Source organism: Oncorhynchus kisutch, linkage group LG7, assembly GCF_002021735.2.
Source record: "Oncorhynchus kisutch isolate 150728-3 linkage group LG7, Okis_V2, whole genome shotgun sequence".
In the NCBI taxonomy this organism is placed as follows: Eukaryota; Metazoa; Chordata; class Actinopteri; order Salmoniformes; family Salmonidae; genus Oncorhynchus; species Oncorhynchus kisutch.
In genome coordinates, this window is record NC_034180.2 from 25,288,860 (window position 1) to 25,433,038 (window position 144,179).

Below are 144,179 nucleotides of genomic sequence, written 5' to 3' on the forward strand. Positions count from 1 at the left end.
ACTCCCACTTTAAGCCGTGGACTGTCCAGATAGGGTGACAATGACAATGGACTGCCATCGCCATAGATTTGATAACTGTGATAGTGTAGTTAAGCGTGAAACAGCCTCAGCAGGTGACTTTAATAGGCTTGTTCTGTGACAAAAGTCTGAGGTTTATTGGATGACTATTTGCCTAGTTTCTCTGGCTAGTCACTGTCCGAGCCAGTGGCCTAATTCAACCAGTAAAAGTGATGGGGTTGCCTGGCAGCCTAGGTAGAGCACTACTGGTTCAATATATCATAGCTAGGATAGACTTCTTGGCCCGTGGTATGGCTGCCAGAAACTGCAATCTATCAGGATGGGTGACAAATAACTGATCAGGAGACAGGAAGGAGGAAGGGAAGTATTTGGAGAGTATTTGTTTTCCCTAATCAGTGGGATTGATGTCACCAATGTCTTTTGATATGTGATTTGGGGCTCATGCTATTCAGTATCACAAAAGAGGAGCAACATTAGTTCCCTCTTTGTGACTCATTTCAGGAAACTAGGCAGAAGTTGCACATCACTACTTCACAGGAGAGGCATTTGAAACTTATTTGGGGGGTGGGGCAGAAATGCCTTCTGGAACATGTGCATTTTCATTTTCCTTAATAACAAACTTGTATGCCATCTGTAAATATGAACAATTGTGATAAATTAGGAGCCTAGTTTGTTTAGCCATGGAGTAAGTTGGGAACCATCCCCCTAGCCATAATAGGCTGAGATAATGGATGGGCCGGACGTGCCAAGAGATGAGTTCAGATTGTTCTGCCATGTAGCATGCTTCTGTCTATAACATGAGCTATTCAGTATGTGTAAGTGATCCTTTCTAATGCTGCTTTTTTGAAAGAAATCACGAAGAACTGCGAAAGTGTTGCTAATGCTCTCCACTTTCTGGAGGATGATTGTGCCATGCTGAAAAAATCAGACGATGAGGAATTACCTGATTTAGGTAAAAACATTTTCATTGAATCAGACATTGTAGGCTCTTCGGAAACGGCGATCACTAGTGTTGTTGTCACAGAAAATGTTGAACAAGTAATGAAATCCGTGAAATGCCTGGTGGAAGTCTGATAGCTAAGCAGATGGAGAAAAATTCTGCCGTTTGATTGCCAATATGTGTACGGAGTCAAAAAAAGAACACACAGAAGGCTGTCGCATAAAACACGTCTCTGTATTCCATCTTCAAACTAAGGGCAACCGTGGCATCTGTGACAGAGGGAGGCGTTCATCCATGTATACTGGTAAGAGAGTCTAGCTAGCTACATTTTCAGATATTAAACATTTCTAATTTTGTCAAAGTCATTTTCATTGCAAGATAAACTGTACTATTAGCTAGCTAGCTAACATTACCTGGCTGGCTTGCTAGCTAACCTTACATGTATAATCTATATGTTAATATTATTATTTATCTCAGAAATCCATTTGCATTGTTAGTTATAGCCTAATGTTAGCTATCTAACATTGAACCTTGAACCTATTTGGTTAGCTTTAGCTACCTGCAGATTCATGGATGTCAGTAACATTATGAGTTGGGATTATGGTTCATCATTTAGCTAGCTAGCTACGCAAGCAATCATTTCACTATATCATTTACACCTTCTGTATCTGGTGCATGTGACAAAAAAACTTCAAATTTATTTGATATAGTGTGTGTTTACCAGAGACGGTAGTGTGAAGAACAACATGACCTGCACCAAAGTCATATTAGGATATAGAGTAACGTTAGGCCAACGAGACAGTGTCCAAGTTCTAAAATTCTCCAGTAGAATGCCCTGCTTTCATTTCTTCACAATAACAACAATAACCTCTTTTCTATAATTAGCTCGCCATTAACTTAACATGTAAGTTATTTTCCTGTAATAATGAATAATGAAGGTTAAGACGTTGTCGTCTTTGAAATTAACCCAAATATTGTTTAGAAAGTTTTTAGTTGCCTAGTTTCTAGATTGACATATACTAAATTCATTTTAGATGAGTTTGTTGGTGTGAAATACACCAGTTATTTGATTTTGGACCACCAGGCTGCTGATGTCAGATAGAATGTTCATAATGTAACTGCGACAACTGTAAACATACTTATTATGAACCAGCCTTTCGTCTTTAAATCTTTGATTGTTTAGTATACTACCGTACTCACTCTGTTCAACGCATGGCCTCATATGTAAATCCTTAAAGAGCTGGGTGGGGCTAAGGCTTAAAGGCTGTGAACGATGCTGAATGGGTGTAGACAAAGAAGAGCTCTCCAGTAGGTGTACCAAAACATTCAAGGGTTTCTCAAAACTCTGTAGTGTATGATATACCATTTTCTAGCTCCGAGTGTCTACTTTTATCTAATGTTGCTACATATACTAAACAAAAATATAAAACACAACATGTAAACTGTTGGTTCCATGTTTTATGAGCTGAAATAAAAGATCCCAGAAATGTTCCATATGTACAAAAAGTTTATTTCGCTCAAATTTTGTGCCCAAATTGGTTCCCTCTTAGTGAGCATTTTATCCTTTGTCAAGATAATTATTCTACCGGACAGGTGTGGCATATCAAGAAGCTGATTAAACAGCATAATCATTGCACAGGTGCACCATGTGCTGGGGACAATAAAAGGCCACTCTAAAATGTGCAGTTTTGTCACACAATACAATGCCACAGATGTCTCAAGTTGAGGGAGCGTGCAATTGGCATGCAGACTGCAGGAATGTCTACTGGAGCTGTTGCCAGGTAATTTAATGTTAATTTCTCTACCATAATCAGCTTCCAACATAATTTGAAAGAATTTGGCACTACATCCAACCAGCCTCACAACCGCAGACCACGTTTAACCACGCCAGCCCAGGACCTCCACATCCAGCTTCTTCACCTGCGGGATTGTCAGAGGGGGAGGGTAGGGGGTGCTGAGGGGCATTTCTATCTGTAATAAAGCCCTTTTTAGGGTAAAAACTAATTCTGATTGCCTGGGCCTGGCTCTGTAGTGGGTTGGCCTGGCTCCCAAGTGGGTGGGCATATGCCCGCCCAGTCATGTGAAATCCATGGATTAGGGTCTAATTTATTTACATTGAATGATTTCCTTATATGAACTGTGATCAGCAATCTCTTTGAAATTGTTGCATGTTGCGTTGATATTTTTAGTCAGCATATGACCGAATCGAGCAAGTCGGTCACATTTAATGAATCAGGAGCTGTATTTTTAAACTCCTATTGAAACTGAATTCTTATTAGAAATGCAAGGTTGTTAGAACAGGACCTTGTGGATTATGTTCAGCATTCTATTTGATTGCAGAATCAAACACGTGCAGCTAGCTGTGAGAATGTCAAAGTGATCTAATGGTTAAAGAATCATTAACGCTTGTTCACACTGTAGGCCTTAATGCTCAAATCAGTTTTGGAATACTGACTGCTCCAACTTCAAGTTACAAGGGTCCAATTCGGATGTGTGTGTTCAGACTAGCAATTTCAAATCATATCAAATATAATGTTATTGATCGCGTACACGGCTGTGGCGGTCATAAAATTTAGTCAGCCGGTGATTGTCGAGCAAATAACTACCGGTCTCATGGTAATTCACCATTTATTAACATAAACTAATTTAGCATCTCTGTTTAGATTTCTAATACATTCTAAGGCTGCATAAAGTGACTCTAATGATGATTTGAAAAAAGTCACATGAAAGTCATGAGCTCTGCTTAGTTTTTTTGAGCAGGGTGTACACACTTCATCAGTCTCTCATTTACAATTTGAAAGGTACTTGATAATGCCTCAAATTTCCCGGTGGTATCCCCTTTGTGTGGCTGTAATGCCTCCTTCGTTGTGCCCTGAATATAATAATTATAATTTCCTTCTCCCAGCTGCATGTATGAAGCACCTCTCACTCACATGGCTCTCCCTTTCTCACATGGTACAAGTGAAGACAGACACATCCTGGACGCAACTGTACATGTCCTTATCCTATTCCTATTCCTAAGGCCCAAATTGAAGATATTGGAAGAACTGTTCACATTTACTCTTCATCAGACAACAAGATGAGTAGGCCTAACCAATAGCAAAAGCACGAGTCCGTGTCAATCTAATATCCCCCATAGTACAAAAGTTGACCTATTCTATACTGTGCAAGAAATAACTATAAATAAACAGTCTGGGACAGTTGTTGGATGCGATAAATCCCAAATTAATAAAACCACTAGCATTAAAAAAAAAAACGTTTTAACCAATGAGGCTGACACAAAAGATTATGTTTAGCTTAAAATGTTGATAAACTCTTAGGCTATTTCTTCACATAAGTGCAGCAATGTGCACAGGGCAGTAGGATATAAGGGTAAATATTCCATTAGCTGGAAAACACCATTCTCAAAAGTGACTGCAAATGTGATGATGGATGTAATTATTTTATTACCAATGTGTATTTGTGTGGTGAAAATGATCTTCCCCAAACTTAAATCAAATCAAATGTTATTTGTCACATGTGCCAAATACAACAGTTGTAGACCTTACCATGAAATGCTTACTTACAAGTCCCTAACCAACAATGCAGTTCAAGAAAATATATGCAAAATAAACTAAAGTAATAAAAAATACAATAAAAAGTAACACAATAACGAGGCTATATACAGGGGGTACCGGTACCAAGTCAGTGTGCGGGGATACAGGTTAGTCAAGGTAACTTATACATGTAGGTAGGGGTAAAGTGACTATGCATTGTTAATAAACAGCAAGTAGCAGCAGTGTAAAAACAAACGGGGGGGGGGGGGGGTCAGTCAATGTAAATAGTCCGGGTGGCCAATTGATTAATTGTTCAGAACACTTATGGATTGGGGATAGAAGCTGTTAAAATTAAGGAGCCTTTTGGACCCAGATTTGGCGCTCTGTTACCGCTTGCCGTGCCGTAGCAGAAGGAACAGTCTATGACTTGAGTGACTGGAGTCTTTGACCATTTTTGGGCCTGAATGGCAGGGATCTTGGCCCCAGTGATGTATTGGGCAGTACGCACTACCCTCTGTAGCACCTTACCGAGCACTTGCCATACCAGATGGTGATGCAACCGTGATGCTCTCGATGGTGCAGCTGTAGAACTTTTTGAGGATCTGGGGACACATGCCAGATCTTTTCAGTCTCCTGAGGGGGAAAAGGTGTTGTCGAGCACTCTTCACAACTGTCTTGGTGTGGTTGGACTATGTTAGTTTGTTGGTGATATGGACATCAAAGAACTTGAAACTTTCTACTCGCTCCACTACATTCCCGTTGATGTTAATAGGGGCCTGTTCGGCCCGCCTTTTCCTATAGTCCACGATCAACTACTTTGTCTCGCTCACATTGAGGGAGAGGTTGTTGTCCTGGCACCACACTGCCAAGTCTCTGACCTCCTACCTATAAGCTGTGATCAGGCCTACCACTGTTGTGTTGTCAGAAAACTTAATGATGGAGTTGGAGCCGTGCTTGTCCACACAGTCGTGGGTGAACAGGGAGTACAGGAGAAGACTAAGCATGTACCCCTGAGGGGCCCTAGAGTTGAGGATCAGCGTGGCAAATGTTGTTGCCTACCCTTACCACCTGGGTGTGGCCCATCAGGAAATCCAGGATCCAGTTGCAGAGAGAGGTGTTTAGTTCCAGGGTCCTTAGCTTAGTGATGAGGTATGTGTGCACTATGGTGTTGAATGCTGAACTGTAGTTAATGAACAGAATTTTCTCATAGGTGTTCCTTTTGTACAGGTGGGAAAGGGCAGTGTGGAGTGCGATTGAGATTCTTTCATCTGTGGATCTGTTGGGGCTGTATGCGAGTTGGAGTGGGTCTAGAGTTTCCTGGATGATGGCGTTGATGTGAGCCATGACCAGCCTTTCAAAGCAATTCATGGCTATTGACGTGAGTGGTACGGGGCGGTAGTCATTTAGACAGGTTACCTTCACATTCTTGGGAACAGGGACTATGGTGGTCTGCTTGAAACATGTAGGTATTACGGACTCCTTCAGGGAGAGGAGGAAAATGTCAGTGAAGACACTTGCCAGTTGGTCCGCGAATACTCTGAGTAGCCGCACTGGTAATCCATCTGGCCCCGCAAGCCTTGTGAATGTTGACCTGTTTCAAGGTCTTGCTTACATCATCTATGGAAAGCGTGATCAAACAGTCATCCGGAACAGCTGGTGCTTCGTACGTTCCTTCAGTGTTGCTTGACTCGACGCGAGCATAAAAGTCATTTAGCTCGTCTGGTAGGCTGGCGTCATTGGATAGCTCGTGGCTGGGTTTCCCATTGTAGTCCGTAACAGTTTGCAAGCCCTGCCACATCCGACGAGCGTCAGAGCCGGTGTAGTAGGATTCAATCTCAGTCCTGTATTGACACTTGATTGTTCATCTGAGGGGATAGCAGAATTCCTATAATCGTCCGGATTAGTGTCCCGTTCCCTGAAGCAGCACCTCTAGCCTTTAGCTCTGTGTAGACGTTGCATGTAATCCATGGGTTTTAGTTGGAATATGTACGTACGGTCACTATGGGGACGACGTCGTCGATACACTTATTGATGAAGCCGGTGACTGAGGTGGTATACTCCTTAATGCCATTGGACAAATCATGGAACATATTCAAGTCTGTGCTTGCAAAACAGTCCTATAACGTAGCATCTACGTCATCTGACCACTTCCGTATTGAGCGAGTCACTGGTACTTCCTGCTTTAGTTTTTGCTTGTAATCAGGAGGAAAGACTTATCAGATCTGCCAATTGGAGGGCAAGGGAGAGCTTTGTATGCATCTCTGTGTGTGGAGTAAAGTCCTTGTGAATGAATCTCCTTAATTTTAAGAAGTTTGGTCATTTTAGTTGTGATACAAATCTTATCAAAACATATAGGCCTATGGGCTAGGCTACATCAGGTGTGCGACTATGATTAGAAAAAGTTGGAGAAAAAAAGGCATGCACTGTTTTTTGCTGTACTGCATATAAGCTGGGCATCATTCATAAATTATTATATTTCATTCACAAGTGATAGGCTAATATTATCACCTTTCAGACTATTCTTGATTTAATTTTGTCTTTACATATACTAAATAATATGCGTGAAATTCCTTTTGATTTAAAAATGGACCATTATCATGCACCTGTCTCAAAACAGGGGCAGGGGAAAAATATTCACTTAAATAGTGAATGGAGGACGCTTTTCCCGTGGTTCATTTAGATGCCAGACAGGTAGGCTATACTCCTGTTGTAAAGATAAGTAATGTGCTTAATATTAGGAAAGTTGAGAAAGAAATAAAGGCCTAGGTGATGGGATCCTCCTCTTTCTAAAAGATGCCATCCCTCTGTTTTCTCACGCAATTGCATAGCCTGTAAAAATGTTGCGCAACATGAGCTCGTGGGCTGTCACTTTCAAAGTTCTTGACATTTTCCGGATTGACTTGGCTTCATGTCTCAAAGTAATGATGGACTGTCGTTTCTCTTTACTTATTTGAGTTGTTCTTGCCATAATATGGACTAGGTATTTCACCAAATAGTACTATCTTCTGTATACCACCCCTACCTTGTCACAAATCAACTGAATGGCTCAAATGCATTAAATTCCACAAATTGACTTTTAACAAGACACGCCTGTTAATTGAAATGGATTCCAGGTGACTACCTCATTAAGCTGGTTGAGAGAATTCCAAGAGTGTGCAAAGCTGTCATCAAGGCAAAGGGTGGCTATTTTGAAGAATCTCAAATATAAAATACATTTTGATTTGTTTAACCCCTTTTCCTTTATTACATGATTCCATATGTGTTATTTCATACTTGTCTTCAATATTATTCTACAATATGGAAAATAGTAAAAATAGAGAAAAACCCTTGAATGAGTAGGTATGTTCAAACCTTTGACTGGTACTATATATGATGGTGTGTACAGACACTATTGACAGTATATGAATAGAAAAGGTGTGTACAACAGTGCTATCTAGAACCAAAAAAGTGTATTCGGCTGTCCCCATAGAGAACCCTCTGAAAAACCCATTTGGTTCCAGGTAGAACCCTTTCCACAGAGGATTCTACATGGAATCCAAAATAATTCTACCTGGATCCAAAAAGGTGTCTCGTATGGGGACAGCCATAGAACCCTTTTTATAAGAGTATAGTTATATAGGATGAGCCTTGACTAGAATACAGTATATACACACAGTGTGTACAAACATGAAGAACACCTTCCTAATATTGAGTTGCACATACCCCCCCTGCAGGTAGTTAATTAACCCTCGTTCCAATGCTTCCCACAGTTGTGTAAAGGTGGGTGGATGTCCTTTCTTGATAGGCATGGGAAATAGTTGAGTTTGAAAAACCCAGCAGTGTTGCAGTCCTTGACACAACAGCTGTGCCTGGCATCTACTGCAATACCCCATTCAAATGCACTTAAATATTTTTTCTTGCCCATTCACCCTCTCAATGGCACACAATCCATGTCTCAATTGTCTCAAGACTTAAAAATCCTTCTTTAACTCTTGGCCTACAATGTCCGCACCTCTGCGGAAATCAAATGAACATAATACAAAAATCCCCATCAACATCCGTCTGTTTAAGCTAGAGATCTTTTTTTTGTTGCACTGGCTGCGTCTCAAACTACCGCATCCGCCAAAATATCGCCCTTCCGCATCTGCAGTGAAAGGTGGTAGAGAAAGAAAGGTGGTAGTGTTTGGCAGACAATAACAAAATGAGGAATTCGGTCTTCTCACGAAAACGTCTGTAGCGGCCAAATGGTTTGGCCTACAAATGAAAAAAAAGGAATGGATGCAAATATGGAGATTATTTATCCCCTTATTTTAGGCACTAAACTCATGTAAAAAAATATTTTGGGGACCAACTGTTTTTGCATGTAATGAAGTTGTTATTCAATGCGTTTCTTTTGGCTAGTAGCAGTAATGCCAAATTCATCCAATAGTTTTTTTATATATTAAATCTAATGGATAAATAATCCTTGGTATCTTAAACTCTTAAAACTATTCCATATGTTAGTTTAGAACCCACCCCCCGGATTAGACATGTTACCTGTGGGGGAGCAGGTGAACCCAAGGGCAGATTCAGACAAGGTAACTAATGTATTTATTGAAAAGTGGGTGTACATGGGATGAAGGCCAGGGGAAGCTCGGGCGGGTAGCAGGGAGCCAGGAACTGAGGCTGGGCCAAAGGAAGTAGGGACAGGTTAAGCTAGTCCGGAGAGGAATCCAAGGAAGCCGCAGAGCGAGGTTCCAGGGCAGGAAGCAGGACTGACGAGACGAGTGACTGGAGACAGGGATCAGAGTCAGAGCGGACAGAACTGTTGCGGAGAGAAAATCAGCATCAGGGAAAAACAGGCACGACAGGATATCAAGATCTATGCAGGAACAAACGGCTTGAACCACAAACTGACTGAGCAGAGGCTACGATCTGGCGGTGTGGAAGTGGCAGGGCTGAGTATTTGTAGAGGTCTTGATTATGATACACGTTGTAGCTGGTGGGAATCTGCTCTGCCTCAAGCACACCTGTCTCCACTCACACAATCACGTATACCCACACAGAGAGAGAGAGCACTGGGGGAGTGGCGGCCGGTTAGGGAGACACAGGATGAGAAGTAGAGGGTGTGGCAGGAGCAGATGTAACAAGACAGGGCTTATACTCTAGAGCCCTCAAACTCAACTCTGGACCTCGAAGTTCCACTGCATTTTTTCATTGTTCCCCTCTAACCAGGGACTGAGTTAGATCTGGGACACCAGGTGTGTGCAATTAATTAGGTAGAACAGAAAACCAGCAGGCTCAGGACCTCGTACCATAAGAGTTGAGTACCTCCCCTTTATCTACACTGATTGAAGGGGATTTAACAAGTGACATCAATAAGGGATCATAGCTTTCACCTGGATTCACCTGGTCAGTCTATGTCAGCGTTTCCCAAACTTGGTCTTGGGTACCCCAAGAGATGCACATTTTGTTTTTGCACTAGCACTACAACTGGTTCAAATAATTAACTAAATCAAGCTATGGTTATTTGAGTCAGCTGTGTAGTGCTAGGGCAAAAACAGAAATGTGCACCCCTTTGGGACGCCATGACAAGAGTTTGGAAAATGCTGGTCTATGTCATGGAAAGTGCAGCACTCAGTATGTACAGTCATTGTACATACAAAGTGGCTAAAACAGTATGCAAACATTATTAAAGTGATCAATGACTATGTACATGCAGTGCATCCTGTAAGTATTCAGACCCCTTGACTTTTCCCACATTTTGTTACGTGGCAGCCTTATTCTAAAATTGATTGAATAGTTTTTTTCTCATCAATCTACACATAATACCCCATAATAACAAAACAAAAACAGGTTTAATTTTTTTTTTGTGACTGACCGCCTTGATTCAGTCTTGTGACTGACAGTCTCAGTTTTTTTTTTACATTAGATAAAAGCAGAGACACAGAGCTATAAATCTGTATATCATACACTGCATTTGAGGAACAATGGGAAAGTAATTCTGCTTTGAAAGTTGATAAACTTGTAACCTCACTTTTGAGAAATTGGCCTTTGAATGTTTTGGCTAGCTTGCTAGCTACTTCCAGACACAAATGAGAGAACAGCTAGCTCACTGACCATTACTCGACCTAGAAGAGCTGGTTATGCTGTTTTTATGTTCTCCAATTCACGCCTATTATGTAATGCAATGATGTTATACAATTTACGCATATTCAACAGGTGTTGAGCGTTCTTAAATTTGTCACTTATTCAGCGCTCTGGCACACTCAGAGGTATGTGCTCTGAAATCGGAGTAGATAGCCAGAGCGAATTTACCAGTAAGTCTAGTAACAGTTGTCGCAATGACATTCTATTGAAAGATGTGTTCTGAAATTCAATCTGGAGTGCCAGAGTGCGCTCTGGGTATTCATTCATTCAGATCGTTGTCAGATTGTCCGTTCGTAAACTCAGAGCGTTTCGCTCTCGGAGTGTTCAGAGCACGCACTGGACTTTCTGGCCGATGAGTAGGGTTGATCTGAGCATTCTGACCTCACAACGGCAATCAAGCACCCAAGCTAACTTGAAGCAGCTAGCAAGCTAGACATTGGCTAGCTTACTAGCTACTTCCAGACACAAATGAGAACACCACACTGACCATTTTACTCGCCCTAGCAGAGCTGGTTAGGCTGTTTTTATGTTATCCAGAATGTAATTGTAACTGTGCTGATGGCAACAATTTAATTGTGCTTTTTTGCAAACGTTTACTGACTCCGGCAATATTTAACGGGTGTTGAGAGTTTATAAATTCCAGCTATTCTGCACTCTGGCACACTCAGATGAGAGTGCTCTGAAATTGGAGTAGATGGCCTGACAATTTACGAATGCACACGTAATGGTTACTTGCATAGTGGAGTCTTCTGTTAAGACATGTAGATAGCTATAATCCCAACTCATGACATTGCTACCCTGCATGAATCTGCAGGTAGCTAACCAACCAGGTTCAATGTTAGCTAGCTAACATTAGGCAATATCTAGCAAAGAAAATGGCTCTTAGTTAGCGAGCCAGCCAGCTAATGTTAGCTAGCTAACAGTATACTAACTTAAAATGAAACCACTGTCAAAATTAGAAATGTGTAATATCTGAAAACGTAGCTAGCTAGACTATCTTCAGTACATAATGGATGGATGCGTCTGCCCATAGAAAGTGGTGAGCAACACTAAAGCAGTTTTACTACACCATGCATTTTTTAAATAAGCCACGTTAGACAGGATTACCTACACATACTTACCAGCTCAAATAGACATAAGCTTGCTTTATGTCAGACCAATCCAAACTCAACTCTCAGCATGTCCAGCCCACTCATTATCTCAGCCAATTATGGCTAGCGGGAAAGTTGCTCACTTTTTCTGTGGCTAAACCAACTAGGCTCATAATTTAACATTTTTATTTGTATTTACAGATACAAGTTTGTTATTAAGACACATGAAAGTTCACATGTTCCAGAACGCCCCAAAAAATGCATTTTGATTTAAAAAAAAGTTTGCGTTCAAACGGCTCTCCTGTGAAGTAGTGACCCATGACATACACCTAGTTTCCTGAAACAAGTCACATTAATAAAAAATAACAAAATATTTACAGTTACATTTACAGACCCTTTACTCAGATCTTTGTGGAAGCACCTTTGACAGTGATTACAGCCTTGAGTTTTCTTGGGTTTGACGCTACATGCTTGGCACACCTGTATTTGCGGAGTTTCTCCCATTGTTCTCCGTGGAGCGTCACTCCACAGCTATTTTCAGGTCTCTCCAGAGATGTTCGATCAGATTCAAGTCTGGGCTCTGGCTGGGCCACACAACGACATTTTGAGACTTGTCCTGAAGCCACTCCTGCTTTGTCTTGGCTGTGTGCTTAGGGTCGTGGTCCTGTTGGAATGTGAGTCTGAGTTCCTGAGAGCTCTGGAGCAGGTTTTCATCAAGGATCTCTCTGTACTTTGCTCTGTTCAACTTTTCCTCGATCCTGACTAGTTTCCCAATTCCTGCAACTGACATCCCCATAGCATGATGCTGCCACCTCCATGCTTCACCTTAGGGATGGTGCCAGGTTTACTCCAGAAGTGACGCTTAGCATTCAGGCCAGAGAGTTCAATATTGTTTTTATCATACCAGAGTATCTTGTTTCTCATGGTCTGAGAGTCCTTTAGGTGCCTTTTAGCAAATGCCAAGCGGGTGGTCATGTGACATTTACATGGCACTCTACCATAAAGATCTTATTGATGGAGTGCTGCAGAGATGGTTGTCCTTCTTGAAGGTTCTCCCATCTCCAAAGACGAACTCTGTCAGAGTGACCATTGGGTTCTTGGCCAAAGCCCTTCTCCCCCGATTACTCAATTTGGCTGGGCGGCCAGCTCTATAAAGATTTTGGTGGTTCCAAACTTCTTTAATTTAAGAATGTTGGAGGCCAGTATGTTCTTGGGGACCTTAAATGCTGCAGACATTTTTTTGGTACACTTTCCCAGATCTGTGCCACGACACAATCCTGTCTCGGAGCTCTCCGGACAATTCCTTCGATCTCATGGCTTGGTTTTTGACTGACCTGCACTGTCAACTGTGGGGCCATATATAGACAAGTGTGTGCCTTTCCGAATCATATCCAATCAATTGAATTTACCACAGGTGGACTCCAATCAAGTTGTATAAACATCTCAAGCATGATCAATGGAAACAGGATGCACCTAAGCTCAATTTTAAAAGGGTCAGAATACTTATGTAAATAAGGTATTTCTGTTTTCTATTTGTAATGCATATGCTAAAATGTCTTAAACTGTTTTTGCTTTGTCATTATGGGGTATTGTCTGTAGATTAATGAAGGAAAAACTTAATTTAATACATTTTAAAATTAATGCTGTAACATAACAAAATGAGGAGAAGTCAAGCGGTTTGAATACTTACCGAATGCACTGTATGTCAGAAGTCTAATGTGCGGGGTACACTCTTAAAAAAAAGGGTTCTTCAAAGGGTTCCCCTTTGGGGACCTAAAAATCCTTTTAGGTTCTAGATAGTACCATTTTTGTTTATAAGAGTGTAGCGTACTGGGTGGTATCCTGTAAGTTCAGGGCAGGGTACATGGCGGAGGCCAGCTAGTGTTGGAGATGGAAGCTGTTTTTCAGTCACTCGGTTCTAGCTTTGATGCACATGTTTTGGCTCCGCCTTTTAGATGGTAGTAATGTGAACAGGCCATGGCTCGGGTGGCTGAGGTGCTTGATGGTTTTCTTGGCCTTCCAATGCCAAATTTATTCAGTCTCCTTAGGTTGAAGAGGCGCCGTTGTGCCTTATTCACGACACTACACTGTGTGGATGGACCAGCTTTTCACTCTCTCCACCCTGGCCCCGTCAATGTGGTTTGAGGCGTGCTCTCGATGCTGTCTCCGGAACTCCACAATTAGCTCCTTCGTTTTGTTGACATTGAGGGAGAGGTTACTTCCCTGGTCCTCACTTCCTCCCTTTAGGCTGTCTCGTCGTTGTTGGTAATCAGGCCTAACACTGTTGTGTTGTCTGCAAACTTGTTTGAATTGGAGACGTGCTGGCCAGGGAGTACAGAAGGGGGCTGAGCACACACCCTTTTGGGTATCCCGTGTTGAGGATCAGCTTAGCGGGGATGTTGTTGCCTACCTTCACCACCCGGGGTCGGCTTGTCAGGAAGTCCAGGACCCAGTTGCACAGGGCAGGGTTCAGACCACAGGCCCTGAGCTTAGTGATGAGCTTGTAGGACACTCCAGTGTTTCTAGCTGAGTTGTAGTTCTTGAACAGCATTTTTAAATAGGTATTCCTCTTGTCCATGTTCCCCAGCTAGAACACTAGGTCGCTCAGAAGGGCGAACTAACAGAGTCACTGACAACAACCAACATGAAACAGGTGTGGTTTTAGGAGGGGTTCTGAAAGACAGTTATGGGGGTGTCCACTGAAGGTTGACCAGCAACAATGACTGGAACCTAAAAGACACCCACCATGAGCGCCCACTAAATTTGCCCAGGAAGAAGCCAACCTAAGAAAAACCCACACCAAACATAAAGACAGGAAGCCAAACAAAAAGACAGGACAGATGAGATAAAGCATTGTTTGTCTTAAAATCAAAATAGGGAGCGCCAACTAAAGTTGTTGACCCTCCAAATCTCTCAAGACAACTGGAGCACTGGGCCAGCCTCTCTTAAATAGCAACTGGGCAAGCACAGGTGAAACACCTTCCTACTAATGAGATGAACAAGCCAACACCGGTGTAACACATACTGACTAACAAGGTAACACCAATTGATGCACCACTACGTGCTAACGACCTATACCTGGTAAAGCCCAACCTCAAAACATAAATGGAAATTCCAAAGCCTGTAGCATCCAGATTGGATAGGGTAGTATGCAGTGTGCAGATGGCTATTGCATCGTCTGTGGATCTATTGGGGCGGTAAGCAAATTGAAGGTGTCAGGAAAGGTGATAATCCTTAACTAGCCCCTCAAAGCATTTTATGACGTCAGAAGTGAGTGCTACGGGGAATAGTCATTTAGTTCAGTTACCTTTGCTCTCTTGGGTACAGGAACAATGGTGGACATTTTGAAGCAAGTGGGGACAGCAGACTGGGATAGGGAGAGATTGAATATGTCCGTAAACACTCCAGCCAGCTGGTCTGTGCATGCTCTGAGGACGTGGCTAGGGATGCCGTCTGGGCCGGCAGCCTTGCGAGGGTTAACACGCTTAAATGTCTTACTCACGTCGGCCACGGAGAATGAGAGCCTTCAGTCCTTGGGAGCTAGCCACGTCAATGGCACTGTGTTGTCCTCAAAGCAGGCAAAGAAGGTGTTTAGCTTGTCTGGGAGCAAGACGTCGGTGTCCTCGACTTGGCTGGTTTTCCATTTGTAATCCGTGATTGTTTTGCCTGTTTGATTGCCTTATGGAGGGAATAACTACACTGTTTTTATTCAACCAAATTCCCAGGGCGAATGCTGCCATCTATCCACCGTTTCTGGTTTGGGAATATTTTAATAGTCATAGTGGGAACAACATCCCCTATACACTTCCTGATGAACTCAGTCACCGTATCCGTGTATACATCAATGTTATTATCCAAGGCTACCCAGAACATATCCATGTCTGCGTGATCAAGACAATCTTGAAGCATGGATTTTGATTGGTCAAACCAGTGTTGAATAGACTTTAGCACGGGTGCTAAGGACAGCACTGTGGGAGCAGTAGGAATAGAATAACAGTATTGAGTTAGATGTCAACTGGGCAGCATACACCACTTGTTACACCAAACAAAACATTTGAAATAGCATATTATCAAGCTATTTGATCAAGCTTATGAACAGGAGGCAAGAGGACCACATGCTGGAACCCAAGCCAGTAGCACACAGTTGCTATTCCTCACGACTTGTTAACTCCTTCTGTGTGTGTGTGTGTGTGTGTGTGTGTGTGTGTGTGTGTGTGTGTGTGTGTGTGTGTGTGTGTGTGTGTGTGTGTGTGTGTGTGTGTGTGTGTGTGTGTGTGTGTGTGTGTGTGTGTGTGTGTGTGTGTGTGTGTGTGTGTGTGTGAGTGAGATTCCAGAGAAATTACATCTTTGTCAACATTACAGAAATGTGATAATGTAGAGATAATTCTACTTTTTAATATGGAATTCCAGTTCATTAAATACCAAAGCACAAATTAGCACCTAAAAATGATGCAAAAAGTATACATAGCCTTTGTTAATCAAAAGTTAATGTGTTTAGATGGGCACCATTTAAAATTTTTATTTTTGCATCCATAGCCGACTGACCAGGCAGGCCACCTAGGACACTAATTAATTAAGCTCTGAATTCATTACTTATTCATGTATGCTATATCAGTGAATGGTAAGCAGCCCTTACCTTTGTCATCCCCGCTTAATTATTTAATACCCATTCATTTGCCTCCCCTGGTTTTTGTCTGACACATGCATATTATCTAGGGTGTGCTGACAGGTGCCATTCTCTCCCGCTGTATAGTAGAACAGACCTGCCCTAACCCAAAGTGTAAAATAAACATGCACAGATAATATCAAACAGGTAATGCAGTTATTAGTATTAATGCCAGTTCCCTATTCCCTATTTAATGCCAGTTCCCTATTCTAGAACAACAGTATAAGAAAACTGGGCTAACTGTACATGCACATATATAGAGCAACCTCAGCAAGAATACAAACGGGCCATAATAGCAGCTCGGACATTATACTATTCCCAACTGATCAACAACTGCAGAAACTTCCGGGAGCTGTTCTCAACTGTGAGCTCCTCTGACCTGTGAACAATTCTGCTACCTCAGCATCCCCAGAATGGTGCAAGCAATACCTATGCTTCTTCCAAAGCAAAATTGAAAACATCAATGACACCATCTTGTCCTCTCCAGCCCCAGTAGTTGACCTACCCACACCAGCAGCTACAATTCTCAATATTGATGGTGTCAAGGTCCTCCCCTCCAGTGAGGGATGCAATCTGGGTGTGATATTTAATAGTCAGCTCTCGTTTGAAACCCATATTAAGATTAGACCAAAGTCAAATTGTTCCATCAACGAAACATTATCAGGTTTTGACCTATGCTATCACAACCTGCAGCTGAGGCCTTTATTTAATCCCGTCTGGACTATTGTAATGGCCTGTTTGGTGGTGCATCTGCCAAGTTCTTAAACAGGTTACAACATGTCCAGAACTGTGCTGCACATGTCCTTACCCACACCTCCCTCGCAAGCATATCACTCCATTGCTTTTCAACATCCACTGGCTCCCTATATGCTCGTGCATCGACTTCAAAATCCTGGTTCACACATACCAAGCAATACTCAACTCTGGACCCAAGTACCTGTCTGACCTCATTCTACCCTCCTGCCCCACACACACCCTTCGCTCCATCTCCCTTCAGCAGCCCCGCAGCAGACTGAAAGCTATTGGTGACATGGCTTTCAGTTGCGTGGCTCTGTGGATGTGGAACACACTTCCAGACACTTTTAGGGCTGCACGGTCTCTGTCCTATAAGCCACAGCTCAAGACTGTGCTGTTCAGAAAAGCTTTCAAGGACCCTTTCTAATTCTGATCTCCGGTTCTGATTGCACCTGTAAATGGATTTGTTTATTGTCTCTGTTCTATGTTCTGTGTTTGATTGTTTTAATAATTATAATAAATAAATGTACAAAATTGAATTGCACCTTTAGTGTGAGAAAAGCTCTTTACACATTTTATTAATAATTTTTTATTAAAAACGTACACAAGACAAGGCCCCCAAAATGTACAAACAAAAAGCACACAGTTCGTCTCTCATGGCTTAGGCCTAGTCATTGCATTATGGGTCAATTTGAGGTATGGACTCGGTCGCTCGCGACTTCAATGGATACTGAACATGCAGAGGGGAGAAGCAGAGCAAGGGTAAGTAGTAGGTCATTCTCACGGAATCATTCAGTCTCACTCACAAGGTAATAATTTGTCCCTATCTGGGATGTGGCTTGAGTTGCAAAAGTCACATCTCTATGTCATAGCACATTGGTTGGTCTGGGTCCAGGCGGTAGCAGTGGAGGCGGGGGGGGGGGGGGGGGGGGGGGGGGGGGTCAGCAGCAGCTCCTTGGCAGTAGTGTTTCCCCAGTAGCAGCTCTCAGCTCCACTTTCAGCATTGGCTCATCAAGGTGATTGCGCACAGGTGCGCCAGTCCATGGGTTGGCAAGTCTCGAAGGAGACCAGACAAAAATGAGTAACTAAATACATCAATTAGTGAAACACAAAGAGAACAGCAAACTAAAAGGATCATGCGTAATACAAATTAAGCACTCATTAATTAATTAAGGTTACTGCCACTCAAACCAAGTATATTACACAAAAACGCTGATTTTTATGAAGGGCAAAAATAAACTGACTGGAACCTTCCAACATTAAAACATAGTTTAAGTTAAAAGTCATACTTGATTAACATTCAAGTAATTTACTGTAAGTGACTGGCATCTGAATGTTTGTACTTTTCTATGAAAATGGATTGAATACAGTCGGCGACAGGATACATCCTCGTGTTCCAAATGGCACCACATTTCTTATATGTGCACTACTTTTTAATAGGGATGGAGCCTCTGTAAACTGTTGTCTTTACCGGCTGCCTTACCACCTATTATCAGGTCACACTGTAAACACTAGCCTACTGTGGAAATTGAGAAAAATATTAAACACATTCCCTGCAGCGTAAAAATATAATGTAATAACGTGATAGTGTGGATGTGATTATGTTTCTATCCAGAGAGCTATCCAGCCAAGTATCTCCCCTTTGTCAGGCATGGGTGCAGCCAAACGATAACGGTCTGGAGCCTGAAGGAGGCTTTGTTTGCTTTCTCAGGCTGTTTGTTTGTTTCTGCTGCTGCTGCCTGTCTGCCCAGCGCACCAAACAGGAGATCCCTTTTTTATTTCATTTTCATCCGCATGAGTGGAAGTGCTTCGCAGCACAGACACTCCTCTTATCTTGCCGGTCTCTCAATCACAGGAGAACTGAACGCAGAACACAGAATACTGTCTGTCACTACTAGTCATCAAACCGAATTCCATATTATAACACTCAGTGATACTGTTTACATCCATCATAGAGCACCATATATTGACATTTAGAGGGAAATATTTTATTACCACCAATAAATTAACATGAACATTTAAATCTGGTCTTGGAAATACCACCATTTCAAATGTACAATGTTTTAATGCAATAATGCATACTTGCATGTAATCAGAATATCACAATAAGATACATCTAAAATGTGCATTAATAGGTTCAACATTAGAAAAAAGCAAAAGGCAAAATCATGTTTTCATTTAATTGGTTAATAAAATAAATAATTTTGTGGCTACTAATTCTTAAACATCTAAGTTGTTGGGAGCGGAGGAGGCTGGGGGTTCTAAGCTGATATGTAGAATTGTTTAAGGTCATACCATGGATCATTTAGCTATTTTAGAATTGTAGGACCCCTTTAGGTATAAAAATGAATAAATAAAAAATATAAAATATAGAATTTGGCCTTTACGACTATATCCCATAGAAACACATTGAATAACACATTCAAAAAATGTATCATAAGGAATAAGGTTTTGAAGTGTCTGTCCTACATGTTGGAGATAAAAGAAAGCTCAGGGAATCCACTATATATGCTAAAGTATGTGACACCCCTTCATTAGGCTATTTCAGCCACACTCGTTGCTGACAGGTGTATAGAATCGAGCACACAGCCATGTAATCTCCATAGACAAACATTGGCAGAAGAATGGCCTTACTGAAGAGCTCAGTGAATATCAATGTGGCAGCGTCATAAGATGCGACCATTCCAACAAGTCAGTTTGTCAAATGTCGGCCCTGCTAGAGCTGCCGAGGTCAACTGTAAGTGCTGTTAATGTGAAGTGGAAACGTCTAGGGGCAACAACGGCACAGCTGTGAAGTGGTAAGCCACACAAGCTCACAGAACGGGACCGGTGAGTGCTGAAGCACGTAGCGCGTAAAGATTGTCTCTCCCGAAACAGCCTCAGCACAAGAACTGTTCGCCTGGAGCTTCATGAAATGGGTTTCCATGGCCAAGCAGCTGCACACAAGCCTAACATCGCCATGCGCAATGCCAAGCATCAGTTGGAGTGGTGTAAAGCTCGCCACCATTAAACTCTGGAGCAGTGGAAACGGAGTGATGAATCACGCTTCACCATCTGGCAGTCTGACGGATGAATCTGGGTTCGGCGGATGCCAGAAGAACACAACCTGCCCCAATGCATAGTGCCAACTGTAAAGTTTGGTGGAGGAGGAATAATGATCTGGGGCTGTTTTTCATGGTTTGGGCTGGGGTAGAATCTCCATATTTATGCCCATGATTTTGGAATGAAACTTTCGACAAACAGGTGTCCACATGCTTTTGTTAATGTGGAGTGGAGAAGGTAAAAAGCTTCAAGTTCCTTGGTATACACATCACTGACAATCTAAAATGGTCCACCCACACAAACTGTTTGGTGAAGAAGGCTCAATAGTGCCTCTTCAACCTTAGGAGGCTAAAGAAATTTGGTAAAGACCCTCACAAACTTTTACAGGTGCACAATTGAGAGCATCTTGTCGGGCTGTATCACCAACTGGTACGGCAACTGCAGCGCCCGCAGCTGTAGGGCTCTCTAGAGTGTGGTGTGGTCTGCCCAACGCATCACCGGGGGCACACTGCCTTTCCTCCAGAACACCTACAGCACCCGCTGTCACAGGATGGCCAAAAAGATCATCAAGAACCTCAACCACCAGAGACACGGCCTTTTCACCCATATACCATCCAGAAGGCGAGGTCAGTACAGATAGATTAATACTGGGACCGAGAAACTGAAAAACAGCTTCTATCTCAAGACCACCAGACTGTTAATGAGGGATAGGCTTCCCATCAATGGGACTGTTGTAAATCATGCAGCGCCATGTGTCACGATCGCAGACTTTAGAGAAACAACAAATGTCGGTACATATAAATATCTTATATCGGCTGAAAGCTTACATTCTTGTTAATATAACTGCACTGTCCAATTTACAGTAGCTATTACTGTGAAAAAATGCAATGCTATTGTGTGAGGAGAACTCCTAACAACAAAATACTTTTTTCACTGCGATAGGTTTGATAAATTCACCTCTGAAGGTGAAATGTGTACTTACATTCTGAAATTTTGCTCTGATTTATCATCCAAAGGGTCCCAGAGAACATGAAGTGTCATTTATTTGATCAAATCATTTTTCATATCCTAAAAAGGTCCATATAGCACGATCGATTTTGTATTTCCACTCGTTCAATTTGCAAAGAAAGGAATCTGTGAAAATCGAAACCTAACCGTTGTTTCAACCAGCCATATCACGTTTGTATGTATTCCTCAGAGATCCTAAAATGTAACCAGACTTCACTATATCATTAGGGGTGTAGTATATCCTATAGGACACGAAATTTGGTCAGAGAGCGCCGCCTACATGGCACGCCGATGACGCGGGCGTCTTCACTTGAACAACTCTGTCAAATAAGCACCAATCGGGGTCAAGCCAATGAGCTGGGCTTTACAGGAGTATCCGGAAACCCTGTATCTGTTGTAAAATGTAGCTACTAACCTTGTGCGACAGCACCCCTTTCCCTTTTGAACAACAATTATTAGAATATTCAGAGTTATGAAGTTATGAAAACTGGTTGTTTTGCAAATGTTGAACTTATAATCTGGCTACTAATACTGGAAAATATAAATCCAAGTCCAAGTATACAGATTATACGATATGCCTGCAGAAAATGTTTATATGAATGCAAATGTCTCCTTCACGATTTACGGAAATGTACTTGGGTGAGTTCACACTAAATGTCATGTAGTTCGCTCATACTTCAAGTTATCCGTCTGAAATTCTGTACATACACTGCTGCCATCTTGTGGACACCATCGGAATTAACCAGAGTGATGGCTTGAACTGGGACCTTTCTCTTGTACTTCAGAGATGGTGGTAGAAAAAAAACGTTTTTTTCTTTGTATTTTCTTCTATTGTGATATATTCTCCTACAGTCAATTCACATTTCCACAAACTTCAAAGTGTTTCCTTTCAAATGGTACCAATAAAATGCATATCCTTGCTTCAGGGCCTGAGCTACAGGCAGATAGATTTGGTATGTCATTTTAGGCGAAAATGTCAATCCCTAAGAAGATTTATTTTACCCCCAGTTACTCAACCCTGCAACTTAGAGGCTGCTGCCATATATACATATTGACATGGAATCATCTCAATATGTATACACTGGTTACTTTAATAATGGAACACTTGTCACTTTAATAATGTTGACATATTGCTTTACTCATTTCATATGTATATAATGTATTTTAGTCAATACCACTCGACATTGCTCGTCCTAGTATTTATATTTTTTTGAAAACTATTCATTTACTTTTAGATTTGTGTGTATTGTTGTTAATTGTTAGATACTACTGTTGGAGCTAGGAACACAAGCATTTCGCTACACCCACAATAACATCTGCTAAATATGTGTATGTGACCAATACAATTTGATGTAGTGTATGTATATATACATATATACAGTTGAAGTCGGAAGTTTTCATACACCTAAGCCAAATACATTTAAACTCAGTTTTTCACAATTCCTGACATTTAATCAAACTTCCCTGTCTTAGGTCAGTTAGGATCACCACTTTATTTAAGAATGTGAAATGTCAGAATAATATTAGAGAGTGATTTATTTCAGCTTTTATTTCCTTCATCACATTCCCAGTGGGTCAGAAGTTTACATACACTCAATTAGTATTTGGTAGCATTGCCTTTAAATTGTTTAACTTGGGTCAAATGTTTCGGGGAGCCTTCCACAAGCTTCCATCAATAAGGTGGGTGAATTTTGGCTCATTCCTCCTGACAGAGCTTGTGTAACTGAGTCAGGTTCGCAGGCCTGCTTGCTCAGACACGCTTTTTCAGTTCTGCCCACAAATGTTCTGTAGGATTGAGGTCAGGGCGTTGTGATGGCCACTCCAATACCCTGACTTTGTTGTCCATAAGCCATTTTGCCACAACTTTGGAAGTCTGCTTGGGGTCATTGTCCATTTGGAAGACCCATTTGCGACCAAGCTTTAACTTCCTGACTGATGTCTTGAGATGCTGCTTCAATACATCCACGTAATTTTCCTTCCACATCATGCCATCTATTTTGTGAAATGCACCCCCACAACATGATGCTGCCACCCCCGTGCTTCACGGTTGGGATGGTGTTCCTTGGCTTGCAAGCATCCCCCTTTTTCCTCCAAACATAACGATGATCATTATGGTAAAACAGTTCGATTTTTGTTTGCTGAGCGGCCTTTTAGATTATGTCGATACAGGAATCATTTTACTGTGGATATAGATACTTTTGTACCTGTTTCCTCCAGCATCTTCACAAGGTCCTTTGCTGTTGTTCTGGGATTGATTTTCACTTTTCACACCAAAGTATGTTCATCTCTAGGAGACAGAACGCGTCTCCTTCCTGAGCGGTATGATGGCAGCTTGGTTCCATGGTGTTTATACTTGCATACTATTGTTTGTACTGATGAACGTGGTACCTTCAGGCATTTGGAAATTGCTCTCAAGTATAAACCAGACTTGTGGAGGTCCGCAATTTTTTTCTGGGGTCTTTTCTGGGGTCTTGATTGATTTCTTTTGATTTTCCCATGAAGTATGTATGTAAACGTCTGATACAGTGAATTATAAGTGAAATACTGTCTTGTGGGGTGGTTGAAAAAATTTGTTTTAATGACTCCAACCTAAGTTGGACCTAAGTAAACTTCTGACTTCAACTGTGTGTATATATTTATATATATATATATATATATATATATATATTATTATTATTATTATTTATTTTTATTTATTTTACGGATACTTTCAATCTTTGTATGGGTTATTGATAGAGGAATTCTAAATTCCTATGTATTTTGTAGCCAAAATCAAATTCGCACTCTCTCTATTCATTAATGAGTTGTAAATTCATTAATTATGCATGAAGTAGATCGAGACCAGTCTTAAAAGCCAGGTAAACAGCGTTTAATTCAAGAGAGTACTCCCCACATACACATATTTCTACAGGTTATAAACTGAAAATGACATCATCAGTTTCCCACCCTCTCTCCGATTCTCACGATAGCCCAGTGTTTTTAGGTCCGGAGATGTTTTCTACTCCCCTCATAAACCAGACATTCCAATCTGTCTAAAAGATATATTCTCCTCCACAAATGGTACATCAAGGACCATTCTTATCTGTCAGAAAAGATACATCATCCCTCTCCCTTAAACTTCCCGCAAGGTACAGGCAATTAATTTGTTTTACTTACATTTTCAGTAACAGCTTAACCAGGAACCCATACATTTCATACCATAACATAATTGTATTAGAATAAATGGTTCTTAGATTAATGTATACATAATTAATCATTTCAACCATAATTTCCTCTATCAGTTATCTTTAGACAAGTCCCGTGACACTTGTGGGGTTCATAGAACACCATCGTATTCGTGAGAGTTTCCCCTTTCTACAGTGGAGTCACATTAGTTTGTAGCCCAAATGGTTTGGACGCTACACACCTCCTCGTTGCTGAATTTAGACTAGGCTAGTGGGGCTTGTGGGGGTTATAGATCACGAGAACACCATTGTGTTTGTGAGTCTCCCCTTTCTGCAGAGTGCTATTACACTGAACAAAAATATAAACGCAACATTGGTCCCATGTTTTATGAGCTGAATTAAAGATCCCAGAAATGTTCCATGTGCACAAAAAGCTGATTGTTTACATCCCTGTTAGTGAGCATTTATCCTTTGCCAAGATAACCCATCCACCAGACAGACCAGCCACCTGGACAGCTGATGAAACTGTGGGTTTGCACAACCAAAGAATTTCTGTACGAACTGTCAGAAACCGTCTCAGCAAAGCTCATCTGCGTGCTTGTCGGCCTTACCAGGGTCTTGATCTGACTGCAGTTCGGTGTCATAACCGACATGAGTGTGCAAATGCTCACCTTCAATGGCCACTGGCATGCTGGAGAAGTGTGCTCTTCACAGAACCCCGGTTTCAACTGTACCAGGCAGATCGTGTTGTGTGAGCGAGTTTATTTGTCACGTGTGCTGAATACAACAGGTGTAAGACCTAATGTACGGTGAAACGATTACTTACAGGCTCTAACCAACAGTGCAATTTTTAAGTTAAAAAAAGGTATTAGGTGAACAATAGATAAGTAAAGAAATAAAAACAACAGCAAAAATGACCGTGAAAAATAACAGTAGCGAGGCTATATAAGGCACCGGTTAGTTGGGCTGATTGAGGTTTTCCACCATAATTTGCAAATAAATTCATAAAAAATCCTACAATGTGATTTTCTGGATTTTTTCCCCCTCATTTTGTCTGTCATAGTTGTAATGTACCTATGAAGAAAATGACAGGCCTCTCTCATCTTTTTAAGTGGGAGAACTTGCACAATTGGTGGCTGACTAAATACTTTTCCCCCCACTGTATATGATAAACAGAGAGTAGCAGCAGCGTAAAAGATGGGTTGGGGGAAGCACACAATGCAAATAGTCCGGCTAGCCATTTGATTACTTGTTCAGGAGTCTTATAGCTTATGGGTAAAAACTGTTGAGAAGCCTTTTGGTCTTAGACTTGGCGCTCCGGTACCGCTTGCCATGCGGTAGTAGAGAGAACAGTCTATGACTGGGGTGGGTGGGTCCTTTGACCATTTTTAGGGCCTTCCTCTGACACCGCCTGGTGTAGAGGTCCTGGATGGCAGGCAGCTTAGCCCCAGTGATGTACCGGGCCGTACGCACTACCTACCCTCTGTAGTGCCTTGCGGTCGGAGGCCGAGCAGTTGCCGTACCAGGCAGTGATGCAACCATGCTCTCGATGTTGCAGCTGTAGAACCTTTTGAGGATCTGAGGACCCATGCCAAATCATTTCAGGTTCCTGAGGGGATATAGGCTTTGTCATGTCCTCTTCACGATTATCTTGGTGTGTTTGGACCATTCTAGTTAATTCAAGGAACTTGAATCTCTCAACCTGCTCCACTACAGCACCATCAATGAGAATGGGGGCATGTTCGGTCCTCCTGTTCCTGTCGTCCACAATCATCTCCTTAGTCTTGGTTAGGTTGAGGGATAGGTTGTTATTCTGGTGCCACCCTGCCAGGTCTCTGACTTCCTCCCTATAGGCTGTCTCATCGTTGTCGGTGATCAGGCCTACCACTGTTGTGTCATCTGCAAACTGAATGATGGTGTTGGAATCATGCCTGGCCACCCAGTCGTAGGTGAACAAGGAGTACAGGAGGGGACTGAGCATGCACCCCTGAGGGGCTCCAGTGTTGAGGATCAGCGTGGCAGATGTGTTGCTACCTACCCTCACCAACTGGGGGCGGCCCAACAGGAAGTCCAGGATCCAGTTGCAGAGGGAGGTGTTTAGTCCCAGGATCCTTAGCTTAGTGAGGATATTTGAGGGTATTATGGTGTTGAATGCTGAGCTGTAGTCTCACATAGGTGTTCCTTTTGTCCAGGTGGGAAAGGGCAGTGTGGACTGCAATAGAGATTGTATCATCTGTTGATCTGTTTGTGTGGTATGCAAATTAGAGTGGGTCTAGGGTTTCTGGGATAATGGTGTTGATGTGAGTCATTACTAGCCTTTCAAAACACGTCATGGCTACGGACGTGAGTTCTACGGGTCTGTAGTCTTTTAGGCAGGTTGCCTTAGTGTTCTTGGGCACAGGGACTATGGTGGTATGCTTGAAACATGTTGGTATTACAGACTTGGTCAGGGACATGTTGAAAATGTCAGTGAAGACACCTGCCAGTTGATCAGCACATGCCCGGAGCACACGTCTTGGTAATCCGTCTGGCCCCGCAGCATTGTGAATGTTGACCTGTGGGATAGGCATCCCGCTAGCGGGACACCAGCCGACAACATCTGGTGAATTTGGAGGGCGCGCCATTCAAATTTATAATCGCAATATTAAACATTCATGAACATACAAGTATCTTAAATCATTTAAAATCTTATTCTTGTTTATCTATCTGCGTTGTCCGATTTACAATAGGCTTTACAGCGAAAGAATACCATATGATTGTCTGAGGATGGCGCCCCACATCAACATATTTTTCAACCAGCACAGGCTTCATAAAATCACAAATAGAGATTAAATAAATCACTTACTTTTGAAGATTTTCCTCTGTTTGAAATCTCAAGTATCCCAGCTACAACATGAATGGTTGTTTTGTTAGATAAAATCCTTCTTTATATACCAAAAAGTCAGTTTAGTTGGCGCCATCGATTTCAGTAATCCACTCGTTCAACATGCAGACAAAGGAGTCCAAAAAGCTACCACTAAACTTCATCCAAACAAGTCAAACGACGTTTCTATTTAATCCTTAGGTACTCCAAAACGTCAATAAACTCTAATATTTCATACGGAAAGTAGTGTGTCAGTAAGCGCACGCCCTCTCCCTCGCGCACCGAAAGCCTGATATTGTTCCGGTGCTCTTCTCAACAAAACTCAAAATTCTTGCTTGTTTTTCAAACAACAAGCCTGAAACCTTGAACGAAGACTGTTGACATCTAGTGGAAGCCATAGGAATTGCAATCTGGGAGACGGATTTACATGGGAACAATAGGTTTCCATTATAAGAGCCTGGGACCTAAAAAAAAAGATTATGGTTGGATTTTCGCAGGCCATATCAATTCTGTCATAGTCTCAGACAATATTTTAGCAGTTTTAGAAACTTGAAAGTGTTTTCTATTCAATGGTACCAATCTGCATATCCTGGTTTATGGGCCTGAGTAACAGACAGTTTACTTTGGGCACATCAGTCAGGCGGAAATTCAGGAAACTAGAAGTTTTAAAGGTCTTACTCAAGTCAGCTACGGAGAGCGTGATCACAATTAGCCAGAAAAGCTGATCTTCTCATGAATGCCTCAGTGTTGTTTGCCTCGAAGCGAGCGTAGAAGTGATTTAGCTTGTCTAGTAAGCTTGTGTCACTGGGCAGCTCGCGATTGTGCTTCCCTTTGTAGTCTGTAATTGTTTTCAAGCCCTGCCACATAAGACGAGCTTCGGAGCCGGGTGGAGTACGATTCGATCTTAGTGCTGTATTGATGCTTTGCCTGTTTGATAGTTCATCGGAGGGCATAGCAGGATTTCTTATAAGCTTTTGGGTTAGAATCCCTCACCTTGAAAGCGGCAGCTCTACCCTTTAGCTCAGTGCGAATGTTGCCTGTAATCCATGGCTTCTGGTTGGGGTATGTACGCACAGTCACTGTGGGGACGATGTCATCGATGCACTTATTGATAAAGCTAGTGACTAATGTGGTATATTCCTCAATGCCATCAAAAGAATCCCGGAACATGTTCCAGTCTGTGATAGCAAAACAGTCCTGTAGTTTAGCATCTGACCACTTTTTTATAGACCGAGTCACTGGTGCCTCCTGCTTTAATTTTTTCTTATAAGCAGGAATTAGCAGAATAGAAATGTGGTCAGATTTACCAAATGGAGGTCAAGGGAGAGCTTTGTACACATCTCTGTGTGTGGAGTACAGGTGAACTAGAATTTATTTCCCTCTGGTGGCACATTTAACATGTTGCTAGATTCAAGTTGAATCTAGCAACATGATTCAAGTTTCCCTGCATTAAAGTCTGAGCGGTTTCCTGTTTGCTTTTTTTCCTTATACAGCTGACTGAGTGTGGTCTTAGTGCCATCAACCGTCTGTGGTGGTAAATAACTTCTACGGGGTAGGGGGCGGTATTCGGAAGTTTGGATGAATGATGTTCCAAAAGTAAACTGCCTGTTACTCAGGCCCAGAAGCTAGGATATGCATATTGGTAGTATTGGATAGAAAATACTCTAAAGTTTCTAAAACTGTTTAAAATAATGTCTGTGAGTATAACAGAACTGATATGGTAGGTCGAAAACCCGAGGAGAATCCATCAGGAACATTTTCTTTTTTGAGCTCACCACTGATTGATTATAATGGCTCGCTATGGGAATATAAAAGGAATACCTCCCAGATTGCAGTTCCTAGGGCTTCCACTAGATGTCAACAGTCTTTAGAAAGATTTCAGGCTTGTTCTTTGAAAAATGAGCTAGAATTTGTAGTTTTGGCTGTAGTGTTTTCACGCTCGTGGATGAGAGCGCGCACTTCGCTATTTATCTCCGGTAATATACATACTATTCTCCGTCTTAAATTTGTTTCATTTATTTACATATTAGGGTACCTGAGGATTGATTAGAAACGTTGTTTGACTTGTTTGGACGAGGTTCATTGGTAATTTACGGGATTAATTTGTATGCATTTTGAACGAGGGCAACCGGTGGATTACTAAGTCAAGCGCGCCAACTAAACTGACTTTTTTGGGATATAAAGAAGGACTTTATGTTATGTAGCTGGGACTCTTGTGATTGCAACCAGATGAAGATCTTCAAAGGTAAATATATATATTTTTTTTTCGCTATTTCTGACTTTCGTGATGCCTCTGCTTGGTTTGAAAATGTATGTAATGCTTTTGTGTGCGGGGCGCTGTCCTCAGATAATCGCATGGTGTGCTTTCGCCGTAAAGCCTTTTTTGAAATCTGACAAAGCGGCTGAATTAACAAGTGAAACTTTTAAATGATGTATGACACTTGTATTTTCATGAATGTTTAATATTACAATTTTTGTCATTTGAATTTCGCGCTCTGCAATTTCACTGGATGTTGGCCAGTTGGGACAGTAGTGTCCCACCTACCCCAAAGAGGATAAACAGCCACGAAAGTATAGATGAAAACTCAAATAGTGTGCTCTGCAGTTTATCATAAGATGCTCTACTTCATGCGAGCAAAATATAGAGTCTTCCTGAGGGCCATTGTCATGCCATTCATCCGCTGCCATCACCTCATGTTTCAGCATGATAATGCATGTCCCCGTGTTGCATGGATCTGTACACAATTCCTGGAAGCTGAAAATGTCCCAGTTCTTCCCTGGCCTGCATACTCACCAGGCATGTCACCCATTGAGCATGTTTGGGATGCTCTGGATTGAGGTGTATGACAGCCTCTTCCAGTTCCTGCCAATATCCAGCAACTTTGCACAGCCATTGAACAGGAGTGGGGCAACATTTCACGGGCCACAATCAACAGCCTGATCAAATGGTTTGTTTTTCTGATCCACGTCCCTACCTTTTTTCTCAGGAATCTTTGACCAACAGATGCGTATCTGTATTCCCAGTCATGTGAAATTCATATATTAGGGCCTAATGAATGTATTTCAATTGACTGATTTCCTTATATGAACTGTAACTCAGTAAAATCTTTGAAATTGTTGCATGTTGTGTTGATACTTTTGTTCAATGTAGGTTGTAGGCCAAACATTTAGGATGCAACAGATGTTTTCGATTTTCGGGATGTCTCCTGGGCAGAAAACCGCAGATGCGAACAGGCGACATATGTCTCTATCTTAAACTGATGGGGATTTTTTTATTATGTTTCTTAGATTGACACACCAGTTTTTAAATTGTCTTTCAGCTAGCTTTCAGTGCATGCCTGTACTCTGAGTGGTTGAGGAGGCAGTGTATGTTTTATTCATTTGCTGTAGATCTTACCGCTGGCATAGATGGGATTATCGGAGTATGTTCATCAGTAACATGGGAAATTTCACACACAGCTCCACAGGGGTGGCTCTGCTTGTCAGGTTTGCTTGGAGGAGGTTGAGATTGTACATTCAATGACTCCTCTTGTATCTCCGCAGATTTGTTTTGTAAAGCATTTTTTATTGTGACATAAGTCTTTATTGCAAGCAGGGCTCTAAAGTGCGCAGAAATATTTTTCTCTGCGACCTGGAGTTTTATTTTGGGAGCCACAGTGCGACTAGGAGAAAAAAATCTCCCAGATAATCATTGTTGTAATGATAAGGCTTAGCTGTACTGTTGTTTCTGAGTGCCCTAAAGAAAATAGCGAGGGCAGCTTTGATAGCGTCATGGTTGCACTATTACTGCAGTGAAAACTGCTTGCTTCTCAATGGGAAAATAGTGCTTTTACACAATGTAGAAACCTAATATTCCACAAATTACTAATTTCAATGACATGTATTCATGTCAAATTTCTGCTTTTATATTAAACAAATGTCTTTGCAGTAATACATATTAGTTTATTGGGCACAACACATACTTCAAAAGTTGCTAGAGTTCATACAAGCCCAATATAGGCTATTTTTCTATCAATTAAAAAAGTTTAATTTAATTTAATTTAGAGTCCTGATTGCAAGTGTTTCTTATTTTTTCCCCTTTCTGAATGAAAAAGGCTATGGTGCTGATTTATTCTATTTCTCTTTCCCTCTTTCCTTCTCGCTCTCTCGCTCTCTCTCTATCTCTGCAGAGTGTAACTCTTGGAAAGCCCATTGCCTTATTTTCATATGGCTCAGAAAGTCAATAGTTGTGCTCGATCAACATTTCAAAAGTGAGCTGCATTTCTGAAATAATTCAGAGGACCCTGACTCATCTTAACAATTAATGGCAGAATCATACAACTCTAAGTGAAAGTGGTGGTGTTTGAGATCAACATACAGTACATGGACACATGTTATTCTGGAATAAATATTTACAATGACTATTGAGAATATACTTTGTCATGGTTGAATGTACAATGTACATTTTTTTTGTAATATATACAGCGTTGTCTATGTATAATGAATGGTGATACATTTTCCAGTATGTAAAATGTATTCAGTAGCATCCAGTGTGCTAAAACAAGCTATTTGTAAACTACGTTAATATTGTCAAATCCGTTGACTGTGTCTCTGGTCTCCAGGGTCTCTGGCCAGATGAGATCTGCCATCAAGCCAATTAAACATTACATATACTTGCTTGTAGGAGTGTTGTCCATTTTATTCAATTTCAAGTTCGAGGCTTTAGTATTTCAGTCTATCTGTGCATCTCACTACCTTTAAGCAGCTGAAGGAAGACCATCATTACGATTCTCAGCAGGGTAAATGGAGAACGATTAAAATAACTGTCATATTCTTAATTTCCCGCCTTTCAGAAAAGTGAATTGGGCTGCAGTGTTGAGTTTTGTTCAGTGATATAACAAAAATGGTCAAATATTAGCCTCCCAATGCCTGCTTTCCTACGCTTTCATTAATGAAGAGAGTGCATTTAATGAGAAAAAAATATTTGTTTCATCTCTGTGGCAGGAATGAGTGATTTAATTTTAGATACCGTACCTTTGGGACATAGTCATAATCAACACCAAACACAAAATGAGGCCGCAGAGCTGGAAACGTACTTTCCAAACAAGCTAAGGAGAGTGTGGTTGTAACATTTAGAAGTAACAGAAATGCAGAAATTGTAGAATGAAGGGAAGCAACCACAGTCCATACAACATATTCAGCACTCACAATCATCTTTCATATCACTAATATCTGACTGTGAATGCTGGAAAAGCTCAGCTACTTCAGCTTTGAACAAAAGTTGTTTCATAATTTGAGTCTCATGCAGCTCCCTATTCTGCAGAATATCTCAAAATGAATTCTCTGACAGGAAATTGACTTCCGAAGTCAGGCTTTCTGCTTTGACATTGTTTTGGGTTTCCTTTGAAAATGAGCAAGATGGCCAGAAGATCCCAGAAGATACCGGTATTTGCATAGTGCACACCTGCAGTTCTTTCTAATGGATTCCCAAAGTGCTTACTCTTGCCAAAAAATTGGGCAACTTCAATAAGCAGAAAAAGCTACTAATAATGGCCCGGTGAAGGTTCTCTACCGCCTTTATGCCATAAACTCATAAGATAATGAACAAGGTAGTCAGTTTACTTCAAGTAGCCTGAATTACATTATTTTGTTAGAGCCTCCCTTTGATCAACATCTGTGACTAAATAGGTAAGGCATTCAACGCCACCCGTCCACGTATTATCCAAACATCCACTCATTCTGCCCCACCAACATTTCCATGCTAAGATCGCCACTGAACGGGTATTTACCGGGGTTTTACATGGTTGTTGACGTCTTTTTTCCTTGTTGTTTCCTGTTACTTTCCGGTTGTTATGCTGTTATTTCAGCACTGTAAACCAAAGTGCTACCCACTTCAACAACAATGGCCAGTGGCAAACCAAAGTCCTTAGTGACATTTTCTGTAACACTGAACTACTAGAATTTGCCTTGTTTGCATCAGAGTTTTTCTTACTGTAAGTGTGGATGTTTGTATTTCAAGAAAGTGGTTTAATTACAGTTAAATCAAATAAAATGTTTGAACAATATATTAAAGTTAATTATTTATGAATTATGTTATTTGTTTTATTCCTATTGAATATACCTTGTTATAGGAGAAGAAAATATCTTTCAATAAACTTTATTTGTCTCCAGTACCCTCCATTTTGAGCTCATGGACAAAATGTAACTAGGATGGATTCCTCTGATCCTGTGGGAGAGTAGCCTGTTATCGCATAACTCTTCCTTGATAAGACTGAACTGTTGTTAAAATCAAAACAAACTAGTCAACGTACGACCACCGACAGTGTTTTGGACTAAGGTCTTGATTTGCCGATCTGAAGATATACAGTTTGAACAGTACTTTCATTAGCAAATACGACAACAGCAAATGATCAAAACAAGTTATTGTTTTTCTCATGTCGAGACATTCTGTGACTATCTGTCGCTTCAAACCACATTTTCCTTATTCATCTCTATAGTACTAAAAACCCAGAAGGGTTCTCCTTTGTAAGCTCTAAGGGGATAAAGTGTCAAACAGACAGAGCAAGGAACAAATGACTAACTGCTTAATAGGTCATGCAGCCATGTCACTTTGAAATGAACTGCAGTGTCATGTCATGCAGCTAGCTTGTCCTTTTAAACTCCTCAAGCACCTGTGCGTCAATCTAAGTAACACACAATAATAAAAAAATCCAGCTCAAAATCCAGCAGTTTTGCATGGGCTGCGTCTTAATCCAGCACATCCACCTATGTCAGCCTTCCCCATCTGCGTTGGATGGTGCCTGAGCTACAGTGGTGTTTGTCAGACCATGAGACATCCCAAAAATTGGTCTGTAGCATCCGAATGGTTTGGCCTACAATATGACCACTCTATGCAAATATGAGAATCTCACGAAAATGATGATGTTCTCCGTTTTGCTCTGACGTCATATAGCATTTTACTTTCCAGCCACTGTGTTCCAATTTAGGTGTTTATCAGTGACCAAATCTGCTATTATAAATCCATTATGGGTAAGAGGGTAAAGGGCTACGTAAAGTATTGCTGAAACTCTATGATCTGTGGAGGTTATTGACACACTTGATCCATGTGATCCTCCTTACCGTGGTTCAATATGGCTGTGTCTCCTTGATGATTTATTATTTACTCTTTATTTACTCACAGAGATTACTTTTCTGAAAGCCCTATAGTCTTCTCCAACAAGAGTGACGTATGGTGTTCACTGTCAGTATCTGACCCTTTGCTCTCTCCTGGCCATGTGACTAGGATGTGACCTTAATAATTACACTATAAACCCCACTTGTACTGAGTGATGACTGACAAGCAAGTTAGCGTAATCAAAACTGATTTAATATCTAGGCTGTTCTCAACATGAAATTAACTACAGAGGCCCTCAATGATCAACAGTTAACCGCATAGTATATCCTTACACACCTCTGTTATAGACATTCGTAAAACATTTGTATTGAATTTTAAAACATACAATCTCCCTGAAGAGAAGCCGGTCATCATCACATTACATTCAGTCATCCAGCAGACACTCCCATCCAGAGCGACCCACAGGTGCAAACAGGGTCAAGCGCCCCGCCCAAGGGCATAATGACAGATCCCCCACCCAGTTGAATCGGTGACTCGAACCCGCGACCTCTCGGCCACAAACCCAAGCTCCTAACCGCCAGGCCACCAACCATCCAAGATCCCCCCAAGGATCCCCCCGAGCTGCTCCTCAACCATCCAAGCCACCGTCCCCCTCCAACCCTACGAAAACCACCACCAACCAATGAAAATAACAAAAGACAAAAACAAAGGACATAAAGGAATTTAAAAATCTAAATAGCAAGGCCAACTGTGTGGGTTTGTGTGCATGCGTGGCACTATTTACATGTGTGTATGTGTCCATGTATATACAAGTGTGTTTTTGAATGTGAGTGTGTGTGTATGCGTGTATATGCATGTTCAAGCGCTTGCGAGGAATCAGCCTCAGACAAACAGGCATTTTCTTGCTCTCAGAGATATTGTCATCATCATCATAGTTTTGTGCTTTTAAAACAATGTAATGCAATAATCCTGTAGTGCTTTTGCAATATGATTAGCCTTAGGTTGCCGAGACTACCAAGCTAAATGATTGTATGTTATGTGTATTGTTTTAAATCATCTGATGCAATTCAGATTACAAATGGAGGAAAAAAACAAATAAATGGGGTATTCACCTCTTGGGTACTGATGTCCACATGTCCTGAATAGATCATTCCTAAGGGTTCTTCAAGATTTCTCTTATTGGGACAGCCGAAGAATCCTTTTAGGTTCTAGAAAACATGTTTTTTTCTAAGAGTGTAGTATTGTAGACTGTCTGTACAGCATTACTACCTTTTCCGTGACTACATCATTTGATAGAGGTCAGATAATTGATAATGCAATATTTAAGCAACATGTTGTATATTTACAATATTTGGCACATTAGTGGGACCTACACTCTTAGAAAAAAAGGGAACCAATAAGGGTTCTTCTATGGGGACAGCCGAAAAACCCTTTTAGGTTCTAGATAGCACCTTTTTTTCCCTACAAGTATAGCTTCTACACCATGATACATGATACCCCCTCATGGAGTGTCACTTTGTGTTCACAGTAGTCTGTGAATGTTGACATCATAATTAGCCATAGATCAGAGATCGTTATGCCCATCTTAGTTAATATCCATCACTAACATTACATGCCATGCTAGACAGAGAACTTTGTTCTGTACCTGTCCTGAGGAAAGGGTGAGGGTCAGTGGGCATGTATTACAAAAGGATGACAAGTATTGTTCCTTCCTGCTAAATTCCACCATACACCTTCTGCTCACAAGCCAAGTCCCGTATTAATTATAGCTCTACACTGCCATCCAACGCGAGCACACACACACACACACCAGCCAGTCACTGTGGCCGCTGAAGGCATTAGTATTCGACACTGTTGTAATGTTTGGGGAACAGTGTCTCCTCCTGCCATGAAACACAGAGATTTGTTGGTGATAGTGGATACATTTGATAGTGGATACAATTCGGGAAAATAAAATTTAAATAAGCAAATTACAAAATAGGAAAGTTGGGTCTGAGCTTGCAAAACGTTGGCCATCCAGTACAGCGCCATCTTCCACCTTCCCTTACTTCCAGCTACATCTTGTCTCACATAAAGGGACAGACTGACTCTGGAGACTAACTGAAGCCTGGACCTAAAGGTATGGGACGCTCAGAGGAGAGATCATACCCTCAATGTCCCCTGATGAAATGCAATGACAAATTGTATTATATTGTATGAGTGATTTAATGTATCATCCCTTACATGTCTTTCATTTTAAACCAACACTTATATTCAATCTTAAATCCATAAATGGAATGTTTGTTTATTTTTCTCTCAATGTGTCATCACTTCTAAAGCCCTGTGTCCAGTCCTCTGGGGTCTGAAGTCAAACACTGAATGCCTGGTTTGTGTCAGATGAATGAATGCTGTGGTTTATTTCAATTTGAAGCACATTGGTAATCACCTCCTCCCCCTTTATCCTCCCTCCCACTTAACCCTCCCTTCCTCTTTGGCCCCTTCTCATCCCAAGCTGACACACAGTCATTAGGAAGGCATACTGGACAACAGTGGAGGGAATAAATAATGATGATATGACTTGTTATGCTGAAAATGTTTGCAAGGCCAGGAGGTGTGGGTCTTTATATGTGCCTGTGGAGAGATAGAAAGAAAATGGAGAAGAGAGAGGGAGAGACAGAGGGAGATACAAATAGAGGGAGATAAACAGACACAGAGAGAGAGAGCGGGAGTGTGGTGCTGCATGTGTCTTTTCTCTGTTCTGTCTTACTGTGTCCGGTGGTGGAGGAGAAGAGATCCTTACAAAGCTACTTACAATTAAGTGTTTAGTACTTTAAGAATGCCAGAGCAAGGTCAGTAAAGTTGTGAAACACGGCAGTTATTGTCACCATCGGATCTGCTATATTCCTGTGAAATTTGAGGTGCGTGGTCGTGGTCGTAACTTGTCCAATGCGAGGATGCAGACTCCTGTAGACTCCTGAGCATCCCTGAACACTTGCATGATTGAATTTCTGGGAAAGTAAATTCCCAGTTATGCATTAATACGTTTCTGGAAATTTACAGACCGTGCAGTCACGTAAATTCTCAACTTTTTGATGAGAAGCCCAGTGAAAAGAAGCCAACTTCTCTCTGTGTCTTTCTTTTTCTCCTGTTTTCAGGTTTGTAACATTTATAAGCATGGTTTTCTTTTTAAAATCTAAAGTGTCATGCATATTCTGGTCATTTTGATGTATAATTTAAATGTTTAGACCGAGTGAACAATTTGTGAGATTTTTTCATTCAAATGAGTGTAGTCAAGCTAAACTAGCTAACTTTGTGTTACGGTTTTCTTCTATATCCTCCTCTGACGAAGAGGTAGAACAAGGATCGGACCAAAACGCAGCGTGTCGATTGAGATTCATGTTTAATTAAACAAAGAAACACGAACACTACACAAACACTACAAAACAAGAAATGAAACCGAAACAGCCTATCTAGTGCAACCTAACCGAAAGTACACATAGGACACTAAGGACAATCACCCACGACAAACTCAAAGAATATGGCTGCCTAAATATGGTTCCCAATCAGAGACAACGATAAACACCTGCCTCTAATTGAGAACCACTCCAGACAGCCATAGACTTTGCTAGATAACCCTACTAGCAACAATCCTAATACCACCACCAAAACCCCAAGACAAACACACCACAATTACAAAAACCCCATGCCACACCCTGGCCTGACCAAATACATAAAGATAAACACAAAATACTTTGACCAGGGCGTGACAGAACCCCCCCCCCTAAGGTGCGGACTCCCGAACGCACCTCAAAACAATAGGGAGGGTCCGGGTGGGCGTCTGTCCATGGTGGCGGCTCCGGCGCGGGACGTGGACCCCACTCCATTAATGTCTTAGTCCCCTCTCCCTTCGTCCTTGGATAGTCCACCCTCGCCGCCGACCATGGCCTAGTAGTCCTCATCCAGAACCCCACTGGACTGAGGAGCAGATCGGGACTGAAGGACAGCTCGTGACTGAGGGGAAGCTCGGGAGTGAGAGAAAGCTCAGGAGTGAGAGGAAGCTCAGGAGTGAGAGGAAGCTCAGGAGTGAGAGGAAGCTCAGGAGTGAGAGGAAGCTCAGGCAGGTAGGTAGATCTACCAGATCCTGGCTGGCTGGTGGTCTCAGCAGATCCTGGCTGACTGGCAGATCCTGGCTGACTGGCAGATCCTGGCTGACTGGCAGATCCTGGCTGACTGGCAGATCTGGATGAGTCTGGTTGACTGGCAGATCTGGAAGAGTCTGGTTGACTAGCAGATCTGGAAGAGTCTGGTTGACTAGCAGATCTGGAAGAGTCTGGTTGACTGGCAGATCTGGACAGACTGGCGGCGCTGGGCAGACTGGCGGCGCTGGGCAGACTGGCGACGCTGGGCAGACTGGCGACGCTGGGCAGACTGGCGACGCTAGGCAGACTGGCGGTGCTGGGCAGACTGGCGGTGCTGGGCAGACTGGCGGTGCTGGGCAGACTGGGGGCACTGGCGGCGCTGGGCAGACTGGCGGCACTGGCTGCTCCATATAGGCTGACAGCTCTGGCGGCTTCTTACAGACTGACAGCTCTGGCGGCTCCGTGCTGACTGGCAGCCCCTTGCAGACTGGCAGCCCCTTGCAGACTGGCAGCTCCTTGCAGACTGACAGCTCCTTGCAGACTGACAGCTCCTTGCAGACTGACAGCTCCGTGCAGACTGACAGCTCCGTGCAGACTGACAGCTCTGGCTGCTCCATGTAGACTGGCAGCTCCTTGATGACTGGCAGCTCGGGCTCCTTCATGCAGACTGACAGCTCTGGCTGCTTCATGCAGACTGACAGCTCTGGCTGCTCCATGTAGACTGGCTGCTTCATGCAGACTGGCAGCTCGGGCTCCTTCATGTAGACTGACAGCTCTGGCTGCTCCATGCAGACTGACAGCTCTGGCTGCTCCATGCAGACTGACAGCTCTGGCTGCTTCATGTAGACTGGCTGCTTCATGCAGACTGACAGCTCGGGCTGCTCCATGCAGACTGACAGCTCCTTGCAGACTGACAGCTCCGTCTGCGCTGAACAGGCGGGAGACTCCGGCAGCGCAGGAGAGGAGGAATACTCTAACTGCGCTAAACAGGCGGAAGAATCCAGCAGCGCAGGAGAGGAGAGAGACTCTGGTTGCGCTGAACAGGCGGGAGACTCCGGCAGCGCAGGAGAGGAGGAAGACTCTAACTGCGCTAAACAGGCGGGAGAATCCAGCAGCGCAGGAGAGGAGAGAGACTCTGGTTGCGCTGAACAGGCGAGGCGCACTGAAGGCCTGGTGCGTGGTGCTGGTACTGGTGTTACTGGACCGAGGACACGCACAGGAAGCCTGGTGCGGGAAGCTGCTACCGGAGGACTGGAGTGTGGAGGTGGCACAGGATGGGCTAGACCGTGAAGGCGTACTGGAGATCTTGAGAGCAGTGTTGGCACAGGATGTGCAAGGCTAGGGATGTGTACAGGAGGCCTGGTACGTGAGGCTGGTACCAACTTCACCAGCCGACTAACACGCACCTCAGGACGAGTATGGAGCGCTAACCCAGGTGCCATCAAATCCCGACACGTTCCGTCGGGCGAATTCTATGCAAAAAGCACCAACACAGCAACTCCCTCATTTCTCTCTCCTCCAATTTCCCCATTAACTCCTTCACGGTCTCTGTTTCGCTCACCTCCAACACCGGCTCTGGTTCGGGTCTCCTCCTAGGCTCCTCACGATAAACAGGGAGAGTTGGCTCAGGTCTGACTCCTGACTCTGCCACACTCTCCCTGAGCCCCCCCCCCAAGACATTTTTGGGGCTGATTCTCAGGCCTCCTTCCGAGTCGCCGTGCTGCCACCTCATTACGGCGCCTCTTCGCTCTCGCCGCCTCCAGTTCCTCTTTGGGGCGGCGATATTCTCCAGGCTGAGCCCAGGGTCCTTCTCCGTTTAGGATTTCCTCCCATGTCCAGAACTCCTTATAGCGCCTCTCCTCTTTGGGCTGCTCCTGCCTGTTGACACGCTGCTTGGTCCGTTGGTGGTGGGTGATTCTGTTACGGTTTTCTTCTATATCCTCCTCTGACGAAGAGGTAGAACAAGGATCGGACCAAAACGCAGCGTGTCGATTGAGATTCATGTTTAATTAAACAAAGAAACACGAACACTACACAAACACTACACAAACACTACACAAACACTACACAAACACTACACAAACACTACACAAACACTACACAAACACTACAAAACACTACAAAACACTACAAAACAAGAAATGAAACCGAAACAGCCTATCTAGTGCAACCTAACCGAAAGTACACATAGAACACTAAGGACAATCACCCACGACAAACTCAAAGAATATGGCTGCCTAAATATGGTTCCCAATCAGAGTCAACGATAAACACCTGCCTCTAATTGAGAACCACTCCAGACAGCCATAGACTTTGCTAGATAACCCTACTAGCAACAATCCCAATACCACCACCAAAACCCCAAGACAAACACACCACAATTACAAAAACCCCATGCCACACCCTGGCCTGACCAAATACATAAAGATAAACACAAAATACTTTGACCAGGGCGTGACACTTTGTACGTAAGTTAATGAGAACAAGATATTTTTTATTTCTGTTATAAACGTTTGTACATATGAACAACACTAATGATATGTATTTTTGTATCTAATGGTTTCATGCTAATTGCTAACCACTAACGTTATCAAGCTCAGCACAAGGCACTAGCTAGCCTACCATTTCTCCCTACAAGCTAGATACTTTTTGTTGTTGTTGGCTAGCTTTTCATGGGGTCTTGTTATTTTTAATACACAGGCCTCTTCTAACATGTGTTTGTACTGTTGTACAAACTGTTTTGGCTCATACAATGCATTGGTGTCTATTTAGTGGTTTTGCACATCAACATCTTTAGCGATAAACTAGCTAACACTAGCTATGTAACTAGCCAACTAACTATCTACTATCTAACCAGGTTCAAACCATGATGAGTCATACAAACACACTTATTTAGCAGTGTTGGGGAAAGTTACTTTTAAAAGCAACTATTTACTTTAAAGAGACTTGCAATTTTACAACGTTACTTACTATGGAAAGTAATTAGTTAGCCATTACATTACTTTTGCATTACCAAAAGCTGAAAACCCTCTTAAGATGTGTTGGTCATCTTTATGCCTAGTAGAGGGTGCACACCACCTTTGAATGGATTATAGCCTACGTTCGTATCACTCTGGGCTATACCAACTCATGTATCAATGACAGACACAATATCTCCTTAATAATACTTGAAATAAATTGTTTTGTTGAGTAATTTACACAAGTAAATACATATACAGTTGAAGTCGGAAGTTAACATACACTTAGGTTGGAGTCATTAAAACTGGTTTTTCAACTACTCCACAAATTTCTTGATAACAAACTGTAGTTTTGGGAAGTTGGTAGGGACATCTACTTTGGGCATGACACAAGTAATTTTCCAACAATTGTTAACAGACAGATTATTTCATTTATAATTCACTGTATCAGAATTCCAGTGGGTCAGAAATGTACATACACTAAGTTGACTGTGCCTTTAAAACAGCTAAGAAAATTCCAGAAAATTATGTCATGGCTTTAGAAGCTTCTGATAGGCTAATTGACAAAACATTTGTCAATTGGAGGTGTACCTGTGGATGATTGTAGACCTCCACAATTCTGGTTCATCCTTGGGAGCAATTTCCAAACGCCTGAAGGTACCATGTTCATCTGTACAAACAATAGTATGCAAGTATAGACACCATAAACACCACGCAGCCGTCATACCGCTCAGGAAGGAGACACGTTCTGTCCCCTAGAGATGAACGTACTTTTGTGCAAAAAGTGCAAATCAATCCCAGAACAACAGTAAAGGACCTTGTGAAGATGCTGGAGGAAACAGGTACAAGATAATCTATATCCACAGTAAAATGAGTCCTATATCAACATAACCTGAAAGGCAGCTCAGCAAGGAAGAAGCCACTGCTCCAAAACCGCCATAAAAAGCCAGACTACGGTTTGCAACTGCACTCTGGTCTGATTAAACAAAAATAGAACTGTTTGGCCATAATGACCATTGTTATGTTTGGAGGAAAAAGAGGGATGCTTGCAAGCCGAAGAACACCATCCCAACCATGAAGCACAGGGGTGGCAACATCATGTTGTGGGGGTACTTTGCTGCAGGAGGGACTGGTGATCTTCACAAAATGGATGGCATCATGAGGAGGGGAAATTATGTGGATATATTGAAGCAACATCTCAAGACATCAGTTAGGAAGTTAAAGCTTGTTCGCAAATGGGTCTTCCAAATGAACAATGACCCCAAGCATACTTCCAAAGTTGTGCCAAAATGGCTTAAAGGCAATGCTTCCAAATACTGATTGAGTGTATGTAAAACTTCTGATCCACTGGGAATGTGATGAAAAAAATACAAGCTGAAACAAATCATTCTCTCTACTATTATTCTGACATTTCACATTCTTAAAATAAAGTGGTGATCTAACTGACCTAATAAAGGGACTTTTTACTACGATTCAATGTCAGGAATTTTGAAAAACTAAGTTTAAATGTATTTGGCTAAGGTGTATGTACATTTCCCACTTCAACTGTATAAAACCAATTGGGCACAGTGAAAGGAGTTTTCAAATAACTTACAAGGACAACTGGCTACCAACCTGTTTTACAGATACGAACTGGGGGCAGAGAGATTCTATGTAAAACTTCACATTGTGCACTTTTGGTGCCATTTCCTTTATGTCTATGGTGAAGATAGAGTTGGAGTAATGGCCATTATTATTAACTGAGCTTAACTTGTTAGCTATTAGCAGTGGGCACTCGGGGCACTACCAGGGGCCAAACGGGGCACTCGCATGAACCCGATGAGCCATCTGAATCGTGCAAGTCGCGTCAGTCAAGATTCAAGGGCTAACCTCTGTCCTTTAAAACAAATTAAAATATGTAACCTTTATTTATCTAGGCAAGTCAGTTAAGAACAAATTCTTACTTACAATGAAGGCCTGTCCTTTTCTTAGGCCAATTCAAAATAGTTTGACTCTGCCATCCCGCTAGCTATCTAGCTACCAGCCAGCTACCCACTACAATGTTCATGCAAAAACAGGAAGAGCGCAAACTGCAGGGAACATAACCAAGGGGTGGGATGTTCAGAGATGGCGCCGGAGGAGATAGCTATCGTTTAACGGGCTCCTAACCAATTGTGCTATTGTTTGTGTTTATCTGCATTATTTGTAACTTATTTTGTACCTAATGTTTCTGCCACCGTCTCTTATGACTGAAAAGAGCTTCTGGATATCAGGACGCTGATTACTCACCTTGTACTGGACGAAGATTTTTCTTTAACGAGTAGGATGTGAAGACACCCGACAAGGCCCAAGTCCTGGTCATTCGCATAAAGAAGAGACAACGATATCGAGGACGTAGGTTGGGGTGCCTTGTAAGGATCGGACGGTGAGTGCGTAATCCGACTCTACCATCAGTCCTATTAGCCAACGTTCAATCTTCGGATTAAAAATAAATGGATGAGATCCGATCAAGACTATGTTACCAACGGAACATTAAAAACTGTAATATCTTATGTTTCACTGAGTCGTGGCTGAACGATGACATGGTTAACATACAGCTGGGTGGGTTTTCCGTGCATTGGAAAGATAGAACAGCTGCCTTCGGTAAGACAAGGGGTGGTGGTCTGTGTCTGTTTGGAAATAACAGCTGGTGCACAAAATCTAATATTAAGGAAGTCTTGAGGTTTTGCTCACCTGAGGTAGAGTATCTCATGACAAGCTGTAGACCACACTATTTACCAAGAGAGTTTTCATCTATGTTTTTCGTAGCTGTCCATTTACCACCACAACCCGATGCTGGCACTAAGACCACACTCACCGTGCTGTATATGTCACGTTCTGACCTTAATCATACTTAGGTAGCCTGGGTTTCACTGTTGGCTTGTGGGTGTTTGTTTCCGTGTGAGTGTTTGTCACCACACGGTACTGTTTCGGTTTTCGTTTTCATCACATCGTTTATTGTTTTGTATTTCAGTGTTCAGTTCGTTTTTAATAAATCGTCATGAACACTTACCATGCTGCATCTTGGTAGGATCCTTACTCCTTAACAAGAAATTGCTCATCTAGAGGCGCCCCTCCTAGTGGCCGGGGACTTTAATGCAGGTAAAGTTAAATCCGTTTTACTTCATTTCTACCAGCATGTTACATGTGTAACCAGAGGGGAAAAAACTCTAGACCACCTTTACTCCACACACAGAGATGCATACACAGCTCTCCCTCGCCCTCCATATGGCAAATCTGACCATAACTGAATCGCCTGATTCCTGCTTACAAGCTAAAACTAAAGCAGGCAGTAGCAGTGATTCTCTCAATAGGGAAATAGTCAGATGACGCAGATGCTAAGCTATAGCACAGACTGGAATATGTTCCGGGATTCTACCTATGGCATTGAGGAGTACACCACATCAGTCACTAGCTTCATCAAAAAGTGCATTGATGAGTTGTCCCCACAGTGACTGTACGTACATACCCCAACCAGAAGCCATGGATTACAGGCAACATCACACTGAGCTAAATGTTAGAGCTGCCGCTTTCAAGGAGTGGGACTCTAACCCGGACACTAGTCATAGGCTGTTCTCTCTGCTACCACACGGCAAGCACCAAGTCTAGATCCAAAAGGCTTCTTACCAGCTTCTACTCCCATGCGATAAGACTCCTGAACAGCTAATCAAATGGCTACCCAGAATGTTTTCACCCCCCCGCTGCTGCTACTTTATTATCTATGCATAGTCACTTTACCTCTACCTACTTGTACATATTACCTCGACTAACCTGTGCCCCCTCACATTGACTCTGGATCGGTACCCCCTGTATATTGCCTCGCTACTGTTATTTTATTGTTGCTTTTTAATTATTTGTTATTTTTACATTTTATTATGTTTTTACTTCAGTTTAGTAAATACCTTCTTAAAACGTATTTTTCTTAAAACTACATTGTTGGTTAAGGGCTTGTAAGTAGGCATTTCACTGTAAGGTGTACACCTGTTGTATTCGGAGGTAATTTGATTTGATTTATATTTTTTATTTGCACCAACAAAGAAAAAGCAAAATAATATTGTAAAAGTAACAACTTGCTTATTTGAAAAGTAACTAAGTAAATTATTACTTAAATTGAAAAATGAATGAAGTTACTCGTTACCACAAAAAAAGTAATCTAAGTACTCTGTTACTTTGTAACGTGTTACCCCCAACATTGCTAGTAAGATATACATTTTTGCAAAGACAATTAGCTAGTAAAGTAGATTATTCTAGAGATTGTTAAATTGAGTTGTGACATTTACACAAATGTAACACTTTTGCATTCTGACACACAGATTTAACTCCCAGCACAATGTGTCTGTTCTATGTCAAAGTGCACAAACATCACCGGATGTTAATGTTGTACTACATTTTCTCTGCTCATTCAAAAACTGAAAAAAATGATACTCTCAAAGTTATGTTAAATGCTCTTTTTTACATGCGATAGCAAGGCTCTGCACCTTCTGCCTGGCCACCAAAACAATATAAAATTAACCTTCCATTGCAGGTTCTTGTGCCACCTATTACGAGACGTGCATATCTCTTAGGTTTACCTGAGAACATAGGGGACACAATCTTGAAGAACCATGCAAAGAAGGGTCGCCAGAGGAGAAAGCCTTTTTGTAAAAGTAGTTTCTGCGTAACATTAGGTTTATTACTCCTGTTCCTTGGAATACAAAATGCATACATGGGGCGGCAGGGTAGCCTAGCCTAGTGGTTAGAGTGTTGGACTAGTAACCGGAAGGTTGGAAGTTCAAACCCCCGAGCTGACAAGGTACAAATCTGTCATTCTGCCCCTGAACAGGCAGTTAACCCACTGTTCCTAGGCCTTCAATGAAAATAAGAATTTGTTCTTAACTAACTTGCTTAGTTAAATAAAGGTAAAATAAAATACATAACCCTATTAAATGTTTCAAGTTATATACCGTGGCGTTTATTCATGGATGCTAAGGGGAGCCAGGCTTCCCCAAATATTTGACCAATAAAACATTTTAAATTATAAAATCATTTGTGTTTCATCTCTTTGTTTTCATAATTTTCAGTTAATTCGCAATTGGCTGAATCTCAACAAATAATCTGAACGAGGGAAACAGCTCCACTCTGTCTCAGTATGTGGAGCCCATGTATCTGTTGCGGTCTGGAAAAGAGTATGACATGTTGCTGCCGTAGCATTTGATTGATTGATGCCAGAACGAATTTGGCCTCCCTTAATAAAAAAGTATAAAATAATTAGCCAATCAACTGTGGGTTGCCCTGGTGGAGCAAACCTTGTTTCTAGTCTGCTTGTGTTGATGTCTTGCATTAGCTAGCTTGCTAAATCGGCCCTTTCCTAGGCCATGGATGGAGAAGAAGATTTGGACTTCATTCTCTGTACAGGCCAATGATTATGACTGCGATTCTGATCTAACCATGAATTCATATACTGTGCCACTGGTCTGAGATGACTGAAGTTCAATATGTAGCCTATATGTATCCTAGTAGACTCACATTAACTAGGCTGCTAACTTAGCTAGTTCATTGTTGCCTATGCGAGTAAGTTAAGCAAGCAAGGTGTTTAGCTGAGTAGCCTATGTCAACAAAACTAAAAGCGTACTGTATGATAGAGCCATAGACCATTTTGCCTACATGAAAGAGAGGAGCGTGGCGTTCAACTAGTCTACAAGTAAGGGGATTCAACATATTTTGTTTTACCTGCACACACATGCAGACAGACAGAAATCAGTCCCATGGACAGCCACATGATATTTAGCAACATTGTTTAAATGTTTAAGTTGAAATGGTGCTGGAACAGTGGAGGCAGTAATCTTGTTTTCTTTGTGCTGACTTGGGCAAACTCAGTGGTTCTAAATCAGTTTAGCAATCTGTTGAAAACATGAACTTACTTGACCATGCTGCAGGTCATGTAACTGTTTGTTACATGCAATATTTGCTTTGTAGACTTCACCGGACAGATGTTGCTCTCCGGGTTTGTGACGAAACAAACATATGTGTTGTTGAATTTATTCTACCACTGTGGGACTGTTGTCTTTTGTTGTCTCTGCCTTATTGTATATCACTGTGGCGTGTGAACGAATGTGTTATAGAACAAACAATGCAATTATCACAAGATACAGTGCATTCGGAAAGTACTCAGACCCCTTCTATTTTCCACATTTTGTTACGTTACAGCCTTATTATCAAATTGATTAAATAAATGTTTTCCCTAATCAATCTACACACAATTCCCCATAATGACAAAGCGAAAACGGGTTTTTAAACACTTATTTACATTACAATTCAGACCCTTTGCTATGTGACTCACAATTGAGCTCAGGTGCATCCTGTATCCATTGATCATCCTTGAGATGATTCTATAACTTAATTCGAGTCCATCTGTGGTAAATAAAATTTATTGGACATTATTTGGCAAGGCCCACACCTGTCTATACAAGGCACCACAGTTGACAGTGCACTTCAGAGCAAAAACCAAGCCATGGCGCCGAAGGAATTTAATAATTGGGGGAGAAGGGCCTTGGTCAGGGAGGTGAACAAGAACCTGATGGTCACTCTGAAAGAGCTCCAGAGTTCCTCTGTGGAGATGGGAGAACCTTCCAAAAGGCCAAACCATCTCTGCAGCACTCCACCAATCAGGCCTTTATGATAGAGTGGTCAAATGGAAACCACTCCTCAGTAAAAGGCACATGACAGGCCACTTGGAGTTTGCCAAAGGGCACCTAAAGGACTCTCAGACCATGAGAAACAAAATTCTCTGGTGTAATGAAACCAAGATTGAACTCTTTGGCAGGAATGTCAAACGTCACGTCTGGAGGAAACCTGGCACCATCCCTAAAGGGAAGCATGGTGGTAACATCATGCCGTGGGGATGTTTTTCAGCGGCAGGGACTGGGAGACTAGTCAGGATCGAGGGAAAAATGAACGGAGCAAAGTACAGCAAGATCCTTGATGAAAACCTGCTCCAGAGCACTCAGTACCTCAGACTGGGGCGAAGGTTCACCTTCCAACAGGACACCGACCCTAAGCAGACAGCCAAGACAAACCAGGAGTGGCTTCGGGAAAAGTCTCTGAATGTCCTTGACTGGCCTAGCCAGAGCCCGGACTTTAACCTGATAGAATATCTCTGGAGAGACCTGAAAATAGAGCTTGAGAGGATCTGCAGAGATGAATGGGAGAAACTCCCCAAATACAGGTGTGCCAAGCTTGAGCTTCATACCCAAGAAGACTGTAGGCTGTAATCGCTGCCAAAGGTGTTTCAACAAAGTACTTAAAGGGTCTGAATACTTTAGTAAATGTAATGTTTGTTTTTATTTGTAATTCATTTATTTTAAATTCTTACAACCTGGTTTCGCTTTGTCATTGTGGGGTATTGTGTGTAGATTGGGTGGAAAACAACTATTGAATCAATTTTAGAATAATGCTGCAATGTAACAAAATGTGGAACAAGTCAAGGGGTCTGAATACTTTCCTGATGCACTGTAAGTTGTAATATGTTTTTTTTACTGGCTTGGCTTTCCCACTGATTTCCCCCACATACTGCTACTGGTTCTGTATTGGTCTAGGAGAGTAGAATGTAAACGGACTTTGAATTCCACACCCCTGGTCTAGAGGGGCTGCTGTAGTTCCATTAATCAATCATTGCTGTACTTTGTTGGAACACTAATTGCCTATGTATCAGAACTGCATTGACTGTTTTACTCAAAATAACAGTTATCATGAATTTGCTACACATTTGGCAGAAAATTATGTTTCGTATTCTAGTCCATATGCACCACCGCTAACTAGCTAGCCATTTCACATCGGCTACATTTACATCCCTGTTAGTGAGCATTTCTCCTTTGTAAAGATAGTCTATCCACCTGACAGGTGTGGCAAATCAAGAAGCTGATTAAACAGCATAATCATTGCAGGGGTGCACCTTGTACTCAGGACAATAAAAGGCCACCCTAAAATGCTCAGTTTTATCACACAACACATTGCCACAGATGTCTCAAGTTTTGAGGGAGTGTGCAATTGGCATGCTGACTGCAGGAATGTCCACAGAGCTGTTGCCAGAGAATTACATGTTCATTTCTCTACCATAAGCCGCCTCCAACGTCATTTTAGAGATTTTGGCAGTACGTCTGAGACCAGCCACCTTGACAGCTGATGAAACTGAGGGGTATTTGTGTCTGTAATAAATCCCTTTTGTGGGGAAAAACTCATTCTGACCTGGCTCACTAGTGGGTAGGCCAAGCTAGATGACTGTTGTCAGTACTGTGCTTGATTCTTTTAACAGATTTGTTTATCTTAGAATTTTTAATAGACTCGTATATATTCGTCAATATGCACCCCCATCCCCCTTTAACACTAGAACCACTAAAGCAGTCATTTTGACTGCTTATTAATTATTTATTTATATTACTCCCCGTTCATCCTTAGCTTTTCCGAAATAAGTCTATATATCACGCTGTCGATGTTAGAATCTTAATATCACACACAGAACTAGAGAGAAAGAAATTGATAGAAAGGCCCTGATGATCTAGACCCCCTCCTCCTAGACCTAGCTAAATACATCATTGCTCCCCCTTAACATGTATTTTTAACCTCACGCTTGATGTTACATTTTTAAGGGAACCCCAAAGTTTTGGAAATCTGCTTTTGTACTGCCTCTCTTGAAAGGTTGAGATCCTTCACTACTTGACAACTATCGACCCATATCAAAATGGTCTATACTGTCTAAGGTACTGGAGTCCTTAGTTAGTAGGCAGCTGATGGCTTACCTCAAAGAACACAATATCTTAAATGGAACGCAATCAGGTTTTAGGTCTGGCCACAGCACTGTTTCAGCAACATTTAAGTTTTTAAATGACATCCACTGTGTTCTTGACAAGAAGTTACATTGCGTGTCTGTCTTAATTGATTTGTCGAAGGCATTTGACACCGTGGACCATGCTGTGTTGGTGCAATGGTTAAAATGTTGTGGAATTACTAGTCATGCTCTAGGTTGGTTTATAAATTACCTATCAAATCATACTCAATGTGTAATGGCGGATAGTTGTAAATCTTAGTCCATAGAGTTGTGCTCATGTGTTCCACAATGTTCTATTTTGGACCCACTGTTGTTCATTTTGTGTATCAACAACATTGGGGATCATATTGAAACAGCAGATGTTCATTTTTTTCAGATGATACTGTTCTTTATTCAAGTGCTTGTAGTTTATCTTTAGCTTTGAAAATGCCCAAAGATCATTTAACACCATACAACAGAATCTGTATGATTTGAAGCTGGTTCTGAATTTGTGTTAAACAAAATGAATGGTATTCTCAAATGCCAGGCATGTAACTAATCATGTCATTGCTACATTGGATGGACATAATATAGAGCAAGCCAAAGTGTACAAATATTTGGGTGGATGACAAGCTGAGCTTCACTGTTCATGTGGAGAACTTGATAAGGAAGCTCAAGCTAAAAATAGTTTTTCATTACCGGCATAAGGCTTGTTTTTCTCTGGAGGCCAGGAAGGAGCTGGTATGATGTACATTACTGGCGGCTTTAGATTTTAGTGATGTTATATATATGCAGGTCTAAACCACTACCCTGAGAGCAATTGATTCAGTATATCATGTGTCCCTCAGGTTCATTCCCAATCAAAAATGTCAAATACATCATTGCGATCTGTAAAGCGACATTGGCTGGTCAAATCAAATTTAATTGGTCACATACACGTGTTTAGCAGATGTTATTGGGGCTGTAGCAAAATGTTTGTGCTTCTAGCTTTGACAGTGAGTAATATCTAACAATTACACAACATTTACCCAATACACACAAATCTAGTAAAGGAATGGAATTAAGAATATAACAAGGTCATCACTGGTTGTCATTGACCTTGCGTCGGCTTAAACACTGGTATACACTGATTTATAAGATCATATTGGGTCAAATGCCACTTTATCTCTGTTCCTTTTCAATCAGGTCAGTGTAATGGTATCCGTTGTCTGAAGAAGAGGATTCATCGGACCAAAGAGCAGCGTGGTAAGTCTTCATGCTTGTTTTATTAAAACTGAACACTATAACGAAAATCAACAAGCGAATAACGAAACAGTCCTGTAAGGTGAAAACACTAAACAGAAATTAACTACCCACAAAAACCCTGTGGGAAAAAGCTACCTAAGTATGGTTCCCAATCAGAGACAACGATAGACAGCTGTCCCTGATTGAGAACCATACCCGGCCAAAACAAAGAAATACAAAAACATAGAAAAGGGAACATTGAATGCCCACCCAAATCACACCCTGACCAAACCAAAATAGAGACATAAAAAGCTCTAAGGTCAGGGCGTGACAGTCAGTAAATAAATATAAATTACGGTCCTATTCTCATTTGCTTTTAACAGTACCTAGAATTAGAACAGGTCATGGTAGAAATAGTTTTAGTTACTCAGCTCTGTGGTCCTGGAATTCTCTTCTGAACATTTTTAAATTCGATGATCTATTCACATTGGTGGAGTTTAAACACTTGGTTGATGTAAATATCATAGAAGAGTGTAATTGTCTTTAGGACAGCTGTTTTGTAGTTATGACATTTGTGTTTCTTTACATAATATGTCATTGTTGTACAGTATGTGTGTCTATAGTTTTGTTCAATGTTGTGTTAGTGTATGTAAGTTGTTTTGTCTGAAACTTTGTCCCCCCTGCTGTCACATCAACACTTATATTTACTATAACGCCATTATTGCTTTTGAGTTTCACTATTAATCAAGGCCACTTGGAGCTATTAATGATATTTAGGCTACTGATGTTTTCATCATTTGACCGCGCGTCTTGGTGGTTGTGGTATGTTTTATGTATTATGTCCTTATAATATTTAGCTGTTATTGTGTTCCAAGACATACTGTATGCTTTCTGTTTCACAGTTGTAAAAAGTCACTCCACAAATAAAAATGGATTGAACACTTGAAATGTTATGTTTTTAGTTTTTTATAGTTTTTACATATAGCCTGCAGTTACAAGAACTAATGGAAATGCTATGGTTTTTATTTAAAATAAAATAAAAAATAGGCCTTCATGAACACAACCAAATTATACTTTGTTCTATATCATATATGAGATGAATTAATTACACTTTTAGGGGGGTCTGTTGGGGGGTCTGTCGAGGTCCAGTGGTTCTAGTGATAATAGCTGTGATAGGAGAAAAGTGAGGACGGATCAACAACATTGTAGTTACTCCACAATACAAACCTCCTTGACAGAAGGAAAAGAAGGAAGCCTGTACATAATAAAAAAGATTCCAAAACATGCATCCTGTTTGCAACAAGGCACTAAAGTAATAATGCAAAACATGTGGCAAAGCAATTATATTTTTGTTCTGGATACAAAGTATTTTTGGGGGGCAAATCCAATACAACACATTACTGAGTACCACTCTCCATATTTTCAAGCACAGTGGTGGCTGCATCATGTTATGGGTATGCATGTAATTGTGAAGGACTGGGGAGCTACGCACAGGCGAAGTCCTAGTGGAAACCTTGTTCAGTCTGCTTTCCACCAGACACTGAGAAATAAATTCACCTTTCAGCATGACAATAGCCTAAAACACAAGGCCAAAAATACACTGGAGTTGCTTATCAAGAAGTCTATAAATGTTCCTGAGTAGCTGAGTTACAGATGTGACTTGAAAATCTATTTGAAAATGTGTATTTTGTATTTATCATGGATCCCCATTGGCTGCTGCAAAGGCAGCAGCTACTCTTCCTTGGGTCCAGCAAAATTAAGTCAGTTTATACAATTTTAAAAGATTACAATACATTCACAGATTGCACAACACACGGTGTGCCCTCAGGCCCCTACTCCACCACTGCCACAAAATATACAGTACTAAATCCATGCGTATGTGTGTGTATAGTGCGTATGTTATTGTGTGTGTGTGTATGCATGTGTCTGTGCCTATGTTTGTGTTGATTCACAGTCCCCGCTGTTCCATAATGTGTTTTTTTATCTGGTTTTTTTAAAGCTAATTTTACTGCTTGCATCAGTTACTTGATATGGAATAGAGTTCCATGTAGTCATGGCTCTATGAAGTACTGTGCGCCTCCCACAGTCTGTTCTGGACTTGGGGACCTGAAAATTGTTGTCTAGCAATGATCAACAACCAATTTGACAGAGCTTGAAGAATTTTGAAAAGAATAATGGGCAAATGTTGCACTATTCAGGTGTGGAAAGCTCTTAGAGACTTACCCAGTAAGACTCATAGGTGTAATCGCTGACAAAGGTGCTTCTACAAAGTATCGACTAAGGGGTGTGAATACGTATGTATAAATGAGATATTTCTGTATTTCATTTTCAATAAATTTGTCAAAATTTCTAAAAACATGTTTTCACTTTGTCAATATGGAATATTGTGTGTAGATCGATGTGAAAAAAACAACATTTAATTAATTTTGAATTCAGGCTGTAACATAACTAAATGTGGAACAAGTCAAGGGATATGAATACTTTCTGAAGGCACTTTATCTGTTGTTTTTCCCATATATTATCACCTCACTTCTGTGTACCTGCTGACATTTATAGGCATGGTTTGCAATTGCATTATATAGCTATAGCCCAGTAGAATTAAATATTTAAAGATTTTGCAAAAAATGTACCCAGAGTTCACTCACCTTTCAAGTCTTTGAGTCAACATACACTACTGCTTTGACGTAAGAAAGAGAAGAACAATGCAGAAAACGTAGTGAATTGATACACATGGGAGCATGTAAGAAACCTGACATTACACTCATCCCAGCAGGCAAATCTGGTTGAAATGAAATAATTAAAACAAATCGATGATTATATAGTTGTAATGACTTCATTTCATCAAGTATTCATTCAACAACACCAATAAGTATGACATAGGTAACATGCAATGTATGTATAATGTTGCGTGTGCAATGTGCTGTGCTTATTTTGTATACAACAGTACTGTGTCTAAGACAATTTCCCCTCGGGATATTAAAGTGATTTATATTCATCCTATCCTATGTCACTGAGCACATTATGAGTTCAGTAGCATTGTGCACCAGGCCCAAGCTCAGGTATCTGGGTTTCGTGTGGAATAATTTATTAACCCCTTCCTGAATTGTACTAAAACATGTAAATCCTTTTTCTACTGGTACAGTACATGGCAGACTTCATGTTACTGGCATCAGATTGATTAAAATCTCCTGCGGTGGAGTCCTTAGGTACCGTGAGTGAGAAACATCAACCTTCACGTCAGTTTCCATGCTACATGAATGTAAGCGGTATCTAATAAAATGGATTGGCTACTGAAACATTGACTTGAGTCCCCATACATCAGTAGTTATTTTCTATCAGCCTTCATAAATTCTGATACTGTAGTATCATGTTGCAATAAGTGCAATTGTCTTATCTTGGTATAGATAACTCTAGGGCTTTTAGGGCTGTGGCTAAAGACTACAGATTGAGTCTTAAAAAAATTGCTTGGTTTACCTGGTAGGTCAGAGGAACATTTTGACATGCTTTGGGAACACAAACAAGTTTGGGGTTGGTTAGGTTACATTGAACATTATTGAATTGTGTAGGTATGGTAGGGCTTATCTGAAAATATACCTGTCTGGGATGAAGAGATTAGAAATGTATTTGCCAACACAAAACCAACAAAACATACTTGTTTCATTTTTATTTTATTTTACACAACATAACAACACAGCAGATGTTGTTTCTCTGTACAGGGCTTTTTTGTGCCTTAAAACAAAGGCAATATCAATGTCACTGAAAAGAAAGCTTGAATTGTTCTTTAAAAAATATCAATTTATTAAGAGGTCCAGTAACAAGGCTTTGATAGTTGTTTTTTGTGTTGTCTCTATATGCAGGTAATTATTTCCCTGTAATAGAAAGGCTTTTTGTGAAATCTCTCATGTTCCTCTCGATCCCAAATCCCCTGTCAGGGACAACTGAAATCCTATTGGTGCTCCTTGCAAGAGGAAAACTGTAATGTAGAGGGAGGCACCAATGCTTTTCTCTTGCCACAATGACAACACTGGGTGTATGTACTGTATAACTGGGTGGGTGTGTTGGATTTATTTTTCTACATTTTTTGTATGGGTATGAAAACACTGCATGGACTGCCGAGCACTGGGCTCCGAGCTGCTGGAGATTCTCCACATCATAGGAGAACAATGATGAAATTCTGATTACTACAAGGCAAGCATCCGTTTTACTATTGGTTTTAGAAAAAGAAAAGTTAACTGAAACGCAAAAAAAATCTAAAGAATCAAAAACAGATGTCCCCACACACACATTCAATCACACACATACATACAAACAGAAAAGTCACACAGTACTTTCTAGAATCCACTCTGAACTGGAAAAGGTGGCCTTGCCACTGTCTATATTTTCCTGTTGAAGTAGCATCCCATTCATGGACTTACTCCGCTTAGACCACATATTCCCAAGTTTTGTTACCCCAATGTAGCAGTGGTGCTTGGACGAGTCCTCGTTTAGAGAGTACCTACGTTTGGCCCTCACCCCTTCAACCGGTAAGGTCAGGTACTTGGAGGATGGTCTGGGGTGTGCGCGTCTTAATATGGGCGTGTCCTTGATGCGTGAGTAGGGTAGGGGGGAGTGGAATACCGGGGCAGGGGGATGCTGCAGAGCCGTGGAGTTGTTGCGGTTGGTGTTCTGGGTCTCAGCGTTGGGGAGGGCCTCTATCTTGGGCTCAGGGGTGACAGAAGCAGTAGCGGAGGGCTTTGGCGCAGGCTTGCGCTTTGGCTTCAGAGACCCTGAGGAGCCAGGCGTGTTCCAGCTCTGGCTCACCAGAGAAGTAGCAGTGGAGCAGTCTGGGAGAGAGGTCTCAGATGAGTCCGTCAGAGTGTCTGGCACGTGCCCAGCGGCCTTTATAGACCCTCCTCCCCCTCCCTCTGACCCCGACCCTCCCATGGCCTGTTTGGACACAGAGGGATTGACGGTGCACCCTTGAGACTGCGCCCCATTGGTCTGGGAGTGGACGTTGGTGACCAATGTGCCTTTGCCCGAGTCACTGGTGTTGCAGACCTTATAGCGGATCATGAGGATGATGATGAAGACGAGGACGGAGGCCACGATGATGCCGCCGATGATGATGATCATGGTGCCTCCCAGGAACTGGGACTGCATGAAGTGACAGCGCAGGTACTCAGACTCGGTGGTGAACTGGACGCAGCCCACCACACGGGTGGCGGTGAGGGAAGTGATACCGTCGTCGTATATGGCCAGAACACACAGGTCATACGACGTTCCAGCAGCCAGGTTATTGACTAGGAAGTTTTTGCTTGTGGGGGGAATCATTCTGAGAGGAGAGAAGGACAAAGGAAAGATATCAATGTGGATTCAAATAAAAGTTGTTATAAGGACAGCTCATGTCATTCATGCATGATATTTTCTTACCAATTGTTCCAAATGTGCTTCTGCTGTTGAGAAGCATTTTCCTATATTCTTAAAACAATCCTAGTTGCTACATTTAAAAAAATATTGTTTAACATATATCATTATCCCAAAATGACAATGCTGTGTTTGATTAAATTAATCTATTTTTGGAGAGTAATAAATCCTAAAATGAACAATGTAACTTGTTATACCATGTCTGTGTGCAATATTCCTGTATAACATTAGACAGCATACATTGACTGGGTGAATGCGAATGTCATTCATACTTCTGAACATCGTTTGGCTTCTAATGTACCAACCCAATGGTACTTGCCTACAGAGCAGCAAGAGGAACTGCCCTTCCCTACCTCCAGGCTATTTTCAAACCCTACACCCCAACCTGAATACCCCGTTCTGCCACCTCTGGTTTCTTGGCCCTCCCATGCCTACGGGAGGGCAGCTCCCACTCAGCCCAGTCAAAGCTCTCTGTCATGGTCACCCCAATGGTGACCCGGATGCTGGTACAGCTGAGTCCCTGCCCATCTCCCAAAAACATCTGAAACCCTACCTCTTCAAAGAGAACACTACATGACCAAAAGTATGTGGACATCTCATTCCAAAATCATTGGCATTAATATGGAGTTGGTCCCACCTTTACTGCTATACCAGCCTCCAGTCTTCTGGGAAGGCTTTCCACTAGATATTGGAACATTGCTGCAGGGACTTGCTTCCATTCAGCCACAAGTGCATTAGGGAGGTCGGGCACTGATGTTGGGTGATTAGGCCTGGTTCGCAGTCAGCGTTCCAATTCATCCCAAAGTTGTTCGATGGAGTTGAGGTCAGGGTTCTGTGCAGGCTAGTCAAGTTCTTCCACACCGATCTCAACAAACCATTTCTATATGGACCTCGCTTTGTGCACCGGGGTGTTGTCAAACTGTTGCCACAAAGTTGGAAGCACAGAATCGTCTACAATGTCATTGTATACTGTAGTGTTAAGATTTCCCTTCACTGGAACAGAGGCCTAGCCCGAACCATGAAAAACAGCCCCAGACCATTATTCCTCCTCCACCAAACTTTAATGTTGGCACTATGCATTGGAGCAGGTAGCGTTCTCCTGGCATCCGCCAAACCCAGATTCACCCATCAGACTGCCAGATGGTGAAGCGTGATTCATCACTCCAGACAACGCATTTCCACTGCTGCTGAGTCCAATGGCAGCAAGCTTTACACCACTCCAGCCGACACTTGGCATTGCGTATGGTGATGTTAGGTTTGTGTCTGGTTGCTCGGCCACGGAAACTCATTTCATGAACTCCTGACGAACAGTTGTTGTGCTGACGTTGCTTCCAGAGGCAGTTTGGAACTCAGTAGTGAGTGCTCTAACTGATGACAGACGTTTATTTTGCGCCATGTGCTTCTGCACTCGGTGTTCCCATACTGTGAGCTTGAGTGGCCTACCACTTCGGGGCCGAGCTGTTGTTACTCCTAGATTTTTCCACTTCACAATAACAACACTTACAGTTGCCCGGGGCAGCTCTAGCAGGGCAGAAATTTAATGAACTGACTGCTTGGAAAGGTGGCATTCTATGACGGTGCCACGTTGAAAGTCACTGAGCTCTTCAGTAAGGCCATTCGATTTCCAATGTCTGTCTATGGAGATTGCATGGCTGTGTGCACTATGTTATACACCTGACAGCAACAGGTGTGGCTGAAACAGCCAAATCCACTCATTTGAAGGGGTGAATACCAGTAACTACTGTATCCTTTTTCTTTGTTGATTATGATTTTGCTACACTCAAACCCATATGGAACTGATTGCATTGCCAAAGCAATGAAATTAATTGAATCATAGACCATAGCAGACACTGATTATACAGACCATAGCAGACACTGATTATACAGAACTTTAAGAACACCTGCTCTTTCCATGACATAGACTGACCAGGTGAATCCAGGTGAAAGCTATGATCCCTTATTGATGTCACTTATTAAATCCACTTCAATCAGTGTAGATGAAGGGGAGGAGACAGGTTAAATAAGGATTTTCAAGCTTTGAGACATTTATGTTTATTACCTTTATTAGGCAAGTCAGTTTAGAACAAATTCTTATTTTCAATGACGGCCTAGGAACAGTGGGTTAACTGCCTGTTCAGGGGCAGAATGACAGATTTGTACCTTGTCAGCTCAGGGGTTTGAACTTGCAACCTTCCACTAACTAGTCCAACGCTCTAACCACTTGGCTACCCTGCCACCCCATGGACATGGATTGTGTATGTGTGCCATTCAGAGGGTGAATGGGCAAGACAAAATATTTAAGTGCCTTTGAATGGGGTATGGTAGTAGGTGCCAGGCGCACAGGTTTGTGTCAAGAACTGCAATGCTGCTGGGTTTTTTACGCTCAACAGTTTCCTGTGTGTATCAAGATTGATCCACCACCCAAAGGACATCCAGACAACTTGACAAAACTGTGGGAAGCATTGGAGTCAACTTGGGCCAACATCCCCTTTGAATGCTTTCGATACCTTGTAGAGGCCATGCCCCGACGAATTTAGTTTGTTCTGAAGGCAAAAGGGGAAGGGGGAGTATATATTAGGAATGCGTTCTTAATGTTTGGTATACTCAGTGTACATTGTCAAGAAAATGCGTTAAACTCTTAAAATGTAAAAGATAAAAACAACAGCACCCAAAAAGTAAACAACACTTCCACTGATGTATTTACCATTAACATGTACTGAGCTCAAACCAAGATAACTTCATGTAGGGTGACTTCACATGGAGGTTGACCTCCCTGACATTCACCAACAGGCAATGGTAAAGTGCCCTACTAATAGTTTTGAAAGCCATGGCACTATGGAAAATAGCACAGCACAGCACTGTCATCGAAAATCCATCCCTCCATGTCATCGAAAAACTAATGGAATATCTGTATTCTTTTAGTTTGAACCCATTTACAATCACGTGAGTGACAGACAATGTAAAATGTCAACAATATTGTTATGTTATCCAGAGTGTGTTTATTAGATATGTAATGGAAATTGGCACCATATCATTTGAATAAAGTGGTTTATTGTATGCCTTAAGCAGATCTGAGCCAGGTATTACCTGTTCCACAGGGCCTTTTGCTGGCTACAATTGCACAAGTTGGAGTGCTTTAAAAGAGGCTCATTCTCCTGATTTGTTTGCACATAAAACTTGTCACACAATTTGTTTGATGCCCAGATTTTTTTTTATCACATCCTCTTTGAGTAATGCATAATGTTGAAAGGGAAATTAATGTGTGCAGGTGAAACAACAATGGAGAACACTACAATAAAACCGAAAAGGCCTGTGCTTGTAGGATATATTGACAGGAGATATGCTATTCAAAAGGTCAAGGTACTCCAGAGACCTATGGTGATCCTCAAAATCAACACAGTGTTTAGCTTTTAAAAAACATTTTTTTATTGGACACCAGCAGCATATCCACCTGCATCCCACTGCTGGCTTACCTCTGAAGCTAAGCAGGGTTGGAACTGGTTATCTGGGAAACCAGATTCTTCTGTAAGTTGTGTTGGAGGGCCAATAGGAGGCACTTTTTCCTCTGTTCTAAAAAAATATCCCAATGCCCCAGGGCTGTGATTGGGAACATTTCTCTGTTTAGGGTGCTGTCTTTCCTGACTCTATGTGGTCACTAAAGATCCCATGCCACTTATTGTAAGAGTAGGGGTTTTAACCCCGGTGTCCTGGCTAAATTCCTCATCTGGCCCTCATACCATCATGGCCACCTAATCATTCTCAGCTTCCAATTGGCTCATTCATCCACCCTCCTCTCCAGTGAAACTATTCCCCAGGTCATTGCTGTAAATGATAGTGTTCTCAGTCAATTTACCTGTTAAAATAAGGGTAAACAATGTATTGTAATAGTGTTCAGATTAAGCAATTCACAACCTGAAGATGATGTTAGAAACTCCTTTAAAAGAGGCCTGGTGTTCACCACTCTCTACTCTCTGATGATAGATGCTGCTCAGTGACATAGGTTGATCCTTCTCTATTAGATCAACACAAAAAAGTGACAGATGTACAGTATTTGTTAATGAACCGAAGACCGTTTGCTCCTGCCCATTGGAGTTACAGCTAATTGTTTGTTATTGAGACCGAATCAATTTGTGTCCATTACAGTGCCAGTTAATTGTAGTTCAGACTGAATTAGTTTGTGTTGAACTGACTAAAATGGGCTATTTCACTGACGACCTCGTTGAAATCCAATAACCTCCTATTCACATCACAGAGAATACATGGCAGTTATGTTCATCTCTGCTGCTTCACAATGCAGAGTTCATCTCATCTTAATCAATATGAGATCATGATCCCTCTGTCACACGGACCGCCCAAGTCCATTTGGGGGTTTTGCTTTGCGGGTGTTTTACTAATACATTTTCAAGGATTACAGATTATCTAAAAAACAAACAAATGGAATACCATTGGGATTTTATATAAATTATCTTTTTGTTTTTGTAATTCCACAAATGTATTTAGTTGTTTTTGTAAAACGCTCCACAATTAAGAATCAGCTACTAGCTAAACATCTTTTAAATCTCATATCGTGGCTACTGTAATTGCTTAGCAATTTAAATTTGTTTTGGTTGTTTAGTTTATAGCCTTGCTTAGATAGGATGGTTAGGATGATTTTACAAACAAGTGGTTTAAAGCCTATAAAACATACTTTTGTGTTTGCATAGTGTGTGAACGTGATTGAGATGAATCTCCATCGAAAAAATACAAAACATCTCTGAACCTATACTATAAGTGTACTTGATGATTGAAATTAAATCCATTAGGGCCATTACGCATTTCACCACACATTTCATACACAAATCATGCACAAATAATTTGAAGGGATTGAATGGAACATACCTGTACACAAGAGAGTCATCATAACTGCCATTGTACTGAATCTGGAACATGCGGATCCCAGGTATATTCCTCTGGAAGTTGAACTTGATGAGTGCTGTGGAGGATGTGGCCTCAGCGATGACCACTCTCTTATCCGGACTAGTTTTGGTGTCTCCAGTGTGGTTGCTGCCATTTGCCCCAGCCCTGGTGGATGTGGAGATGTCTGAAGAGCCAGGGTCAGGCTCCTGGATGTTGTTGGTGCTGTTGGAGATGTGTGGGAGTTTGATAATCAGCAGCTCAACAGTCTGATGTGCCTCACCCGCCGGGTTGGACGAGATGCAGGTGAAGGATCCTGTGTCCTTCACAGTGCTGATCAAAATGTCCAGGGTTCCATTCGTGTAGACCAACGTCCGGGAGGAGTTCGACACCAGCTTCCCCTCTGGAGAGATCCAGTGTATGGCAGGCTCAGGGTCCCCCCTGGCCTTGCACCTCAGGGCCACCCTCTGGCCCTCCAGCACCCTCATCTCATGGGAGTACCGGGTGATGAGAGGAGGTTCACACAGGAACTCCTCCTCTGGGATGGACCAGAAATAGCGTCCAGAGAGGTGCTGCGGCGATGCGCATGTCTCCAGATCATCCTCTCGACTCAGGCGCCTCAACCACAGCAGCTCACAGTTGCAGTGCAGTGGGTTCCCGCCGAAGCTCAGTGCGAACGAGGAAGGGTTCATGATCCCAGACGTGGCCAAAACCTGGGCCCGCTGGAACAGAGGATCTGGAGGAAGCTTCTGTAACTTATTTGAGGTTACGTCCAAGCGGTTGAGCTTTTGCAGAAGAGAAAAGGTCTCCTCAGGAATGTAGTCGATCATGTTGTGGTCCAGGCTGAGGGTGTGGAGGCTCGTCATCCTCTGGATAGCCTCCCAGGGGATGGACTCCAAGTTGTTGTAGGACAGGTCGAGCTCCTCCAGGGCCAGCAGATCATTGAAAGCCCCCAGGTGGATCAACATCAGCTGGTTGTTGTTGAGGATCAGGTGGTGCAGCTTGGACATGCCGCTAAAGGTGTCGTTGGATATCCGGGTCAGCCGGTTGCTGTTCACGTGCAAGGCGCGGAGGTTCTCCAGGTCAGAAAACGCATGTGGCGTGATGAAGCTAATGGTATTCCTTGACAGGGTGAGGTCCTGCAACCTGGTCATGTTGGCAAAGTCTTTCCTCTTGATGCTGGTGACGAAGTTGTCTGCCAGCCGTAGCTCCACGGTGTGCCTGTCAATGTTCGGGGGGACAAAGAGGAGACCTTTTTTGGCACAGAGGGTTGCAAGATTGGGAGATAGTATTTGACAGACACAGCGCTTCGGACAGATCTGGGCCTTCACTGCCATTCCAATAACCAACAGACAGACCAGCAGTTTTTCCATTGTAAGTCAGGTTCAAACACCTGCAACATAAGACAGAGAGGAGAGAAAAATAGATAATTAATCATTTGAACTGGATCATGACATTCACCACCAGAAACTACACCAGCAGTGACACTAACATCTTGAGTAAAGACGCTCTGAGTTAAATTCCACCCCAGTCTTGAATACTTATCAGTTCCCAGTATAATGGGGCCATTTAGTAAGAAATACCCAGGGGTCAAAACTGGTTGAAATGATGTCAGTACAACTAGAAACTGGTTACAATAAAGTCAATATGACGTAATTTCACGTCCCTCTGTGTATCCTCTGTGACTTCTAGGAAGATTTTAACCCTCTTAATTCAGATATCCAAGTTTCCAAGTTTTCACCATCATTGCATAGCCCTAGTTATTTTGTTGCTATTGACAAAGTAATTTCAGAAGATTATTGTTTATTTCATGTTATTAGTAATTCATTTTAAGGAGAAAAAGAACTCTTCCTCATTTTTGAGGTCAACCCTTTTGTTCTGTGGTGGAAAACTGAGTGGGTCAAGCATAACACCCTAATACCCAAAGAAATGTTTAAACAATCTCACATTTTTTGTGAAGCTTGCATTCAATTGCCCTTGCTTGTTGTACACAACAAGCTTCCATTCCCCCTGTCACAAGGGGATTTATGGATGATTTAAGATGAGGTTGTTAATCCTACTTTATTTGGCACTTAATAGTTCACTACTAGAGACATTCTTTTATTTAACCTCTTGAAATGTGGAAAAAAAAATTGTATGACAGAATGTGTATGACAGAATGTTAAAATTAGATAAAACTTTTTTTTACCACGTTACACTACTCAAAAGGCACCTAATAGGTGGAACGGCAGAGCTTTTTACTTTTAAACACATCCCTTGCTGTTCTCCTCTCCTCCATACCCAGAATGAGTCATGCCATCCCTGTGTTGGGTCACTTACTCCGCATTACAAGTGTGTGGGAGTGCAGAACAGAGGAGCTGTTTCATAATGCTTCAGCCTGAACTGCGGACTGCAGCGGACATATCTGACACGTGGGAAGATATCACCGCTGTAATTACACTGAGGAAAGTATGTAATGAGAAGATAAGTGTCTCGCTACTCACTCAGCCTGCCTGCCTGCCTGGCTTCACAGGAAGGATGATGGGCAAATTAAATAAAATCAATGTAATGAGGTTGAAAAAACCTGACAGGGAAATTTTATTTTGTGCTGTAAAGGGAATGTGATCATGTCGACATAACGGTCTATCATCATAGCCAGCCAGAGCATACATGACACGGAAACATGTTAAAACCAAAGGCTTGCTTAACATATACACGTGCTATATGATTACCTCCGTTTGACGAAAAAGGCCTCATTTAGCCTATAGGATGATCTGGCATAACATGTAATTTCGATGAAGGAGAATAGGTACTCGTCACATGACAGGCTACTAACAACATGACAGGGGCCCTTGAAAGGTAGGTACAGAGTCAATATATGTATCCCAAATGGCACCCTATTCCATGTATATTGCACTATTTTAAACCAGGGTCCATAGGGCTCTGGACAAAAGTAGTGCACTGCATAGGGAAAATGGTGCCATTTGGGACACAATGAATCACATGACATGCAGCGCCAGAGAAAGTTTTGCATGGCATGGCAGCCTGTGTGATTTTCTAATCACGGGGGGTCGTGTCTCCAGAGCACACAGGAAGGTCATAGCACCACAGGGTAATGAAAGCAACACTGCTGCCCACTGACAAAGCAGACAGCAGGATCATGTTCATTACCACACTGTAATTTTTTAACATTGATTTCTCTTTCAGACTGTACATACTGCTGTTTGTGTTTGTGTGGGGGACCAGAAATAAAAAAGGATGGAGGGAGGAACGAGGAGGAAATAAATATGATATTGTAATGGATTTATGTGCATTGGATTACAAACAAAGAATGTCACACCCATGCAAATATGCCCATGAATGTAAATTAGTAGCTATTTTTACTGAATCTAAAATCTCAGTGCAATCTCTAATTGACAGCTACGTGTGATGGTTTATACACAAAGAGACAGAGAACCTTCAAAAAGCACTTTTTTTTGATGATTCTCCAATTCCCTATTGAGTGCATTGCTTTTGAACAGGACCCATTGATTTCCATATACACTACCATTCAATGCTTTTGGGTTACTTAGAAATGTCCTTGTTTTTGAAAGAAGAGCACATTTTTTGTCCATTAAAATAACATCAAATTGATCAGATATACAGTGTAGACATTGTTAATGTTGTAAATGACTATCGTAGCTGGAAACGGCAGATTTCTTATGAAATATCCGCATAGGCATACAGAGGTCTATTATCAGCAACCATCACTCCTGTGTTCCAATGGCACGTTGTGTTAGCCAATGCAAGTTTACCATTTTAAAAGGCTTATTGATCATTAGAAAACCCTTTTGCAATTATGTTAGCACAGCCGAAAACTGTTGTACTGATTAAAGAAGCAATGAAACGGGCCTTCTTTAGACTAGTTGAGTATCTGGAGCACCAGCATTTGTGGGTTCGATTCCAGGCTCAAAATGGACAGAAACAAAGCGCTTTCTTCTGAAACTCGTCAGTCTATTTTTGTTCTGAGAAATTAAGGCTATTCCATGAGAGAAATTGCTAAGAAACTGAACACCTTGTACAACGCTGTGTACTACTCCCTTCACAGAACAGCGCAAACTGGCTCTAACCAGAATAAAAAGAGGAGTCAGAGGCCCCTGTGCACAAATGAGCAAGAGGACAAGTACATTAGAGTGTCTAGTTTGAGAAACAGACGCCTCACAAGTCATCAACTGGCAGCTTCATTAAATAGTATCCGCAAAACCCCAGTCTCAAAATCAACAGTGGAGAGGCGTCTCCAGGATGCTGGCTTTTTAGGCAGAGTTTCTCTGTCCAGTGTCTATGTTATTTTGCCCATCCTAATCTTTTCTTTTTATTGGCCAGTCTGAGGTATGGCTTTTTCTTTGCAACTCTGCCTAGAAGGCCAGTTTTATTGCTTCTTTAATCAGTACAACAGTTTTCAGCCGTGCTACCATAATTGCAAAAGGGTTTTCTAATGATCATTTAGCCTTTTAAAATTATAAACATGGATTAGCTAACACAACGTGCCATTGGAACACAGGAGTGACGGTTGCTGATAATGGGCCTCTGTACGCCTATGTAGATATTCCATTAAAAATCAACCGTTTCCTGTCATTTACAATATTAACAATGTCTACACTGTATTCCTAATCAATTTGATGTTATTTTAATGGGGGAAAAAATGTGCTTTTCTTTAAAAAATAAGGACATTTCTAAGTGACCCCAGACTTTGAACGATAGTGTATGTAATATAGTTCCATACCTCTAGTATTACTTCCATTACTTGTTGTTTTTGACTTGACTCTATTATTCCTATTATTGACAATGATTACATTAATGTACTGCATTTGTGAGGGAGCTAGCACATAAGCATTTCGCTGCACCTTTTATATCTGCTGTCAACTGTGTATGTGACGAATAACATTTCATTCGGTTTGATTCGATTTAGTAAACATTATTTTATCAGTGCCACAAATCTCAGGAAGTGACTACTTTTCTGAAACTATTGGATTGACTGTCTTGAACTGATGGCAGGGCTGTATCTGTAACATCATGTTGAAGATAGAAATAGAATGAATAGAGCACAAACTCTCCAATACTATTCCAGTCTATCTGACAGTCACATTTGACCTACACATTCTCTTAAATATCCATTGCCCCAGGTGTACATAATCAAGTCAAACCAATTGGCCAATTATATTTTGTATACTCTAAGTATAAATAAGTTGTGACGCTCAACTACTGTATGACTCTTTCAGCATACACTGAAAAGATCAAAAACTGCAATTAATTGAATTATACCTGAAAATACTGCAGAGGGGGCATCTCAGGGTAAGCGCTCTTGTTTCAAACACACACCCTGAAGAAGGCACAGTGATAACTAAACGTTGGTGATTTACCCAATAAATTACTGGGGAGTTAATGGATAGAGTGTGCGACTCTCTTTATTTGTATATCTTATAGTTTATTCGCCATTAGTCAGCACCTACATATAATCATTTTCTCTGGGTGTCCGCCAGCTCAAGTTTTTATTCAAACAAACGCTATACCATCTTTAAAGGGATAGTTTACTCAGAATACAAACAAACATGATTTTCCACCTACCTTGGCTTTAATTGATTCAAGCAGGCATTTTTGGGATATTTAGTTTCCTTTCGACACTTAATAGCCATGATTTGTTACTCTTAGCATTCTCAGTAACACTTAACATTAAACTGCTATTATGCCTGTGTAATAAAACAGTAATTACTTTTGGAGAGACATTTTATTAGCATGTTGTTACCATAATAATTGGTAAAACACTGTACACAAGAGGAATTGTGACTGTTCCTTTTTCCACTTAATTCCATTATTATGTCGTTAAATAAAGCAATTTCCAAATCTAACAACAATGTTGCTATTGTAATAATCAAAGTTACTATACATGTATAAGAACTTGATGTCAAGTGTTATTATATTATCTTATGTCTCGTTCTTTATGAAAATATATTTGTTAGTCATTTTGAAGCTGCAAAAGTGACCTACTCTAATGTTCAGGTGATTCCATGTCCTTCATGTATTTAATTATAGGCTATAGGCTATATTAAGATTAATATCTAAGAGCACTCCAAACCTTCAAATACTTCAAGTAATTCAAAAGTAATTCAACTAAGTGCCAGTTATGCAGCCAGGAATGACTGTTAGTAAAGCAGTGAGGTAGTTGAGGTAGTTAAGCTGTTCACACTCGATGATGCCCTGAACAACGTTGAGGTGTAGAGAAGTAAGCTAAGATCATTCTTGGATGCACACAGACAGCATTTTCATGATATCTACTTCAAATTGATATTACAGTGAGAGTGAGACAGATATATAGGGAGAGAGAGAGAGCGAGAGAGAGGGAGAGAGAGAGAGAGAGAGAGAGAGAGAGAGAGAGAGAGAGAGAGAGAGAGAGAGAGAGAGAGAGAGAGAGAGAACGAGAGAACGAGAGAACGAGAGTAAAAAGTAAGACGTTGTCGGTAGGATATGTCCTTGAGGCAAGTGGAGGCATGAGGTGTATGTATGTAGATGGATGTTCCTTCAAGTACTCCAACGCAGTGCTCTGCTCATAGGATGGTTGCTGCCTGTTTACGTGTAAGCAAATTATAGGGTGCTACAGAATACAAAATGGGAAGTGCCACAGCATTGAAAACAACATTTTTGCCTTCCTTTCATGATGGAACATGATTTGTCTGTCCTGAATGTGTAATTGGCCACAAGAGTGGCAATACAACTACTGTCTTATTCCATTCAACCAAAGTTCAGGAAGTCCATGCTAATTTGTAAAGTCTGAAAGGGTCCTTTATTTACCACACGAGTTTGAGGCAGGATTGAAAGGCTTCTTTTACCAGACTTTTCTCTCTTATTAAAAAAGGAAAACATCTGAACAAAAGTAGTACTCATATTGGCCAAGTCTCACTTTATTACACAGCCAGAACAATAAACCTTCAAATCTCAGTAATATAAAAAATGTTCTTCTGTCTCACAGCATACTTGCCTTCAGCCTTCTAACTATACTACAGTGTTCATATTGAGATAATTCTACATTGCTTGAGCTCAACAACAATGTGTTATGAAATTAACTATCACAGCACAGCGCTTGGACACATGGAACAACGGTAAATTACTAATAATCCCACTCGTCAACACAGTCACACTCAATGTTTAGGACAAGGCAGAGTTGTGCAAGTGGTACTGTTCCGTTTCTGTATCCTGTTCATCAATAAAACATGGCTGAGTGACAGTGCAGTGGCATGCAAACAGGAGGAGTATTAGGGTAGCGATGTGCAGAAGACGCTCAAACCAATGAATAATGCACCCGGGCAAAACATGAACACTCCTCTATAATTAACACTGATCACATTTTACACACAATGCACATGTGAATTTTTAAATTGATGTAAAAGGAGACGTTACCATCGCACTGAAAATATTCTCTTTTTTGTTTTATATATTTATCAATACACACACACCCGGCCGGCGGGTGTACACAGAAGAGGGGGATGAGGAGACGGATGAAAGAGCCATGTGGCTTGGCAGCAGGCCCTGAGAACAGTGAGAGCGTTGACATGAACGTCAACTGGAGTTAGGCTGGAATTGTGTCACGGTGCCTAAAATACCCATAGTAGAATCACATCAACGTGAGGACGTATAAACTGTAATAACCTAGTCACATGTTGTTTTCATCACATCACCAACTTAGTATATTTCAAAGTGTTATGGATCATATTTACTTCTAACCTTAGAACCCCTTAACCCCTAAACACTACCCACTGGGTGCAGATGTCGATTCAATGTCTATTCCACATTGGATCAACGTAATTTCATTGAAATGACATGGAAACAACACTGATTCAACCAGTGTGTGCCCAGTGGGTAACCACTTAACTCTAAACATTTGCCTTATCTAGGGTAACTGCCGGGGTGGAAGGTACCCTAGTGGTTAGAGCGTTGGACTTGTAACCAGAAGGTTGCAAGATCAAATCCCTGAGCTGACAAGGTAAAAATCTGTCATTATTCTCCTGAACAAGGCACTTAACCCACTGTTACAAGGCCCTCCTTGAAAATAAGAATTTCTTCTTAACTGACTTGCCTAGTTAAATAAGGATAAAATCCTTAACTTGACACTTTTGCAGTTCTACTACGTGATATCTTTCAAAGAAATCCATGTTAGAAAGGATTACCTACAGTACATATACTGACCAGCTCATGTTATAGACAGAAGCATTACATGGCTGACCAATCTGAACTCATGTCTCGGCATGTCCAACCCTAATAACTAGTTTCAGGAAACTAAGGGTATGTCGCATGTCACTGCTTCACAGGAGAGTCATTTGAAAGTAAAACTTTTTTTCTCTCGCAGAAATGCCTTCTGGAACATGTGAACGTTCATGTACCTTAATAACAAACTTGTACGCCATTTGTAAATACAAATAATATTTTTAAATTAAGAGCCTAGTTGGTTTAGCCTGGTAAAAAGACAGGAACCTTCCAATTAGACATGATTGGTTGAGATAATGGATGGGCTGGACATGCCGAGACATGAGTTCAGATTGGTCTGCCATGTAGCATGCTTCTGTCTATAACATGAGCTGGTCAGTATACGTACTGTAGGTAATCCTTTCTAACAAGGATTACAAGGAACAAAGATATCACGTAGTAGAACTGCAAAAGTGTTGCTCTCCACTTTCTGGAGGACAGAATTTTGAAATCAGTGGAATGTCCGGTGGAATTAGACTATGATAGCTAAGGAGATGGAGAAAATTCTGGCATTTGTTTGCAAATATGCAGAGGGAGTCGAAAAGAGAACACACAGAAGGCTGTTGTATAAAACACCTGTCTCCGGATTACATCTTCAAACTAGGGGAAACCATGGCATCCTCGACAGAAAGGGAGAAGCGTCCTTTCATAAATACGAGTAAGAGAGTCTACCTAGCTACATTTTCAGATATTAGACGTTTCTAATTTTGTCAAAAGTCGTCTTAATTTCAAGATAAAGCATAGTGTTAGCTAGCTAAGTAACGTTACCTGGCTGGCTCACTAGCTAACGTTACCTGTATGATATGTGTAGTAATATTATTAGTATCTCAAAGCCATTTGTATTGCTAGTTATAGCCTAATGTTAGCTAGCTAGCCAACATTGAACCTGGTTGGTTAGCTAACTGCAGATTCATGCAGGGTATTAATGTTATGAGTTGGGATTGTGGTTAATTGTTTAGCTAGCTAGCTACATGTCTAAACAAAAGACTCCACTATGCAAGGTACCATTTCACTGTACCGTTTACACCTTCTGTATCCTGTGCAACTGGCAAATAAACATTGATTTTATTTGATACCATATGTGTTTACCAGAGACTGTAATGTAAAGACATGACCTGCACCAAAGTCAAATTGTATATACTGTAACATTATGCCAATGAGACAGTGTCCAAGATCTAAAATTCTGCGGTAGAATGGCCTTCTTTTATTTCATCACACTCACAACCACAAGCAATTTTCTGTAATTGGCTCGCCATTAACTTGTAAATAATGAACTTGTTGTGAGTTTATTTTCCTGTAAGAATGAAGACAAATGAGCTAAAGTGAAGACGTTGTCAGCTATATGATATGGTCGTTATTTGAACTGACTAGCCAGCTAACTTAACATTAGATAGCTAGCAAACAAGCTAGAAACTAACCAAAACATTGTTTAGAAATGAGCTTTTAGTTGCCTGGTTTGCTATATTGACATATACTAAATTTGTTTTTAAATAGGTGGGTTTATGGTATTAAAATACACAAGTTATACTATTTTGGACCACCTGGCTGCTGATGTCATGCAGCCTATGGTTTGTGTTTATACTTTTTCATAACGACAACGACAAGTTTGATGTAGGACGATAATAGAATGTTCATGATGTCACTGCGACAACTGTCGACAGACGTAGTATAAACCAGCCTTCAGTCTTGAAATATTTGGTTGTTTAGTAGATGTGAATCATTAAAGGAATGGGTGGAACTAAGGCTTGAGAGGGTGTGATCGATGCTGAATGGGTGTAAACAAAGGAGAGCTCTCCAATAGGTTTACCAAAAGATTTAAGGGCCGTTTTCTCAAAAGTGAGGTTACAAGTTTACCAAATATCAAAGCATAATTACTTTCCCGTTGTTCCTCAACTGTAGTGTATGATATACAATTTTCTAGCTCTGGGATCATTGTCATGCTGAAAGACCCAGCCACGTTTCATCTTCAATGCCCTTGCTGATGGTAGGCTTTGTTACTTTGGTCCCAGCTGGGGTGAGATCTTGCGTGGAGCCCCAAATCGAGAGAGATTATCAGTGGTCTTGTATGTCTTCCATTTCCTAATAATTGCTCCCACAGTTGATTTCTTCAAACCAAGCTGCTTACATATTGCAGATTCAGTCTTCCCAGCCTGGTGCAGGTCTACAATTTTGTTTCTGGTGTCCTTTGACAGCTCTTTGGTCTTGGCCATAGTGGAGTTTGGAGTGTGACTGTTCTCATTTTGTCTGTCATAGTTGAAGTGTACCTATGATGAAAATTACAGGCCTCTCCCCTCTTTTTAAGTGGGAGAACTTACACAATTGGTGGCTGACTAAATACTTATTTGCCCCACTGTATAATCCCGAGCAAAAAAATATAAAAGATTTGACAACATTGTCAATACTATATGAAATGTACTGAAATAAAGATTTGACACAATTGGAAAAAAAAGTGTGTTCCATATGTTGCTAAATATAGAACACCAGTGCAAATATAGTCACCATTCTGATTAATGTTTTTGGCAACTTTGGAGCAGCTTACATATATAGTAGAAGGGAATCATCTGGTGAAGGGGTGCTAAAGGGTTCTTATCTCAACTTGGCAGCCTTGCTGTTTAGCCTAGAGTCTCTCTCTTTCTCGCTCGCTCTCTCTCACTCACTCTCTTTCTCTCTCTCTGTGTGTGCAGTGGAGGGGAAATGGGTGGACAGTGTATGGATGCTTTCTTTATCGTAATAAGAGTGGTCAGCGTTAAAGCTGACCCCACACACACACAAACACACTCATGCAGATGCAGACACAAACACACACACACACACACACACACACACACACATTAAGATAGCAGCTAGTGGCCATGTCTTCAATAAGAATATTTATGTCAAAACCATGTCTTCTAAGTTATTTGTTTGCATGACCTGTGGTAGCATGTTTATTCACTATTCCGTTTGCTTTTGTTGTAGACAAAACAAGACATAATGAAGCTGTGGATTCATTCTTACCATGAATAAGTGACATGGTATTTCTTTCAGTTTCCTTTGGAGGAACATTTGCGATTTTCTTTTGTCTCTGCAAGGCTTTGACACCCTTTTGCATTGTAAGTTAGAATAGTTTGAGTTGCGAAAAACACATTTGACTATTCTATTCCAATCTCCCCTGAGTGAACGTAACTTCAAGCTGATTCAACAGAGCTAAGGCCTTCTAAAGACCTACAGTATGTGTATTTATCTATTTTCAAACAGCTGAAGACGTAGCTTTACAAAGGTGATGATTAACGGGATGAAAATGTCACATCTGCTCCTGCAACGCCCTTTACTGCTCCTCCTGTGTCTCCTTGACCTGCCGACACTCCCCCAGTACTCTCTCCCTCCCTCCCTCTCCTCTCTGTGTGTGTGATTGTGTGGTTGGAGTCAGAGCAGATCTCCACCAGCTGCAACCTGTTCCATAATTAAGACCTCTACAAACACTCAGCCTGCCACTTCCACGCTGCCAGATCATAATCTCTGCTCAGTCAGTCTACGTTTCTAGCCGTTTGTTACTATTCTGATGCTGTTATCCTGTTTTGCCTGTTTTCCTTGCCTGACACTGTTTTCCTCTCTGCTACAGTTCTGCCCGTCTGACTCTGGTCCCTGTCTCCAGTCCCACGTCTCGTCATCGTGCTACTCTGTCCTGGATTCCCCACTCTACTACTCCCTTGGATTCCCCTCCGGACCTGCTTACCCTGTCTCAACCCCTCTCGCACCAGCCTCTGCCTCCGCACCTGGTTTCCAGCAACCCACCCGAGCTTCCCCTGACCTGCACTCCATCTCCCCTTGTGTTTCAATAAATTCTTGGTTACTTCATCCCAGTCTTCTTGTCTGAGCCTGCTCTTGGGTTCCTCTGTTCCACTCAGCATAACATAATTCATTTTTCCTCAGCGATAAATGGTGGTGGCAGCAGTTTCTGCGTAATATTTCACATAAATCAGCAACTTAGAGGAAACATGAGATTAAATCCAGAGCTGGAGGCGACAAAAGGCTGCTCCCCCCTAAGAGAGGCAGCAGCCGCCATTGTGCTGTATAAAGCAGGAAAGGCCTCTGCCTACTCTGATCACAAGGAGACAATGGAGCATTCTGGAAGGAAGGTGCTCTGAGTCACAGACTCCCTTTTCCCTCTCCTAATTTGTCTTCCTTTACCATTCTCTCCATCTCACTCTCATGCTCTCACCATCTCGCATTCCATATTTGAAAGTCAAATATGCTACGGCTCTATTGTCAGCAATTTGTGATGCTAAGTTGGGAGGCCAAAATAAATCAAACACTTTAGTGAATGAGGGATACAAAATATATTGAAAGCATGTGCTTCCACATATGTGTGGTTCCTGAGTTAATTAAGCAATTAACATCCCATAATGCTTGGTCATGTATAAAAATGCACAGTTGCCCATTATTTTGGCTAGCAGACCTTGAAGAAAATGTTACTATGAAAAAGGCGTCTCAAAGGAGCATAGGGATGTTAAAGGGTGTGTGCGTGTGTCTCTCTCAGTCACCAGAGCGGCGCCTGAGACAGTATTTTCCACCACCATCAACAAAACAACCATTGATGGAATTTCCTGTGGAATAATGGTGTTGCATCCCTCCAATAGTTTCAGACACTTGTAGAATCTATGCCAAAGTGTAGTGGAAAAATGAAGAGAGTGAAGAAATGTGAACGATGAAGACCAGTGATAAAGATAAATCTAGCAACTTGCTGTGCTGGCGCCGGGGGCCCAGCGTGATGACACAATCACGATGTATGGCATTGGTAGAATGACAGACCATATGTGGGCTATCATAGAGGTCAAACACCTTATCTGTTTAAATTTCAATGAAGAGACATCCCACAGTAGTCCTAGGGTCACTGAAGCCAGGAGAGGTGTGAAGACTGATGAAACTTGAATGGACGAAATGAATGTTACTGTGTGAAATAAATTGTAATGTTTTGATTGTTTCAAGAGTTCATGATGATCTATCAATTTTGATATGTTTCAATGTAGTGTAAGTGGTATGGATTCAATGTTACATAGAAACTGTGTGATTCTGTTCGTCGGACTGCACGTAGTTCAAAGAGGAGCGACACAGGTGCGCCTGTATAATTTAGATAAGAGTTGCGATGATTAGATCCAAGAATCTGTGTGTTTTCATGCCTTTGGTTTAATGTTTTCGACCATGCAAAGTGATGTTAATTAGACGATAGGAGATACTGGGAGTTATCGCTCTTGGTAGAATAAAAGCTGGGTTTAAACGTTGATCATTGAGACACTGGTAAACTGATATCCTGAAATACGCTTGTATGTCATAGTGGTGAATTTTCTAATATTTTTTTATTGTGAAGATTTCTGGTACGTACCATTTGTTAATTGTATTCTTATTGTGTAACTGTAATACATCTGATTAAATTGAAATGGATACGAACCGTAGTTCTCACATTTCTGAGTAATATTCTTTGAATTATTATTTGGTGAACTGTCTAATGGTAAATGTTATTCACAATATACATAGCATATATGCTCGGTCTCTAACTGTGCATCTCTGAGCTAAGGTTAACTCAATCATTAAATGCTAGGATATTGATTGCAAGATATTAGCTTTTTGTTCCATAGCCATTTAATAATTGCGATAAACCTAGACACTTGCATCTTATAGTATTCCGAGTGGTGAAGCAAGGCTCACAAGCTTGGCTATACCCACTGGATACAATTATGGGCCTTCCAATAATAACGGAGTCAGATAATAGACTACCAATCATGTTTTAGAACACCTACTCATTCAAGGGTTTGTCTTTATTTGGACTATTTTCTATAAATCATAGTGAAGACATAAAAACTATGAAATAACACATATGGAATCACATAGTAATCAAAGAAGTGTTAAACAAATCCAAATATATGTTACATTTGAGATTCTTCAAACAGCCACCCTTTGCTTTGATGACAGCTTTGCACACTCTTGGCATTCCCCCAACCAGCTTCATGAGGTAGTCACCTGGAATGCATTTCAATTAACAGGTGTGCCTTGTTAAAAGTTCATTTGAGGAATGTATTTCCTTCTGAATGCGTTTCAGCCAATCAGTTGTGTTGTGACAGGGTAAGGGGTATACAGAAAATAGCCTTATTTGGTAAAAGACCAAGTCCATATTATGGCAAGAACAGCTCAAATAAGCAAAGATAAATGACAGACTATCATTACTTTAAGACATGAAAGTCAGTCAATAAGGAAAAATACAAGAACTTTGAAGATTTCATGAAGTGCAGTCGGAAAAACCATCAAGCGCTATGATGAAACTGGCTCTCATGAGGTCCGCCACAGGAAAGGAAGACCAAGAGTTACCTCTCCTGCAGAGGATAAGTTTATTAGAGTTACCAGCCTCAGAAATGTAGCCCAAATAAATGCTTCACAGATTTCAAGTAACAGACATCTCAACATCAACTGTTCAGCGGAGACTGTGTGAATCAGGCCTTCATGGTAGAATTGCTGCAAAGAAAACACCACCAAAGTACACCAATAATAATAAGAGAATTGCTTGGGCCAAGAAACACGAGCAATGGACATTAGGCCGGTGAAAATCTGCCCTTCGGTCTGGAGTCCAAATTTGAGATTTAAGGTTCCAACCGCCATGTCTTTGTGCAATGCTTGTGGGTGAACGGATGATCTTCGCATGTGTATTTCCCACCGTAAAGCTTGGAGGAGGAGGTGTTATGGTGTGTGGTGCTTTGCTGGTGACACTGTCTGTGATTTATTTAGAATTCAAGGCACACTTAACCAACATGGTACCACAGCATTCTGCAGCGATATGCCAACACATCTGGTTTGGGTTTAGTGGGACTATCATTTGTTTTTCAACAGGACAATGATCCAACACACCTCCAGGCTGTGTATGGGTGAATTTACCAAGAATAGTGATGGAGTGCTGCATCAGATGACCTGGCCTTCACAATTCCCTGACCTCAACCAAATTGAGATGGTTTGGGATAAGTCGAACCGCAGATTGAAGGAAAAGCAGTCAACAAGTGCTCAGCATATGTGGGAACTCCTGACTGTTGGAAAAGCATTCCAGGTGAAGCTGGTTGAGAGAAGGCCAAGAGTGTGCAAAGCTGTCATCAAAACAAAGGGTGTCTACTTTGAAGAATATCAAATATAAAATATATTTTGATTTGTTTAACACTTTTTTGGTTACTACATTATTTCATAGTTTTGCTGTCTTCACAATTATTCTACCATGTAGAAAAAAGTAAAAATTAAGAAAAATCAAATTTACAAGTGTTCTAAAACTTTTGACCGGTAGTGTAAATCATATTAGGGTCATAGACCCTCTAGACTAATTCTCTGTATTCCTCAGATACAGTGAATTTTCACTATTCTACAAAAGCACATTGAAGCTGTTCTGGCAGCTTGTTGTGTCCCAATGCCCTATTAAGACACTATGTTGGTGTTTCCTTTATTTTGGCTACCTATAGCTAGCGTTACCTATAGCTGAATGTAGACCCATATTGTATTTCATGTGCACCACTTCCCCCTGTTCTGCAGCCATACCTGGGGAAAAGCATGGTGGGAAAAGAGTAGCAGTAACAAGAGAGGAACTACACTGAGTAACACAAGACTACACCGTTTCAGTGTGTTTGTGTTTGCATATTACGTGTGTGTGCCTGTACGACTGTGTGTGTGTCTGCGTGTGAGTGTGTTCAGGAGTGCGTACGTGCATGTTTGCCTCTCCACTCAGGCCTTTTAATTGGAGAGGAACATGAATCCATCGCTGCATATAATGAGATGCATATTAATAAACTGGGTGAAGCAGCTCATGACACTATGAAATCAATGAGCTACCAATCTGATTTCCCCTGGTTCTTTAGACATGTTGTTTACTGGTCACTGAATCGCAGGTTGTCATCCAGAACAATTGAACCTGTACCCTTCCCCCTGCCTGTGTTTCACAGAGAAAAAAATGCTCCCATCTGTTGTGCACTGTGCTACTGTAGCAGCTGCTGTAGACAGGCCACTGGCTAGACAACCTGGGTTTGCTTGTTTAATGCAGCTGAACTTTAGATAATTTCCTCTAGCAGCACTATACTGTTTATGGGCTTGCTGGGAGCTGATGAAGAGTGGTGTGATGTGTGTGTCAAATTAAATCATCAAATCATATGTTATTTTATTTGCTTCCTAAAAAACAAGATTAGACTAACAGTTAATGATTGATTTGATGATTACTTACGTCCTTTTCCAACAATACAGAGTTGTGTATAAAAATATAAATGTATAAAATAGAAATAGAAATAGGAATAAATATACACATGTGTGTGTGTGTGTGTGTGTGTCTCTGTGTGTCTCTGTGTGTGCATGCCTGTATGTGTGTGTGAGTGTGCATGGCGGCAGGTAGCCTAGTGGTTAGAGCGTTGGACTAGTAACCGAAAGGTTGCAAAATCAAATCCACGAGCTGACAAGGTAAAAGTCTGTTGCTCTGCCCCTGAACAAGACAGTTAACCCACTGTTCCAAGGCCGTCACTGAAAATAGGAATTTGTTCTTAACTGACTTGCCTAGTTAAATAAAGGTAAAAAATAAAAGTGTGTGAGTGCTTGGGTATGTTTAGCTGTTTTGTGGTCCAGGGCATCCTGCAGTAGACGAGAGTCAGTGGAGGCACAAGCAACTAGTGGGCCAACATACTAAGCAGCCCGAGAGTCATGGAGAGAGCAGGGGGAGCAGGCTGCCTAGTGATCCATATATACACTGAACAAAAATATAAACACATTCAACAATTTCAAAGGTTTTGCTGGCATACAGTATTCAAAAACCTTCCCTTTTTACACATTTTGTTACGTTACAGCCTTATTCTAAAATCAATTTAAAAAAAAATCCTCATCAATCTACATGCAATAACCCATAATGACAGAGCAAAAACAGGTTTTTAGAAATGTTTGCCAATTCATTTTTAAGTATTCAGACCCTTTGCTATGAGACTTGAAATTGAGCTCAGGTGCATCCTGTTTCCATTGATCATCCACCTGTCATAAATTAAATTAATTGGACACGATTTGGAAATGCACACAGCTGTAATATTAAAAACAAAATAATCATAATTTAATTGACCTTTATTTAACCAGGCAGGCCAGTTGAGAACAAGTTTTCATTTACAACTGAGACCTGGCCAAGATAAAGCAAAGTAGTGCAACACAAACAACAACGCAGAGTTACACATGGAATAAACAAACATACGGACAATAACACAATGAAAACCTATATACAGTGTGTGCAAATGAGGTAAGATAGGCATTAAGATAGGCATTAAATAGGCCACAGTGGCAAAATAATTACAATTTAGCAATTAAACACTGGAGTGACAGATGTGCAGAAGATGAATGTGCAAGTAGAGATACTGGAGTGCAAAGGAGCAATATATTTTATATATATATATATATATATGGGGCATGAGGTAGTGGGACGGGCTATTTACAGATGTCTGAGAAGTAGTTGGTGAACAAGGCGAGGCAGTCATTTGAGAAACCAAGCCTGTTGAGTCTGCCGATAAGAATGTGGTGATTGACAGAGTCGAAAGCCTTGGCCAGGTCGATGAATAAAGATGCACAGTATTGTCTCTTATTGATGTTATGATATCTTTTAGGACCTTGAACGTGGCTGAGGTGCACCCATGACCAGCTCAGAAACCAGATTGCATAGCGTTGAAGGTACGGTGGGATTCGAAATGATCAGTGATCTGTTTGTTAACTTGGCTTTCAAATACCTTAAACAGGCAAGGTAGGATACATATACGTAGGTCTGAAACAGTTTGGGTCTAGAGTGTCTCCGCCTTTGAAGAGGGGGAGACTTTCCAATCTTTGGGGATCTCAAACGATACGAAAGAGAGGTTGAACAGGCTAGTAATAGGGGTTGCAACAATTGCGGCGGATAATTTTAGAAAGAGAGTGTCCAGATTGTCTAGCCCGGCTGATTTGTAGGGGTCCAGATTTGGCAGCTCTTTCAGAACATCGGCTATCTGGTGAAGGAGAAATGGGGGTGGCTTGTGCGAGTTGCTGTGGGGGGTGCAGGGCTGTTGACCAGGGTAGGGGTAACCTGGAAAGCATGGCCAGCCATAGAAAAATGCTTCTTGAAATTCTCAATTATCGTGGCTTTATCGGTGGTGACAGTGTTTCCTAGCCTCAGCAGCTGGGAGCTGGGAGGAGGTGCTCTTATTCTCCATGGACTTTACAGTGTCCCAGAACTGTTTGGAGTTTGTGCTACAGGATGCTAAGATCAGTTTGAAAAAGCTAGCCTTTGCTTTCCTAACTTCCTGTGTATATTGGTTCCTAACTTCCCTGAAAGGTTGCATTTTGCGGGGCTATTTGATGCTAATACAGTATGCCACAGGATTTTTTTGTGTTGGTCAAGGGCAGTCAGGTCTGAAGTGAACAAATGGCTATATCTTTTCCTGGTTCTACATTTTTGGAATGGGGCATGCTTATTTAAGATGCTGAGGAAAGCACTTTGAAAGAATAACCAGGCATCCTCTACTGACGGAATGATGTCACTATCCTTCTAGGATACCCGGGCGAGGTCGATTAGAAAGGCCTGCTCGCTGAAGTGTTTTAGGGAGCGTTTGACAGTGATGAGGGGTGGTCGTTTAACCGCAGACCCATTGCGGATGCAGGCAATGAGGCAGTGATCACCGAGATCCTGGTTGAAGACAGCAGAGGTGTATTTGGAGGGCAGGTTGGTTAGGATGATATCTATGAGCGTGCCCATGTTTACGGATTTGGGGTTGTACCTGGTAGGTTCATTGATCATTTGTGAGAGATTGAGGGCATCCAGCTTAGATTGTAGGACGGCCGGGGTGTTAAGCATGTCCCAGTTTAGGTCAACTAACAGTACGAGCTCTGACGATAGATGGGAGGGGCAATCCATTCACATATGGTGTCCAGGGCACAGTTGGGGACAGAAGGTGGTCTATAGCAAGTGGCAACGGTGAGAGTCTTGTTTCTGGAAAGGTGGATTTTTAAAAGTAGAAGCTCAAATTGTTTGGGCACAGACCTGGATAGTATGACAGAACTCTGCAGGCTATCTCTGCAGTAGATTGCAACTCCGCCTCCTTTGGCAGTTCTATCTCGTCGGAAAATGTCATAGTTAGGAATGGAAATTTCAGGGTTTTTGGTGGTCTTCCTAAGCCAGGATTCAGACATGGCTAGGACATCCGGGTTGGCAGAGTGTGCTAAAGCAGTGAATAAAACAAACTTAGGGAGGAGGCTTCTAATGTTAACATGCATGAAACCAAGGCTTTTACGGTTACAGAAGTCAACAAATGAGAGCGCCTAGGGAATGGGAGTGGAGCTAGGCACTGCAGGGCCTGGATTAACCTCTACATCACCAAAGGTACAGAGGAGAAATAGGATAAGGGTACGGCTAAAGGTTATAAGAACTGGTCGTCCAGTGCATTCAGGAACAGAGAGTAAAAGGAGAAGGTTACTGGGCAAGGAAGAATAGATTCAAGGCATAATGTACAGACAAAGGTATGGTAGGATGTGAATACAGTGGAGGTAAATCTAGGCATTGAGTGACAATGAGAGAGGTATTGTCTCTAGAGACACCATTTAAACCAGGTGAGGGCACCGCATGTGTGGGAGATGGAACAAAAGTGTTAGCTTAGGCATATTGAGCAGGGCTGGAGGCTCTACAGTGAAATAAGACAATAATCACTAACCAAAACAGCAATGGACAAGGCATATTGACATTAGTGAGAGGCTTGCGTAGCCAAGTGATCAAAGGGTCTAGTGAGTAGCTAGGCGGGCTGGAGACACAGCGATTCAGACAGCTAGCGGGCCAGGGATAGCAGGCTAGCAGAAGGGCCTTAGGGGGACGTTGGGCATTCAGGGGATGTCGCGAAGGAGAAGCCTGTTGAAAACCCCCTCGGCGGATTACGTCGGTAGACCAGTCATGAAGGATCGGCGATGCTTCGTATCAGCAGTAAAAGGGGTCAAGGTCAATTTGCAAAATAGGTATTGTAGCCCAAGGAGTGGCTGATGGACCTCTTCAGCTAGCCGGGAGATGGGCCTAGCATAGGCTAACTCCAGGCTAATTGGTGCTTGCTTTGGGACAGAAACGTTAACCAGGAGTAGCCACTTGGATAGCAGCTAGCTAGCTGCGATGATCCAGGTGAAATGGTTCAGAGCTTTCGGTAGGAATTCGGAGATGTGGGGTAAAAGAGTCCAGTACGCTCTGGGATGAATCGTGCTGTTCATACTGGCAGGAGTTGTCCGGGCTAAAGGTTAGCTGATGACCGCTAGCAGTGGCTAGCTTCTGTTGGGGGTTCCGGTTCTAAAGTAAAGAAAATAGCAGATCCATACCACATTGGGTGAGGCGGGTTGCAGGAGAGTATGTTTTAGTTGAGGTTAAAAATGATTTAAAAATATATACGAAATATATGCGAGGAAAATGCGAAGAATAAAGATATATACACGGGATACGACAACACGAAGACAAAGATCCATGACTGCCACTCAATCTTGTATTTGCAAGATGTATGTCAGAGCAAAAACCAAGCCATGAGGTTGAAGGAGGAAACCTGGTATCATCCCTATGGTGAAGCATGGGGGTTGAAGTATCATGCTGTGGGGATGTTTTTCAGTGGCAGGGACTGGGAGACTAGTCAGGATTTAGCCAAAGAAGAACGGAGCAAAGTACAGAGAGATCCTTGATCAAAACCTGCTACAGAGCACTCAGGACCTCAGACTGGGGCGAAGGTTTTACCATCCAACAGGACAACGACCTGAAGCACACAGCCAAGACAACGCAAGAGTGGCTTCGGGACAAGTCTCTGAATGTCCTTGAGTGGCCCAGCCAGAGCCCGGACTTGAACCCAATTTAAAATAGCTGTGCAGCGACACTCCCCATCCACCTTGACAGAGATTGAGAGGATCTGCTGAGAAGAATGGGAGAAACTCCCCAAATGCCAAGCTTGTAGAGTAATTCCCAAGATGAATCGAGGCTGTAATCGCTGCCAAAGGTGTTTCAACAAATTACTGAGCAAAGGGTCTGAATACTTACTATATGTATATACTATATAAGGAAATCAATTGAAATAAACAAATATGGCCCTAATCGCTAGATTTCACCTGACTGGGAATACAGATATGCATCTGTCGGTCACAGATACCTTAAAAAAAGGTAGAGGTGAGGATCAGAAAACCAGTCAGTATCTGGTGTGACCAGCATTCAGCACAACACAACTCCTTTGCATAGAGTTGATTCGGCTGTTGATTGTCAGCATGCCAATTGCACACTTCCTCAAAACTTGAGACATCTGTGGATTTGTGTTTTGTGACAAAACTTCACATTTTAGAGTGGCCTTTTATTGTCCCCAGCACAAGGTACACCTGTGTAATGAGCATGCTGTTTAATCAGCTTCTTGATATGCCACACCGCTCAGGTGGGTGGACTATCTGTGCAAAGGAAAAATGCTCACTAACAGGGATGTATATTTTTGTTCAGTATATACAGTTGAAGTGCGAAGTTTACATGCACCTTAGCCAAATACATCTAAACTCAGTTTTTCACAATTCCTGACATTTAATCATTGTAAAAATACCCTGTCTTAGGTCAGTTAGGATCACCACTTAGTTTTAAGAAGGTGAAATGTCAGAATAATAGAAGAGAGAATGATTTATTTCAGTTTTTATTTCTTTCATCACATTCCCAGTGGGTCAGAAGTTTACGTACACTCAATTATTATTTGGTAGCATTGCCTTTAAATTGTTTAACTTGGGTCAAACGTTTTGGGTAGCTTTCCACAAGCTTCCCACAATAAGTTGGGTGAATTTTGGCCCATTCCTCCTGACAGAGCTGGTGTAACGGAGTCAAGTTTGTAGACGTCCTTGCTCGCACACACTTTTTCATTTCTGCCCACAAATTTTCTATTGGATTGAGGTCAGGGCATTGTGATGGCCACTCCAAAACCTTGACTTTTTGCCACAACTTTGGTAGTATGCTTGGGGTCATTGTCCATTTAGAAGACCCATTAGCGACCAAGCTTTAACTTCCTGACTGATATCTTGAGATGTTGCTTCAATATATCATCATAATTTTCCTTCCTCATGTTGCCATCAATTTTGTGAAGTGCACCAGTCCCTACTGCAGCAAAGCACCCCCACAACATGATGCTGCCACCCCAGTGTTTCACGCTTTTTTATTGCGGTTTTGGAGCAGTGGCTTCTTCCTTGCTGAGTGGCCTTTTAGGTTATGTCAATATAAGACTCATTTTACTGTGGATATAGATACTTTTGTACCTGTTTCCTCCAGCATCCTCACAACGTCCTTTGCTGTTGTTCTGGGATTGATTTGCATTTTTCGCACCAAAGTACGTTCATCTCTAGGACAGAACGCATCTCCTTCCTGAGCGGTATGACGACTGCGTGGTCCCAGGGTGTTTATACTTGCATACTATTGCTTGTACAGATGAATGTGGCAACTTCAGGCGTTTGGAAATTGCTCCCAAGGATTAACCAGACTTCTGGAGGTCTAAAAATAGTTTTTCTGAGGTCTTGATTGATTTCTTTAGATTTTCCCATGATGTCAAGCAAAGAGGCACTCAGTTTGAAGGTAGGCCTTGAAATACATCCACAGGTACACCTCCAATTGACTCAAATGATGCCAATTAGCCTATCAGAAGCTTCTAAAGCCATGACATCATTTTCTGGAATTTTCCAAACTGTTTAAAGGCACAGTCAATTTAGTGTATCTTCTGACCCACTGGAATTATGAAAATTATGAAAATAATCTTTCTGTAAACAATTGTTGAAAAAATTACTTGTGTCATGCACAAAGTAGATGTACTAACCGACTTGCCAAAATGATAGTTTTCTGGAAAATGACATTTCTGGAGTAGTTGAAAAACGAGTTTTAATGACTCCAACATAATTGTATGTTAACTTCCGACTTCAACTGTTTACACTGAGTGTATAAATATTAGGAACTCCTTCTCTTTCCATGACATAGGCTGACTAGGTGAATCCAGGTGAAAGCTATGATCCCTTATTAATGTAAATGGTTAAATCCACTTCAATCAGTGTAGATTTTTAAGCCTTGAGAAAATGGAGAAAACGATTGAGACATGGGACCAACAGTTTACATGGTGCGTTTATATTTTTGTTCAGTGTAGCTGTCCTCCTTCAGGCTCAACGAGCGGCCAGGCCTCCCTAAGCCCATCTTTCATCTCCCCAGGAGAGCACAGCCACACTGCTGCCAACCTCAGTCTGGTGGGTCTGATCAGAACAGTCTGACACCACACTGCCAGTGTTCTGTGCCCGGGAGGAAGGAGATCTCAGTGGGTGATGAAGATGAGGTGAGGGGCTTCCAAAATCTGCTAACCCAATCACTACTAACCGCCATGACCCCGGTACATTGAACAGCGCAGTGGGGAACGGGGCTCAACAGCTGCATTGAACTGAATCGCAGGCAGAGGACAGAACACCCCAGCTGAGAGGCAGGTGGTGCAAAGATGGTTAACCGCAAGGGTGATGGGTTAAAATACCCTGCCTTCACACTCTCTCTCTCTTTTTACACTGGCCTGTAAGACACTCTCCATGAACTGCTTGTGTGAAGTTGCAATAATGGCACCAAGTTGAGCTGATCAGCCTGCAGACAACATCCATGAATTGGATGATCTGATTTGTGAATCTGGATGAGGACCCAGATGAGAGGACGAGAGGATGGAGATGGATGGCAGCCTCCAGCTACGTTGTTATCATGGCAGCCATGATGATTCCCAGGCAGGCAGACCTCTTAGATGGACCGATAATGGGCTGAGTAGCTTCCCACTGGCCACAGGCCTGCTTATCACCAATTAGACAACCCCATCCCCTGAGATAGAACAATTAAACAAGACAGCATCCATGTCAATAGCCTGGGTCTGAGCTGGGACTGACTGGCTGAAGAGGATTTGAGAACTAGCCTGCAGTACGGTAGGCCCACATTATTCTATTTTGGCAAATTCTGCTTTGGTTGCACATATTAATGCTATTCACTGTGAGATTAGGGGCTCTATTCAATCTGTATCGCTGAATAGTTACATATTGGACTCTAGAAATGTAAAGGTAATTTCCCGGTTGAGCCGACACATGCCGAGTTTACCGTGAATGCAGTCTCTGGTAATGCAGGAACATTGCCTTTACATTTAATTCATGCTGAATAGAGCCCTAGGTTTAAGGCTGTCTCTTCCCACTGACAGACACCATGAGTCTGACGGCAAAGGAATCCATTTGATTGTGTGACAGCGTTTAGCAGCTTTTTCATATATCCCTCTTTCAGAGAGCTTAAATTTCCCAGGATATGTAATGACTAGCATGGAAAACAGCTTAGCTCACCATTACCATAACAAATCCATAAGCAGTTTGTATGATGGCATTACACTTATTAAAGCAAAATGGAGACAATTACCCATTTGTAAAGTAGATATGCCTTGTTACTAAAGGGTAAATCAATAAGAAACTATCATTGTGTACATTTACATTTTGCACATCATTTTACTTTTCCCTGCTGTTATTTTCTACTCATGCAGTTAACGCGACACCGTACTTTCTAAACATCGTCCAAAGTCAACATTTGTGTTCACTATCTGTTGGTTTTCAATATCTTAAAAGAAAATCGGCATTTTGTGCTACACCAGCTTCATTTTCAATAAATGTGAAAAACATTTTCACTTTGTTATTATTGGGTATTGTGTGTAGATGGGTGAGGAAAATATCTATTTAATCCATTTTTAATTCAGGCTGAAACACATCAAAATGTTGAATATGTCAAGGGGGTATGAATACTTTCTGAAGGCACTGTATATAATATACTGTATTCTAGTCAAGGCTCATCCTATAAAACTACTGCTGTACACACCTTTTCTATTCATATACTGTCCATACTGTCTATACACACCATTATACAGTATACTTATATTCTGGACTCGGACGTTGCTTGTTCGGATGTTTCTTACATTTTTGCGGATTTGTGTGTATTGTTTTGCATTGTTTGGTATTACTGCACTGCTGGAGCTAAAAAGAGAAGCATTTCGCTGCACCTGCATGTGAGCAATACAATTTCATTTTTTAATTGGAATTTGTAACATATCATACAAATTGCAGGATGTAACATATCATATGAAATGGATGACATTGTACACAATTGTGCAACATTTTTGGGGACCTGTTTTAGCTCGAGTGCTACTTTCAAACCTACTGGCTAAAAAGTATACAAAAACTCTGTAACACATCTTTAAACATGCATCTATCGTTATAAGAAACTATGGCATTCCGATTTATATACAGTACTGTAAGGAGCTGCCTCTGTATGCAAATGACACCGTATTATGTCTAGCCCTATCAGCAGCAGCTCAGACAGAAACAACGGAGTTGACCTGAAATCATTGAGATTGATATTGAACCAAAACAATATCAGCTGGAAAGAACAGCTATAAAGACAATACAGAATGATTGTATGTGATTGCCTTGAATCGGTAGTCCCAGGAACAGCCATAGACTGATTATAGGTGTGATCGCCTTGTATTAGCAGGTCCGGGGACAACTATAGGCTAATAATAGGTGTGATGTGTGAATGCCTTACATGCCTGCTGCCGCTAGGCAACGGGCACACATATGGAGGAGAAATATTTTAAATGGTTGCCCATTAGGCCCTGCATTAATCCTTAAATGTGAAATCAATACAGGAAGTGAAATGAGAGTGGAATGAGAAATCAGGTAAAGGCCATACAGTTTGCTTGTCATTGGATCAAATAGAATGTCAAATCAATGTAAAATAGACCCGTAATCGTTGCAGCGGCACATAATTATTGTATTATAAAACATGCTTGTTGATGTTGAAAAGAAGCATTTCTGAAAGCCAAATGCATAGTTTAGTAACAACATACCCATGCATGTCTTTTGATTTAATCTCATTCCCAAAGAATGTGAAGTCAAAAAGCAGTAGTATACGTTTTGTCAGTCAATGCCATGTAATTGTTTGTAGCTGCCTGATACTGTAGATGCATTCCGCATATTAGGTATACTGTAGTGTAGATCATTCTATCATCCAAATCCATGTCACTAAGGGAAAATGTGAAAGCTGCAGTGTACCTGATATAGGCCTATTGTTGTAGGCCGATGCAAAAGTATAATCCTGGCATCCTATAGTGCAGTACAAATGATTAAACCAGGGCTGCTACCCCCCATTCGGAAAGAGCTGCCTTTGTTGCTTGCTACAGTACCAAAGAGAGATCCAACACATCTTGGAATAAGTCTTGGAAAAACAAACACACAATACATTCAATAGACATCATGGTCTACCACCTAGCTATAATAATATTCTATAATCACGCAAAAATCAGTCTGCTTTGTCTCATCTCGTAATGAGGCCACAGGAATTGGGTCATTTGTCTCTTTCTGGATCCCATACAAGTTTCACGAGAGCAGCAGAATACCAGAGCAGCAGCCACTATATATGTATGTGCTGCTGCCAGTCCAACTGTAGAAATAGCTCTGAACTCTGGACCTGTCCATCTGTTGCACGTTTTATGTTCATATCCCTGGCATCATGGCAGACACAGGCCAGGCAGGGAGGCAGCCAGTGTTTTAGAGGGAGAGCCACAAGCACTACAAACAGACAGATGGCCTCTGTAGATGGTCTGCTCCATTTGGACATTTGGGGTTAACTCCAAAGTTATCCTCCATGCACGGCATAGTGAACACACATTGTTACATAAGCAGAACGTTCTGTCTGCTGCGTCTGTTGAGGGTCGTAAGCCAGCCCACCCCATCGATAACAAAAACAAAATGATTGGACAGATTAAATTACCTCACGATCCCCAAGACCCTCCCATTAAAAAGTGCTTGTTTGTTTTTTGCATTATTCAGGTCTGTTTAATTGCACAGGCCTCCTGATCTAATATAGCTACTGTCCAGTTTATTCCACTGTTTGAATTATTCACTGGTTGCAACTGTCTGGCCTTTTTTCTCTTTGAGTTTAAACCAGGCGATACACAGAGAGAGAGGTCATACAGGTGTACTGCAGCTGTGTGTTATTTTACCTACCGTACTCTGGGGCAAATTGAAGATTTGAAGGCACAGCTCTTCACAGTTCTTCACAGTTTCACGCGCGAAGGCCTCATGTTTGAATTCACACTTCAATCGCTACACTTACAGTACACTACAGACAAAGGCAGAGACACGCACACAGAGATACTCATTATGAAGTGCCCCAAGGGGACTCCTGCCTGTCGCATGCACTAGGAAGTTTCCCCCAATGTAGCAAGATATGACAAGGAGGAAAATAATAGCCACAAACAGACGGCACTTCCGTTGTGGAGAAATGATTATTGTGCTAGCATTGGCAGGTGTTGAGATCAAGTTTATTGATCACAACAGAGAGCGCTTAATCTCAGCTGGGAATCCACACAGGGAAAATGTAACAGACCACAATGTCAGTGAACATTTACCTGGCAGGGTTTACTCATGTATCATTTATCCTCAGATGGGCTTTACTCAGTAAAAGACAGTGGCACTGGACCGGTGCAGCAGTCATTGTTGTTTCTTCAAAGTTGCTGAGGCAAGGAATTAAAGCCCTTCTTGACAAAGCTCATTTCAGGTCATAATGAAAGTGTACGTTTTTACAACATCAGGAAAAAGTCCAGCCATATCTTGAAGCTTTGGGGAGATTCCATTTCATTGTGGCACATTAGTTTGAACTGATTATTAGATCTTGAGGTAAACAAAAAGATTCAGGCAAAGTAATTGTTCTCATGCGATAACATAACCCCATACTTGTCCTGATATGTAATGTTGTTTAAGCTCAATTTAAGAGTTCAAATGTTCAAATATTATCTTGTATTTTTCTCTAGTGATTGTTTTATAATCCCGTAATTCTTTGCAAGGCTCTCGGTAGAGTTGTCTGCATGAGGTTATCAGCTCTAGTTGATGGGTGGTGTGCTGCCACCTTCTCCCCAGTCTTATAAATATCAGAGCCATTCTGCAAAGTTGAAGCGATTGATCATACAATCCTCACACTCTCACCTCTATGTCAGCTCTAAAGTGTACTTTGCTCTGCTCTCTACTGTATATATTCAACAGGCGAGTTTCCTTTACAGGGCACTAAAGATACTGTAAATTACTGTAGCATACATCAAATATTTGGTTGTTGATAATAAGGTTGTATAAAACTGCACAGAGGCTCTGTTGTGCCTTCTTCACCACACTGTATGTGTGGGTGGTCCATTTCAGTTTGTCAGTGATGTGTATGCCAAGAAACTTGAAGCTTTCTACCTTCTCCACTGCGGTCCCATCTGTATAGATAGGGGGGTGCACCCATGGATTTTGTATTGTAAATATGTGATAGGAGTAGGGCCTGAGGGAACACATTAAATGTATTGGGTAAAGTGTTATAAAATGTAATATTTTAAACAGTATATAACTGCCTAAATGTTTCTGGACCCCATGAAGAGTAGCTGCTGCCTTGGCTAATGGGGATCCTTAGTAAATACAAATACAAATAACTTTATACATGCCTCAAGCAAACAGAGCTGCTGATTCTACAGCCTGGGTCTGTGCTATCTCTAGCAACCATCTTAAAAACTCCATTCGTGAGCTGAATTCAAAGTGTCCCCCGTACAACAGCCTCTGCTACATAGACTGAGGTAGCAAGATACCATGCTCTCACAGAAAGATAAGATAGTGATAGATAACGACAGCCATGCACAGACTCTGGCACAGCTACAGTATTATATAATTAGAATCATAACGATGGAATGCTATAGTGAGGTTCTGTATCATATGTGAGAGAGATTCAAAAAGACACTCGCACATTTGAGCTATTTTGTTGCAGGTGCATGGTAACAGTGAGATAGCTTGAAAGTAAAAATAAAGTGTGCACGTTTCTTTTCTTTCAAAAAAAGATCTTATCAACCACAGAGCAAAACGCACGCAGCGAAAAACAATAGTCCTGGGGTTGATTGGATCTCTGTGTAATCCAATTCCACCATATCACCCTATTTGACTTTGTACTGCGGCTGAGGTTCATGGCCGAGCAAGGCAAGCATTGTGATCTAAGATCGAATAATAAACGCAAACTACGCAGAATTCACAACCTGTATTGCTCTCCATATAGGAGCACATTAATTCAAGCTCACAGTTAAGTTCCCACCAAATATTTGACCTTTCTGAGACATTTTTAAAAAGCCATAACATTTGATGACAGGTTACATATTCCACCGGCAGTGTGTTGTGCCTCCGCGTCGATCACTGAGAATACGATGTGCCGTTTTTTTGTAACTACGGCACATATTAAACTGTTTTGTCTGATTTGTCCACCCTGCGTGAAAATGCCGCTAGGTCTGTCCATTTATCTGTGAAAACAATATGGAAGCATATTTGTTTTTACAAAATACTATTCCCATGTTTGTGCCCTTAAGTGTGGTTCTCCTAGCACTATGGTTTGATAGTTTGCTACTGTTCATGCAATGTCTACAGGCACTACAATATTATTTTTGTTCATTCTGATGCTAAAGGCTTAGCAATGTCATGAGCTGCTGAGACATTTTTGTAATTAACTGTGTTTGGTAGAGTTTGTGACTGACTGCTCAGATCTAAGAAGTGTCATCCTTGCATTTCACACTCTTGGGCCTGAGCAGTGCTAAATGTGCTAAAAGGTTTCTCTGTCGTCCTGGTGAGTACAGGCAGTGACTACTCTCTCCCTCCGTGCCTGGCGCACAGACACAGCACACCATGCAATGCTGATGTCTCATCCCAGCATGCAATGTGTCATTAAGATTCCCCTCTCGAGTCATCACACACGCCCCAAACCAGTACCAACACACTAACCAACCAACCCAGCTCAATCATCTGCCAGTCTCACCACCCATCTCACCAAGCCTCGATCACGCTCAAAAATCATACTCCCGTCTGTACTGCAAAACTATTTCTCAGAAAAGCCCACTCTCTCTCTTAATCAATAAAACTGGTGCATGCTAATGATTTCCATCCTCTGAAGGTCAAGCAGACAACCTGCAAATGGCTGGCGACGGAAAGCAATAGAAACCAGTGAAGGAGGAGAACAGAGATGGATGCACTGTGGGCTTATCCAATACATGCAGGGCCTCATTAAAGGGTCATTATAGGCATAATCTCTCTCTCTCTATATATATATATATACAGTATATATATATATATATATGTTTGTCATTCATTGACATATTTCATCACTATCTCCCCGGGAGGTAATTAGAGAGTGGATGAATATTGTTACTGTGAGAAAACAGAGGAGGAAGGAAGGAGTGGCAGTCCGGAGCTTCTGAAACAATGCATATGATATGTGGCACTGCACTGAGCCTGTGGGATCACTCACATCAAAGCAATGTTAATTCACAATAAGTAAGAATCGGCTCAAAGCTTTCTATTTCATTCCTGTCAGCACAGTGTGTCATGCAGCCTGTCAACATTTAAACTCAGCTGCTGCAATGGGACAATGCAATGGGTTTTGCAAAAAACATTTGCCTTTTTGATATGACATAATGATCTCTAACATTAAACACAAGCTGGTTACATACATTTAAGGAAGTAGTCGTAAGTGGAGCATTCACAGTAAGCATAGTGTGCTATGTACTGAGCAGACAAATAGCATTACTGTGAATAACTACTAAAGCCATGGCAGCAGAAGCTAAAATGGAGTGGGTTTAGCATTATTAGCCCACTATGCATAGATACAATGATATAAAGGTATGGCAGCATGGCAGATTAAGCCAATCTCACATAGTTCTAGTCCAAGGACCCAGCCAGGCAATTCAGCAATGGAATAATCCAAAGAAGTGTAAAGAAGAATTATAATTGTATAATTTTCCCTCTCTCACAACGATTCTCTTCCTACCTCTCCCGCTTCCCATTGGGGCGACTTACCCAATTTAGTAGCTCCACAATACCACATTGACATTAGGTTTGATAAAAGCCCAATCTAACTTCATGTGATTGATAGAGTTTCAGTCATGCACCGCTTTTAACTTTGTTCACACTCAGACAGAGCAAATACTGTGGAGTGGAGACTGTCCTATCATCCTTTCACCTGTACTCATGGGTTTATTCAACTCAATGCCCTAACTTGCTCGGCTCCTCCAGACACTTTCCTCTAATGCAAGAAATACTTCAAATATCCCCACCACAACCACCACCACGGCATTAACATTCTCTCTCTCTCTCTCTCTCTCTCTCTCTCTCTCTCTCTCTCTCTCTCTCTCTCTCTCTCTCTCTCTCTCTCTGTCCCGAGATATTTGGCTTCCTCAATTATTCATCTCTTAATCTTCTGGCGACTTTTTTTTTGGTATGTGTTTATCTTTAAGTGCATCGGGGAGAACTAATACATTACATACAGTACTTAGTATTCAAACTGTTACTCGGGTCACAGAAAGATAATATTAACCTGTTTCCATAAGAGTGCATGCTCAAAGAACCTAAAACTAGTTGGTGTTTGATCAATCGTTTTCACATTGTTTTTTATTTTTCATTTTATTTTCTCAAAAACAACCATACATAAACAAAATACAATCAACAGAGGAACACACATTTCAACAAACATCAATGACATCATACCTGCTCATGTTCCCACAGCAACCATACACATCATGTCCCACAACCATACTCCCCCTCTTCCTTCATCCCCCGGAACATTCCATCAACCATTTTCAAATGAGAGAGATATTGCAGGGACCTACATTTGTACTCAGCACTACTGTCTGCAGGCTTATGGTACAATACATTAACAAAAATATGTGGACACCTGCTCGTCGAACATCTCATTCCAAAATCATGGGCATTAATATGTAGTTGGTTCCCACTTTGCGGCTATAACAGCCTCCAGCACTCTGCGATCCCGTTCTGTGAGCTTGTGTGGGCTTCCACATCGCGGCTGAGCCGTTGTTGCTCTTAGACGTTTCCACTTCAAAATAACAGCACTTGCAGTTGACCGGGGCATCTCTAGCATGGCAGAAGTGTAACGAACTTTCTTGTTGGAAAGGTGGCATCCTTTGGCGGTGCCATGTTAAAAGTCATTGAGCTCTTCAGTAAGGCCATTCTACTGCCAATATTTGTCTATGGAGATTGCATGGTAGTGTGTTCGATTTTATACACCTGTCAGCAACGGGTGTGGCTAAAATTGCCAAATCAACTCATTTGCACGGGTGTCCACATACTTTTGTATATATAGTGTATGATCCCCATTGAAGCAATAGACACCATTATAGTATTACACTGTGGATTCTATATTGAATACAGATGTGCACAAAGCAATTCCAATTCATTGCTGTGTGTGCAGCAATATGGGGGCTTGCTCCCAGTGAGCACTCAGATGCACCATAAAACCTAAAACCCAACCTTCGTTATCACAACGCATCAGGAATAGTTGTTATCTGATCTCATCTCTGATAAATACACTGCATGTCTGCATTGTGACAATTCCCAACAATAATCCAACAATGAGTATGGTACAGGCCTCATCGCCACAGAATGAGATAGCCATTCTGTCAATCGACAACAGGCATGAATAATAGAAGATGAGCCAACCAGGGCAGATGGCTGCCACCTCATAGGAGTTGGGGATTAGGGTTGCATGCTCCATCACACTAAACATGATATATGACAGACATACAAACTGTACACTGTACCAGGCTGGCTACCTGCTCAACGTGCATCATTAACAGTGTCCTATGTACAGTTCCAAGGAACAGCACTATTCATGCATGTATTCATTTCCACCAGGCAAACTCAATCAAGCCCAGCTGAAGTGTTTGAAATAAACTCATTTGAAGGTCCAGTACAGTGCAGGTCTGAACTGTACCTGGTTAATCACTAGCAGTGTCTTGAGTATGGTTCCAAATGATCATCACTAATCACACTGATATACACACACAGCTATATGAAGCAATATATCAGCTGTGCTAATCAAACCAAACTGTTCTGGGAACAGACACCAGGTGGTCCAACCAGCTCAAAGCACCATCAATGATCCATATGGTTTCAACCATGGATCTCTTTGTTGGTTGTTTGGAAAATGCAATACATACAGTACATTTGTGGTTTTGCTAAGTCAAAGGTTTGGACACACCTACTCATTCCAGGGTTTTTATTTATTTTGACTATTTTTTACATTGTAGAATAATCGTGAAGACATCAAAATGATGAAATAACACATTTGGAATCATGTAGTAACCTAAAAAGTATTCAACAAATTAAAATACACTTTATATTTGAGATTCTTCAAAGTAACCACCCTTTGCCTTGATGACAGCTTTGCACACTCTTGGCATTCTCTCAACCAGCTTCATGGGGTAGTCACCTGGAATGCATTTCAATTAACAGGTATGCCCTGTTAAAAGTTAACTGAGCCAATCAGTTGTGTTGTGACAAGGTAGGGGTGGTATACAGAAGATAGCCCTATTTGGTAAAAGACCAAGTCCATATTACGGCAAGAACAGATCAAGTAAGCAAAGGGAAATGACAGTCCATCATTACTTTAAGACATGAAGGTTAGTCAATATGGAAAATGTCAAGAACTTTGAAAGTTTATTCAAGCGCAGTAGCAAACATCATCAAGCGCTATGATGAGACTGGCTGTCATTAGGACCACCACAGGAAAGGAAGACCCAGAGTTAACTCTGCTGCAGAGGATAAGTTCATTAGAGTTACCAGCCTCAAAAATATAGCCCAAATAATTACTTCAGAGTTCAAGTAACAGAAACATCTCAACATCAACTGTTCAGAGGAGACTGCGTGAATCAGGCCTTCGTGGTGGAATTTCTACAAAGAAACCACTACTAAAGGACACCAATAAAAAGAAGAGACTTGCTTAGGCCAAGAAACACGAGCAATGGACATTAGGCCGGTGGAAATCTGTCCTTTGGTCTGAGGAGTCCAAATTTGAGATTTCTGGTTCCAACCGTCGTGTCTTGTGAGACGCAGAGCAGGTGAACGGATAGTCTCCTCATGTGTGGATCCCACAGTGAAGCATGGAGGAGGTGTGATGTGGGGATGCTTTGCTGGTGACACTGTCTGTGATTTATTTAGAATTCAAGGCACACTTAATCAGCATGGCTACCACAGCATTCTGCAGCGATACACCATCCCATCTGGTATGTGCTTAGTTGGACTATCATTCTTTTTTCAACAGGACAATTACCCAAAACACACCTCCAGGATGTGTAAGTAAGGGCTATTTGACCATGAAGGTGAGTGATGGAGCTGCACCAGATGACCCGATTTCAACCCACCAGGTCGCAGTTGTAAATGAGAACTTGTTCTCAACTAGCCTACCTGGTTAAAAAAAAAGTGAAATTAAAAAAAAAAAAAAAATTGAGATGGTTTGGGATGAGTTGGAATGCAGAGTGAAGGAAAAGCAACAAACAAGTCTTCAGAATATGTGGGATTTCCAAGACTTTTGGAAAAGCATTCCAGGCAAAGTTGTCATCAAGGCAAAGGGTGGCTACTTTGAAGAATCTCAAATATAAAGTATATTTTAATTTGTTGAATACTTTTTTGGTTACTACATGATTTCATATGTGTTATTTCATAGTTTTGATGTCTTCACTATTATTCTACAATGTAGAAAATAGTCAAACTAAAGAAAAACCCTGGAATGAGTAGGTATGTCCAAGCTTTTGACTAGTACTGTATAATCAGCCCTTTAGAGTAATATAGTTTAGAAGATGAGGTGGCGTCAGCTGGGAACACTGTGTGACGGTGCTGTAGTGAGCCAGAACGGCTCTGTACAGTAGTTTCATATAGCTCTGCCTCTATTACAACCAAAGCCTTGTAGCTGTACAGAACAGCTCTGCCTATTCAGTTTTTGTAGCTCTGCCTCTATCTGTCACAGCCAAAGCCTTGTAAAGGGCTTATCCCATAAGTGGTGTGTATAGTCTTCTCAAATGTGTCACGGCAGGGTCCATGTGTGTCCCTGGGCAGATTAAGGCCAGGCAGAAGAGACCATATCCCCACCTATTCACTCTAATCTCGTCATACTACAGGAAGGGCCTTACAAACTACGATTTACACAGAGACACAAGAAGCTGTTAGCTACCTACAGTACAATGAGATTATATAGATATTATTATGATATGTTTGTACTTACAAACACCAAATAGTCAGAGAATATTGTGAATATTGATATATTTTAACTAAAAGTGGCTAGACCACAAATCATGAAAGATTCTACATTACCTTGAAATATTGTAATTTTTGGTTGTTAAACCTTCCAGATCTTCTTTAGGAGTATTCACTTTTTAAAACAGGAACTAACATGTTATTGTCATTTCATTTAACACAGTGCATATCAATCTATCAATATTTTAGAAACTAGGGATCAGTGCCTCGTCAGTCAAATACGTAATAGCATTACAGACTCACTGGCCCTCACCACAGAAACTAAACTATTACCATTCCTGACTACCACTTTTCTCCTGTTTAAACCAGCGGGTTGTAGCGGGATCAAAACAATTTGCCGCTGTCCCCTTGACAGCTCATTATCACAGACAAACATCCCTCAAAGTACCTCCCACTCACAGACAGCGAGAGGAACTCATTCTAGTCACCCCATCACACTGACAAAGATCTCACCCTGCATCAACAACTTGAGGGACACCAAATGAAAGAAAATAAAGCATTGAAATACCTGGTGGTTTGAATTAGTTGTTACCAGATGAGGTTTTCTCGTGCACTAGTAAACAGTAAATCCTCATTTGATTTGGGATCCTCCACAAGCCTTAGGACTCCAAAGCTTCCTACGGTTCTATCTACAGTATGCCTGTCTGATTCGATGCTGTCTTTAAAATAAGATCAATTGGGTATCAGTGTTTTGTCTATACTATATATGCAAAAACTCTCCCAAATACTTGCTTCCATTATATATCACAAACCAATATTGAAAGGACAACACTTTTCAAATGATAATATAAATCCATGTGGTGCTTCTTATCAGTCAAATAAAGGTATTGTATCACCTTTCTAGGTGATCCTGGAACATGGGTTTAGACTAAAAGGATCAGTAGAGCAGTCTTCAGTCTTCAGTCTAGCCAGTGTGTCATGGGTTAAACAGGACCACCAGGATCTATCTACATCTCATCTGAATCATTCTCATAGAGAGATCATTATTAACTGACCTCAACATATCATCAGACCCCCAGTGTAGACCAAACTAAATAAACTAAAATAAACAAATCATCAGACCACCAATAAACTAGCCATCCTGCAGCTTCTACAGGACCTAGTAGACCTGATCCACTGATTGTTGTTTAACCTTTTTGGGATAGGGGGCAGCATTTCACATTTGGATGAATAGCGTGCCCAGAGTGAACTGCCTCCTACTCTGTCCTAGATGCTAATATATGCATATTATTATTAGTATTGGATAGAAAACACTCTGAAGTTTCTAAAACTGTCTGAATTATGTCTGTGAGTATAACAGAACTCATATGGCACGCGAAACATGAGAAAAATCCAACCAGGAAGTGGGACATCTGAGGTTTGTAGTTTTTCACAGCTTGGCCTACCGAATACACATTGAGATATGGATGAGGTTGCACTTCCTAGGGCTTCCACTAGATTTCAACCATCTTTAGAAACTGGTTTGAGGATTCTACTATAAAGGAGGCTCATGAGACCTCTTTGAGGCAGTGGTCTGGCAGAGAGCCTTGGTCTCATGACGCGCGCTCCCGACAGAATTACTTCTCGTTCCAGTGCTTTTCTGAAGACAAAGTAATTCTCCGGTTGGAACATTATTGATGTTTTATGTTAAAAACATCCTAAAGATTGATTCCATACATTGTTTGACATGTTTCTAAAGGACTGTAACGGAACTTTTTGAGTTTTTGTCTGGACGAAATGCTCGCGCCTCATGAAGATGGATTACTGGGCTGAACATGCTGACAAAAAGTGCCTATTGGGACATAAATGATGGAACCTTATGGAAAAAATCTGTCATTTATTGTCGACCTGGGATTCCTGGGAGTGCCTTCTGATGAAGATCATCAAAGGTAAGTGAATATTTACAACTTTGTTGATTCCAAAATGGCGGATATTCCTCTGGCTGTTCTGGGTTCTGAGCGCCGTTCTCAGATTATGCTTTTTCCGTAAAGTTTTTAAAAAATCTGACAAAGCGGTTGCCTTAAGGAGAAGTCTATCTTTAATTCTGTGAATAACACTTGTATCTTTTATCAATGTTTATTATGCGTATTTCTGCAAAATCACTGGATGTTTTGGAATCAAAATAATAATGGCATAATGGCGTAATGCGCCAATGTAAACTGAGATTTTTGGATATAAATATGCACATTATCGAACAAAACATACATGTATTGTGTAACATGATGTCCTATGAGTGTCATCTGATGAAGATCATCAAAGGTTAGTGATTAATTTTAGCGATATTTCAGCTTTTTGTGACTCCTATCTTTGGCTGGAAAAAGGCTGTGTGTTTTTTCGACTTGGTTCTGAACTAACATAATCATAATCATATGTTGTGCTTTAGCTGTAAAGCATTTTTGAAATCTGACACAATGGGTAGATTAACAAGATGTTTATCTTTCATTTGCTGTATTGGACTTGTTAATGTGTGAAAGTTACATATTTCAAAAAAATATATTTTTATTTTGTGCGGTGCCTTTTCAGCGGAATGTTGTCTAGCGGAAGCCCTGCGCTAGAAAGGTTAAACAATTTATAATTAAATGTACACATACAGTAATCCATCCTGGCCCAATCTCTATTAACCTAGAGGGGGGAATTCCGACCAAAGTTAAGAGTAAATGGAACGTAATTCGCTCTTTACGTTTGGGGTGGAGATCAAAGAAATTAAGGTGTAGCAGAAGTGTGTCTACAGATTATGTATTCTGACCCCAGAGTCGGGGGGGGGGGGGGGGGGGGGGGGTTAGGATGTGTGGTACGCCAGTGCTTCTGTGTGGTTGTTCCTGAGGCTTGCTAATAATAGTGAATCATAGTAGGATAACGTATTACAAGTAAATAATTTGGAAGACGTAGCCTATTTCAATCATTATGGAATGCATACCATACATAGCAGTTTTAACCTGGAGCCTGGTGCACGGTTCACGACAACTGGACTGTTGTCATCACAGTTCCATCATTAGTGAGAATTATTAGGGTAGATTTACAGGACTACTCTTCAACCCCTGTTGTACACTTTTATCACCATCCAATATTTAATTCTTTGAACAATTGAATATGGAAACTTTCAGGGTGATTCCAACAACTATATTTTTGATTCATCAATATATTTAGTGTGTAAAGGCTCTCCAAACAGTTTTTTGCATTATTATTCATAAATACTTTTCTAACCCTAAATAATATACAAGATCAGAGTATTTTTTTTATCTACCAATTGGTGCTGAAAAGGAGATGAATATGCATCTATTGACATGGCTTCTTTCATTGATCCCTAATATTCTGAACTGTTCTCCATATATTCAAGTGAGTCTGTCATGAAAATTCAAATGAGAGGTACACCAAATATAAAGGGATGGCTTTCGATAAATGTACTGAAAACCCTATTGAATGAAAACTCCCAGAGAAAATATGCCAGCAAGTGGGAGGGTTTTTAGCGGTTGAATTAAATCTGTTCAGTGTGCAAGTTAACCACTCCTGCAAAGCCTGTTACTACCTGCATAAGGTAAGTCTGAATACCAACTACTGAGATATACGTAGGAAAGGTGTTCATATGAAAGGTGTACATTTCCTAAGTCTGGATTGGGCCCCTAGTGCTTAAATTCAATGTGGCCTGGTGACTTTTGGAATTGACTCAACAATCAACTCCTTGCTGAGCAATTAACAGATCATACAAACTAAGACATCCTTAAACTCAGTAAACACAGTATGCTAACAGATAAATTATTACCAAAAAAACAATGAGAACATCACATAAAGGTCACATACATTACAAATTCACCTCTTGCTCAAGATTAGCAAAGCTGTTTTGGGAGCAGCAAAACCTTCAGTAGATTCAAGAAAACAGAGAAAATGGTTGCTGTCCATGGTGCTGATTGGATGAATGAGTTTGTAAACACTGTTGTGTGCACTCTACCATGCGGAACACAGATCAAATGTGAGGGGCTGTCCATGGTTCTGACTCCACAATAACACTTCTAGCTTCGCAAGCTTCTGACACAATCTCACTTGTAACTGTTCATGGAGCTGGACTCTTGGCCAAACTACAACAGTCACCACATTACCAGTTTCTTTGACACCATATGATGACTGCATAACACAGCGTAGAGCATATACCACATCATGGTAAAACATACTATGCTAACGCCTCTAGAAAGAATACACAGGCATATTAGGTTACATTAACTCACCATTCATGGGTCACATGATTTTTAGCTGAGTCCTATGTCTGGTCTAAATTTCAAACCTATCCAGGTTTAATCCCACCAGAGCTGTCAAGTATCTGCTGACACTTATCAGTCTCCGACATACATGTCTTGTCTCAGGTATCAATAAATGTGTTCAAACCTGCCATGGTACATCCTCACAGACTCACAGGGAAAATGCACACAAGTATCAAAGACGTAAAGACAGTGTAGTAGAGGACTGTAAGTACTTGCTCTCTGTATGAAGTAATATTGGGCACCAGTGCTCTGCCTGTAAATGTAATAAAATATGTCATGGTAACTCCTCACACATGCACCCAGAGGGCATATCAAAGGCAAGATGTTATAGTAGACTATTTGTTGAGCACCCAGGTATGTGATGCTAATCCTACCTGGAGGAGGATGTTGTTTTGCAGCGTTTGATTCCCTCAGTCCCCATATCACACTAACAGCAGGATCCTCATACCGGGCTCTTTGATTCCTTGGCTCGGGCTCACATCATCACGGGGTCTTAATCTCTACTAGTGTAATTAAAACAAGTCTCCGAGCTACAGGGATCGCTGCCACGCCATCTCCAACGTGCCAAATCCCACCCTGATTTTCAAAAGATAGAACTTGCAAATTATATTACAACAAATGAAGAGGTCCCTGGGTCTAAAATTAATACTTAATGCACTAGACATAATATTTGAATACATGCTACTTTGATAACCAAAGGTGTATTCCACTGTCCACCCCACCCTAATAGGTGTATGGTAAAGCTGCGGTTGGGCAGTCTCTCCTCCCCCGTCCTCAGTGTTACCCAGCCCTTCAGAGCTGCAGCAGGCAGCAGTATGGAGGGAGAATAAATTGAATTATAGCACCACCAGCCACTGGAAGTGGAGCTGCAGCTCAGTTTGCCTATATGGTTTCTTGCTCATAGGGTAAGCAATACAGAATACCCTTACATACAGTACTAGTGAAAAGTTTGGACACACCTACTCATTCCAGGGGTTTTCTTTATTTTTTACTATTGCCTACATTGTAGAATAATAGTGAAGACGTCACAACTATGAAATAACACATGGAATCATGTAGTAACCAAAAGTGTTAAACAAATCAAAATATATTTTAGATTATTCAAAGTAGTCACCCTTTGCCTTGATGACAGCTTTGCACAGTCTTGGCAGCTACCCTGCCCTATTAAGGATGAAGTGTCATGGGGTCTGAAGAATTGAAATATGACTTGTTTATCAGATTACATTTATAGAAGTGCCAACCAACATTGCTGAAATCAAAGAAATGCCTTGTTAGAATAATACGGAATTCAAATGGTCATTGATGTAGTCTATTGTACTCACTGGATCCAATAGTTCTTATGTTAAAATTGTACCATAAATACAGAAAGATTGTACAAACATAAATAGGCGCCATGACCACTGAGCTGAAGTGAATTTCCTTTGGGACACGACACGTTGCCATTCTAAATCACATCCATACATTGCCTTTACCTATACAATGGAAATATACACTTCAGTTAATTTGGATCACCACGTGGTTATTATAGCATAATTTTTGACTAATTTACATATGATCTCTATACATATCATTCCAGTGCATCAGGAATATGTGGGTATGGTTTTAATTATATCATAGCGCGTCTATAGCAGCCATTGGTGCCATGGTAGTGAGCATGATATATCGCTTAGGACGGGGCAAGATGACGACGACGCCTGAATCCTCTATCATCATCTGAGCATATGCCAAGGTTGAGGACTCTTGTAACCTGTCTGGGTAGCCTACATTTATAAGGCTATACACACTTCATGGAGGGCATTTAGCGAAAATATCTATCAGGCTGAACTGGCATGGGAACTCAGCTTCCATATAAATAGAGGTGATTTCAATCTAGCCCCTTATGACCGGGTGAGGCAGTGAAAGAGGGTGTCTACGTTAACAACCACCCCTCCCCCTTTCCACACACACACTCACACTCACACACACACACACACACACACACACACACACACACACATACACACTCACTCACACACACACACACACACACACACACACACACACACACACACACACACACACACACACACATACACACACACACACACACACACATCATTACCACCACCCAAGTATACTACCACATTCACCCAAATCAATTAGAGCAAGATCAGGTCTATGGATAGCAGTGACCTGGCCAAATAAATGATCCCACTGCGTAATTTTTAATATACGCCCAGACACTCAAATTGAAATGCAGTCAGACAGCTAGCATTCGTTCAAACTAAGCATTATTTAAGTCTCGTTTTTTTACCCTCCGTTGTTCCTGAATAACCGGTAATACGGAACACACCTGGTTTTCAACAACGTCCTGCAGGTTATCTGGCTATAGAGCCCATGGGTTCAGCCTTGAAATTCGGTCAACGAACGATGAACGAAAACAAAAAGGACTGATGAAAATGTACAGACATGTACAAACATTTAAACAGTAAAAGTTTACCTTAAAAAGGAACGCCAGCCCTGCTCTGAGCACCGACGATCAGGGGTATCGAATTTTCTCACATTTCATATTTTCCCATGTTCCAATTTTGTTTTGCCCCATTGGATTTAGGCTAAATTAGGCTATATCAATACAAGGTGCGCTGTATTTCAAAGCCCACAACTCTGCCCAGCACATCTCTTCATTGTGCCCGAGTAAATTGACATCGGTCTGCGCTCCTCCGAACCCAATCCACGTGTTCCTTTTCTTTTCAGTTTAAAATAAAGATCCAAGAACACCAACACGAAGAGGCAGTCAAATTCCAACGCGCTTCGACAGAATCCTTTGGTGAAAAACGGGCGTTTGCTTTCCCCTCAGACTCGCCGAAAACCTTGCCATTCTCCTGCCGCTCGTCGACGCGCCTCACAACAGTAGAGGCTTTCCTCCGCAGTAATACCGGCTTGCTCTATTTAGCTGAGTGTACGTCTCTAGAGCCGAGTGCTATAAAGTGGCTGCTATGGGGAACTCAGATCAAATCTCAGCAGGGAGACCGTTGCACCGCTGCACCTTACGCGCACTTCCCCCGTTCTGCCTCCACCACGTAATCCACAGAGTGACAGTGCCTGTAGCACGCTTGCCCTCCATCCAAGTTATTAAAAGGCTAGGTCTTTCCGTCCCTCTTCTCCAGTTTATTCTCAGCTATTCAGCCTCGAAAAAGCGCGTAATTATCTAAATATATGCTGCTCAGTAGTTATTACATTTAAAACCTCGACCAAAAAGAAACGTGTATTATGAGGCACAATTAACGGTTCCCCCCATTGCCATCACTGTGCTTTTTCCCAATGCTCAGTTCTACCATTCCAGATGATTTAACAAACTAAAAGCTGCAGTTACTGGGACATGTGATGGTAGCTATTTTCCCTCTCCTTTCGATTGGAAAAAATTGAGGAAGTCACCACGGATTGGCTCAGAATCATGTTCGTACTCCTTGATTCAGGCTGTCTTTCAGTGGGACCTGCTAAGAAATGCTGGCGGTAGAGCCTTTGCAGGGCAGACAGAATTTCATTGCAATGAACAAAAGATGGAAAGAACGACGCCTGACGGGCAATAGGACAGTCGCTGATGGAAAATAATAGGATCCAGCGCGTAGGGCCTAATATTGTAGAAAACCAACTACATGCACCCGACTTTTTTGTTGCATAACTTTTACAATTGAGTGTGAATAATAAAGTGTTGTGTTTTTGCACAAAAAATGCAGATGTATACTGACTAGAATATAGGCTTTATAGTCTTCATAGACTCTATGCCTTTACAGAGATGATCAACAGTAGCAATGGAAACTGAAGTCTATTGGGTAACTGCACTGAACATTGCAAGAGTAGGATATTGGCTCCATTAACATAGTAGGCTTATGTATAGCCTGCCATATCATTCATATATGCAACGCTGTAAAATGGAAGTGTGAGGTCATTGTTGAGTGGGTTACCAGACTTCAGGTGCTGTTTTGTAGTGTTGAGGTTGAACAAGAGGTTGAAACATTTTGACAATACATATTTTCCGTTTTAAGGGGTAATAAAGTACTGCTATTGTAATAGCTCAATAGCTCAAGTTGATTCTCAGTGAGCTCTTACAAACATTCCATTGGATGTGACTCGGTGCCCTCAAACCAAGGCCTCTCCACTCAGAAGGAACATGCAGCTGATACTACATTTAAAGTAGAGTTATAATGACCATAGTCTAGACTTGTTGTACTAAGCTATTTTAAACAGTCCACAAGCTACAGTGCATTCTGAAAGTACTCAGACACCTTGACGTTTTCCACTTTGTTGCGTTTTAGCCTTACACTAAAATTGATCAAATAGTTTATTTTCCTCATCAATCTACACACAATACCACACAATACCACAAACAGGTTTTTAGACATTTTTGAAAATGTATAAAACATTTAAAACTGAAATATTACGTTTACATAAGTATTCAGACCCTTTACTCAGTACTTTGTTGAAGCACCTTTGGCAACGATTACAGCCTCAATTCTTATTGGGTATGACACTACAAGCTTGACACAACTGTATTTGGGGAGTTTCTCCCATTCTTCTCTGCAGATCCTCTCAAGCTTTGTCAGGTTGGATGGGGAGCTTCGCTGCACATCTATTTTCAGCTCTCTCCTGAGATGTTTGATCAGGTTCAAGTCTTGGCTCTGGCTGGGTCACTCAAGGACATTCATAGACTTGTCCCAAAGCCACTCCTGTGTTGTCTGGGCTGTGTGCTTAGGGTCATTGTCCTGTTGGAAGGTGAGGTCTGAAGTCCTAAGCGCTCTGGAGCAGGTTTTCATCAAGGATTTCTCTGTACTTTGTCCTTTCTTCTTTCCTTCAATCCTGAATGGTCTCCCAGTCCCTGCTGCTGAAAAACATCCCCACAGCATGATGCTGCCACCACCATGCTTCACCGTAGGGGTGGTGCCAGGTTTCCTCCAGACATGATGCTTGGTATTCAGGCCAAAGAGTTAAATCTTGGTTTCATCAGACCAGATAATTTCTTTCTCATGGTCTGAGAGCCTTTAGGTGCCTTTTGGCAAACTCCAAGCGGGCTGTCAGGTGCCTTTTACTGAGAAGTGGCTTATGGCCACTCTACCATAAATACCTAATTGGTGAAGTGCTGCAGAGATGGGTTATCCTTCTGGAAGGTTCTCCCATCTCCACAGAGGAATGCTAGAGCTCTGTCAAAGTGACCATCAGGTTCTTGGTCACCAAGGCCCTTCTCCCCAGATTGCTCAGTTTGGCCAGGCGGCCAGCTCTAGGAAGAGTCTTGGTGGTTCCAAACTTCATCCATTTAAGAATGATGGAGGCCACAGTGTTCTTGGGGACCTTCAGAAATGTTTAGGTACCCTTTCCCAGATCTGTGCCCCAGAGCTCTACGGACAATTCCTTCGACCTCAAGGCTTGGTTTTTGTTTTGACCTGCGCTGTCAACACAGTCATGTTTGCCTATTGCTCCCAGCGGCCATGCCTCATGAACACGCCAATGTAAACAAATATTTGATGACATTGACTTCTAAGACTGTAATCACTGAACTTTGTCAAGCGTGATACCAATATTCCCTCATCTCTCATTGGCGCTTACAAATTACATTCTACATCAGAGACTTGTACATTCATTGTCAGTGAGCTTCAAGAGCCTCTATTTGTGTTGATTACAATGTCTCTCTACTGAGGATTCTCAAGTCCGTCAAAAGACTATCCACTGAGTAAGGTTACATGCACCCAATAAAACAATGATTGTGGAGAGTCAAATTACTATAATAGTTATTTTAAAGTATGTACATGCTTTGTAAGAAGAATGATTTCCCTCTAATCCTGTTTACATGGGCACATCGGAAATAAGGCTACCGGATAGAACTTTTGTTAATACAGAAAATTACCAATCAAAATAGACTTTCTACCACAGTGACCATGTTATTTTTGCAAAGCCTTTTTGATTCTGAGTTTGGACACATAACATTTGCATGTGAAAACTATTTGTAGCCTAAGATGGAATCTTTCAGTTTTTCGAATTCAATTCACTTGAGGGAGGCTTGTGCTCCAGCTGCAGGCACATGCACAGATCAAATACACTGCTGGAAAGCCAATTAAGCTGCTTACATTTCCTAATTATTAGAAAGATTGCTCAGAAAACCAGGTGTTTCAATCGGGTTACTCTTACTTAGATTTTGACCTTACGCCGATTAAAATAAGCAGAGTAAGGTGTTTGCATTACTATTTCCTTACTCCTCCTACTGCCATAATCGCTTTAATATGAAATTAGTAGTGTGCGTGTAAACGTACTTAATAATAATGGATGGTTATTGTTTTTTTTATTGAATATAAAAACATACAATCTACCTGCAGTGAAGACGCTCAACATTTACATTATATTCAGTCATCTAACCTTCCCCCACGGGATCAACCAGGGTCAAGCGCCCCGCCAAAGGGCACGTCGACAGATGTCAAAACGGGGACCCGAACCAGCGACCTGTCGGGCCACCAGCCCAAGCTTGCAACCGCCAGGCCACCAACCATCCAAGATCCCCCCACAGTTCCCCAAGAGCTGCCCCTCAACCATCCGATGCTACCTGAGGGCAATACTAGAACAAATGGTTTATTGATTCTGTATCCTCACAACAAAATCTACAGAGTTGCGATGATGGGATGTCCGAAATATTCAACATTTTGTTGGTGGCAAGAATTCTGTACAATAATTTTAGCTGAAAGGCACAAAGTCTTGAATCTTGAGTTGTTTTATGTATCAACTCATACACCCTGTGCCATGGAATCGGTACATCAAAAATCTCTTCCCAACTATTTTGCAATCTGTATGGCACAGCTGTCAACATCCTGGTCCTCAAATGAAACTGGTATACTTTTCTATTCATGCTATTTTTATTCCTCCGCCAGTTTTGATCCTTTATATTGGGCAGACAGCCAGATCCCTACCTCCTCCCACAGCCACCTGCCTCCTCCATTTGTGGGGTAATGCTGTAATCAATTGGTTTTAATCTTGGGTTGACCAGACCTTCCCAAACAATTCTGATAATTTAATGAAAGACATAACTCTACCATTCAAATTTAAAATATAATTTAAAAACAAAATACCCTTGTCAAACATATTTTCCATAAATACAGGTATGTTATCAACCAGCACATTTGAGTTCAACCATAATATTTGTGGTAATATGTGTATCTTTTCTGGGGGATGAAATTTAAATTGAGTGTTTGAACAAGGTTTAATTTTCAACTAATCGAAAAGGAGACATGGCAATGTGCACAAAGGCAAAAAGGCCATTATTAAACAATGGATGTGCTTTTCTTAATAATCTCCAAGAGAACAATTTTGGGTTTCAGTATAACTTTTGAATAAGTGAAGATTTTAGAGAAAGTTTTAGTGTTTTATATTTAATAATCTCAACCCACCCAGTTCATATTCATGATATAAATAGGCACGCTTTATCTTGTCTGGTTTAGCATCCCAGATAAAGATACATATTTTCTGTCCATATGATTTGAAAAATAAATCATCAGGAGTAGGCAGCTCCATAAGTAAGTGAGTAAACTGAGATATGAGTGATGGTTATTCTAATGAGTTACCCTGGCGACTGTCTCAGTGTCGGTCAGCACTGCCTACAGCTGACAGATGTGGTGAGATGGGGGAGCTGTTGTAATTCATACAACGGGTGGGTCTAATCCTGATTGGTTAAAAGCGCATTCCAGCTGGTGTCTATTCCACAAGTTACCACCAGCTAAATCTATGACATTAAAATGCCTATTTACTCTGTTCCATCTGACTGTGCAATCCACTGTCTCGTCAACCCAGGCAGGGAAGTTATAAACTTGATCTCCACTATAAAAAGCATCTCGACATTATCTCACATTTCTTTGAGACTAACATTTAGTTTTCAACAGCAGAGATTTGTATAAACCTTGCTGTCTGTCTCTCTGACATTTACAACATTGTTTCAATATTTAAATTCGATCTCCAACTGTCCCATAGCAATGAACGTGTAGGGGTCGGGAGTCGGGACGAGAGAGAGAGTCATGAATCAGCTGGCATCATTTTTATGGATATAGACAATAAAAGGACAATTGAAAAAAGGTCAAACGAAACGAAGTGCAGCTAGTTTGCAGCTTCAGTTTGAAGTGATTGTGTTAACTGTGTTGTTGGCTAGCTCCTCTGAACAACAGTGTCTTAACGAGAGAGCACATTTTCTATGCCAGGTGAAATTGTGCCTCATTAGCTCATTGTTATGGATGTATCCAAGTAAATGTCACTAGAAAACAGCTTAACCCTCCTGCTGTGTTTCGGTTGAATTGGACCGATTTACAAGTTTTCTCTCTGAAAAGTTGAGTTAATTCAATCTGATTGTCATAAGGTTCCATGACTTTGTCCACACAGGGCATCTGAAAACACAAAATACATTTGAATGATTTTCATCAAATTTGGGCTGTTTTATTAAACTTTTGTACACCTGTGGTGTTCCCGGTCAAAAATGACCGGTCATTAGAAATGAATAGGTGAGACTACAATTAGTGTATAAAATTGAGTTCAGGCACATGCCCATTCACCATAACCTCCAAACAAGCTTCAATGCCATACAACACTCCTTCCGTGGCCTCCAACTGCTCTTAAACGCTAGTAAAACCAAATGCATGCTTTTCAACCGGTCGCTGCCTGCACCCGCATGCCCGACTAGCATCACCACCCTGGATGGTTCCGACCTAGAATATGTGGACGTCTATAAGTACCTAGGTGTCTGGCTAGACTGCAAACTCTCCTTCCAGACTCATATCAAACATCTCCAATCGAAAATCAAATAAAGAGTCGGCTTTCTATTCCGCAACAAAGCCTCCTTCACTCACGCCGCCAAGCTTACCCTAGTAAAACTGACTATCCTACCGATCCTCGACTTCGGCGATGTCATCTACAAAATGGCTTCCAACACTCTACTCAGCAAACTGGATGCAGTCTATCACAGTGCCATCCGTTTCGTCACTAAAGCACCTTATACCACCCACCACTGCGACTTGTATGCTCTAGTCGGCTGGCCCTCGCTACATATTCGTCGCCAGACCCACTGGCTCCAGGTCATCTACAAGTCCATGCTAGGTAAAGCTCCGCCTTATCTCAGCTCACTGGTCACGATGGCAACACCCATCCGTAGCACGCGCTCCAGCAGGTGTATCTCACTGATCATCCCTAAAGCCAACACCTCATTTGGCCGCCTTTCGTTCCAGTACTCTGCTGCCTGTGACTGGAACGAATTGCAAAAATCGCTGAAGTTGGAGACTTTTATCTCCCTCACCAACTTCAAACATCAGCTATCTGAGCGGCTAACCGATCGCTGCAGCTGTACATAGTCTATTGGTAAATAGCCCACCCTTTCTCACCTACCTCATCCCCATACTGTTTTTATTTATTTACTTTTCTGCTCTTTTGCACACCAATATCTCTACCTGTACATGACCATCTGATCATTCATCACTCCAGTGTTAATCTGCAAAATTGTAATTATTTGCCTACCTCCTCATGCCTTTTGCACACATTGTATATAGACTCCCCCTTTGGTTTCTACTGTGTTATTGACTTGTTAATTGTTTACTCCATGTGTAACTCTTTGTTGTCTGCTCACACTGCTATGCTTTATCTTGGCCAGGTCGCAGTTGCAAATGAGAACTTGTTCTCAACTAGCCTACCTGGTTAAATAAAGGTGAAATAAAAAAATAAAATAAAAATCAGATGGACACACTTCCTCTCTCAGACCCCAACATGCATGTGTGTTTGAGCACACACACCTCACTCCCCTTCTTGGCTTCCATGGCAACCCCCACAGGAACCTTTCCCCATGAGAATCTTTCCCCCATGGGGACCACACCTGTTGGCATTCTCACAAACAATCGCAATATTGTTTCAATAATAAATATAACTTTTCTCGTAGCTCTGGTATGTAAGGCTTTTTTGATGCCTTGATCATATGGATTGATAATCAGCTATAATGGGGCAGTCATTTTGGACCGGGAACACAGAATTAATTAACATGAAACGAACACAACAGGAGGGCTAAACACATGCAGCTACTGTTGTTATTCAGTCTGCACTGTTTGGCGTGACTGTAAGTTTTCTGCAGTTGGCTAGCTAGCAAGCAAGGTATAAGAACGTTGCCAGCCAGTATGGCAATGGAACATAGAATGAACGATACAGAACAAAAAGACTGAACGACTAGATCGCGTCTCTGGAAACCAAACCAATAGAACGAACGACCAGCCGGCTTGGGTAGCAACTCTACATTTGTTTCAGGACTATATCTTGTGGAAGGATGAAATAGTATGAATAAATTAATCAAAATAACTATTTGAATACGTTGGAAACCCGTTGTATAAAAGTGATAATGCTCTCGAAGCCAAACTGATGTATGCCAACCTTTGGTGTCTTTTCTTTAAAAACATTACACCAGAATGCAGACCTCTGACACAAATCACTGAATAATGTCCAGAAAATGATAGTTGCAATTTACAAGACCTAAACAGCTGATACAGACTTAATGATATAAAACATTTCATTATTTTATATGACAATTCCTAGACAATTATTAAAAAGAAAGGGGCCTTTTCCAGATGGGTAGAAACATACATTACAGGACACCTCTTCTCAGAGTTCCAACATGATCTCAAGACCTCTCCACACAGATGGAACAATAGCAGCAAAAAACAACAACACCTGAAGTGGAGTTATTATGGCCCTGTAGTCTAGACATGTTACATTACCTATACTCTAAAAAATGCTGGGTTAAAAACAACCCCATTTGGGTTATTTGGTAACCCCGGGTTGCGTAAATGTTTTTTTTGGTTTTGTTTTGTCTTCCACTTAAAACCAAAAAACGTCAATAAAATATTTGAAACAGGACAGATCTCATGCTGGGCTATTTTAACCCAGCCAGTAGAGTTGCGTAAATTACCCAACATGTTGGGTTAATGGGATTAACTAAACATGGATTAATTCAACCATCAGTTGGGTATTTTTTACTTCCATGCTGGGCTGACCTAGCAGCTTGGTCTTTTTATAACGTAATCCTTAGGTTCTTTTCAGGAAGTGTGGCTTATTAAGGGCAGAGCTTTCAGATAGATCTTATTGGCCACCTAGGAAAGTAAAAGTCATTCCTGTTCATCATGTTAACTTTGGACAGGACAGCACAGATGTGCTTCAGGCTTTCCTCACAGCAGGTATAGGCATTTAATGATGGCATATTCTACATGCAATGTCGAATACCGCCACCACCATAAAACTGATAGAGTTCTTTAGTTCTGTGCCTCCAACATGATCTCATGACTCTGACAGCATACAGGCGTTCCATACAGCATAGCAGTTATGTATACGGTGAAACAGATACTGTGAACTGATTATAATTGTACATATGAGCTGCACTGAAATCACAAATGAATCATTCTCTAACACCAGTAGGTTTACAATAAAGGTATGAGGGCCACAATTTATCATCTTCAGAGGGAAAACCCATTCAATCACATATCCAGCACTGTGATGATAGTGTATCAGTATGAACCACATTTATATTCATATACATATCCTGAAAGAGATCACGGGTTGACTTACAGTAGGTCATTGACTGTAAATCATTGTGGGTTTTCTCCCCCATTCTAGAAATTGGAGATACAACGTAAATGACAACCCACATGCTTTTTCTCAAGACAATTGCCATGAGGTTATGGTGAATTATATTTTAGAGACAAGTGAAGAAAAAAAACAGTCTAATTGTACATACAATACTGCAGAGACAAAGTGCATGGCTGTTTTAAAGTAAACTGTTTTATTTTGATAAATAAACCACACTGACACCTCTACATGAAGTGGTTAGATCAGTTATACTGCTGCAACACTATCACCTGACGAAATGCAGTCATATTAGAATGAATTACACTCACGTGTGTGTGTGCAGCTCTTGGAAAGACATATCACAACGAGGGATGTAAGAATGGGAATAATAATCCACTCGCCCTGTCAGTCACGCAACTGTCTTATTAATCAGACACACCTGGTGCCTTCATTCACACACCTGTGGTATTCAGATATGTTTCATTTGGATACCTTAAACATATTATGATCTTGACAGGCGATCAGAGAATGTATACAATATTCCCTTTGGGATTTATTTGGTTAAACTCCATGTTACGTTGGTTAGAGGAGAACATGTAAAAGAGGGCTAATTGCCCTGACAGAGATTAACCACTAGCTTTCATTTTATGCAACAACCAAACAGGAATACATTAGTAACAGCCAGGTAGGATAAATGAGATGTTTTGTCTCCCTCCCGAATGTTCTCTAGACAATGAAGCTAATGATTTATAATGGTTGCCTCCATAAAGCCTTCATAAGCAATACATAAGTGTCATAAATCTTCTATAAACCTACGTCATGCTTTATGAAGGGTTAATAAATGTGGCCTAACTGTGTTATATAATCAAGACAAGTTTAAACCATACTTTCCCTTTTATTTTTACATTTGAAACCCCTTAACATTAATACAAGAAAGTTCTTTGTTTCTAGCCATTTTAAGCCTGTAATCGAACCCACAAATGCTGAAGCTGTAGTCTATAAAGAAGGCCAGTTTTATTGCTTCTTTAATCAGGACAACAGTTTTCAGCTGTGCTAATATAATTGCAAAAAGGTTTTTGAATGATAAATTAGCCTTTTAAAATTATAAACTTGGATTAGCTAACACAACGTGCCATTGGAACACAGGAGTCACTGTTGCTGATAATGGGCCTCTGTACGCCTATGTGGATATTACATTAAAAAATCAGCTGTTTCCAGCTTCAATAGTCATTTACAACTTTAACCATGTCTACACTGTATTTCTGATCAATTTTATGTTATTTTAATGGATGGAAAATGTATTTTTCCTTGCTTTGTGAAGCCTGAATTTAATATGATTTATAAAGCCTCCATTCAGCAGTGCTTTTAACACAGGTTTATGTTACATTTGACATTAGTGGTTATGTCACACAGTTATGCCACATTTATGAACCTTGTATAGAGCATCACATACTGTTATAGATGATTTATTACATATTTATGTAGTGCTCATGGAGGCTTTCTGAAGACATTAAGAAGCCTTAATAAGCTGCACTTAATGTACTTTGCCATTGGGCTGGTGCCTTTCCCACCCTACTTATGTACTGTATTGTAGGTTATTAACTACTATATATGTACCAGGGATGCAGCCGGAGCTAGAGCTTGGTATATCCATCTAGGACCCTCAAGGCATAGCCATAAAGTCCAAAAGTCTCCATATCAAAACACTCTGTCTGGGTTTGATGTCCAACGCTATTTGAATAGGACGATGAGATTACTTTTACACTGTACTCATTTGCATTTTGTCCTGCTGTGCAGTCTCCATGCTCTTTCATGATGTGCCTTCATTGTAGCTGCACATCAGACTGTACAGCACCAATCCAGTGTCATTAAAGTATGTGTGTGTACTACAGTGTGGTTAAATTGGCTGAGCGACTGAATATGAAGTGTTTACGATAGCAGGTCATGTGTGGTCTGATCTCTGATTCAGGGTGTTTTTAGCTTAATGTGACACAGAGGCCATTTTGTTCCATTTTTCCATCTGCACTTTATTTGTCTCCCTTAATGTGCAGCACACACATAGACACGCGCACATGGAAACACACACACACACACACACACACACACACACACACACACACACACACACACACACACACACACACACACACACACACACACACACACACACACACACACACACACACACAAACACACACACACACACATCTTCTTATCTGGCAGAGAAGAGAGAGAGAGAGAGAAGCCAGAGTGACCCTGTATAAACCTCCTTCAAGTGATATAATCACACACTTCTCCGTGACATAGACAGCTGGCAAAAACACAGCACCACTCCCAGAACCAATGGAAACACATATCCACAAGTGGATTCTAAAGTCAGAAATCCACTGCATAACGCTATTCACCATCCATCCGTCCCTCTTTCCTCTCATTACTGGCCAATCAGTGACTAAGCCAAACAGTTAGTAAACATTTGTGGACATCTTTTGTCTACATTACGTTTTGGGAAACACTCATTGAACATCATGCACATCAGGAGCAGTGCATCATTTATAAAAACATTTATAAATAAAGTCGAAAGTCACTCTATATACGCTCCCAATAAATTCATGTTTATAAAACACCAACATTTTGGCACACAGTGCATTCTTCAGGGTTGGACTGGTGCGTCATTAAAATCATCATAGTGTCCAAAGCTCCATTGACTGCAACAAATTAGATGCTGATCATACAGTGGAACATTAAAAAAAAATATATATATGTATATATATATATATACCTTCTCTCTTTCTCAGTCATACAACACAATGTTATTTACCCCGCACATACAACACGACACAGAAGACTGAACTCCACTATAGACATAACAAGATGGATGGTTCTACTGTTTGTTGAAGCATGTGGCCCGTCTGTAATCAGCTCAGTGTTGTGTTTGCCAATGGGATATGTCATTGGAGATGTCCGTCTTCATTACAGGGCAGATGAGGAGAACGGGGCATGGACTAACGCACGCACGCACGCACACACACACACACACACATACACATACACACGAGAGGCTGGAAAGAGGATAACATCACATCCGACCATTACAGTGCACAGAGGAGAGAAGAGGGGCTGACAGCTAGGCTATACTTATATCACAGGTACTGTACTGCTTCTATCAAACTAACTGCACAACACATACCAGAAACATTGTTACTGTAGCTAACTATGAAAAATACAACTGATCATCACCCCCACACTACAGTACCTTGTTCTCCTTTTCACAGATGTAAAAACCACTTAGACCACCTTTAAAAAAAAACAATTCAGAGCATTGTGCCATAATAACTATCCCATTTTGTACTTGTTTATACAATCTTAAGCCATTTCATTTTAGCTAGTGTTTCTTGGTGATAGATCGTTTCAGATAGCCAAGATTTGGTTGATTTAGTGATGCAGTCGGAATCTGCAGCAATCTGAGTATATGTATTATGAAACACAATAGGACATGACTTTGCTACATTTAGATTAACTAGACAAAAATGGCTTTACGAGACAAATAACGTTCAATTTAATGCCAATTCTGCATTTTGAAATCTGATAAATAGTGTGAAATAAAGGGAAGAAAGACTTTGGTCACACTTTAACCTGACTGAAATGGAAGCGAAAGCAAGTAGAGAAAAGACTACACATCTGTGTGACTTCTGAGGGTTTTGTTGTTTCACAAAGTATGTGACCAGTTTACCTGATAGACGAGAGATGAACGTGACACAGCACCGCATTGAATAAAGCAACACCACGTCTACAACACCGGCTATTTCCTAATGTCCATATGCACATTCAAAGTTGTATTGGTGTGGTTCAGACATTTTCCATGTTCCATGTTCCATGCATTCCGGGAAGGAGAAGCAGCTGAGACTGTCATGCTTCTTTGAGTCTCAGAGGAGAAGGCAAGCTGTTCCACCTCCATCAAAAACAGGGGCGGCATCTGAAATGGCACCCTATTCCCTATGTAGTGCACTACTTTTGACCAAGGGCTATAACTAATAGGTAATAGGGTGCCATTTTGGACACAGCATGGCCTTGGGACTTGCTTTTGTTCTAGCTCATCCTGCCTCTCCTCCTGCCTCTATCCATCCCTCTTGCTTTTCATGTAAGGTCTTGTTCATTTTTGTCTTGTTCACCCGTTTGTAATTGAAGCTTCTTGTTCCTCTTGCTTTGTTTAGGCAGAGTATAGCGCTGTACCAAGGTTCCAACATCGTCCACTAGCATACTACTTGGAATGAGGTAAGGTATTCGGGAATGCATTAGGAATAGTATGCTAGCAAGGACATTGTAACTTGATAATCAGAGAAGTGACAAGTTAATCTCTTGGTTTATCTTTCCACTATTTTGTTTTATGTAGTGATAAAGAGCAGAACATGTGTGCCTTAGTACACAAGACTGACCCCTTTGACTCTGTATATGACTCCCCAAGCTTCAGAGGATATGCTAATAGATAATACCATTAAGCTGTTGCTGGGTGTCGAACTGCTTTGACAGACAAGTGGGAATTGTTTCTTTAGTGGTTTTTGGATGGGTTTGTTTTTTATTTGAGGAGGCAGCATAATGTGTTCCTGGCTCTGGAGATAAAACAACAGGAGAGTGCGTCCGTGCTGAAACCCACAGGATCACTGTTAACATTTTATTCCTACCAGAGAACTGTGAATACGCACATACTGTGTGTCAGATTGACCGTTGTTGTGCATTGGCTGTGTAGACCGTTTTAATGTCAATGCCAATTCACTTTAGTCTTTAATCTTATACTGTACCAAATCCTACATTGAATTTTGAACAAGAAAATACATGCAGTGGAATATGGAGATAAATAACCTAAGCCACAGCTTTAACACCATGCAACCACATGACAAAAGCAGGAAGCATGCGAATGAACGGATCTCAATGGGAATGATAAGGAGAGGCTTCGCATTACAGATATGTTTAGGACTTTGTTTGTTTTAGCTACTCGGTATCAAGGTAGTGTAAAATGAGCAGTATCACAGGTCATGTGTCATGGGGTTGAAGAAGGTGAGGACCAAGGTGCAGCGTGGTACGTGTTCATCTTTTTATTTTGAACTGAACACTGAATAATAAAACAACTAAGAGAATGAATGAAACCGAAACAGTTCTGTCTGGTGCAGACACAAAAACAGAAAACAACTACCCACAAAACCCATGTGGGCAAGAGCTACCTAAGTATGGTTCTCAATAAGAGACAATGACAGACAGCTGTCCCTGATTGAGAACCATACCCGGCCAAAAACAAAGAAATACAAAAACATAGAAAAAAGGACATAGAATGCCCACCCTAGTCACACCCTGGTCTAAAAAGCCTCTCTATGGCCAGGGCATGACAGAAGCTGTCCCATTCTTTGTTATGACTAAACAAGTATGTCTGGTAGTCCATTCTTTTACCTTTCAGATAATCCATAATACAGCAACAACAAAAAATTACACGTATCCCGGCCAACAAGTTTTTTTTTTTATAACATCTCTGGAAATAAGAGTGGGTGGAAAAAAAATCTAGTTTTCCCACTGAAGATGAGTGGCTTATTATGATAATATTGGTGCAGCCTGGTCGATCACAGAAGCTCAGTGTCACACTGGTAACCATCCCTGCCCACTCTATGTATGAAGACTAACACTGTGCAGTAAACTGTGATGCAACGAAGACAATTCCTCATTCAATAGGAATCTAGTGTGATGAAAATGATTTAATATGGTGATATTGTCTCAATACATCCATGGGTAAAGGGGTTGATAATAGGGGCCACTGCACACAGCGTGTGCTCTACAGTGCACTTAACACATCTGGTTGAAGCAGCATTTGGATGCTCAACAAACCACCCATCCAAAAAAATAAGTGGCCAGTGAATGACCCTCATTCAAATGGACCCATCCATTCAGACGCCTGGGGCAGCTGTCCTGAGCCACGTTTAAATGGAGAGCTGAGAGAGAGAGAGAGACAGAGAGAGAAAGAGAGAGAGAGAGAATGTAAAAACAGAGAGAAGGAATGAGGGCAGAAAAAGAAACACACAAGCTAGTGTTTCATGGGCTCTGATGGATAGCTCCACACTCTCGTCCCAATCTGGCTCCACACGCTCATCCCAATCTGTCAGGCTGCTAGTGTCTGAACAACACAACATGGGTCAGATCAGGCTTTGGCTTTGAAGGCTGGCCGCCTTGCATGTTGACATAACACATCCCTCTAAACCCCCCTTCTCTCCCTGCCCACTTCTAAACTCTAAAATAAATCCCTATGAAATCCAGTGATCTGTGCAATCAGCTCAACCCTACTGGGACCACACAGCAGGATAATCAAATGACCAGCACCCTCACACGATAGTCAGACAGCATAACAGGCAAATGACCATCACTGTCACAAGAGAGTCAGCAGGACATGTGACCTCGAAGAAATAGAAAATTATACTAATTTTATCCTCCATAGCCCTTTCTACCATGAAATACGCTTTCTCTTATTCCAGAAAGTACACCAGATATACCTTGGCATTATGTGGCTGAGTGATGAGGAGAAATTTAAATGTTTTTTTGTCCATTGTATATTTCCATTTGTGGAATATTTACATAAAGGATGGAATAAAAGAAAAAGGTCTACCTATAATTCAATAGTAAAAATATTTATCTTCTATTTTTTTAATGGTGTGTGTATATAGATGGCGTATAGGCTTGTCTACCATATGAATCTTCTCTTTGTGTATGTATAATATTGTACTTTTCTAGGGATGTAATTATTGTCTCGATAACCTTATTGACTATTATGTATTGATGTATTTTTTTTTTTCACTTCATGTGATGCACAATGCAGAGAACGTTGGAGGAAGAATGATCATTTAATTACCACAGTGAATTATTGTAACGTTGTTAATGTGTCATTTAATCCCATAAGGGATGGGTTGCCAATTGGCGATTTGACACGAAAATAACATTTCATTCATTCAGTCATTCATTCAGTCAAATGACTTCACACTTAGACAAGAATCCACATGACATCGAGTCAAATAATCAAATCAAATAGCCCTTCTTACATCAGCTGATATGTCAAGGTGCTGTACAGAAACCCAGCCTAAAACCCCAAACAGCAAGCAATGTCGGTGTAGAAGCACGGTGTTCAAATGTTCATAAATGACCAACATGGTCAAATAATTATAATCACAGTCATCAGCCAACCCAGCCAACTGCCAACCCAGCCAACTTGTTTCAATTTAATGTAGTTCTTCATTGGGCCATAGGAAATAATTGATAGTTTGACTAATTGATAGTTTACACTGCATGTACTTTCCCTCCCTTCCTTGAAATATTGTAAGCAGAACATAATAATGTGTTGGATTGTCTGATTATGTGTTGGAATTCCAAGGTGGCCTAATTTAACTCTAACCTCAACCCTAACCTTAACCCAAAAGCTTAACCTTAACCCTAAACCTAACACAAGCTCCTAACCCTAAAACTAACCCTAGCTCCTAACCCTAAACTTAATTCTAACTCTAACCTTAAACCTAAACCCCCTAGAAATAGCATTTGACATTGTGGGGACCAACAAAATGTCCCCAGTTGGTCAAATTTTTGTTTGTTTACTATTCTTGTGGGGACTTCTGGTGCCCACACGTATAGTTAAACACGTCCACTCACTCACTCACTCACTCACTCACTCACTCACTCACTCACTCACACGCACACACACAGAGAACTAACAGCAGGGGTTCAGTGGCATTGGACTCACCCCTGGAGGATTGAAATACACGTTCTGCTAATGAGCAGTTCAGGTGGCAGACTAGAGAGAGATGGATGGATGGATGGATGGATGGATGGATGGAGAGAGAGAGAGAGACAGAAGGAGAGAGGAAGATGGAGAAAGAGAGAGCCAGAGAGAGAGAGAGCAAGAGGGTAAGATGGAAAGAGATGGACAAAGAGAGAGTGAGAGAGAGGGTGAGAAAGAGAGATATGGATGGAGAGAGAGAGAAGAGAGCACCCACAGCATGCCCTGTCACCTGTCAGTCTTCCCCGGACCCGGTGTGATTTTTAATGAACAGCACCCAGTCTGTGGGTGGGTCGGTCGGTCGGTCGTGAGACAGGCAGGAAGGCTGCTGTCGGTGACAAACAGGCAGACTGAGACATCCTGACAGCCACAGTCCTCCCGTGAACCCCTATCAACGACAACTTGTGTCACAGCAGTCTTGCTCTAAGCCTTCACACAGACACACACAAACACGCATGCATTCATGCATGCATGCATGCACGCACACTCCTGAAATAGATCAGCTAAGCGTGTAAGGATGAGAAGTGGTATGGGGAGAGGGGGTTAGGGGAGAGACCTCCTGTCCTATTTTAATCTCGGAGCGCCTGTTTCTCAAGCCACATTGCTCCCCACCTTCAGCCCATCAGCCAGTTATAAATATAGAGACATCTTAAATAATGTCAACTAGTCTGCAGCAGATCTGCTTTAATGAGCCCATACGGAGTTCAGTGCTGCCCTATGCTCCTCTCTCCTAATAAGTGGGTGAGGCCTTTCTCCTGTTATACCACTGTGCTCTGCTACTGAGATATGATGGCCGTACCAGCAGCAAGCCAGGTTGACTCAACAATGAAGACAGGGGGCTCTGTTCTGAATGCCTGCATGCCAAATTGTACCCTATTCCTTAATAAATGGTACAATACTTTTGACCAGGTTTCATATACACTACATGACCAAAAGTATGTGGACGCCTACTTGTCGAACATCTTCATTCCAAAATCATGGGAATTAAAATGGAATTGGTCCCCCTATAAAAGCCTAAACTCTTCTGGGATGGCTTCCATTCAGCCACAAGACAATTTGTGAGGTGATGTTGGGCGATTACGCCTGGTTCGCAGTCGGTGTTCCAATCCGTCCCAAAGGTGTTCGATGGGGTTGAGGTCAGGGCTCAATGCATTCCAGTCAAGTTCTTCCGCACTGATCTCTACAAACCATTTCTATATAGACCTTGCTTTGTGCCGGGGGGCATTGTCATGCTGAACAGGAAATGGCCTTCCCCAAACTGTTGCCAAAAAGTTGGAAGCACAGAATTGTCTGGAATGTCATTGTATGCTGAAGCATTAAGATAGTTCCAGTGAAGGGCAAAGGGGCCTAGCCCGAACCATGAAAAACAGCCACAGACCAGTATTCCTCCTCCACCAGGGAGGTAGCGTTCTCCTGGCATCTGCTAAACCCAGATTTGTCTGTCGGACTGCCAGATGGTGAAGCGTGATTCATCACTCCAGAGAACGCATTTCCACTGCTCCAGAGTCCAAAGGCGGCCAGATTTACAGCACACCAATCGATGCTTGGTATTGCGCATGGTGATCTTAGGCTAGTGTGCGACTGCTCGGCCATGTAAAACCATTTCACGAAGCTCCTGACGAACAGTTCTGGTGCTGATGTTGCTTCCAAGGGCAGTTTGGAAGTCGGTAATGAGTGTTGCAACCGACGGCCCCTTTCTGTGAGCTTGTGTGACCTACCATTTTGTGGCTGAGCCGTTGTTGCTCCAAGATGTCTCCACTTCACAATAACAGCACTTGCAGTTGACTGGGGTAGCTCTAGCAGGGCAGAAATGTATATGAACTGACTTGTTGAAAATGGGGCATCCTTTGACAGTGCCACGTTGAAAGTCACTGAGCTCAGGTAAAGGGTAAACATCCTACTGGGCAAAAACTGGTTGAATCAACATTGTTTCCATGACAGTTTCCACCAATGTCCCAGTTCCCCTCAAGTATCCAGCAACTTCACACAGTCATTTAAGAGGAGTGGGAAACATGCCACAGGCCACAATTTACAGTCTGATCAACTCTATGCAAAGGAGATGCGTCACGCTGCATGAGGCAAATGGTGGTCACACCAGATACTGACGGGTTTTCTGATCTACGCCTCTACATTTTTTTAAGGTATCTGTGACCTACAGGTACATACTATATCTGTATTCCCAGTCATGTGTAATACATTTATTTAAATTGACTGATTTCCTTATATGAACTGTTGCTCAGTAAAATCTTTGAAATTGCTGCATGTTGCGTTTAAATTTTGATTCAGTATAGTGAGTTTCCCACCTCTCTATTTTGTAGTCTTTGGACTAGTCTTTGGACTGAGCTCATCTCCAGCTCTGACTAGAGCATGGAAGTTGGCTAACAGAGGTGTGAAGCAGCTGTAGTTTCACCTGCACTGGAAAACCTAGCTCTTGCCTATGTGTGCATGTAAGAGGTAGCCAGGAGAGAGGCAGGCAGAGAGAGACACTTGGCATGGAAAACAAATGTGTTGGGTTGGTCCAGATGTTTAACAGCATTGGAGCGGACACAGCGATATGGAATCACCATTTATTTATTTACAAGTTATCCAGGGAGGAATATTGCAGGACAAAAACAGAAAATAAAATTAAAATGACAATCTTGAAAATCATGATACTAGATATAACTGTTTTTTAGGCTATGGTCATTTGTCTAGGGGCCTAAACACTACATGCTTCTGCATCAAATTTCCATCATGGTCTGCCGGGAGGAGCTCTACTCTGCTCAAAGATAGGCGCAAGGACGGTGTGACCAAATTAATGCATGCTGGTAGGCCTTTCCAGACTGCAAACAAAAGTTACAAATGACCATGGAACAAAGTATGTTGATGCGTGGGTTATGTGATCAGCGCTACACTACAAGGAAAAATATAACAAATATGTCATCTGATGTGTGCAAGCATGATGTTACTGAGATATATCTGAATTAAATTACTCAGATGTGTAGGTGACCACTACTCTTACTCTAAAGGGTACGGTTTAGCCCCGTGACAGAGCGTGCCGATCCAGCGCGGCACTAAAAACATGAAGCATAGGAAAAATGTAATCAGGAGCAGATAAGTGGGAACTCATTTTCAAACTGTAAGTAATGGCCAATGTTTCAGCCAGGCACTCAAGAAGAATGGCTATTTATGTGCCTCATATTACACATGCAACAGTCATTAAATAATTTAGAGGAGGGACCAGCACAGCCTTGGAAAACTTCCATCAAATTAGAACACTAAATGGAGCTAATTATAGTGGTAGATCTGCGATTTAAATTGGATGGCTGAGCTACTGTACAGTCCATTTAAAATGTAACAACCTTCTCAGACTATAAAGTTGATTAATGTAATTGTGATTGGCAAACATTGGCATGGATCTTAGTAGTCTTAAACAGAAATCTACAAAGAAAAGTGACTGTTTATTTTTGAACCATCTCAGGTTCATTTGAGACTCCTTACAATCAACAAAATATAATAAATATTTCTTAAATGTGAAATATCAGTGTAGTTTGTAGTAGACAGAGTTTGCAGTTAATCATCTCCTCTTAGTAACAGACAGTGGATAAGGAAATATGGATATTATTGCAGCCAGACTAAGTTCCTTTCTAAAAAAAAAACTAGAGACAGCCCACTATATGAAGAAGCACTGCAAGCAGAACAGGCAGTGTGATTACGAGGATTTAGTAATATGGTGTTATTTTGGGAATGGGAGAAGAAAAGCAGTCTGACTGTGATAGAGAGGAGATCCAAGGCCAGTGGAAGAAGAGGTTTTGATGCAGTATGAAACCAAAACCTATTTCTCTGAGATGTAAGGCCCATCCCCTGACCTGAGGGATCGTAAATTGCAGCGAGAGAGGGGTACATTGTTCCCCCCTTAGTCCTCCACACATTTCACTCGCTCCCAAAAGGGAGCCCGCATACATTTTCTTACCTCCTTGCTTCAGGAAAACAGTGCGTAATAACCCTAATATGTGGAGGATTGGACATTGAAGAAAAGTGAGAGAGTGCCACCCACCACCAACTAAGCTAGCTCTGCCAAGGAACTTTTGGCAAAAACTGGGTATCACAACTAATCTCTTTAGCTTCCAGTCTGTATGTGCCAGTCAGCAGCTGAGCTGTCTGTCCATGAATGCCAGTGAACTGGTCATCTGACCTCACATTTCAGACTGGTCTGATAGACTAGACGTAGCATAGTAAATGTAATTCCGGACACTCAAATTAGTATGATATGTTACATTTGGTATGGTTACGCAAGATAAGTTTACTTAAGGCAAAAACTAAAGGAGGGTGATTAGTCTGGGTGGATGGTTTGGTGTATAGCACAAATTTCTAGCAACCCAAACAAAGGAGGCGGAGTTTAAATCTCATCACGGACAACTTCAGCAGTTTAGCTAATTAGCAACTTTGCAACTACTTACTACTTTTTAGCTACTTTGCCAACCCTTCCCCTAACACTAACCCTTTTGGCTAACCCTTCCCCTAACCTTAACCCTTTAACCTAACTCCTAAGCTTAACCCTAATGCAGAGTTAACATTAGCTACAACAATTTAGAATCCATAACATATGACATGTTTAGCAAATTCGTAACATATTGTACAAATTGTAATTCGTAACATATCATACGAAATGAATGATGGACATCCACACATTTATATATACGAAACGTAGCATATCATACTAAAAATGGAGTGTCTCAGATTTACATAGAGAATAATATGAAATGCTCAGAGACGACGTTGCACATTTACCCCGTCTCTTCTATCTTTATTTGAAATCAACACGTTGGGTGTTTGCTGTATTATTTTATTTGATGAAAACAAGCAATGGGATTCAGTTAGTTCCTTCTGATGCTGAACTGGGAACTAGATAACATTATGATTTACGTGTGCAATGGAGGGTTATGAATGAATGGAAATAAATAAATACTGCTCTGTGATCCTCAGGTTGCACAGCAGATGTTGTGGAAATATGTGTGCCTACAGGCTAGGCCATTTGACAACATGAACAAGACGAAACATACTTGGGAACTTGAGGGTCATGTGCACATGCACTCATGTAGCACGGTCTGTTTTCAAGGCAAAACCAATAGTAGCATTGTACATGCTGAGAATGTGTCAAAATGTGTCTTGCCATTGGGATCTATTGAGTCTGCAAAGTAATTATCGGTTTGAATTCGGGAAAGAAGCCATCAGAATTCATACAAATAATTAATTAATTAAAATTGAAATATACTTAACCCTTCAGTACTGACAGAAATGCTGATAAAACATAGCGAGGTTATTCAGCTGATTAGTAGACGCGTCGTTTTAAAGTTGATACAGTAAAACCTTAGATGGTGTAAAGATTTGATGCATCTGAGAAACCATAAAACCACCAAATGTACAACAACGTTTTCTGATCAGTGGAGTCAGAAATGTTGAGTTGAAAACACTATTAGAGCTGAGGTGACATGAATATAAAGGACTGGTGGTAGTAACGAGCTTGTTGTGTTTTACAGGCAAATCCCAGTGCCATTAAAGGATTTGCCTGAGCCTCTCTGTAGAAATACACCTCTGGTAATGGACTTAGATTTAGCCTGAATGGGAACACTGCTCAAATTGCACATTAGTCTTAACCCTTTCCAGTTTCAATATTGGCTGTGAAGGACCGTGGCATGTCCATTGGCTTCCTAAAGAGATTCCAAGAAAGATTAGCTGAACACGGCTTGTGATTGCTTTCAGAGATTCTTTAGAATCAGAATGCTGCGGTGAAGTAGTTATTAAATCGTTGTAGGTGCAGGAACGTGTGATTAGAATCTACAGCGTCATTTTCCTCTTACAATTCAAAGAAGCAGGGAGGCATGTCGAGAACACTGAGAATAATGTTGAGCGTGCGTGAAGAGTTGAAAGTTCAGATAAGAAATGTTGAAGGCACAGAGGATAATGTTGAGGAGCTGAGAGATAGTTGTTGCGTGCCCAGAAATTGGAAGTGAGAGCAAGAAATTAAGTGTCGGGCACGCATCTCTCTGCTCATGGAATTCTATTTTAAAAACTTGCTACTGACTATTGAACGCTTTTTCAAAACTAGTTAACTATCTCCCCTGACTGTTTATTGATAAATTGGTAACTGAAAAAGTAGCAAAGAGGCTGTTTTGGTACAATTTGGCTGATAAAGAATAGGCTTGTACATGCACACAGTGTTTCATTAGTTAGCTAAGTTACTGACTGAGTAGGCACGTTGCTATTCATGTTTTTGTTATTGCATTTCAGGTGGAGGGGTAAAATCACTAGAAAGGAGCATGCTGACCGACCAGTAAGAAAGCTGTTGTTGTACAGCAAAGGTATTACAGTCAATGCAATATGGTGTGAATTTCCCATTTATATTGTTGGCTCTGACAAAAGGGTTGGATTGTCTAGCAACATGAGCAAGAAATGCTAACAGGGCTTTGGTTATGAAAGGTACAGTATGTCACGGAGGTGACTGTGAATCTATTAGAAGCTGCTCCCATACTGTACATTGTATTACAGTATATGCCAAGAACCTAATTCTCCTGGTATGGGTTTTTAACCCAGACAAATATAAAGTCTGCAACTCTTTCACCCTTCCCAAAGCTAAGTACCTCTCCAAGGAGTCATTTCCAACATTTGATAACATCTGATAACACTGCCTGCTGAAATTCTCTACTGCTTTGTGCTACACTCGTTAATGTACGTTCACCCTTCCCTAAGTTAAGTTGCCTACCTCTCTTTCCATCCACACCAGTATAGACTCACAACCAGGTCAAATTCCTTTAGATCACACTCGACAAGTCATTGTGGATTATAGAGACTTTTCTGCCAGAACACTCCCAGCTCACATCTGAACTATTTGGGTCACTATAGTTACTACAAAGACCATTGACAACCTGAACATTCCTGAATAGACATGGGACTTTATTGATACCAGATAACATTACTTGAGCCACTATCCTGTTTCGCCATTTATTTTGGTTTAAATTACTGTATCAAAACCTTCCCTTTAAGTTTGTTTAAATCTATTTACTATTTCCCCATTATAGTTTGTTTTTGCTTTGATATTATTATACTCCTTTCCTTAGTTCTATTGTGGCTTCATTGTGATTTAGTTTTTTTTTTTAATTGAGAGGTATTGAGGTTTATTGTACTTGGCCCTATGGAACCTCAGCACAATCTGACAATCTTTGTCTATCACTCAGTACAATAGTATCTAGAAGAGGCCTGCTGCGAACACTGGATTGGATCCCTGAGAGCGTGTCTGCCGTGGGGGTACAACAGAACGTTCCTCAAGAACTTTTTAATATTATTTTTGGAATTTTTGCCATTGTTAAACAAAGACTGTAGAACAACATTCTTTCTTGTAACCACGTATTCATAAAAACTGATACAAATGCAAGAACTGTCATTGACTTGTCCGTGTCCCATTTTTCGATCAAGTCTTTGATATACAGACAGTGGTGGAACTAGAGTTTTATACATGGGGTGGCCACGGGGTGGCCAAGGCAACTTCAGGGGGTCCATAGACCAAGACAGAACATTTGTGTGTAACCCTAACCTAGCATCTAAGGAGTATGAATGAATCCTATGATTGCTAGTCAGGATTCTAGCAGCCGTATTTAGCACTAACTGAAGTTTATTTAGTGCTTTATCCGGGTAGCCGGAAAGTAGAGCATTGCAGTAGTCTAACCTAGAAGTGACAAAAGCATGGATAAATTTTTCTGCATCATTTTTGGACAGAAAGTTTCTGATTTTTGCAATGTTACGTAGATGGAAAAAAGCTGTCCTTGAAATGGCCTTGATATGTTCTTCAAAAGAGAGTTCAGGGTCCAGAGTAACGCCGAGGTCCTTCACAGTTTTATTTGAGACGACTGTACAACCATTAAGATTAATTGTCAGATTCAACAGAAGATCTCTTTGTTTCTTGGGACCTAGAACAAGCATCTCTGTTTTGTCCGAATTTAAAAGTAGAACGTTTGCAGCCATCCACTTCCTTATGTCTGAAACACATGCTTCTAGCAAGGGCAATTTTGGGGCTTCACCATGTTTCATTGAAATGTACAGCTGTGTGTCATCGGCATAGCAGTGAAAGTTAACATTATGTTTTCGAATGACATCCCCAAGAGGTAAAATATATAGTGAAAACAATAGTGGTCCTAAAACGGAACCTTGAGGAACACCGAAATTTACAGTTGATTTGTCAGAGGACAAACCATTCACAGAGACAAACTGATATCTTTCCGACAGATAAGATCTAAACCAGGCCAGAACTTGTCCGTGTAGACCAATCTCTCAAAAAGAATGTGGTGATCGATGGTATCAAAAGCAGCACTAAGGTCTAGGAGCACGAGGACAGATGCAGAGCCTCGGTCCGATGCCATTAAAATGTCATTTACCACCTTCACAAGTGCAGTCTCAGTGCTATGATGGGGTCTAAAACCAGACTGAAGCATTTCGTATACATTGTTTGTCTTCAGGAAGGCAGTGAGTTGCTGCGCAACAGCCTTTTCTAAAATGTTTGAGAGGAATGGAAGATTCGATATAGGCCGATAGTTTTTTATATTTTCTGGGTCAAGGTTTGGCTTTTTCAAGAGAGGCTTTATTACTGCCACTTTTAGTGAGTTTGGTACACATCCGGTGGATAGAGAGCCGTTTATGATGTTCAACATAGGAGGGCCAAGCACAGGAAGCAGCTCTTTCAGTAGTTTAGTTGGAATAGGGTCCAGTATGCAGCTTGAAGGTTTAGAGGCCATGATTATTTTCATCATTGTGTCAAGAGATATAGTACTAAAACACTTGAGCGTCTCTCTTGATCCTAGGTCCTGGCAGAGTTGTGCAGACTCAGGACAACTGAGCTTTGAAGGAATACCTAGATTTAAAGAGGAGTCCGTAATTTGTTTTCGAATAATCATAATCTTTTCCTCAAAGAAGTTCATGAATTTATCACTGCTAAAGTGAAAGCCATCCTCTTTTGGGGAATGCTGCTTTTTAGTTAGCTTTGCGACAGTATCAAAAAGGAATTTCAGATTGTTCTTATTTTCCTCAATTAAGTTAGAAAAATAGGATGATCGAGCAGCAGTAAGGGCTCTTCGGTACTGCACGGTACTGTCTTTCCAAGCTAGTCGGAAGACTTCCAGTTTGGTGTGGCGCCATTTCCGTTCCAATTTTCTGGAAGCTTGCTTCAGAGCTCAGGTATTTTCTGTGTACCAGGGAGCTAGTTTCTTATGAGAAATGTTTTTAGTTTTTAGGGGTGCAACTGCATCTAGGGTATTGCGCAAGGTTAAATTGAGTTCCTCAGTTAGGTGGTTAATTGATTTTTGTCCTCTGGCGTCCTTGGGTAGACAGAGGGAATCTGGAAGGACATCAAGGAATCTTTGTGTTGTCTGTGAATTTATAGCACAACTTTTGATGTTCCTTGGTTGGGGTCTGAGCAGATTATTTGTTGCAATTGCAAACGTAATAAAATGGTGGTCCGATAGTCCAGGATTATGAGAAAAAACATTAAGATCCACAACATTTATTCCATGGGACAAAACTAGGTCCAGAGTCTGACTGTGACAGTGAGTGGGTCCAGAGACATGTTGGACAAAACCCACTGAGTCGATGATGGCTCCGAAAGCCTTTTGGAGTGGGTCTTTTCCATGTGAATATTAAAGTCACCAAAGATTGGAATATTATGTGCTATGACTACAAGGTCCGATAGGAATTCAGGGAACTCAATGAGGAACGCTGTATATGGCCCAGGAGGCCTGTAAACAGTAGCTATAAAAAGTGATTGAGTAGGCTGCATAGATTTCATGACTAGAAGCTCAAAAGACGAAAACGTCATTTTTTTTTTGTAAATTGAAATTTGCTATCGTAAATGTTAACAACACCTCCGCCTTTGCGGGATGCACGGGGGATATGGTCACTAGCGTAGCCAGGAGGTGAGGCCTCATTTAACACAGTAAATTCATCAGGCTTAAGCCATGTTTTAGTCAGGCCAATCACATCAAGATTATGATCAGTGATTAGTTCATTGACTATAATTGCCTTTGAAGTAAGGGATCTAACATTAAGTAGCCCTATTTTAAGATGTGAGGTATCATAATCTCTTTCAATAATGACAGGAATGGAGGTGGTCTTTATCCTAGTGAGATTATTAAGGTGAACACCGCCATGTTTAGTTTTGCCCAACCTAGGTCGAGGCAAAGACACGGTCTCAATGGGGATAGCTGAGCTGACTACACTGACTGTGCTAGTGGCAGACTCCACTATGCTGGCAGGCTGGCTAACAGCCTGCTGCCTGGCCTGCACCCTATTTCATTGTGGAGCTAGAGGAGTTAGAGCCCTGTCTATGTTGGTAGATAAGATGAGAGCACCCCTCCAGCTAGGATGGAGTCCGTCACTCCTCAGCAGGTCAGGCTTGGTCCTGTTTGTGGGTGAGTCCCAGAAAGAGGGCCAATTATCTACAAATTCTATCTTTTGGGAGGGGCAGAAAACAGTTTTCAACCAGCGATTGAGTTGTGAGACTCTGCTGTAGAGCTCATCACTCCCCCTAACTGGGAGGGGGCCAGAGACAATTACTCGATGCCGACACATCTTTACACGCAGAAGCTGTGTTGCGCTTGGTGATCTCTGACTGTTTCATCCTAACATCGTTGGTGCCGACGTGGATAACAATATCTCTATACTCTCTACACTTGCCAGTTTTAGCTTTAGCCAGCACCATCTTCAGATTAGCCTTAACGTCAGTAGCCCTGCCCCCTGGTAAACAGTGTATGATCGCTGGATGATTCGTTTTAAGTCTAATACTGCAGGTAATGGAGTCGCCAATGACTAGAGTTTTCAATTTGTCAGAGCTAATGGTGGGAAGCTTCGGCGTCTCAGACCCCGTAACGGGAGGAGTAGAGACCAGAGAAGACTCGGCCTCTGACTCCGACTCGCTGCTTAATGGGGAAAACCGGTTGAACGTTTCTGTCGGCTGTATGAGCGACACCGGTTGAGCATTCCCACAGCATTTCCTTCCAGAAACCGTGAGAAAGTTGTCCGGCTGCGGGGACTGTGCCAGGGGATTTATACTACTATCTGTACTTACTGGTGGCACAGACGCTGTTTTATCCTTTCCTACACTTAAATTACCCTTGCCTAACGATTGCGTCTGAAGCTGGGCTTGTAGCACAGCTATCCTCGCCGTAAGGCGATCGTTCTCGCGAGTACAGCGACTGCAATTAGAAGGCATCATGTTAATGTTACTACTTAGCTTCGGCTGTTGGAGGTCCTGACGAACCGTGTCCAGATAAAGCATCCAGAGTGAAAAAGTTGAGGGAAAAAACAAAAATATAAACGGTAATTAAAAAGTAAAAACCGTAAAGTTGTCAGGTAGCAAAATAGGTTGGCAACAAAACGCACAGCAACTCGTAAACAAGTCTGCAAGTTGTGACAAATCTTTTAAAACAGCATAACTCTGCAGTTCTGGTGAGAACTGGCTAAATGTTTCACAAACTCATCCATGTTGAGGGAGCGTGCCCTCCTTGACTCAACACTGAGAATTCCGAGGTGACTTAACCTGTCATCAACCATTGTTGTCCTAAGGTGGGTTTTAGTCCGTTTTAAAGCTGAGAAGCTTCTCTCGCAAGAAGCACTGCTGACTTGTGTAACAACAGAAATCTTACAAAGTTGAAATTGCTCATGGAAGTCCTCTTTATAAGGTTCTAAAACCACAACAAAGTCAAGGAGAGTAGACGGTCTGTCCCTTCCACTTTTCTCTCTCCTATCAAGAAGACGCTTGGTTTGATGAACTTCATGTTTGAGGTCCTATAAAGGAGGTCCTCTAAAAGACTCAAAGGTCTGAGCAAAGGCAAACAGAAGCTCCTCATTCAAGAATGTTGTACTCTTTGGGTTGAGATACTGGACCCCTTGCAGCTCAGCTGAGACTGTCAAGCACCTGATAAAAGATTGCTCTTTGGAACCTCTCCCCATCACTTTGGTCAATATTTATCTGTCCTACGGTGCTCATCATCAATAGTTCTCTAATGTAACCCTCACTACTTCTGTAGTCCTGTAATGTGTCTGTAAGGGCACCTACTAGATCTACAGCCCTTGCTAGGTCAAGAAAGCTTGGTTGGAGAATGTCAGAAAGACATTTGGCATCACCAAGCACTTTACAAAAGGTAACCAAAAGCACTATGAAATGTAAATCTATCTGAGAAGAAGGCCCCTTGCCTCCACTGATATATCACCACTATTTTCAAGTGTGAAATCCTGTAGCACTCTCAGAACTGCTGGAAGCCTGTCCCTCACATTACGGCATGCCATGTATCTGCATGCCCACCTTACATCCGTAAGTCTCTGTAGTTCCCTGGGCTGCTGCTATGTATACAGCTTGTTCTGAACTGCAAGCCACTTGAGATGAACGTACAGTTGAAGTCGGAAGTTTACATACACTTAGTCATTAAAACTTGTTTTTCAACCACTCCAGATATTTCTTGTTAACAAACTATGGTTTTGGCAAGTCCGTTAGGACATCTACTTTGTGCATAACACAAGTAATTTTTCCAACAATTGATTACAGACAGATTATTTCAATTAGAATTCACTGTATCACAATTCCAGTGGGTCAGATGATTACATACACTAAGTTGACTGTGTCTTTAAACAGCTTGGAAAATTCCAGACAATGATGTCATGGCTTTAGAAGCTTCTGATAGACTAATTGACATAACTTGAGTCAATTGGAGGTGTACCTGTGGATGTATTTCAAGGCCTACCTTCAAACTCAGTGCCCCTTTGCTTGACATCACGGGAAAATCAAAAGAAATCAGCTAAGACCTCAGGAAAAAAATTGTGGACCTCCACAAGTCTGGTTCACAAGTCTGGCAATTTCCAAATGCCTGAAGGTACCACGTTCATCTGTACAAACAATAGTATGCAAGTATAAAGACCATGGGACCACGCAGCCGTCATACCGCTCAGGGAGGAAACGCGTTCTGTCCCCTAGAGATGAACGTACTTTGGTGCGAAAAGTGAAAATCAATCCCAGAACAGCAAAGGACCTTGTGAAGATGCTGGAGGAAACAGGTACAAAAGTATCTATATCCACAGTAAAACGAGTCCTATATCGACATAACCTGAAAGTCCGCTCAGCAAGGAAGAAGCCACTGCTCCAAAACCGCCATAAAAAAGCAAGACTTCGGTTCGCAACTGCACATTGGGACAAATGTCATACATTTTGGAGAAATGTCCTCTGGCCTGATGAAACAAAAATAGAACTGTTTGGCCATAATGACATTCGTTATGTTTGGAGGAAAATGGGGCAGGCGTGCAAGCCGAAGAACACCATCCCCAACTGTGTAGCATGGGGGTGGCAGCATCATGTTGTGTGGGTGCTTTGCTGCAGGAGGGACTGGTGCACTTCACAAAATAGATGGCATCACTAGGAAGGAAAATTATGTGGATATATTGAAGCAACATCTCGACACATCAGTGAGGAAGTTGAAGCTTGGTCGCATATGGGTCTTCCAAATAGACAATGACCCCAAGCATACTTCCAAAGTTGTGGCAAAATGGCTTAAGGACAACAAAGTCAAGGTATTGGAGTGGCCATCACAAAGCCCTGACCTCAAATCCTATAGAAATGTTGTGGGCAGAACTGAAAAATCGTGTGTGAGCAAGGAGGCCTACAATCCTGACTCAGTTACACCAGCTCGTGAAACTTGTGAAAAACTTAGTTTAAATGTATTTGGCTAAGGTGTATGTAATCTTTTGACTACAACTGTACGAGCCAGATACAAAGTTATAAAGCAGGAGAGGAAAAAAAGTTAACTACCTCAGGCACTGATTTTACAGCATCGACAAGAACCAAATTCAATCAATGTGCATTACAGTGCACATAAAATGCTAATCTTGCACTGAAAAAAAAGATAACCCTTATTGTGAAAGTCATCAGATTCTCGATGACCTCTGCTCCATATTTTGAGTGGCAGTTAATAGGAGCACATCTGCAGTTGTTTTAATGTAAGTACAGTTTTCCTACACTTTATTTTTCCAGTCCTCATGTATGACATCTAACATTGATTAGTTGCTGTCAATAGCCCTTTTATGCTGATTCCAAGCATACGTAGCATTGATATGATGTTCTGCCTTCGAATGGAGCTTAAAACCCAGAATCTTTAAACGGCGCCTTTTCCTGACTGTGATGTGAAGGCAGATTCAGGTGTACTGCATTGGGCAGAGAGAAATGCCCACAGGTGAAAAAATAAGTCAAATCTTGATTTACAGAATATTCAAGCCATGAATTGTCCTTATACCAGGAGCTGTTGAAAGCCCTTTTCCTAGTACCATGCTGAGTTCTGGGAAATGTTTTCAAACACGGCTGTACAGGACTCTCTTTTCTGGATCTTGAAATACACATTTCTGAAATACACATTTAATAATGAGTCATATCTCTATGGAAATGTATAATTAAGGGATCCACAAGATTAGATACTAACAGCTGCTAACTAAAATCTATAGTTTAAAGTATATGCCTGCCCTACCATTGGGTCATTTTGGAACAGAAGTCTGATATCTCTCCCTTTATTTTCATGTTTAATTGACCCTATGCAAAAAGAATAGTCTATGGTTACATCTAAGCATCCAATTACCCACATTTTAGTCCAATCTCAATCTTAATTACAAATCCCCATTGTCATAACTGTACCTTAAAATCAACTACCAGCCTAAGTTACTAGTTAGATCATGGCTAGCCCTACTCTGCAGTAAGTAACTTAACTAGCTATAATTTCTTACACCTTTACGAATTCAAACAGGCTATCTGCAAATTGTGATAACCTTTTAAGTAACGTTAAAACTTCTTATGGCTGAGATCCCGCTAACGGGATCGATATGACAACAGCCAGTGAAAGTGCATTGTGGTGAAAACACCACAAACGATTATGTTAGGTCAGAGCAAAGTCACAGAAAAACACAGCCATTTTTCCAGCCACAGAGAGGAGTCACAAAAATCAGAAATAGAGATAATGTCACGTTCGTTATAGCGATGAGACCAAGAATGAGAATGATGAGAATACATCTTCATTAATGAAGGAAGAACACTGAACGAACTATACAAAAACAACAGAACGAATGTGAAGCTATAATAATAGTGCTGACACAGGCAACTAAACATAGACAATCACCCACAAATTACCCAAGGAATATGGCTGCCTAAATATGGTTCCCAATCAGAGACAACGATAAACAGCTGCCTCTAATTGAGAACCAATCTAGGCAACCATAGACATACAAAACACCTAGACTTGTAAACAACCCCATAAACATACAAAACCCCTAGATAGGACAAAACACAACAAACCACCCCTTGTCACACCCTGACCTAACCAAAATAATAAAGAAAACAAAGATAACTAAGGTCAGGGCGTGACAGATAAAATGAATCACTAACCTTTGATGATCTTCATCAGATGACACTCATAGGACTTCATGTTACACAATACACATATGTTTTATTTGATCAAGTTCATATTTATATAAAAAAATCTCAGTATACATTCAGTAGTTCCAAAAACATCCAGTGATTTTGCAGAGAGCCACATCAATTTACAGAAATACTCATTATAAATGTTGATGAAAATACAAGTTTTATGCATGGAACTTTAGATTCACTTCTCCTTAATGCAACCGCTGTGTCAGATTTCAAAAAAGCTTTACGGAAAAAGCAAACCATGCTATAATCTGAGTACGGCGCTCAGAGACCAAACAAGCCAAAAAGATATCCGCCATATTGTGCAGTCAACATTAGTCAGAAATAGCATTCATAAATATTCACTTACCTTTGATGATCTTCATCAGAATGCACTCCCAGGAATCCCAGTTCCACAATAAATGTTTGTTTTGTTCAATTATGTCCATCATTTATGTCCAAATAGCTATTTTCTTTGCACGTTTTGTAAACAAATCCAAAGTCACGAAGCGCATTGACTAGGAGCAGACGAAATGTCCAAAAGTTCCGTTACAGTCCGTAGAAACATGTCAAACAATGTATAGAAGCAATCTTTAGGATGTTTTTAACATAAATCTTCAATAATGTTCCAACCGGAGAATTCCTTTGTCTGTAGAATTGTGTTGGAACAGAGCTCGCTTTCACGTGAACGAGCGTCACGAGCTCAAAGCATTCTGCCTGACCTCTTGACTCATTCCCCTCTCCTTCGCCCCCACTTTACAGTAGAAGCATCAAACTAAATTCTATAGACTGTTGAGATCTAGTGGAAGCCATAGGAAGTGCAACATGCCCAATATCCCACTGTATTTTCAGTAGGGAATGAGTTGAAAAACGACCAACCTCAGATTGCCCACTTCCTGGTTGTATTTTTCTCAGGTTTCTGCCTGCCATATGAGTTCTGTTATACTCACACACATCATTCAAATAGTTTTAGAAACTTCAGAGTGTTTTCTATCCAAATATACTATTAATATGCATATATTAGCAACTGCGACTGAGTAGCAGGCAGTTTACTCTGGGCACCTCTGGGCACCTTATTCAGCCAAGCTACTCAATACTGCCCCCAGCCATAAGACATTTTAACAGATTGATAATAACAATTGTTGGTTTTGAGTTCAAGTACAAAAATCTAACTGAGTGAATGGATTTCAAATAGCTGAATGTTGACAGCTGTAGCCTACTAGTTACCCCAGATTAACTAAACATTCGTATACTGTAACTTATGACACACTGTATATGTGTGTATTACTAGCACAGATGTAAACATAATGTTAGGCTAAATTGTGAACCGATCTCTCTTATCTGATTAACTGGCTGTTATTGGAGCAAAAGGTAGACCTTTAACTTACACAGCAACTCAAGATTCGCAAAAGTTGTTCAGGAAACCTAAACCCAATGCTAAACTTTAAAACTCACTTCAAATATGATGCTTTCGACAATCGCGAAAAGAGCTCGTGGAGCTGTGGAAATATTCTCTCTTCTTCTACTGTATGTTCTTCTTCTTCTTCTTCTTCTGTATCTCGCAACCAACGTTAATATTCTCTCTTCCTGGTCCTCGATTTGAAAAAATGCGCCGCCGAACGACAAAATATATGCTTCTTTCAACAAGAGGTGAAATGAGATGTCAGTCAGCATCAAATTGCCAGTAGCAACACCCCTCTGGCTCCGCCCCTGTATACAGAGTGTACAAAACATTAGAAACACCTTTTTGCACACACCTTTGCCCTCAGAACATCCTTAATTCGTTGAGGCATGGACTCTACAAGGTGTCGAAAGCGTTCCACAGCGACGCTGGCCCATGTTGATTCCAACTGTTCCCACAGTTGTGTCAAGTTGGCTCGATGTCTTTTGGGAGGAAATTAGACAGACGGCAATGTGACTAGCTAGCCAAGTCAAAAATAGCTAGCAATGCTAACATTAGTTAGCTAAAATCTGTTGGTCTTCCCTCCATCTTAGCTAGCTAGCTAACATTATACTGAATCAAAAGTCAGTCTGGCGACATCAAAATGATGACAAAAGGTTTTCCTGCTAATTATTTGCCTTCTTAATAAATGTAATCATGTTTTCAAGACACAGTAATGCACTTTAGACCAAACCAGTCTGAAAACAAACATTCAAAACAATATTTTGACAAAACGTGCAACTGAGTATACCATTAATCTTTAAAGAAATTAGATAATCAAAAACACGTTGAAATATCATTAGGCTGAATTAGCTAACTAGCTTTCTTACCTGAGAATAAGTTTGCTGGGGTCCGTCATGTAGCAAATTGGCTAGCTAACTTGGGATGTAAACGTTACGTTGTACAGTGGTTGCTCAACTAAAAGTTTTGCGATTATGCTGCGGGACTTAGAGGTCATTTGTGGTTTAGCACGGTACCCTGCGTCACTAGTTCATTTCTCCACACCAGCGCAAGGGGGAGTTAGAGCACTGATTCTGCTTTTGGGTCCCAAGGCACTACTGTGTCTCTAACTGACAATGAGTGGGCGACATCAACCCATTAGAAATTAATAATTGTGCACGACTTCAACATTGAATTTCAATTAACTGAATTATGAGCATGAAGACGGCGATTGAATTTAGAACAATAGTGTAAGAATTGCTAAACCCCAGAGGGTTTTGTTTTTGTTTTTTCTTGTAATAGAAACACCATAATATTAATCAAATTAATGAAGCTACATTTCTTAAAATCAATCCCATACACTATTTTCTTACAGAATACGTTTTTAAATTCTCAAGTACAGCCAGTATTGAAGGCTATCAAATGTTTCTCACAGATGCCCTCTGCTGGTCAAACTAGCACTGGCTAGCATTAATGGTAACAGTGGCTGACAATTAAATAATGTGCCATAGAATTCTGTGGCAGCCCGCAAGGTGTGCTGCAGTATGACACAACTTTTAAAGGAAGTAGCACTGTATGGGTCCAACCTTCCATTTAGCTAGCCAATCAATTGCATTTTAACAAAAACCTGTGCTATGATTTGTCAAGGCTGGCAGTCATATTTGAATACCATGTCATGGTAGATTTGGTAGAGCTCACAGACATCATTTCGAGCAAGTGGAGGTGATTTGAGAGAGTGCAGGCAAGTATATCGAGAGAGTGCAGGAGAGTATACCGTGAGCAGAGAGATGCGTGCTCGACACTTAATTTCTTGCTCTCAATTCCACTTTCTGAGCATGAAACATTTTTCTCTGAGCTTTCAGCTATCTCTCAGCTCCTCAGTATAATCCTCTGCGCCTTTGACATTTTTTATCTAAATTCTCAACGCGCGCTCAACATAATGCTCTGTGTTCGACATGCCTCCCTGCTTCTTTGAATTGTGAGACGAAAATGACGCCATAGGAATCGTATGTAGGCACTCTGACAAACTTAATTAATCTGTTTTTCCCAATGAGTGTATGCATATCGACAAGGGTATAGAAGCAAGCTCCAGGGGGTAGTTTCTAGAGGCAATCTATGACAAATTGCGTGCCTAACTGTAACCATATTTAGTTTATATTAAGCCATTTTTTCCTCAGAATGTACTGTGCTGTATGGACATTAGTTTAAGTAAAAGTATACATCCTGTTGGTATCAGTTGAGATTCATTTACTCCTAAGCGCCCTTAAAATTGGTTTTAGCTAGCAAACGGGTCAGCCAATCTATTTTGGTCAAGGGTGTAGTATGCAGGGAGCTGGTATAGGTCAAGTGTGCATAACAACAACCATTTTGGGAAAGCTTTCTGCACAACAGCTTAACTACTGCAAGGAGATGTCAGAGTGTAGCAATACATCCAGCCTGCCTTGATAGTCTGCCCTGATCCTGGCCTCATGGTGATGGATGCAGTATTTGACCTTGCAGTGTCTGCCACTGATGCAGCCACACAGCCACCGGGGAGGTCTCACAGCAGCATCTGCTCCTGTCACACAACATCATAATCCTCTTCTCTCGCCCCCCTGCCCCTCCTACCCCGGGGCCAGTCTGGGCAGGACAGGACCCACTGGCAAGGGACATAGAGGACACTTAATAAAAACTAAAGAGGCTGGATCAAACTTTAGCTATGTGGAGTGAAGAAGAATAGAGCTCTGTTCTGCAGATGTTTGAATAGTATGCTTTCATAGGGTTATTATTGTGATTATTAAATTAATTATTTTCAATTTGACTCGCAGCTTCCTCTAAATAGAATACTTATCATGCTCATTGCTGAAAACATATACATCCACTTGCATATCCAGTTAAAGTCTGAAGTTTCCCTTAGCCTTTACATTACCCAAATACATTTAAACTCAGTCTTTCACAATTCCTGACATTCAATCCTAGTAAAAATTCCCTGTCCTAGGTCAGTTACGATCACCACTTTTTTTTAAGAATGTGAAATGTCAGAATAATAGTAGAGAGAATGATTTATTTCAGCTTATATTTCTTTCATCACATTCCCAATGGGTCAGAAGTTTACATACACTCAATTAGTATTTGGTAGCATTGCCTTTAAATTGTTTAACTTGGGTCAAACGTTTCGGGTAGCCTTCCACAAGCTTCCCACAATAAGTTGGGTGAATTTTGGCCCATTCCTCCTGACAGAGCTGGTGTAACTGAGTCAGGTTTGTAGGCCTCCTTGCTGACTCAAGTCTTTTCATTTCTGCCCACAAATGTTCTATAGGATTGAGGTCAGGGCTTTGTGACGGCCACTCCAATACCTTGACTTTGATGTCCTTAAGCCATTTTGCCACAACTTTGGAAGTATGCTTGGGGTCAATGTCCATTTGGAAGAACCATTTGCAAGCTTTAACTTCCTGACTGATGTCTTGAGTCAATTGCTTCAATATATTAACATAATTTCCATTCCTCATGATGCCATATTTTTTGTGAAGTGCACCAGTCCCTCCTGCAGCATAGCACACCCACGATATGATGCTGCCACCCCTGTGCTTCACGGTTGGGATGGTGTACTTCGGCTTGCAAGCATCCCTCTTTTTCTTCCAAACATAACGATGGTCATTATGGCCAAACAGTTCTATTTTTGTTTCATCAGCCCAGAGGACATTTCTCCAAAAAGTACGATCTTTGTCCCCATGTGTAGTAGCAAATTTTATTCTGACTTTTTTATGGCAGTTTTGGAACAGTGGCTTCTTCCTTGCTGAGTGGTCTTTCAGGTTATACTTTTGTACCTGTTTCCTCCAGCATTTTCACAAGGTCCTTTGTTGTTCTGGGATTGATTTTCACTTTTCTCACCAAAGTACGTTCATCTCTAGGAGACAGAATGTGTCTCCTTCCTGAGCTGTATGACGGCTGCGTGGTCCCATGCTGTTTATACTTGCATACTATTGTTTGTACAGATGAATATGGTACCTTCAGGCGTTTGGAAATTGGTCCCAAGGATGAACCAGACTTGTGGAGGTCTACAATTTTGGTCTTGGCTGATTTCTTTTCATTTTCCCATGATGTCAAGCAAAGGGGAACTTAGTTTGAAGGTAGGCCTTGAAATACATCCACAGGTACACCTCCAATTGACTCAAATGAATTCAATTAGCCTATCAGAAGCTTCTAAAGCCATAACATAATTTTCTGGAATTTTCCAAGCTGTTTAAAGGCACAGTCAACTTAGTGTATGTAAACTTCTGACACACTAGAATTGTGATACAGTGAAATATAAGTGAAATAATCTGTCTGTAAACAATTGTTGGAAACATTTCTTGTGTCATGCATAAAGTAGATGTCCTAACCGACTTGCCAAAACTACTGTATAGTTTGTTACCAAGAAATTTGTGGAATGGTTGAAAAATAAGTTTTAATGTCTCCAACCTCCAACCTAATGTATGTTAACTTCCGACTTCAACTGTGTATACAGTGCCATCGAAAAGTATTCAAACCCCTTGATTTTTTCCACATTTTGTTACGTTACAGCCTCATTCTAAATTTGATTAAATTGTCCCCCCCCCCCCACATCAATCTACAGACAATACTGCATAACTACAAAACATAAACAGGTTATACATTTTTGCAAATTTATTACAAATAAAAAACTGATACCACATTTAAGTATTCAGACCCTTTACTCAGTACTTTGTTGAAGCACCTTTGGCAGCGATTACAGCATAGAGTATTCTTGGGTATGACGCTACAAGCTTGGCAAACCTGTATTTGGGGAGTATTTCTCCCATTCTTCTCTGCAGATCCTCTCAAGCGCTGTCAGGTTGGATGGGGAGTGTTGCTTCATAGCTATTTGCAGGTTTCTCCAGAGATGTTCGATCGGGTTCAAGTCCGAGCTCTTGCTGAGCCCCTCAAGGACATTCAGAGACTTGTCCCAAAGCCACTCCTGCTTCGGCCCAGTCTGAGGTCCTGAGCACTCTGGAGCAGGTTTTCATCAAGGATCTCTCTGCTCCGTTCACCTTTCCCTCAATCTTGACTAGTCTCCCAGTCCCTGCCGCTGAAAAACTTCCCCACAGTATGATGCTACCACCACCATGTTTCACTGTAGGGATGGTGCCAGGTTTCCTCCAGACGTGACTCTTGGCATTCAGGCCAAAGAGTTCAATCTTGGTTTCATCAGACCAGATAATCTTCTTTCTCATGGTATGGGAGTCTTAAGTTGCTTTTTTGGCAAACTCCAAAGGGGCTGTCAGGTGCCTTTTACTCAGGAGTGGCTTCCATCTGGCCAATCTAGCTTAAAGACCTGATTGGTGAAGTGCTGCAGAGATAGTTGTCCTTTAGGAAGTTTCTCCCATCTCCACAGAGGAACTCTTGAGCTCTGTCAGAGTGACCATCAGGTTATTGATCACCTCCCAGCTCTAACGAAGAGTCTTGGTGGTTCCAAACTTCTTCCATTTAAGAATGATGGAGGTCACTGTGTTCTTGGGGACCTTCAATGCTGCAGACTTTTTTTGATACCCTTCAGCAGATCTGTGCCTCGACGCAATCCTGTCTCGGAGCTCACCAGACAATTCTTTCAATCTCATGGCTTAGTTGTTGCTCTTACATGTTCTGTCAGCTGTGGGACCTTATATAGACAGTTGTGTGCCTTTCCAAATCATGTACAATCAATTGACTTTACCACAGGTGAACTCCAATCAAGTTGTAGAAACATCTCAAGGATGATCAATGGAAACAGGATGCACCTGAGCACAATTTAGAGTTATAGCAAAGGGTCTGAATCATTTTGTAAATAAGGTATTTCTGTTTTTTATTTAGCAAAAATGTCTAAACTGTTTTCACTTTTGTCATTATGGGGTACTCAGTGTCGATTGATGAGGAAAAAATGTAATTGAATCCATTTTAGTATAAGGCCATAATGTAACAAAATGTTGAAAAAGTCAAGGGGTCTGAATACTTTCCAAATGTACTGTATATAGCACAGCTGTCAATTTTTTGGTCCTTAAATTGAACTGGTATACTTTTTAAAATTTTATCATAAGTTTCTTTAACCCATTTTGGTCTTTAATGAAGGGCTGACAGACAAGTTCCTTACCTCCCCCCCCCCCTTCCACTTGCCTCTTCCATTTTTACAGTAATGCAAAGATATCTCATTTGTGGAGGCATTTCTGTTAACACTATTCATGCTGGGATGTGTTCTCTCTTAGGACATAAACTCCTAGTATGTTGCTGTGTTTATGACTTCTATCCCTTCTCTCGGTGCTACTACTATTTCCAAGTCCTTACTATTACTGTATGATGTTTCTCAGGGCACAGGTATGCATGGGTCTCTTCAGAGGTGAGGCAACACTGGAAACCCTTAAAAATATATCCTGAGCTGGAAGAAGGCTTCAATCGGAGATCAATGCTTTGAGTATGTGACAATTCTTCATCTGTTTGATGACAGTCCTGTTGCACTCTGAAATTAGAGCCAATAGCGGTTAGAAAATACGTTGGCACAAAGTTAGGAGACATGGGCTGTTGCTATGAGGCAATTCATTGAAACTTCAGATTTGATGAGCTTATAATTGGGATGTTGATCACATCTGTGGCAAATCAGTCCCATTTCTAATGAATAAATGAAACCAAGCATGATGG

The 144,179-nt window shown here is 41.4% G+C and overlaps 1 protein-coding gene across 1 annotated transcript; it reads right to left on the reverse strand.

Annotated features, from left to right (window-relative positions):
• Positions 1 to 55,452: 55,452 nt before the first annotated feature.
• LOC109893890 (leucine-rich repeat and fibronectin type-III domain-containing protein 5) lies at positions 55,453 to 104,777 on the reverse strand. The gene is made up of 3 exons (XM_020487092.2): positions 103,786 to 104,777; positions 61,645 to 63,052; positions 55,453 to 56,674 (listed from the first exon to the last, which is right to left on the reverse strand). The coding sequence occupies exons 2-3, from the start codon at positions 63,030 to 63,032 to the stop codon at positions 55,681 to 55,683; spliced, it is 2,382 nt and encodes a 793-aa protein (XP_020342681.1). The 5' UTR covers positions 63,033 to 63,052; positions 103,786 to 104,777; the 3' UTR covers positions 55,453 to 55,680.
• Positions 104,778 to 144,179: the final 39,402 nt, after the last annotated feature.

What these genes read in the sequence shown, in the direction of transcription:
- LOC109893890 (XM_020487092.2), bottom strand. Translation starts at nt 63,032, where the DNA reads ATGGAAAAACTGCTGGTCTGTCTGTTGGTTATTGGAATGGCAGTGAAG. An exon ending in GATGACTCTCTTGTGTACAG is followed by an intron (nt 56,675 to 61,644) that starts GTATGTTCCATT and finishes CTCTCCTCTCAG; the next exon opens with AATGATTCCCCCCACAAGCA.